This window comes from Macaca nemestrina, chromosome 4, assembly GCF_043159975.1.
Source record: "Macaca nemestrina isolate mMacNem1 chromosome 4, mMacNem.hap1, whole genome shotgun sequence".
Classification (NCBI taxonomy): Eukaryota; Metazoa; Chordata; class Mammalia; order Primates; family Cercopithecidae; genus Macaca; species Macaca nemestrina.
In genome coordinates this window covers 130,772,181-130,916,359 of record NC_092128.1, presented here as the reverse complement: position 1 = coordinate 130,916,359, position 144,179 = coordinate 130,772,181, and the positions used below count along the sequence as shown (strand labels likewise).

General features: G+C 42.5%; 5 pseudogenes; 2 read left to right on the top strand and 3 right to left on the bottom strand.

Annotated features, from left to right (window-relative positions):
• Nucleotides 1–3,521: 3,521 nt before the first annotated feature.
• Nucleotides 3,522–25,354, bottom strand: LOC139362495 (putative uncharacterized protein FLJ44672; annotated as a pseudogene).
• A 2,162-nt stretch (nt 25,355–27,516) lies between these two features.
• Nucleotides 27,517–27,616, bottom strand: LOC139363041 (U6 spliceosomal RNA; annotated as a pseudogene).
• A 21,022-nt stretch (nt 27,617–48,638) lies between these two features.
• On the top strand, nt 48,639–91,252 carry LOC139362919 (transmembrane protein 250-like; annotated as a pseudogene).
• A 1,887-nt stretch (nt 91,253–93,139) lies between these two features.
• Nucleotides 93,140–93,816, bottom strand: LOC139362642 (protein phosphatase 1 regulatory subunit 14B pseudogene; annotated as a pseudogene).
• A 29,912-nt stretch (nt 93,817–123,728) lies between these two features.
• On the top strand, nt 123,729–125,257 carry LOC139362572 (phosphorylase b kinase gamma catalytic chain, skeletal muscle/heart isoform-like; annotated as a pseudogene).
• Nucleotides 125,258–144,179: the final 18,922 nt, after the last annotated feature.

Sequence of the window (144,179 nt, the reverse complement as noted above, 5' to 3'; positions counted from 1 at the left end):
CGGGAGCTGGGCCGGAGCCGAGTCCAAAGAGGTTGTCGTGAGGCCGGGGCTGGGCTCGCGGTCGCAGCCGAGAGCAGGAGAACCTGGGCCTGGACGGGAGGCCGGGAGGCCGCAACTGGGCCTGGAGAGGGCGGCCTCAGGAAGGTCGGGGCCTGGGGAGGCCGCCAAAAGGCAAAGGCTGGGCCGGGAAAGGCCGTTCCCCGTGACGAATGAGCCGGGCCTTAGGAGGCCACTGGGAGGCAGGAGTGGGGCCCGGCGGAGCTGCCGAAAGGCAGGAGGAGCTCTGGCCTGGGGAGGCCGCAGTCAGGCGAGAGCTGCGCGTGGAGAGTCCGCTGGGACGCAGAGGCTGGGCCCGTGCAGGCCTTCGGGAGGCAGGAGGCTGGGCCTGGCGAGGCCGAGTGTAGGTCAAGTCCTGGGCCTGAGGAGGCCGCTCAGAGGCGTGAGTGGGGCTGGGCCTGAAGAGGCCAGTGGCAGGCAGGACGAGCTGGGCCTGGAGAGGCTGACTGGAGGAAGTCTGGCCGCTGGAGAGGCCACGGAGGGGCAGGAGCTGGGCCGGCGGAGGCCGACTGGGCGACGAGTTGGTCCCACAGGGGCCGCCGGGAGCAGGAGCGAGCCCTGGTGAGGCCGACTCGAGGCCAGCGTGGGCCTGCAGAGGCCGCCGGGAGGAGGAGCTGGGCCTGGAGAGGCTGGCTGGAGGAAGTCTGGGGCGTGGAGACGCCGTCGGAGGGCAGGAGCCGGGCCCGGAGAGGCCACCGTGTCGCCCGGCTTCAGGACGTTTGGGGCCTACAAAGGCCGCGGAGCGGGAGCTGGGCCGGAGCCGAGTCCAAAGAGGTTGTCGTGAGGCCGGGACTGGGCCGGCGGCCGCAGCCGGGAGCAGGAGGAGCTGGGCCTGGACGGGAGGCCTGGAGGCCGCAACTGGGCCTGGAGAGGCCAGCCTGAGGAAGGTCCGGGCCCGGGGGGGCCGCCAAAAGGCAAAGGCTGGGCCTGGAAAGGCCGTTCCCCGTGACGATTGAACCGGGCCTAAGGAGGCCACTGGGAGGCAGGAGCGGGGCCCGGCGGAGCTGCCGAAAGGCAGGAGGAGCTCTGGCCTGGGGAGGCCGCAGTCAGGCGAGAGCTGGGCGTGGAGAGTCCGCTGGGAGGCAGAGGCTGGGCCCGTGCAGGCCTTCGGGAGGCAGGAGGCTGGGCCTGGCGAGGCCGACTGGAGGTCAAGTCCTGGGCCTGAGGAGGCCGCCAGATGTAAGTAGCGCGGCCTGGGAAGGCTGCCAAAAGGCCTGAGCGGGGCTGGTCCTGAAAAGCCCAGTGGGAAGCAGGAGGAGCTAGGCCTCTAGAGGCTGGCCTGAGGAAATTCTGGGGCTGGAGAGGCCGCCAAAAGGCAAAGACTTGGCCTGGAAAGGCCATTCCCCGTGTCGAATGGGCTGGGCCTAAAGATTCCACTGGGAGGTAGAAGCGGGGACTGTCGAAGCTACGAAAAGGCCGGAGGAGCTGTGGACTGGGGAGGCCGAAACACCTTCACTGGAGATAGTTTCTGTCCTACAGATGCTGGACGAGGTGTGCAGGAGCTTAGCCAAAAGAAGTCGTTTTTTGTGAGCCAGAAGTTGGGTGTGTATATGCAGCCAGGAGGGAGACCTTGGTCTGAGGAGGCTGCCATGAGGCACAGACTGGGTCTGCAGAGGCCCTCAGGAGTCAGTAGCTAGACCTGGACTGGCCGACTTTAGGATGGTTTGGGCCTGCAGAGATTCCCATGTGGCCTGAAGAGCTTGGGTTGAGGAATTTTTCGGCATATACAGGCCATCAGGAAATGGGCAGGAGCTACGTCCACAGAGGTTGTTGTCTGGCTGAAGTTGGGTCTATAAACACAGTCGCAAGGAAGGCCCGGGCCAGTGGAGAACATCACGAGGCAGCAAATGGGTCTGGTGAGTCCGACATGAGGACGTTCTGGGCCTTGGGAAGCACAGGGCAAAACTGGGCCTGGAAAATCCGTTATGTAGAATCAGTTCGTCCTAAAGAGGCCACTGGGAGGCAGGAGTTGGGCCTGGAGAGGCTGACTTGAGGCAGTTGTGCACCTGGAGAGTCTACTTAGAGGCAAGAGCCAGGCCTAAAGAGGCTGACGTGAGGTCGATTTTAGCCTGCAGAAGCCTCCAGAAGGCAGGAGTTGGTCCTGGAGAGGCCGAATTGAGGACAATTTGGCTGCTGGGAGGAAGAGCTGGGCCTAGACAGACCGACTGGAGTAATTTGAGGGCATGGAGAGGATACAGAAAAGCAAACGCTCCACCTGGAAAGCCTGCTGTGAGGCATTAGCTTGACCTACACAGCACTGGGAGGCAGGACCTGGGCCCGCAGAGGCTGACTTCAGGATGATTTGGGCCTGCAGAGGCCTTTGGGAGGCAGATCTTGGCCTGGACAGGCTGAATGGAGGAAGTTTTGGGCCTGGAGTATGTGTCAAAAAGCATGTTAAACTAGGAAAGGCCAACAAGACACATGAGCTTGGCCTACAGAGGCCATTGTGAGGCAGGAGCTTCACTTGAGGAGGCCATGATCAGGTGGGCCTGGAAGGGCCACTGTGTGGTAGAGTTTGGGCCTGTGTATGCTCACATGAGGTAGGAGCTGGGTTGGGAGAGGGCAACTTTTGGAGAATTGGGGCCTGCAGAGGCTGCCAGGAGGCAATAGCTATGCCTGGAGAGTCCATCTTTTGGCATGAGCTGGGCCTAAAGGGGCCATTGTGAGGCAGCAGCTGGACTTGTCAAGACTGCTGGGAGACAGGCAGATTTGTGGCCTGGGGAGGCTGCTGTGAGGCAAATGCTCAGTTTTCGGAGGATGTCGTGAGGCAGGGAGAAACTTGGCTTTTTGTAGCTGCCATGAGGGAATAGTTTGATTGCTGAGGCTGCCGGGAGGCCGAAGGTGGGCCTGGAAAGCTTTACTTTAAGAATTCTCTGGCCTACAGAGGCTGCCAGCAACTCGGCAGGAGTTGGGCCAAAGGAAGTTGTTTTGAGGCAGGAAATGGGCCTGTAGATGCAGCCGGGAGAATGAATTCGTCCCAGAGATGCCGAGTTGAGGACATTCCGGGCCTGGACAGGCTGCAAAAGGCAAAATCTGTGCCTGGAAAAGTCGCCATGGGGCATGAGCTTGGCCTAAAGAGGCCATTGGAAGGCAGGAGATGGCCCTGTAGAAGCTGCCGAAAGGCGGGATCTTCACCTGAGGATGCCACATAAGACATGATCTGGGTCTGGAGAGTCCACTGTGAGGCAGAGGCTGGCCTATAGAGTCCGACAGTAGACAGAAGGTGGGCCTAAAAAGGCTGATTTGAGGACGTTTATGGGCTTCAAGAGTCAGTCAGAAGGCAGGCACTGGGCCTGGATAGGGCCTGACAGTCATGAGTTGGGCCTAAACAGGCCAGTGTGAGGGAGGAGCTGTGCCTGTTGAGGCTGCTGGCAGGCAGTCAGAGACTTGGCCTGGGGCAGCTGCCACGAGGCAAGAGCTGGGCCTGGATAGGCTGCCAAGATGCAGGAGCTGGGCCTGGAGAGGCCAATGTGAGGCAAGAGACCAGCCTGTAGAGGCCGACCTGAGGAAGATTTTGGCCTGGAAAGACTGTCGGGGGCAGGAGCTGGGCCTTTTGAGCCTGCTGGGAGGCAGGCAGGAACTTGGCCAAGGATGAACTCCGTTAGGCAAGAGCTGAGCCTGGAGAGGCCATGGTCACGCAGGAGCTGGACCTATTTAAGCTGCTGGGAGGCAGGTTGTGCTGGACAACGAAAGCTTTGGGCCTATAAAGGCTGCCAGGAGCTGGGCAAGAGCTGAGCTGAAAGAGGTTGTTGTAAGGTAGGAGGTGGGCCTGGAGATGCAGCCGGGAGGAAGAGCTGAGCCTGGAGAGGCCCACTTGAGGTAGCCCTGGAGAGGCCCACTTGAGGATGTTCTGGGCCTGGAGATGCTGCCAAAAGGCAAAAGCTGAGCCAGAATGGCCACTGTGAGGCATGAGCTTGCTCTAGAGAGGTCATTGAGAGGCAGGAGCTGGGCCTGCAGAGGCTGCTGAAAGGCAGCAGCTTGGCCTAGGTGACCAGGAAAGTCTCCTGTGAGGCAGAGGTTGAGCCTAGAGAGGCTGACAGGAGGCAGGAGTTGGGCCTGGGATGGCGGACCTGAGAAAGGTCTTGGTCTACAGAAGCTGCCAGGATGCAGGAGCTGGGCCTCGAGAGGCCACCAAGGCATGAGCTGTGCCTAAAGAGGCCAATGCTGGGCAGGAGCTGTGACCCGAGAGGCTGACTTGAGGAAGTTTCAGACACAGACAGCCTGTCGGGGGGCAGGACCTGGGCCTGGACAGGCCACAGTGAGGCATGAGCTGGGCGTAATGAGGTTAGTATGAGGCAGGATCTGGGCCCATCAAAGTGGCCGGGTGGCAGGTAGGAGCTTGTTTGGGGAAGATGTCCGTGAGGCAAAAGCTGGGCCTGGAGAGGCCATTGTCATGTAGGAGCTGGGCCTGTCTAGGCCACTGGGAGGCAGAGGGTGGACCTGGAAAGTTTGACTTGAGGCACTTTTGGGTCTTCAAAGGCCACTAGGAGCTGGGCAGGAGCTGAGTCAAAAGAGGTTGTTCTGAGGCAGGAGTTGGCCTCCAGGCACAGCCAGAAGTAAAAGCGCAGCCTGTAGAGGCCATCTGGGGGCAGCAGCTGGGCCTGGAGAGCCCAACGAAAGGCAGGAGCGGGGCCTTGAGAGGCCGACTTGTGGATATTTTGGGCCTGGATTTTGTGGCCTAGACTTGAGGACATTTGGGCCTCCTGCAAAGAGGCAGGAGCTGGGACTAAAGAGGCCACTGTAAGGCAGGAGCTGGGCCTGTACAGGCTGCCGGGAGTCAGAAGATGGGCCTCAAGAGGCCACTGTAAAACAGGAGCTGGGTCTTGGAAGGTGGCCCTGAGGCAAAAGCTGGCCCTTGAGAGGGCAATGAGAGGCAGGAGCTGGGTCTGGTGAGGTTGACTTGAGAAAGTTCTGGGCCTGGAGAGAAGACTGGGAGGCTGGAGCTGGGCCTAAAGAGGCTGTCGTAACGATGGAGCTGGGCCTGTCGATGCTGTTGTGAGGCAGTAGCCTCATCCGCGGAGACTGCCGTAAGGTAGGGTATGGGCCTAAATAGACCATTGTGAGTCATGAGCTTGGTCTGTAAAGGCCAACTGGAGAAAGTTCTGGGCCTGGAGAGGCTGCCAGGAGGCAAGACCTGGGCCAAAAGATTCAAGCATATTACATTTACATTTATTAGGTACTTTATTTCCATTATTAAATTGTGATATACAGTAAAGTAATTATAGAACTCACCATAATGTAGAATCAGTGGGCATGTTAAGCTTGTTTTCCTGCAACTAGATGGTCCCATCTGAGCGTGACGGGAGAAAGTGACAGATCATTAGGCATTAGATTCTCATAGGGACAGCACAACCTAGATCCCTCGCATGCACGGTTCACAACAGGGTGAGTGCTCCTATGAGAATCTAATGCTGCTGCTGACCTGAGAGAAGGTGGAGCTCAGGCGGGAATGTGAGCAAAGGGGAGTGGCTGTAAATACAGATGAAGCTTCCCTCACTCGACACCACTCACCTCCTGTTGTGTGGCTCCTTACAGCTCCATGGCTCAGGGGTTGGGGACCCCCGCTCAAGTGCATCCAAAGGGACCCTTCCCACACCAGTCTTCATAGCAGTCAAGTGCAGCAACCACTGAGCTCTCAAGGCATGTGCCTCAGTTGGCATTTCATCACAATCAATAGTAAGTGGTAGCTTGAGTCACTGTGAGGTCACTTACCAGAAATCACCAGCATCCCATTTCCCATTGGCAAGGAGCTCAGCACTGTCCCTTGGAAAACCAAACCTATGCCCAAATCCCATTTGTATGGGTTTATCTCCTGGGACCCTTCTGAGCATATTACTCAGAATCCAATCAGGAGACATAAACCACTCAAAACTTTAAAGTGGTAAAATTTAATCCAGAGAATTATTCACTGTAACAGGGGAATAGCATAATGAGAGAACGGCTAGCACCAAGTGAAGAGAACTCTAGAGAAAACAGGACTAGCCCAGGCCAGGCATGGTGGCTCATACCTGAAATTCCAGCAATTTGAGAAGCTAATGCAGGAGGATTGCTTAAGGCCAGGAGCTAGAGACCGGTCTGGACAACACAGTGAGATCCTGTCTCTTTCCAGAAAAAGAAGAAACTTAGCTGGGAGTGGTGGTGCACACTTGTAGTCCCAGCTACTCAGGAAGCTGAAGTTTGAGCCTGGGAGATCAAGGCTGCAGTGAGTCATGATTATGCCACTACAGTCAAGCCTGGATGACAGAGCAAGACCCTGTCTCAAAGAACAAAACAACAACAACAACCATTTACAGACAGAAAAGAAATAGAGTTAATAAGCTAAGGAAAGATGTCAAAATGTAACAAGTAAAGTAATATGAGGTGTTTTACCTATTTAAAATAATCAAACAAAAAATGACTTATTAAATTATAATACCCTGTGCTGGCAAAGGTGCAGTGAAATGGGCACTTTCTTATACTATGAGGGGTATTTAAATTGTATATAAGCCTTCCAGGGTAAAGGTTGACAATTTTTTAAAATAATAGAGACAGGGTCTCACCATACTGCCAAACTGCCTCCTCCAATTCTTGGCATCAAGCAATCCTCCTGTCTTAGCCTCCCAAAGTGCTGAGATTATAGCTGGGAGGCACCCAAAACCTTGTCAATTTACATCAAGGGTAATGAGAATGTCCATTCACCATGACTCACAGTAATCTTATTTCTGGAAATAACTTGGGGTGACAATTCAATCTAAACAAAAGGTCATCTGTACAAACACAGTGAAAATTTGGGAGTACCTGAAGACAGAGTGGTTAACTGAAATAAACAATTATAAGAAATTAAACCATGGTATTAATAGGCATCTGGTAAAAGGTCAGTTGATGTTAGCTGCTACTTTTTTTGTTGTTTTGAGACAGGGTCTCACTCTGTCACCCAGGCTGGAGTGCAGATGCCTGATCATGACTCACTGTAGTCTCAGCCTCCCTGGGCTCAAGCGATCCTCCCACCTCAGCCTCCCAAGTAGCTGGGGCTACAGGAACATGCTTGTAATTCACGTATTTTTCTGTAGGGATGGTGACTCCCTTTGTTTCCGAGGCCTATCTCAAACTCTTAGCCTCAAGCCATCCTCCTGCCTCAGCCTCCCAAAGTGTTGTGATGACCGGTGTAAGCCACCACACCTGGCCAGCTGCTACTTTTATCAGTATTATTATTATTCCACTCAGTTAAAAATTATTTTCAAGGCTATGCAACAGTATGTGTCCTACAGCACAATTGTAAAAACATATACAGTCATTTCTCAGTATACAGACAGAATTAGTTCCAGCCCCCCAATCTCTGCATATACCAAAATCCATGCTTACTCACATTTCGCCGTCACCCCTCTGGAACCCACGTATAGGAAAATTCCAAATATTAGTTGGGCATAGTGGCAAGCACCTATAGTCTCAGCCACATGGGAGGCCGAGATGGGAGGATCGCTTGAGCCTGGGAGGTTGAGGCTGCAGTCAACTGTGATAGCACTACCACACTCCAGCCTGGACAACAGAGCAAGACACTGTCTCAGAAACAAAACAAAACAAACAGGTTAGAAATTGTAACGAGGTCTGTTGGGCAAAATTCCATATAAGCAAAGTATAAATTAATGAAGCAAATGGTGATAAATTAGTACGACTGACTTTCTGGAGTTTGACAATAAAGGTAAGAAATATGCAAAACAGACAGAGGGTAAAAAAAGAAATTAGGAAAGCATTCTACATGTTTAATAGGAAGACACTGGTCATGTTCATGCAGCAGCAGTACGTCACGATATGACATACCTTGAAGAGAAGTTAACAGATGAGGAAGTTGATAAAAGTGATCACAGAAGCAAAATACTGATAGTGATAGTCAAGTAAACCACAAACAATTTCCATAATTGATGTCAGCAAAGTGGGAATATTGTACAGTGTGTGTTGAAGTTCCCATACAACATTGTTTATTTACCTTTTGTTTGTTTGTAAGGAACATATATACTAAAAGTTCTTTTTGTTGTCAAAAGAATATGTGTGAATAAGCCACTTGAACTTATTCTTCTGTTTGTCTACTTTTATCTTCCTGCCATCATCCCACAGCCTTACTTTAGAAATTTTTTATTTTTTTAGAAAATTGAACAAGTGCTCGTTGTGGTGGCTCATACCTCTAGGATGGGTGGCAGGGGTAGAAGGGTCACTTGAAGTCAGGAGTTTGACAGCAGCCAGGCCAACAAAGTGAGGCTCCACATCTACAAAACAATTTAAAAATTAGCCAAGTGTCGTCATGTATACCTACAGTCCCAGCTACTCAGGAGGCTGAAGCAGGAGGATCCTTAGCCCAGGAGTTCAAGGCTGCAGTGAACTGTGGTAGCACCACTATACTCCACCCTGGGTGACAGGGTGAGACCTCATCTCCTAAAACAAAAAAAGAAAGAAAAAAAATAGTTCAAGTAGCAAGTTGTATGTGACTTACTCTGAATATTTCTAAACTAGAAGTTCTCAGTCTTTTGGGGCCTAGCATCCCTTTACATTTTTTAACTTTATTGAAGATATCTAAAACTATTTCTTTATATAAATAGTTACATTAAAACTAGACAATAAAATTTTTAAAATATCATTCATCTCGTATTAATAAAGCCATTACATGTTGATATAATACAAGACAAAATTTAAAAAATATTTTTAATTACATATTAATAATAAAATCATTACATGTTGATATAATACTTTTTATTTTTTTTTGAGACAAAGTCTCTCTCTTTTGCCCAGGCTAGAGTGAAGTGGTGTGATTTCAGCTCACTGAAGCCTCCACCTCCTGGGCTCAAGCCATCTTCCTGCCTCAGCTCCCCAGCAGGTGGTACCATGCCTGGCTATTTTTAAAATTTTTTTTGTAGAGTGAGAGGTCTTGCTATGTTGCCCAAGCTGGCCTCAAACTCCTGACCTCAAGTGATTTGCCCATCTCAGCCTCTGGAGTAGCTGAAACTACAAGTGCACATTACCATGCCCAGCTACATTTATTTTATTAAATTTTGAAAAATATTTTTTGTAAAGAGTAGGTCTTGCTATGTTGCCCAGGCTGGTCTTGAACTCCTGCCCTTAAAAGATACTCCCATCTCTGCTTCCCAAACAGCTGGGACTACAGGCATGAGCCACTGCAATGAGCCTGAAGAGACTTCTTTAATCTAGCATCCCACACTTGGCAGGACTGGGAAAGGCAGTAGTGTTTTTTTAAATTTCTTAATAGTTCAGTAAGAATCAAACTCAACCTTGACCCATGCCTTCTGTCACACCCCACATCCAGTCTGTCAGGAAATCCTGTTGACTATCTTCAGCATGTACTGAAGATCCCCACCCAGCAACTCCCAGGCCACCTCCCCTACTTCTCTCCTCTGACCATCTCTCACCACTACCATGACCCTGGTCAGGACCAAAATCATCTCCCACCTGGACGTTGCCACAGTTTGGCCCCCATGCTTCTACCCAAATCTTCCCACAGTCTTTCTCAACTCAGCAGCCAGAGAATGCTTTTAAACCGGGAGACAGATCATGTCGCCTCTCTGCTTAGAACCCTCCTGCAGTTCCCATCTGAGTCAGAGTCAAAGCCAAAGCCCTAGCAATAACCTCCTGGGGCTTACGTGATCTGTACTGATCCCCACCCAGCAAATCCCTGGCCCCCTCCCCTAATTCTCTCCCTTGCTCCTTCTGCTCCACTGGCCTCCTTCTAGAGCCTCAGACACACCTCGGACACTTTGTTCTGTTGTTTCTGCCTACAATCCTCTTCCCTCAGCACCTTGGCCAGCTCCTTCCCCTCCTTCAACTCTTTGCTCACTTTTCACTTAGGAGGCCACCCCTGACCACTCTATTTAACATTGCCATCTGTCCCCATGCTCACCATGCTCATTTCTTCTTTCTTTTCTGTCTCCTTTGTTTCCTTCTTTTTTTCAAGATCTCACTCTGTCACCAAGGCTGGAGTGCAGTGGCGCAGTCACAGCTCACTGCAACCTGAAATTTCCAGGCTCAAATTTCCAGGCTCAAGCAATCCTCCCACCTCAGCCTCCCGAGTAGCTGGGACTACAGGTACATGCCATCATGGCTGGTTAATTTTTTCAGTATTTTATTTTATTTTGAGACAGAATTTCAGTCTTCTTGCCCAGGCTAGAGTGTAATGGAGTAATCCTGGCTCACTGTAACCTCCACCTCCCAAATTCAAGTGATTCTCCTACCTCAGCCTCCCAAGTAGCTGGGATTACAGGAACATGCCACCATGCCCAACTAATTTTTGTATTTTTAGTAGAGACGGGGTTTCGCAATGTTGGCCAGGCTTGTCTTGAACTCCTGACCTCAGGTGATCTGCCTGCCTTGACCTCCCAAAGTGCTGGAATTACAGGCGTGAGCCACCATACCTGGCCAATTTTTCTCATTTTTTGTAGAGACAAGGTCTTACTATGTTGCCTAGGCTGGTCTTGAACTCCTGGCCTCAAGTGATCCTCCTGCCTAAATTCCTAAAGTGCTGGGATTACTGGTATTAGCCATCATGCCTGGATTCATGTTCATTTCTTCTTGCTGCTGCAACATAGTTTGCAGTTTCCTACATTTAGTGGCTTAAAACACCACAAATCTACCATCTTATAGTTCTCGGGGCCAGAAGGCCAAACTAGGTCTATTAAGGCTAAAGTCAAGGTGTCAGCAGGGCTGCATTCCTTCTGGAGACTAGAAAGTGCTCCCTTGGCTTTTCCAGCTTCTAGAAGCCACCCTCATTCCTTAGATCATGGCCCCTGACTCCCATCTTCAAAGCCAGAAGTGAAGCATCTTCAAATCTCCCTCTCTTACCTCTGCTTCCATCACCACATCTCCTGCTCCACTTCTGAATCTCCTACTCTCTTTCTTTCATAAAGACCCTGTGATTGCTGGGCATGGTGGCTCCCACCCACAATCCCAACACTTTGGGAGGTCAAGGCAGGAGGAACACTTGAGGCCTGAAGTTTGAAACTAGCCTGAACAACATAGTGAGACCCCACCTCTAGAAAAAAAAATATTAGCCACACATGGTGGTGTGCGCCTGTAGTCCCAGCTACTCGAGAGGCTGAGGTGAGACAATCGATTTCACCCAGCAGTTTGAGATCAGCCTGGGTGACACAACTAAATCTCATCTCTACAAGGATGAGGTGGGAGGATCACTTGAGCCCAGGAATTTGTGGCCAGCCTGGGCAATACAACAAGACCCCATCTGGCCAACACGGCCAAACTGGCCAACATGGTGAAACTCCGACTCTACAAAAATGAGCTGGGCATAGGTGACATGCAAGTGTAATCCCAGCTACTTGGGAGGCTGAGGAGGGAGGATCGCTTGATCACAGGAGATCAAAGCTATAATGAGCTATGATTATGATCACATCACTGCACTCCAGCCTGGATGACACAGGGAGATTCTGTCTCAAAAAAAAGAAAAGAAATATATATTTAATCTCTGTCCCTGGTTTCTGGCACACAGCTTCTAAAGCTCTTACAAACACCTCAGTGATAGATGTGATAGGAGTATCTTTTGTTTTAATATTTGGTCTTGGTCCCAGGTTTCTAACACAAGAGCATCTAAGAACTTTGGGATCTCCAGCATGGTAAGAATGCATTTGGGGATATTGTTGAGATGACTGGGTGACTGCAAGCTCCTAGATTTCTTCAGGAGGAGGGCTGATTGCCAGAGGAAGCAACCACATGATTAGAGGCTTGGAACTTTCAGCCTCATGCACTGAACTCCAGGAGGAAGAGGGGCTGGAGACTGACTTAATCACCAACAGCCAAAGATTTTGTCAATCATGCTTGCACAATAAAGCCTACATAAACACCCTGAGCAGGGTTTAAAGAGCTTCCAGGGTTGCTGAACACAGATGCTGGGAGGGTGGCCTGCTCAACAGAGGGCATGGGAGCGCTGTGCCCCTCCTAACTTACCTTGCCCTGGGCATCTTCCTTTTTTTTTGAGACAGGGTCTGGCTCTTTTGTCCAAGCTAGAGTGCAGTGGCACAATCTCAGTTCACTGTAATCTAAGCCTCCCCAGTCCCCAGCTCAAGGCGTCCTCTCATCTCAGCTTCCCTAGTAGTTGGAACTCTAGGGGCACAACACAACATCCGGTTATTGTTATTATTTTTTATTTTTTGTAGAGACCGTTTTCACCATGTTGCCCAGGCTGGTCTGAAACTCCTGAGTTTAAGCAATCCTCCCACCTCGGCCTCCCAAAGTGGTGAGATAACAGGCGTGAGCCACCGCATCCAGCATGTTCATCTCTTTCATTGGTTGTTTCTGAGATGTATCCTTTACAATGAACCAGTAATAGGAAATGAACTGGCCAGGTGCGGTGGCTCACATCTGTAATCCCAGCACTTCAAGAGGCTGAGGTGGGAGGATCACTTGAGACTAGGAATTTATGGCCAGCCTGGGCAACACAACAAGACCCCATCTATGCAAAAAAATAAAAGAAATTAGCCAGATGTGGTGGTACAGGCATGTCTCAGCTACTAGGGAGGCTGAGGTAGGAGAACCACTGGAGCCCAGGCAGTCAAGGCTACAGTAAGCTATGACTGCACCACTGCACACCAGCCTGGGCAACAAAATAAGAGCCTCTCTCTTGGAAAAAGAAAAAAAGAAAATAAACTTTTTCTGAGTTCTGTAAACTATTCTAGCAAATTATTAAACCCAAGAAGAGAGTTATGGGAACCCCTGATTTGTAACAGGTTGGTCAAAAGTACAGGTGACAACCTAGGACTTGCCACTGGCATCTGAAGTGAGGATGGTCTCGTGGGACTGAGCCCCTAACTTGTGGGGTCTGTGCTAACACCAGGTAGTGTCAGAATAAAATCGTGGGATACCCAGTTAATATCCAGAGCATTGGTGAATTTGGTGTAGAAACTCTATACATACATTCAGTTGGAAGTGTGTGAGTAGAGACAAATACGGGCTTTTCTTTCACCTGTCTACCTGCTTAACTGCATAGAAGAGGCAATACGTGGTGCTCAAGCAAGCATTAAAGTCAGACCAGACCCAACATTTGACTCAGTCTTAACATCCAGGTGAGCTTAGGCAAATCACTCATTATTTCTAACTCTTCATCACTTCATTCATAAAATGGGGATAACTGTGGCACCTACCTGTGATTCTGTGAGAATTAATGAAATATTATGCTTGGTGTTATTGTGATCATTATACTATCCAAACTATCTGACAAGGACTGTGATGGATGATAACATCAAAACATTAGAAACTGTAGTCAGGTCTCCCAGGCAAAATTCCATCCAAGCAAATTACTGTCTCTACAAAGCATTCCTGCTACACTTAATTCACCATTCCCTGAACAAAATGTGCCATCTTCATTGTCCAGGTCTGTACAGTGCTGGTTTCCCTGCCTGAGCAGCTCACTCCATCCTATTCCAGCCCATTCTTCATCCCTCCACCTCCCCCTTCCCTCCCCACTCTCATATAACTCTTCCTCATCTTTCAGGACTTGGCTTCAAGGGTCACCTTAACTGGAAGCTTCTCTCACTGTCCAAAAGAGCCTCCCACTGCACTTGATGCATGCACTATCATTTGATCATTTTTGAGTTATAGTCCAAGTCTTTTTGTACCTGAATAACATGTTGCCCAGTCAGTCTCTCTTCCTGGATTCAGAAGTCTTTCATGGTAGATCCAGCTGGAAGTGACAAAAAGACATTCTTTTGAAATAAAGGGATGACACAGACAGACGTAAGTTCTTAAACGTCTTAAATGGTATGTGAAAATTAAACAAAATTCAAAGACTTGTGGGGAACACTTAGGAGGGAAAGTTACTGGGAATGTCATAAAGGGTTAATTTGTATTTTATTTTATTTTTTGAGACATTATTTTTATTTTATTTTTTATTTTCTGTCACCTAGGCTGGAGAGCAGTGGTGTAACCAGGGCTCACTGCAGCCTCGACCACCTGGGCTCAAGTAATCTCACTTAATTTTTATTTGGTTTAAGAAACAGTCTTGGTTGAGGGTGGTGGCTTATGCCTGTAATCTCAGCACTTTGGGAGGCTGAGAGGTATATTACTTGAGACCAGGACTTTGAGATCAGCCTGGGCAATATATTAAGACCCTGTCTCTACCAAAAACACAGAGTAAATGTGTGGAAGACAATTTTTCCACAGACTGGGAGTGGAGGGAATAATTTCAGGATGATTGAAGCGCATTACATATATTGTGCACTTTATATCTGTTATTACTACATTGTAATATATAATGAAATAATTCTACAACTCACTATAATGTAGACTCAGTGGGATCTCTGAGCTTGTTTTCCTGCAACGACACTGTCCATCTAGGGTGATGGGAGACAGTGATAGAACATCAGGCATTAGATTCTCATAAGGAGTGCACAACCTAGATCCCTCACATGCACACTTCACAACAGGGTTTGTGCTTCTATGAGAATCGAATGCTGCTGCTCATCTGACAGGACATGGAGCTCAGGTGGTCATACAAGCGATAGGAGGGGCTAGAAATACAGATGAAGTTTCCCCTCACTCGCCTGCTGCTCACCTCTGGTTCTATGGCCCTGTGGTTGGAGACCGCTGCTCAAGTGCATTCGAAAGGATCCATCCCATGCCATTCTTCAGAGTCATCTTTACTGCGGCAGTGGTCAACTGTAGCACCCCTAAGCTCGCAGGGCATATGCTTCACCGGGCATTTCACCACAATCAACAGTAAGTGGTAGCTTGAGTTATTGTGAGGTCACTTCCTGGAAATCACCAGCATCCTATATCCCATTAGGAAGGAGTTCAGCACTGTTCCATGGATAACCAAACCTATTCCCAAATCCTATCTGTGTGGGTCTATCTCCTGGTACCCTTCCTAGCATCAATTCTGTATTTGTAGGAGTCTAATCAGGAGACACGATCAACTCAAAAGTTTAAACTAGAATGAGCAAGGTGGATCACACCTGTAATCTCAGCACTTTGGGAGGCCAAGGTGGGTGGATTGTTTGAGCTCAGGAGTTTGAGAACAGTCTGGGAAACATGGCAAAACCCCATCTCTACAAAAAACACAAAAATTAGCTCAGTGTGGTGGCACTTACCTGTAATCCCAGCTACATGGGAGGCTGAGGCAGAATTGCTTGAGCTTGGCAGGTGGAGGCTGCAGTGAGCAGAGGTTGTGCCACTGCACTCCAGCCTGGGTGACAGCGTGAGACCCAGCATCAAAAAGAAAAAAATACATATATGTCAATTTAATATAAAAAGTATTAATTTTGGCGAGGCGCAATGGCTCATGCCTGTAATCCCAGCCCTTTGGGAGGCCAAGACAGGCAGATCACCTGAGGTCAGGAGTTCGAGACCAGCCTGACCAACACGGAGAAACCCTGTCTCTACTAAAAATACAAAATTAGCTGGGCATGGTGGCACATGCCTATAATCCCAGCTACTCAGGAGGCTGAGGCAGGAGAATCGCTTGAACCTGGCAGGCAGAGGTTGCGGTGAGCTGAGACAGTGCCATTGCACTCCAGCATGGGCAACAGAGTGAAACTCCATCTCAAAAAAAAAAAAGTATTAACTTCCACAGAGGACCAGCATAATGAGGGACACACTAGCATAAAATAAAGACAACTTTAGAGAATACAGAACTAGTAGAGGTTGGGCATTGTGGATCATGCCTTTAATCCCAGCAATTTGGGAAGCCTAGGCAGGAGGATCGCTGGAGGCCAGGAGTTGGAGACCAGTCAGTGCAACATAATGAGACACTGTGTCTACTGAAAAAAGAAAAATATTAGCCAGGTGTGGTGGTGGTGCATACCTGTAGTTCCAGCTACTTGGGAGTCTGGGGTGGGAGGATCCCTTGAGCCTGGGAAGTCTACACTACAGTGAGCCAAGATCATGCCACTGCACTCCAGCCTGGGTGAACAGAGTGAGACCCTGTCTCAGAAAAAGAAAAGAAAGTGTTAATTCCCCTGTGGGAATCTCCTCTTCTCCTGCCCTCTCAAGAACCTCACTTGTCAGTTCTTCCTCCCACTTTCCTGTATCTTTAACCTATCCCCCCATCATTTAAATTTCTCAAACTTCTTCTATTTTAAAAACCTCTCATTTAAATTTAAATTTAAATTTAAATTTCTCAAACTTCTTTTATCATTTAAATTTCTCAAACTTCTTCTATTTTAAAAACCTCTCCCTAAACTCAGTGAGAGGTCTCCTGCACACCCACTGAGCCATCTGTTCCCCCTGGTGCCTTCTCTACAGCAGCCTGAGCCATGTCTCTAATCCATGAATCTCATCACGTTACTCCCCCATTTACATCACTTGTCCTTGTCTTGGAGATTCCTCTTAGAAACCTGAAATATTGGTGTTATTCTCCTACTCACAACCATAGCAACAGCCTTCATAGGCTACGTGCTACCATGAGGCCAAATATCATTCTGAAGTGCCACAGTAATCAAAAACCTACCATCCGCAATCCTGTACATTGGAACCGACCTTGTCCAATGGGTCTGAGGCAGCTACTCAGTTGATAAACCTACCCTAAGTCCAAACTCCTTAACAGCCTCTGCTCTGCCCTGCCTTGCAAGGCAGCCTTACTCCATTTCACCTGCTATGGAGTCCAATTGAGCCTCATCTGTCCCCTGAATGCACTCTTTCTCCTCTGGGAGTCTCTGAAGTGGGTGATACCCTCTGCTTATAATACGCTTCCCCTTAAACCTCTACTCTCTTCCTGGCTAGCTTCGGCTCCTCTGTCACTTGTCCGCTTTGGCATCACCTCCTCACAGAAGACTTCCTTGACTCCCAAGATTCTCAGGAGCATGGCAGGTGAGGTGCTCCTCCCATGAATGGATGGAGATTAGGTTGAGTGTGTTATTCATGCTTAATTCACCAGTGCTTAGCTCAGTACCTGGCACAAAACAGTTACCGTGGTGGCCAAAGTAATAACCCCCACCCCCACCAATTGTTCATGTCCTATGTTACACAGCACAATTACATAGGAAGGGGGAATTAAGAGTGCAGATAAAATTAATGTTGCTAATCAGCTGACCTTAAAACAAGATTATCCTGGAGTATCTAGGAGAGCCCATGTAATTACAAGCATTCTTTAAAAGTGGAAGAGGGAGACAGAAGGTAAAGAACCAGAGACAGTGGGCACAATGGCTCATGCCTGTAATACCAATACTTTGGGAGGCCAAGGCAGGAAAATCCCTTGAGTGCAGGAGTTCAAGGTCAGCTCTGGCAACATAGTGAGGCCCCATCTCTACAAAAAAATCACAACAAGATTCACAGAGTGTCATGGTGCTCACCTGTGGTCCCAGCTACTGGGAAGGCTGATGTGGCAGGATTGCTTGAGTTTGAGGCTACAGTGAGCCGTGATTGGACCACTGAACTCCATCCTGAGTGACAGGGCGAGGTCCTGTTTCTAAAGAAAAAAATGACATTGGGATCAGGGTCCCCTCCATCCTAAGGTGCCTACAAGGCATCTCTCTCTGCAAATGAGTCAACATCATCCTCCAACTCCTCACAGAGTGGAGCAGCAGGAAAACTCCCTCACCTCATTTCTGTGTCACTTGGGAGGTCTGGACAGCCCAATAACCAGCTCCTTGCTGATGAAGCAATCAGGAAATGGCTAGAGTTGAGCTAGGGAGAATTTGGATCCTTCTTTTGGTTCTCAATAGGCAGGGTAGGGGCCTAATTTTTAAATATTCTGTGGAGATGAGGTCTCGCTAGGTTGCCCAGGCTGGTCTAAAACTCCTGGCATCAGGCTGGGCATGATGGCTCATGCTTGTAATTCCAGCACTTTAGGAAGCTAAGGCAGGCAAATCACCTAAAGTCAGGAGTTCGAGACCAGCCTGGCCAATATGGTGAAACTCTGACTCTACTAAAAATATAAAAATTAGCCGGGCAGCAGTGGCGTGTACCTGTAGCCTCAGCTACTTGGGAGAGTGAGGCAGGAGAATCACTTGAACCTGGGAGGCAGAGGTCGCAGTGGGCTGCACCACTGCACTCCACCCTGGGTGACAGAGCAAGCTCTGTCTAAAAAGAAAAAACAAACAAAATCCTGGCATCAACACGTCTTCCTGTCTTAGCCTCCCAATGCCCTGGGATTATACTGTTTCCTATAATTGAAGACACTTGTTCTTATATTGCTTTAAGGTATAAAAAAAAAAAAAAAACATAATGACAAATGTTGGTGAAGGCCAGGCATGGTGGCTCAGCCTGTAATTCTTTTTAAGAATTTTGGGAGGCTGAGGTGGGCAGCTCACTTGAGGCCAGGAGTATGAGACCAGCCTAAGCAACATGGTAAAATCCCATCACTACAAAAAAAATATAAAAATTAGCCCGGCATGGTGGCGTACACCTGTAATTTTCAGCTACTCAGGAGCCTGAGATGAGAGAATCACTTGTGCCTGGGAGGTCAAGGCTGCAGTGAACTGTGATGGCATCATTGCATTGTAGCCTGAGAGACAGAGCAAGCCCCTATCTAGAAAAAAAAAATAATGTCAGTGAAGATGCGGAGGAATTGGAACCCACATACATTACTGGTGGGAACATAAAATCGTGTAATCACTTTGGGTATTTCTTTTCTTGTCATTTTAATTGGATTTTTTTTTTTTAATGAAGACAGGGTTTCACTAACTTGCCCAGGCTGGTCTTGAATTCATGGGCTCAAGCCATCCTCCCAACTGAGCCTCCTGAGTAGCTGGGATTACAACAGGTGTGAGCCATCGCACCCAACTGGTGTAGCCACTTTAGAAAACAGTCTGGCAGTTTCTCAAAAGGCTAAACGTATAGTTATCATATAATGCAACAATTTCACTCCTAGGCATATATCCCAGAAAAATAAAAATATATGTCCACACAAAAACTTGTACAACAATCTTCGTAGCAGCATTATTCACAGTGGCCAAAATATGGAAACAACCCAAATATCCACCAACTGATGAACAGATAAACAAAATGCAGTGTGTCTCTACCATGGAATATTACTCAGCCACAGAAGGAATGAAACATTGATATACACTATGACATAAAGAAACTTTGAAAACATTGTGCTAAGAGGGAAAAAAAAAGCCACAAAAGATCACATATTGTACAATTCCATTTGACCAGATTAGGCAAATCCATAGTGACAAAAAATGAATCAAAGGTTGCCTAAGGCTGGAGGCCAAGGCAGGTGGGGGGAGTAGAAGGTAGTTGCTGAGGGGTATGGATTTCTCTATAGGGTAATAAAAGGTTCTAAAAGTCACTGTGGTGATCGATGCGCAGCTCTCTGAATATTCTAAAACCTACTGAATTGCAGATTTCAATAAATAAAGTGAATGGCATGTGAATAATATTTTAATAAAGCTATTATTTAAAATAATAATAATAGGGGGCTGGGCACAGGTGGTCATGCCTGCCTGTAATCCCAGCACTTTGGGAGGCTGAGGCAGGAGGATCACTTGAGGTCAGGAGTTTTGAGCCCAGTCTGAGCAACCTGGCAAGATCCCATCTCTACGATCAAAAATGAAAAAATTAGCTGGGCATGGTGGCACATGTCTGTAGTCCCAGCTACTTGGGAGACTGAAGTGGGAAAACTGTTTGAGCCCAGGAGTTTGAGGCTACAGTGAACCATGACCATGTCATTGTACTGCAGCCTAACAGAGCAAGACCCTGTCTCTAAAAAGGAAAGAAAACAAATGCAAGTTTGTATCACTTTGTGAGTGTAGCCAAGTTGGAGAAGAAATAGGCAAGAACAAAACAGCACTGAATAAGGAAGGTGAGTGGCTGGTTAGGCTCAGTTGCTAGCTAAGTGGCTTCTAAAAACTTCATTAGTAAAGTTACAGCTCTGGGGACAGTCATGTAGTCAAACAATGAATGCTAAATTCATTACAAATACCCATGGTCTTTCTTCACATGCATTCTAGTGAAAAACTCCTAAGTGCCTAAATAGCAAGTCTGCAAAGATAGCAGCTGTTTATTAAAGACTACGAAAAATAAATGGAGGCCGGGCATGGTGACTCACGTCTGTAATCCCTGCACTTTGGGAGGCTGAGGCAGGCAGATCACCTGAGGTCAGGAGCTTGAGACAAGCCTGGCCAACATGGTGAAACCCTGTCTCCACTAAAAATACAAAAATTAGCAGGGTGTGGTGGCAGGCGCCTGCAATCTCAGCTACTTGGGAGGCTGAAGCAGGAGAATTGCCTGAACCCAGAAGGCAAAGGTTGCAGCCAGCCAAAATCGCACCATTGCACTCCAGCCTAGGTGACAACAGCAAGACTCTATCTTAAAAAAAAAAGAAAAGAAATGGCATCTTCTTCAAGAATGACATAGTATTTCATGATAAAGCTCTAATTTTGCATTTGTTCAAGTATTGATTAGATTTACCCAACATGACACCAATCTTGGATAAAGTGCAAACAACACAATTTCATTTTCTCAATAATCAAAACTGACTAGGTAGTCTAATATCAATTCCGATCTTATTCAAAACTGATCAGATTTAAAAATTACGGAATGATGGAGCAAATAAGATGTTACAACCTGTTCCAAGGGGAATTCCAAAATCCACACATATCTGAGACCATGATGAAATATATTTAATTACTATATTGAAAAATAAACTGATTACATAGCCAACGACAATCAGGCAGGGGTCTCCTCATCCACAGCCACACAAACCCGATCATGCCACTATGTGGTTACAAGGCCTACATAGCCTAGAAGGGACTGGTCTGACTTGAGATTTCATTTGCATTTTGAGACAGCGTCCCCCTGTGTCACCCAGGATGGAGTGCAGTGGTATAATCATAGCTCACTGTAGTCTTGATCAACTGGGCTCAAGAGATGTTCCTGCCTCAGCCGCCCCAATACCTGGGAATACAGGCAAGTACCACCATGTCAGGCTTTTGAAAAAAGATTTTTGCAGAGAGAGAAGTCTTGCTATGTTGCCCAAGCTGGCCTCAAACTCCTAGCCTCAAGAGATCTGCCCACCTCAGCCTCCTGAGTAACTGGGGCCATGGGTACACATCACCATGCCTGGCTATATTTATTTTATTTTATTAAATTTCTTTTATTTTTGTAGAGAGGAGGTCTTGCTATGTTGCCCAGGCTGCTCTCAAACTCATGGCCTTAAAACATACTCCCATCTCTGTCTCTCAAACTGTTGGAACTATAGGTGTGAGCCACTGACCCTGACCTGACTTGGGATTTTTTTTATCCAGCATCCTTTACTTGGTAGGATTGGGAAAGGCAGTAGGGTTTTTAAAAATTAATAATTCAATTAGAATCAAACTCAACCTTGACCCCTGCCTTCCCTCACAGCTCACATCCAGTCTGTCAGGAAATCCTATTGACTGACTTCAACATGTATCCAGGCTCTGACCATCTCTCACCACCACCGTGCACTCGGTCAGGACAACTATCATCTCCCATCAGGATGTTGCCACAGCTTGGCCCCCATGATTCTACCCAAATCTTCCCAGAGTCTTCCTCAACTTGGCAGCCAGGGCGTGCTTTTAAATCAGGAGACAGATCATGTCGCCTCTCTGTTCAGAACCCCTCGGTGGTTGCATTTTAGTCAAAGGCCAAAGCCCCAGCAATAGCATCCCAGGGCTTACGTGATCTGTACTGATTCCAGCCCAGCAACTCCCTGGTCTACTCGCTGACTTCGCTTCCTCTATCTCTTTGCTCCGCTGGCCTCCTTCCAGGGCCTCAGACACACCAGGGAGTTTCCTCCTAATGCCTTTATCCTGTTGACTCAGCCTACAATGCTCTTCCTTCAGCACCTTGGCCAGCTCCATCATCTGCTTCAAACTTTTGCTCAATATTCACTTATGAGGCCAACCCTGATCACTCTACTTAACATTGCCATTTGTCCCCATTCCCACCATGCTCATTTCTTTCTTTCTTTTTGAAACAAGGTCTTGCTTTATTGCTCAGGCTGAAGTACAGTGGTGCAATCACAGCTTACAGCAACCTCAATCTCCCAGGTTTAAACAATCCTCCCGCCTCAGCCTCCCTAGGAACTGAGACCACAGCTGCATGCCACAACACCTGGCTTTTTTTTTTTTTTTTTTTTTTTTTTTGAGACACAGTCTTGGTCGCCCAGGCTGAAGTGCAATGGCGCGATCTCGGCTCACTGCAATATCTGCCTTTTGGGTTCAAGTGATTCTCTGACTCAGCTTCCCGAGTAGCTGGGATTACAGGTACCCATCACCACACCTGGCTGATTTTTGTATTTTTAGTAGAGATGGGGTTTCACCATCTTGGCCAGGTTGGTCTTGAACTTCTGACCTTGTGATTCACCCTCCTCAGCCTCCCAAACTGCAGGGATTACAAATGAGAGCCACCACGCCTAGCCTTTAAAAAAATTTTTTTTAAGACATGAGGTCTCATTATGTTGCCCAGGCTAGTCTTAAGCTCCTGGGCTCAAGTGATCCTCCCAACTCAGCCTCCTAACATCCTGGGATTATAGGTGTGAGCAACTGTAACATGAAGCCCTGGCTTCATGTTCATTTTTTCTTGCTGCTACAACAAAATACCCTACATTTAGTGCCTTCAAACACCATAAATCTACCATCTTACCGTTCTAGGGGCCAGAAGCCCAACTAGGTCTATTAAGGCTAAAGTCAGGTGTCAGAGGGGCTGCATTCCTTCTGGAGGCTCTAGAGAGAATGTGCTCCCTTGCCTTTTCCAGCTTCTAGAAGCCACCCCCAATCTTTGACTCACATTGAAGATGGCCCCTGATGCCATATTCAAGGCCAGAAGTGCAGCATCTTCAAATCTCCCTCTCTGACCTCTTCTTCCATCACCACATCTCCTTCTCTAATTCTGACTCTCTTATCTCCTTCTTTCTCTTATAAAGATCCTTGTGATTGGTGGGCATGGGGGCTCCCATCTGTAATCCCAACACTTTGGGAGGCCAAAGAGGAAGGAATGTTTGAGGTCAAGAGTTTGAGATCAGCCTAGGGAACATAGGAAGACCCTGCCTTTACAAAATTAAAATTAAAATCAGCTGGACATGGTGATGCACGCCTGTAGTTCCAGCTATTGGACAGGCTAAGGTGGAGGATCGCGTTAGCCTAGGAAGTCAAGGCTGCAGTGAGCTATGATCACATCACTGCACTCCAGCCTCAGTGGCAGAGTGAGACTCTGTCTCAAATATAAGAAAAGAAATATATATTTAGAAGCTCTATGCCCCTGGTTCCTGGCATAGAGCTTCTAAAGCTCTTATAAAGCCCTTAGTGACAAAGGTAATAGGAGCATTTTCTCTTTTGATATTTAGTCTTAGTCCCAGGTTCCTGACACAAGAGCCTCTAAGGGCTTTCAGATCTGCAGCATGGTAAGAATGCATGTGGGATGCTGTTGAACTGACAGAGTGGCTGCAAGCTCCTAGACTGCTTCAGAAGGAGGGCTGGCTGCCAGAGGAACCAACCGCATTTTTTTTTTTTTTTTTTTTTTTTTGAGACGGAGTCTCGCTCTGTCGCCCAGGCTGGAGTGCAATGGCACAATCTCAGCTCACTGCAACCTCCGCCTCCTGGGTTCAAGCAATTCTCCTGCCTCAGTCTCCTGAGTAGCTGGAATTATAGGGATGTGCCATAACGCCCAGCTAATTTTTGTTATTTTTAGTAGAGACGGGGTTTCACCATGTTGGTCAGGCTGGTCTCAAACTCCTGACCTCAAGTGAATCACATGCCTTGGCCTCCCAAACTGCTAGAATTATAGGCGTGAATTGCCGCGCCCGGCCCCAACCACATTTTTTGAGGCTTGGAACTTTCAGCCTCACCTGCTGAACTCCAGGAGGCAAAAGGAACTGGAGATTGACTTAACTACCAATGGCCAATGATTTTATCAATCATGCCTCCATAAAAGCCCAAACAGCAGGGTTTGGAGAGCTTCCACATTGCTGAACACAAGGAGGTCCTGGGAGGGTGGCATGCCCAACAGAGGGCATGGAAGCTCTGTGCCCCTCCCCACTTACCTTGTCCTGTGCATCTCTTTCATTGGCTGTTCCTGAGATAGAGCCTTTACATTAAGCCAGTAATAGAAAATAAGCTGGCACATGCGGTGGTTCATGCTTGTAATCCCAGGACTCTGGAAGGCAGAGGTGGGCGGAATCACTTGAGCTTAGGAAGAGCTTGGGAAACATAAGAAGACCCCATCTATACAAAAAATAAATTAGCCAGATGTGGTGGTGGGAACTCTGTAATTCCAGCTCCTTGAGAGGCTGAAGCAGGAGAATCACTTCAGCCCTGGAGGTTGAGGCTTCAATGAGCTATGACTGCACCATTGCACACCAGCCTGGACAACAGAGTGAGGCCCTGTCTCTTAAAAAAAAAAAGAAAAGAAAAGAAAAGAAAAAAAATCCTGCTTTTCTAAGTTCTGTGTCATGGGAAACCCTGATTTCTAACTGGTTGGTCGAAATACAGGTGACAACCTAGGACTTGCAATTGGCATCTGAAGTGAGGGTGGTCTCGTGGGACTGAGCCCCTAACCTGTGAGGTCTGCATTAACCCGAGGTAGTATCGGAATGGAATTGTGGAATACGCAGTTGGTATCCAGAGAGTTGGAGAATTGGTGTAGAAACTCCACACACACATTTGGTCAGAAGCATGTGAGTAGAGAGAAACATGAGTTCTTCTCTTACCTGTCTACCTACTTAACTGCATAGGAGAGACAATGCACGGTGCTCATGAACAAGGCAAGCATTAAAGTCAGACCAGACCTAACATATGACTCATTCTTAATAACCAGGTGAGCTTGGGCAAATCGCTCATTAACCCCAAGTCTTCATCATTTTGTGCATATAATGGGGATAACTGTGGCACCTACCTGTTTTTGTGAGAATTAATGAAATATTATGCTTGATGTTATTGTGATCATCATACTGTTTGACAAGGACAGTGATGCATGATAACATCAAAAACTTAGAAACTGTAATGAGGTCTCAGGCAAAATTCCAGACAAGCAAATGACCATTTCTCCAAAGCATTCCTGCCACACTTAATTCACCATTCTCTGAACAAAATGTGCCATCTTCATTGTTCAGGTCTGTACAGTGCTGGTTTCCCTGCCTGGGCTGCTCACTCCATCCCATCCCAGCCCATTCCCCATCCTTTCACCTCCCCCTTCCCTCCCCACTCTCATACAACTCTCTTTCATCTTTCAGGACCTGGCTTCAATGTCACCTTAACTGGAAGCTTCTCTCACCCTCCAGAAGAGCTTCTCACTGCACTTGATGCATGCACTATCATTTGATCATTTTTGAGTTACAGTGCAAGTCTTTTTGTATCTGAATAACATGTTGCCCAGTCAGTCTCTCTTCCTGGACTCTGAAGTCTTTCATGGTAGATCCAGCTGGAAGTGACAAAAAGACATTCTTTAAAAAAAAAAAAAAAAGAGGGATGACACAGACAGACATCAGTACTTAAAAAGTTTTAAATGGTATGTGAAAAGCAAACAAAATTCAAGGGCTTCTAGGAGAAACGTAAGAGGGAACGTCTTACTGGGAAATATGATAGAAGGTTAAATTTAATTTAATTTAATTTTATTTTATTTTATTTTATTTTTATATTTTATTTTATTTTTAGGGAAAGGATCTTGCTCTATTGCCTAGGCTGGACTGCAGTGGTGCAATCACAGTTAACTGCAGCCTCAACCTCCATGGTTCGAGCAATATTCCCATCTAATTTTTATTTTGTTTAAGAAATGCAGTCTTGCTCTTACCAAAGCTAAAGTGTAGTGGTGTGATCATAGCTTACTGCAGCCTCAACCTTCTAGGCTCAAGTGATCCTCCAGTCTTAGCCTCCCCAGTAGCTGGGACTACAGGTGTACAGTGCAATGTGTAGCTCATTTTTTTTTTTTAAATTTTTAGTAGAGACAAAGTGTCGCTATGTGGACCAGGCTGGTGGTGATCTCCCACACTCAGGCAGTTCTCCCATCTCAACCTTCCAAAGTGCTGGGATTACAGGTGTGAGCTGCCACACCTGGCTGAGGGGTTTAATTTTTAATTATATAAAGAGCTCAAAGCAAATATTAGAAGGAGCCTAAATGCCTACAGCAGTTGACTAGTACATTGTGATACATCCATGTAATAAAATATCATGCAACCATGAAAAGGATTAAGATAGATCAACAGGTATTGGCACAAATGTCCACGAAATATGAAAATGTGAAGTGATGTTCAATCACCATGTATGTATCTTGAAGGATATGGCCCATTTTCTCAACAGCAATTATTTCCTGAGATAAGATTATGGGTCTAAAGAGTAAAGGAAAATTTTCACTTCTTTATTTAAAAATATTTACTATTTTTATAATTTAAGATTAAACAGATCATCAAATTAGTAAAAGACAAATTAACTCTATAAATAAACGGAAAAGAATGGACACCCCAGACATGGTGGCTCATGCTTATAATACCAGTACTTTGGGAGGGGATGGTGGGGGGGATCGCTTGAGGGCAGGAGTTCCAGACCAGTCTAAGAAACAAAGTAAGACCTCGTCTGTACTAAAAACAATAAAACAAAAATTGGCCAGGCATAGTGGCATGTGCCTACAGTCCCAACTACTGAGGTGGAAGCTATCACCTAAGCCTAGGAGGTCAAGGCTGCAGTGATTTGAGACTGTGCCACTACACTCAAGCCTGGGAGACAGAGCAAGACTTCATCTCAAAAAAAAAAAAAAAATTAAAAATTAAAAAATAAAAAAGGACAACAAAGAAATAAAGCTAATAAGCTAACATAAGAAAAGATTAAAAAAATGTGACAAATAGGCTGGGCGAGTGGCTCACACCTGTAATCCAGCACTTTGGGAGGCTGAGGCGGGTAGATCACAAGGTCAGGAGTTCGAGACCGGCCTGATCAACATGGTGAAACCCCGTTTCTACTAACAATACAAAAATTAGCCAGGCGTGGTGGCGTGTGCCTATAATCCCAGCTACTCAGGAGGCTGAGGCAGGAGAATCACTTGAACCTGGGAGGCAGAGAGGTTGCAGTGTAGTGAGCCAACATCATGCCACTGCACTCCAGCCTGGGCGACAGAGCGAGACTGTGTCTCAAAAAAAAAAAAGGTGACATAGTAATATGAGATCTTTTATTTATCATACAGAAAATAACTTGTTAAATACATGTGCCCGTGAAGGTGCACTGAAATAGCCATTTTCTTGTAGTATTAATGGTGTTTAAACTATATATAAGCCTTCCAGGATAAGGCTTGGAAATTTTTTTTAAATACACACAGTGATTCATTATACTGCCTCCTCCAACTCCTGGCCTCAAGCAATCCTGCCACCTCAGCCTCCCAAAGTGCTAGAATTATATAAGCTGACAGCCACCATGCCTGAAAGCTCGGCAATTTATATCAAGGGTAATAAGAACACTCATATCCTGTGATTCACAGTAATCTCACTTCTGGAAATATCATCTTTGGATATAATTCAACCTAAACAAAAGGTCATATGCACAAACACAATGAAAATCTGGGAATAATTTTTTTCTCTCTTTTTTTAAAAATATGGAATGCTTCACAAATTTGCACGTCATTCTTTCACAGAGGCCATGCCAATCTCTCTATTGTTCCAACTTAAGTACGTGTGCTACTGAAGCAAGCATGAGTAATTTAAGATAGAGTGATTAAGTGAAATAAGGAAGAGTTATGGGGAATTTAAAAATCGATGGTATTTATAGGTACCTAGTAATAGCTCAGTAAATATTAGCTGCTACTATTATTATTTTTATGGTAATTTCACTCAATTAAAAATTGTCATTAAAAATTACCATTGTCATGGAACATAATGTATCCTACAGTATAATTGCAAAAACAGATACAATTTGTCCCTTGGTATGTGGGGGGATTAGTTCCAGCTCCCCCATATGTTCTGTGTATACCAAAATCCAAGCATACTCAAGTTTTCAAAGTGAGTCCTGTGGAATCCCACACAAAACAAATGGGAAAATGAGTGAGGGGTGGTGACAAGTACCTGGAGTCCCAGCTACTTGTGAGGCTTGAGCCCAGGAGGTTGAGGCTGCAGTGAGCCATAATTGCACCACTGCACTCCAGTCTGGGCAACAGAGTGAGACAGAAGGTTGACTTATTAATAGAATTTTTCTGTTCATTTGAAGATATGGTCAGGATTGTGGCATAGGAAAATTCTTCATAAAATAACTATCTAGTCCAATTAATGCTGGAATTGGGAACAGCAGAAGTGTCATCTCAGAGCTACTCACAATGAAAGGTGATGTCTGGGGCTCAGGTGTGTTGAGGTCCCCATGCCTGGGCTATGGCTGCTGAGTGGGACTTACTTGTCCATCCATTTTCTATATTCCAGCACTGGGAAACTTGGGTTTATCCATCTTGATAAGCTGTCATTGAAATTTCACTTGGCAAGAACCACAAATGGAAGAAAGGCCATGAAAAAACAGGACGGTACCTGTTCTCAAGGGAATCTTTAGCTTAGGCGGCTCTGTAAAAGAGAAAGTACATTGTTGAAAAATCATTGCAGGTCAGGTGAGGTGGCTCATACCGATAATCCCAGCCACTGGGAGACAAAGGCAGGAGGACCCCGTGAGGCCAGGAGTTCAAGACCAGCCTGGGCAACACAGTGAAACCTCATCTCCACAAAAAATTAGAAAATGAACTGGGTGTGGTAACACATTCCTATAGTCCCAGCTACTCTGGAGGCTGAAATAGGAGGATCGCTTGAGCCCAAGAAGTGGAAGCTTCAGTGAGCTCTGATCTCACCACAGAACTCCAGCCTGGGTGACAGAGTGAGACCCTGTCTCAACACACACACACACAAACACACACACACACACCCTCATCTCAGTCTGCCCAGCCTTGACTAATCAAAAGGATCTTCTGGTTACAGAAGAGGTATACTCTTTTGTAGGACAGGGAGAGACTAGCAAACTTGTTTACAACTTTTTCCTCATCCTCTGCTTAGTTTTCCAAGAACTCTCACAGTGGAAATGGAGTCCCTGAGAAAATGACCTAAATCTTTAGGTTACCAGGGGAGAAATATGCCTCCTTTGTTAATTAATAAATGGAATGCCTGCCTTAAAATCCAGGGAGTTCTGCTAGAATGAATCTCTACCTAAGACCCTGACCTATGCAGGGAACATGAAAAACGAGTTTAACCGGGTGCAGTGGCTCACGCCTGTAATCCCAGCACTTTGGGAGGCCAAGGTGGGCGGATTACTTGAAGTCAAAAGTTCTAGATCAGCCTGGCCAACATGGTGAAACCCCATCTCTACCAGAAATACAAAACTTAGCTGGGCGTGGTGGTGGATGCCTGTAATCCCAGCTACTCAGGAGGCTGAGGCAGGAAAATCGCTTGAACCTGGAAGGCGGAGGTTGCAGTTACTTCTAGAAGAATTTCCATTAGCCCTTTGAAATTCTTTAACATTCATTAAGGCCAAAGAGTTTTCACCTAATTTAATCTGACGGGTATGTGACCAGAGTCTTTCTAGGGAATAGAGACTCCCAAACTGTTCAGCTGGGAAGTGAAGAGATAATTTATTACTCAAAATCAAAGGGAAATGAAAAGAGGCCAAGCTAGAATGTCATTATTCTTTCTTGGCAGGGAATGGATTCCAGAGTCATTCTGTGACCTTTACATGACCTCCTTATTAGCATCTAAAAGTTTCCAGTGTAGGATGCAGCCAGTAGGTTCTCTTCTAATGTAATAAAATCTGCTTCAGCAAAGCTTATGCAGAGCCATCTCCAGACTCCAGAAATCACAGGCTATAAATTACTGGATCTCCCATTTGATATAATGAAGTATAAGCATGGTCCTGAATGACTCCTCTACATACTACTCCGGGTGGCTTGCAGTGAATTTGATACAAGAACTGGAGAAAATGCAAAGCAGAGCTAGATCTAGGATTAATGTGCTTGGGCCCAGCTCCTCACTACTCACCTATGAGTACAGTTCCAGAACCCAAGTAGAGGGTGGGGAAACAAGGCTCCTGGCTTTTTTCCCTAATGTCTCCATCTCTTTCACATTTCTTATCTCCTTGCAAAGAAACTAAACAGGCTCGACTAAAATAATTAAATGATTAAACCCTATACAGAGAATCTCCAAAGATTCACAAAATATCATTCAAGACTGTCACACAGACAGTCTTGTCACCTTGAGGATGACTTGATGTACCAGTGATCTAATATCATTCCAAATTCCCATCAAGGATCTGCCTATATCAACATAGGAGCCAAAGATCAACCATTCAAATGGGCCCTGCTGCCAAGTCTTTTTTATTTACAAAGCCATCTCTTCATATTGTTCCGTTTAATAAAAATGCAGCCTGTCATCTACCCTTAAGTCCGTTGGCCAATGGCACAGAGCCAGAGTATACTATTCCCTAGCAGGAAATCAACAGGATGACCTACTAAACACCATTCAGAAGATGTTAAGACCCATGAATTGCAGCAGGAAAGAAAAGACAGATAACTAGTCAGCCAGGTACATGCTGTGCCAAAAATGCACTACAGCCCCCACCCAATTCTGCCTAACCCTAGAGCTGGGCTGACACCAACCTGATGAGACAGGCTTATAAGATCTCAAACTAAAACAGAAACTCCTGAACTGGGTTCTGTCGAACCCAGGAAGCAGCAGTAAACCATTAAAGAACAGATAAGTTCTTGAGGTGAGGGAGAGTTTCAGAAAAAATGGAATGCTGGTAGAGCACAGGGCCCAAAGGAGCAAAAGTTAACCTAAGCCCAGGTAGAAACTTGTTTACTAGAGTATTAGGCATGGGTCGTGGCAACTATTCTAACCAGAGAAATTGGCTCCAGTGAGGGCGGGTTAGCAATCCAAAGTACGGCATGCATAAGGCTGGTGAAATTCAGGGTGATTGAAACAAAAGCTTCAGAACCAGAAAGACCACATCTGGGGACACAGCACAAAACTCTCAAGAGATGAATCTTTGTAAGAGTGAGGCAGAACTACATAGGAGTTTTAGGAGATCTGTTAGTGCTCAGCAAGAGCTCCAAACGGGCTATATGCAAAGATGCAGGCTATAGTCTCAGGAGAGGAGGTTCACAAGTCATTCAGTCCAAGACCCCAAACTGTGTTCTCTACTAAAAGGAATCAAGTCCCCCTAGAGAAATGGCTGACTCCATGTACAGTACAGTATATTGATCCAAACATCTTTTTTGCCAGAAAGCAAGGAAGCCATCAAAGTCTAACAGGATCATGTCAAAAAGACAGGAGAGTCAACTTGAAGAGATAATTATTAACCTAGAAGAGACAATGTAAGCATCCAAAACAATAAAGACTGCAATGGCCTGAAATACATCAAATGCAAACAATAATGAGTTCACAATGGTATTCAGAAAAAAACTATTGGTCACTAGAGGGAAGGTTATTAGGTTACTAACTTACTACTCTGAAAAGTGACTTAAAATGAGAGGTAGGGTGGAGAATTAGCTATTTATTCAGTTTTCCCCTTACAAACATACATTTTTAGGGGGACTGAAGAAGATGAAACAAATCTAAAAAAAAATGGAGGTAACTGCTTAATCTGTGGGTTGGGTACATGGAGGTTCATCATATTTCTTTTGTGTATATTTAAACCCCCTCCAAAAAAAGCACCAGACAGAATGTGAGCCAAGCAGCTTAGGGTTTAGGCAAGGCTTCTGCCTACAAGAGACACTAGGATATGAGGGGTAGTTTTAGCCCTGATGGGCTGAGCCAACTGGAGGTACATAGCGGGTACTAAATTGCAGAGGTATTATGTTGCCCAGCACTTGATCGAATCCTAGATGCTAGGACTGTTTGGCAGCATGCTTCCTAGGTGGTGGATCTGAGGCTACCTATAGAACTTCCTTTGCAGTCATAATTCGCTCAGAAACTACAAAAGGGCTTGCTCTTGAAAATGAAGTCTGTCTTTGTCTATTTCATGCTGCTATAAAAGAATGCCACAGACTGCATAATTTATACAAAGAAAAAAAGGAATGAAGGAAAAAAAAGGAAGGAAGGAGGGAAGGAGAGAAAAAGGGAAGGAGGGAAGGAAAGGAAGGAATGGAAGGAAGGGAAGAAAGGAAGGGAAGGAAGGGAAAGAGGGAAGGAGGAAGGGAGAGAAGGAGGCAGGGAGAGAGAGAGAGTAGGAGAGGAAGGGAAGAGAAGGGAGGAGAAAGGAAGAGAGGAAGAAAAGGGAGGAGAAGGGAAAGAAGGAAGGAAAGGAAAGGAAAGGAAAGGAAAGGAAAGGAAAGGAAAGGAAAGGAAAGGAAAGGAAAGGAAAGGAAAGGAAAGGAATTTTATTTCTTACAGTTCTGGATGCTAGAAATTCCAAGGTTGAGGGACCTGCATCTGGTAAGGGTCTTCTTGCTGCATCATCCCACGACAAAAGGCAGAAGGAAAAGAGACTGCAAGAAAGCAAGACGGCAAAAGGGGCTAAACTCTCTTTTATAATAACCCCACTCTGTGATTACTTATCTATTACCACAATAACAACATTAACTCATTCATGAGGGCTCTCTTATTAGGCCCCACATCCAAACTGTTGCATTGAGGACTGAGTTTCCAGCACATAAACTTTGGAGAACGTATTTAAACCACAGCAGAACACTTACGTAAATTCAACCAAGTGGAGCTGGGAAAATCAAAGGCATGAGAAAGATAGCAAAGGCTAGCAGAGAAATATGCGCAGGTAAGTAAAAAAGTCACAATGAATCCTGTAGTGCAGGCTGCTTTAGCAAAAGCACCTAAAAAAGATCTCATTAACTGCCCCAACTCACTTCCACCCACATCTAAAGGGCCACACACAGCACCACCAAAGGCAGCACAATGAGAACAGCATTCTCCTCAACAGAGGAGCTGTGAGTATCCATACACCCGACTCAACAGCTCCAGAACAGCCCTAAAACAGCTCCTCCCCAACCACCACTCAAGTCACCAGCTGGGAAAGTATTCAGAAAACCCAAATCCTGACACACCACTACCAAACAACTTAAACAGCAAAGAACAACCCATTTAAACAGCAATGCCAGCTGCCAGGAAAAAAAGGAACAATGAGTAGAGGAAAAGCAGACCTCTTGGGGTCTACCAAGATCCAGTCTCTCAGCTTCAGCACTTTCAAGTGCAGAATTCATACACCTCTGGGGCCTGTGGAGCTCCACAAGGCATGTTGTCCTCAAAGATAAACAAGCAGGCAAGCTGGCTAGAAAACCGCTAAGGGTATTATTCTTTAAAGAACCTTTATAGGGTCAAAGAGGAATGGGTCTTACAAGCTATGTGTATTCCCCACAGATTCTGAGGATGATGTCAGTATCCCTTTCCAGATGTGTTTAACACTTTGCGGTCACTTGTATTCCTGCCACTGAGTGCCAGTGCTTTGCTAATTTGCATTGATGCTAGCTCACGCTGACCCTGGCTCCCTGGATCTGGTTACCATTAGCCAAGACTGTCATCCATACTGTACCCCTTCAAAGAGTCCTAAAAACAGCTCTTCACCTACTCTTCCAAGACAAGTAAAAATGTCTGCCAAAGAAATGAGGAAAAAAGATTCAGAGAGAGAAAACAATTAACATACTAACAAGAGAGCAAAAAGCGAAGGGGGAGGAGAAACTAGGAAAATCATATATGGGCTCACACCTATTTCCAAAGCGGGCTAATATTCTTTTGCTTGTGTCTGAATAAGGCACCAATTTTAAGCTGCTAATGTAAAAAAAGAAAAAGAGAAGCAGGCCCAGGCCAGGCACGGTGGCTCATCTCTGTAATCCCAGCACTTTGGGAGGCCAAGGCAGGTGGATCACCCAAGGTCAAGAGTTTGAGACCATCCTGGTCAACCTGGTGAAACACCATCTCTACTAAAAATACAAAAAATTAGCCAGGCATGGTGGCACATGCCTGTAAACCCAGCTACTCAGGAGGCTGAGGCAGGAGAATTGCTTGAACCTGGAAGGCAGAGAATGTGGTGACCTGAGGTCATACCATCACCCTTAAGCCAGGGCAATGAGAGCAAAATTCAGTCTTAAAAACAAAACAAAACAAAACAAAACCCAAAAAAACATAAAATAACTCAGACTTAATTAAATATAACCCTAGTGGTATGACTATTGGTCAACAATAAAAAAGATGGATTACTCAGAACAGAGATAAGAGTCCTGTAAGAATCCAAGAATCTTACCTTCTATTAACAAAAGAAATCCTTTCCTTCAAAAGTAATATCCTCTCAAGGCCAGGAATTCCATTAGTAGACAGCCTTCTTAAAAAACAAAATTCCTGGCTGGGCATGGGTTCACGCCTGTAATCCCAGCACTTTGGGAGGCTGAGGCGGGAAGATCACCTGAGGTCAGGAGTTCAAGACCGGCCTGGCCAACATGGTGAAACCCCATCTCCACTAAAAACACAAAAAGTAGCCTGGCATGGTGGTGGGCACCTGTAATCCCAGCAACTTGGGAGGCTAAGGCAGGAGAATCGCTTGAACCCAGGAGGCAGAGGTTGCAGTGAGCCAAGGTTGCACCATTGAACTCCAGCCTGGGCGACAAGAGTGAAAACTCCATCTCAAAAAAAAAAAAAAAAAAAAATTTCCTTTGGGAAGGCCTTCTACATAAAAATCTTCAACATGAGACTGGAAAAAAGGGTATGGGATCATCACTGGACCTTTGGCTTTTACAGCTCGAGCTATAAGGGCAAAAAGAAAAAGGGATAGCATTTAAACACAATATATAGAAAAGAATAATTACTAGGCCGGGCGCGGTGGCTCAAGCCTGTAATCCCAGCACTTTGGGAGGCCGAGGCGGGCGGATCACAAGGTCAGGAGATCGAGACCACAGTGAAACCCCGTCTCTACTAAAAATACAAAAAATTAGCCGGGCGCGGTGGCGGGCGCCTGTAGTCCCAGCTACTCAGGAGGCTGAGGCAGGAGAATGGCGGGAACCCGGGAGGCGGAGCTTGCAGTGAGCCGAGATCGCGCCACTGCACTCCAGCCTGGGCAACAGCGTGAGACTCCATCTCAAAAAAAAAAAAAAAAAAAAAAAAAAAAAAAGAATAATTACTGAATCCGTATTGGTCTTTAACTTTTACACTTTGATCTTTAATTCTGTTATTGTAATTGAGTCCAAAGAAAAATAGTATGAGTAAAACAAAAAGAACACCAAAAATGCTAATATTCTGTTTATCAAAGTCTGTAGTGAAATATCGCATTAAATCCAAGTGCAGTGACTCACACCCATAATCCCAGCACTTTGGGAGGCTGAGGCGGGTGAATCTCCTGAGGTCAGGAGTTCGAGGCCAGTCTGGCCAAAATGGTGAAACGCCAACTCTACAACAAATACAAAAATGAGGCAGCCGTGGTGGCAGGGGCCTGTAATCCCAGCTACTTAGGAGGCTGAGGCAGGGAGAATTGCTTGATCCCAGGAGGTAAGCTTGCCATGAGCTGAGATCGTACCACTGCACTCCAGCATGGGTGACAGAACAAAACTCCATCTTAAAAAACAAAAAACAAAAAAACAAAACAAAAAAAAACAGCTAGCAGATGATATAGGTGACATTTGCTATGGGGAGACTAGGGATATGATCTTGCTGCAATCTTTCCATTTTATTAAATCTAAACAGTGTGATTCCATTCTGTTTTATCCCCACTCCACTCCAGAGCCAAAACAAGAAAATCAATTATTTCTATTTCTTTAAAAACATATCTAACTAAGTCATCTAATTAAAAGATAATATGCACGGCTCCATACTCTAAAAGAAAACTTGTTATATCCTGCATATCATGGACATTTGATGAATGCTTGTTCAGTTGACTGGTGTAGACTTCAATAATAACCTGTTCAATGCATTATGCCAGATAAATCTGGCATGTCAAAAGTAGGACAAATATTGTTCTTTCAGTTTTGTCTACCAATAAGTGCAATATTTACATGTATTTATAACGGGTTAATAAAAAGAAAATGAGTTTCTCATTCTAAAGAGTATGAGAATTTTGACAACATGAATTCTCCTGTCCGAGGACATAATTAATACTCAGAGGCATATTACTTCATGTGGAAGCCACCATTAAAAGAAATCAATGTTACGCGTTAATTACTTCACATAATCTTCTAATCTGACTTAAGACTGAAAACGTACCTCACGAAGCTGATTTATCAAGTTGTAAATCTTCACCTGTTGAATTCATAAGTTCATGTCTGAAAGGTGACAATAAATACTTAATATTCACTAGTCAATATTCAGTAAAGTAATATCCACCAGTACATATTTAACATTTCATCACCAAGGGTGGGTGTGAAAAGAAAAGACAGGTTGGGCACAGCGGCTCATCACGCCTGTAATCCCAGTAGTTTGGGAGGCTGAGGCAGGCAGATCATGAGGTCAGGAGATCGAGACCAGCCTGGCCAACACGGTGAAAACCCATCTGTACTAAAAATACAATAATTAGCTGGGCGTGGTGGCAGGCACCTGTAATCCTAGCTACTCGGGAGGCTGAGGCAGGAGAATTGCCTGAACCCAGGAGGCGGATGTTGCAGAAACCATGATCACATCACTGCATTCCAGCCTGGGCGAAAGAGCAAGATTCTGTCTCAATCAATAAAAATATAAGGAGGAAACATTTACTGTGTATTTATATGCCCGGTATTATGTGAAGCACTTTACTGTCTTATCAGATCTTTGAGATAGATCTTCAGTTCTCATGACCACAAAAGAGGACACTAAAGCTCAGACAGGAGAACAGACATGGCCAGCCTGTGTCCCCAGTGCCTATGGTCTTACCACTAGGTTACAGTGTTTTCCAGGTATCACATATTGTGAGATTTTTGCTTTAAAATGAACCAAAAAAAAAAAAAACAAAAAAACCAAAGGCAAAAAAGCCATAGCTATTAAAAAGTGGGAGAAATACTAAGAGAACCTTAAGCACATAACTGAAAATATTATGGAAATGTTACTGAATTCATTAGCAAATTTAATTCTAGATTTTCATTGAGGAGTAGGTTATATTACCCATGATGAAGAAAAAATGTTCATTTTAAGTATATTAACATAAATATCATCAATATAGTTTATCATGTTTAAATGTTCACTTAAAGTAATTCAGTTAAAATTCTGCATCTCATACAATTTTACAGTTTGCTAGCAGGTTACACGTAAATAGTCATCCAAATAAAAACAGTAAAACACACGATGTTTTCCACTGGTTGTTGCTCTTTTTAGGTGAGCATTTGATATATACCAACAGACAGAGGATAATAACAAATTGCTAACTTCTTTCATCATTATATAAAGGTGGCTTCAGATTAGAATCATATAAGGGCAATGATGAGTTTGAAATCTAACGTCAATTCAGTGATGCATCAAGACAAAAAGTAGAGACAACAGAGGCACCTTGGTGAGTACTGAACTTTTTATTTATTTATTTATTTATTTTGAGAGGGAGTTTTGCTCTTTTTGCCCAGGCTAGAGTGCAATGGTGCAATCTCAGCTCACTACAACCTCTGCCTCCCGGGTTCAAGTGATTCTCCTGCCTCAGCCTCCTGAATAGCTGGGATTACAGACATGTGCCACCATGCCTGTCTAATTTTGTATTTTTAGTAGAGGCAGGGTTTCTCCATGTTGGTCAGGCTGGTCTCGAACTCGTGACCTCAGGTATCTGCCTATCTCGACTTCCCAAAGCGCTGAGATTATCGGCATGAGCTACCGCGCCCAGATGAATTCCAAATTTAACAAAGCAGACTAAGAGAAATAATTCGTTTTAAAAAACAATATTTGGCCAGGCATGGTGGCTCACACCTGTAATCTCAGCACTTTGGGAGGCTGAGATGAGTAGATCAGGAGGTCAGGAGTTCAAGACCAGCCTAGCCAAGATCGTGAAACCCCGTCTCTACTAAAAATACAAAAATCAGCCAGGCATAGTGGCTGACACCTGTAATCCCAGCTGCTTGGGAGGCTGAGGCAGAGAACTGCTTCAACCCGGGAGGCGGAGGTTGTGGTGAGCCGAGATCACGCCACTGCACTCCAGCCTGGGCGACACAGCGAGGCTCCGTCTCAAAAAAAAAAAAAAAAATTCAATGAAATCCCTAAGATCCAGGGCTTTGCAATAAATATGTAAATAAATTCCCAATCTCCATGTTGAGAGTTTAAAAGAAATGCTAACTGATAATTAAAGAGATACTACTTTTCCTTAGCATTGCAGCAATCTAGAAACAAAGAATGTTTCCAATATTTAGACACTACAAAGCACCTGACAAGGAGAAACGTGTAAGGAGGCATGACTCACCAGCAGCCCTGGGCCTGTCCACGATACCCCCATGATGAAGAGTAACTCCACTGTGTAAATGCTCATGAACACAGGATTACAGGACTTTTCCAGTTTAGACATACCATATTTTCTTTCAGACAATTCTTCAATTTGTTTACGTAGATCAGCGATACTTTCAGGATACTTTCAGAATAATTTCAGAGAAATTATTCCATTTCTCTGAAAATCGAGCAAAAGTTGATTCTCAATAATACGTCCCTATGTCAGAGCAGCACTAACATATAATGACTTATCTCATATATTTTATATTCTAACAATCCACATCATTTTACTGCTTTCAAAAAAAAAAACTTCCCTTTTTTGGTGGTTTAGAATTGGTTTAATGGGAGATTATTAGAGAAGCTGAAAAGCAGGAGGGCAGAAAAGTTCAATCAAATTAAACATGGTAACAGGAAGGCCACAATGAGGAGGTCTCCAGGGCTCTTTTAGCAAACTTCCTGAAACATGTCTCAGCTGTGTGAAATAAGACCGTACAGCAGCCGGGTGTGGTGGTGTAAGCCTGTGATCCTAACACTTTGGCAGCAGAGACAGGCGGATCGCTTTGAGCCCAGGGCAACACAACCAAAACCCCACTCCCCACCCGCACCCGTCTCCACCAAAAATACAAAACAGCCGGGCACGGTGGTGGGCGCCTGTAGTCTCAGCTACTCAGGAGGCTGAGACAGGAGAATCGCTTGAACCCAGGAGGCAGACGTTGCAGTGAGCCGAGACCACGCCACTGCCAGCCTGGATGGCAGAGCAAGACTCCATCTCAAAAAAAAAAAAAAAAAAAAAAACACACAAGGTTAAGGGTGGACCCCAGACCTTACAGATACAAGTTTAAGAGGGATCCCTAAGCAAAAAATGTAAACCCTTTTTTCCCCAATCATTGAAACACCAGGAGAGTGTAATAGTTTTGCAGCTTAGCTGTAGCAGGCTGATGCCCCCAAGATGCCCATATCCTAATCCCAGGAACTGGTGAACATAACCTTATATGGCAAAAGGGGCTTTGCAGATATAATGAAGTTAAGGGTCTTTGGCTGGCTTGTACCGGCAGGGTTGATGTACTCACCCGGATCCTTATAAGAGCAGAGCAGGTGATGGAGAGCGGAGGGAGGTAGAGTGGGAAACTCCAGTCATTTGAGACAGGAAGCACAAGCTGAGGAGTGCATGCTAGCTCCAGGGCCAGGAAATGGATTCTCCTGCAGAGCCTCAGAAGGCACCGACCCTGCTCCGAGCCACCTTGACTCAGTGGGACTTACTGTAGAATTCTGGCCTTCAGAACTGTAAGGGAATATATTTGGGTTGTTTTAAGTAATTTGTTGCAGCAGCTACAGGAAACTAGTATTGTAGTGAAGCCTCAAAACCCACCTGAAGGGGCTGGGCTCGGTGGCTCATGCCTGTAATCCCAGCACTTTGGGAGGCTGAGGTGGGCGGATCACTTGAGGTCAGGAGTTCGAGACCAGCCTGGCCAACATGGCAAAATGCCATCTATACAACAGACACAAAATTTAGCCAGGCATGGTGGGACATGCCTATAATCTCAGCTACTCAGGAGGCTGAGACATGAGAATTGTTTGAACCTGGGGGGACAGAGGTTGCAGTGAGCTGAGATTGCGCCACTGTACTCCAGCCTGGGTGACACAGCGACGCTCCATCTCGAAAACAAAACAAAAAAAACCCTCCTGAAGAAGGTTTCCAGTTCTGCCAGCAGTCCCCCACCCAACCCCCAGAAGCAGACATTCTCTTGCTGTGGGCCATGAACAGGCAGAAGGAAGTGCCTCTTCACGGCACAGGCCTACCCAGGAGAAACCCAAGGGAAGGCACTGCCAGGCTGACCCCTCTGCTAAGGCCATATTCTTCTCTTTTTTTGCAGCCCAGTTTCACTCTGTCTCCCAGACTGGAGTGCAGTGGCACAATCTTGGCTCACTTCAACCTCTGCCTCCCCAGTTCAAGTGATTCTCCTGCCTCAGCCTCCTGAGTAGCTGGGATTACAGGAGCGTAGCTTGCCTAGCTAATTTTTCTATTTTTAGTAGAGATGGGGTTTTGCGATGTTGCCCAGGCTGGACTTGAACTCCTTGCCTCAAGTAGTCCACCTGTCTCAGCCTCCCAAACTGCTGGGATTACAGTAGTGAGCCACCGCACCCAGCACTCACCAATACCTTTGATGGCAGGCTTTTTCCAGGGGATCAGTCCTGGTCTGGTCTGGCTCTGTCCCACTCTCCCTCTCACCTAGTTGGAATCCCTAGCTACTTTTCAGTAGAGGACAGTATATACCCCTTGGTATATCCTTGGTATGGTTCAGATCTGCATTTAACTCATGGAACCTGGCTGTTCCCAAGGCCCTGAAGAAAAAAAGGGTCTCTCTGTGGGTATGATACAGGATGGGCCTGTCCCCAGGACCCCATGAGAGGGAAGTCCAATGTCCACCAGGTTGGCAGGGCTGGGGAAGGGAAAGTATTATGGTAGCCCCAAGAAGAAAAAGAGGCAGCAGAGGCAGCAGGACATCACTCCCATGGAACTCATGCCACTGCCTGAGTGAGTGGAGGGAGGAGTGCACCCAGTGACGTCAGGGGGCAGAGAGGCACGGTTCCAGGGTGACTTTCCCCCTCACTTCCTGCCATGTTACTCTGATCCCCACCAGGTGACCCTGCCCACTTTGTGCCCAGGGTTGCCGCTGGGGCCTGTAGCCAAACACAGCTCCCGATGGTTATGGCCCCAAGAGTGGGGCAGAGCAGGGAGTAGTCCCAGACAGAGGAGACGCAGGGGCAGGAGGGAGTGGGACTCAAACTGCAGGAGGGGGTCCTTCTCATGGGTCCTGCTTTTGGGCTTCTCCTTCTTTACCCCTGGGTTGATCACTCGGGGAAGAAATGAGATAAGGTTTCTCACCCTCAGGCCCAAGGGTTTTAATTATGGGGCCCTTAGGGAGGTGTGAGCCCCCTGAAAGGATGCAAGGTTTTGTTTTGTTTTGTTTTTTGAGACGGAGTTACGCTCCTATCACCCAGGCTGGAGTACAGTGGCGCAATCTTACCACACTGCAACCTCCAACTCCCGGGTTCAAGTGATTCTCCTGCCTCAGCCTCCAGAGTAGCTGGGATTACAGGTGGCTGCCACAATGCCTGGCTAATTTTTTGTAGTTTTAGTAGAGACAGGGTTTCACCATGCTGGGCAGGCTGGTCTCGAACTCCTGACCTCAGGTGATCCAACTGGCTTGGCCTCCCAAAGTTCTGGGACCATAGGCGTGAGTCACTGCGCTTGACCACAATGCAAGGTTTTGTGTGGACAGCGTGTACATGCCTTTCTGGGAAAACAGTCCACAGCTCCTATTCTCAGCAGGCTCCAGTCAAAAAAGGTTAGAACTCTTGCTACAGAGCTGTGAGAGCAGCTAGGTGAGGGGCCTGGCAAGGGCACTCTGGGGACGACCTGGGTACTCCTGAGCCCACTGTCCCCTAGGCAGGCTGCGCTGCTTGGTATTTGCAGAGCTGGGGGGTGGGGCACGTGGGGACTGTGAAATTGCCCTGAGATGACCCACAGTCCTCAGCTGGGAAGGGAGGTGTGCGTCTTCTGCAGCGTCCTCCATCCCTAGAGCCATGGGGCCAGGAGAACTGGTCCTTGCAGCAAGTCAAAAGTCTATTATTGACTCCCTCCCTGGCCATGTAGACAGTGAACCAGGGCACTCATATCAAGTAAATGCCTTGGTCTCTGTCACCGAGGTGACCAGTAGGCATTCCCAGGTGCAGTGAAGGTCCTCACACCAAGATATGCACCTGGCCACCTGAGGAAAGAGAAAGGACTATCCGAGGGGATGGGGCATGGCTGGGTGTGGAGTGGACTTTGTGGGTCTTGGTGAGTGGGAGGGGGAGCAGCATGAGCCAGGCCTTGAGGCAGAAGGACAACCAGGAGACAGCCTGGAAAAAGTGCTGGACCCACAAGGGCTCAAGGCTGGCCAGAGGGGGAGGTGGGATAGGCTGTAAAGTCTTGAGGTCTTAAGATTGGCCCTGGCAGGAAGAAACCAGGTAAGGTGGGGTGTTACCTCTACCCTGTACCCTGGGGGCCAGGTGCAGGCCAGAGCAGGCCAATTACCAGGCCCTTAGGGAGGTGTGAGCCCCCTGAAATGACGCAAGGTGTTTTTTTTTGTTTTGTTTTGTTTTGTTTTGAAGCAGAGTTTTGCTCTTGTCATACAGGTTGGCACCTTTGCCCAGAGCAGGTACCATGATTTCTGGCTCTGGGTGTGACCTCAGTCTGGGGAAAAGCCCCAATCCTCACCAGGACCATCTGCCACCTAGACTACTTCAGATGCTGAGCCCAAGCCAGGGGCAGGAAGCTGGCCTGATGCTTGGGGTATCCCGACAAAGTCCCTGGTTCCCCCCAGCTATGGGGCTGAAGGGGAATTATAGCCCAAATCCCAGATGCTGGTTCTCAAACTAACACTGAGCCCTCCCACAGGGAGATAGAATCAGCACACTTTCCAGATGGGGAAATGGGCTCAGAGAAGTGCAAGAGCCTTGCCCAATGCCCCAGACCAGGGCTCCAGGCCCAGAGTGTTCTTTTGTCACTGTGTCCAGAGGGCAGCAGCTGCTCTGATGTACCCACCTGAGCCTGACAGCTTTCTCCAACTTCGGAAGCCCAGGAGCATGGCCCAGGTCCACAGATGCACCTGGCATGAGGTGCGCCCAGAGGGACAGAGGCAGATGAGTTTCGTCTCCTCCACTGGAATGTGAGGGCCTAGAAGGAGACAAGGGTCTGCTTGAGAAGGCACTGAATAGTGAGCAACTTGGGGCGGTTTCCCTCTGGATGGATCTGCAGTGCCTGGATGGAACCTGGCTCAGACAGAGCTCAGTTCTGCAGGTCCCTGAGGCATGGAGAGTTCACAGCTACCAAGTGTATGAGTCTGGATTCAAAGCCAACAGCGTGACTCCAAAGTCCCTGCCCTAGCCCCTGGACCACTCACTTCTTGGGAGTCACCCTTGCAGGCTCATCAGATGCCCAGGCCAGCAGCACAGCTGACCAGGACCAGGGAAACTTGGGGAGCCTCAGAGAACCCCCAGGTATTCCAATCTAATCCTGGCACCCCTGCCCCTCACTACCCTTCTTCCTGCTTTAACCTCAACCCCTACACAGAGCCCAGGCCACTTAACACGACATCAAACAGATGCCTCAATAAATCAGAGTCTAATCTTCTTGAGAAAAAAAAAAATACTTCACATATATATAATTGCAAGTTAGAATGCTAAAGAACATAAACATATAACAACTTAAAGTACACATAAATTCAACATATATTCAATCATTTTGACTATGACACAGTAGAATATTAAAATACTATTTTCAAAATGTATACAAGCTTAATGTTCTATTTATTCAAATTGCTTACTCAAAATACAAATCATCAACATAATTTGCCACTAACATTCAGTCCCTTCACAGGACACATGATCCACTGGGAGTTAATAAATTAGCAGCTGGCAGGCAGTGACACACAGCAAAAATGAAAACCAAGAGGTGAAATAGTTCTGAAATAAAAGTTTTAAAGCTAAGAGAAATCACTGAATTACTAAGTCATTAGCACTAATTTTGAGCCAACTAACTAATTAATATGAGATGATATAATGTCCTATGCTTTGGTAAATACAAACTATGTTTAAACAATGTCTGTAATGTGACTTTCAAAATGCTCGTGGCTTTACAAAGATGTGATTAAAATGTAGTAATACATGCTAAAACATTTCCCCCTGCAGAGAATGTTGTAACTTTCATCAGTCACATTGACAGTCCAGAAGATGAAGGAAAAGGTTGTGGATTTCGCTGAGAACTTACCAGAGTTGAACCCCCTCACTTTCTGTTGCCCAGCATTGGCAGGTTACGGGACTGGTGGCTGTGGTGTCTCATTGGTCTTTGGTCTCTTAGAAGGTGGGGAATAATCATCATCTTGAAAAAGAACAAATGCTCATTACTGAAGGAACCATCTTAGGTTACAGCCACCTCTGGGTCAATTCCCAACATTCAAATGCTGAGCAGGGCTTTAAAGCTACTTTGAGTATTAATAATCATTTCTGTATTGTGAACTTCAGCATACTTTTTTCTAGTTACATTTGAAATGTTATTCTTTTGGGATGTGCGCAAGTGAATACTGCTTTTTCCTCTGTCTTGCTTCACTACTTTTTAGTTTGCTTCATTTGAATCATCATTATAAGTCTCCCCTTCTCCTCAAATAGCTTTCAAATTGCTGCCAAGAACAATAATCTATTTTAAGGCTTTTGAAAAAACTTTCAATGAAGACAGCCACCTAGTTATACAAATACAGAAGAAACAGGATAAAATAAAGCTTAGATTGGAAAAAATATTTAAGATTATACAAAATTCAAGCATCAACAAGGGAAGCTGGGTAATTGTATGTTCAAATACTTTTAACAAGTGCAAAATGTGTAGCCTTAAAGATATAGGGCTGGCCAGGCATGGTGGTTCATGCCTGTAATTCCAACACTTTGGGAGGCCGAGGTAGGCTGATCACTTGAGGTCCGGAATTGGAGACCAGCCTTGCCAACATGGTGAAACCCCATCTCTACTAAAAACACAAAAATTAGGGCAGGAGCGGTGGCTCATGCCTGTGATCCTGGGACTTTGAGAGGCCGATGTGGGTAGATCACCTCAGGTTGGGAGTTTGAGACCAGCCTAACCAACATAGAGAAACCCCATCTCTACCAAAAACACGTTAGCCGGGCGTGGTGGCACATGCCTGTAATCACAACTACTCGGGAGGCTGAGGCAGGATAATTGCTTGAACCCGAAAGGCAAAGATTGTGGTGAACTGAGATTGTGCCACTACACTCCAGCCTAGGCAACAAAAGCGAAACTCCGTCTCAAACAAAAACAAAAACAAAAACAAAAACAAAACAAATATTAGCCGGGTGTGGTGGCACATGCCTGTAATCCCAGCTACTTGGGAGGCTGAGGCAGGAGAATCGCTTGAACCCAGGAGGCTGAAGTTGTGGTGAGCTGAGATCACACCATTGCACTCCAGCCTGGGTAACAGAGCAAGGCCCTGTAAAAAAAGAAAAATGAAAAGAAAAGAAGGAAGAAAGATGGTTACATTATTTATGAAACACACACTATTAACTCAGTCACCAGAAAGCCTGTGTATAAATGAGCAGTGAGATATTCAAGCACAGCACACACACACTTCTCAAGACAGCTGTCGTGAGAGTTCCATGCTCATTTCCTTCTGGATACATCAGCAACTCATTCTGCTATGATCCTGCAGTACATCTCATGTTAGAATTAGAGACATCTGGGCTGGGCACAGTGGCTCACGCCTGTAATCCTAACACTTTGGGAAGCTGAGGCAGGCAGATCACCTAAGGTCAGGAGTTCAAGACCAGCCTAGCCAATATGGTGAAACGCGTGTCTACCAAAAATACAAAAAATTAGCCAGGCATGGTAGCGCGTGCCTGTAATCTCAGCTACTTGGGAGCCTGAGGCAGGAGAATTGCTTGAACCTGGGAGGTGGAGGTTGCAGCGAGCTGAGATCATGCCATTGTACTCCAGTGTGGGTGACAGAGCATGCCTCTGTCTTAAAATTAAAAAAAAAAAAGAAAAAAGAAAAAAAAAGAATTAGAGACATTTGGATCAAATCAGCTGCCACTGTCATTTTCTAGCCCTGAAAAGTGTCAGGTAACATCCTATTAAGATTGCTGCATACACATCATCTATAAAACACTGAAAATATCATTTTAAGAAATCTTTTTTTTATTTTGAGACTGAGTTTTGCTCTTGTTGGCCACGCTGGAGTGCAACAGTGCGATCTCAGCTCACCACAACCTCTGCCTCCTGGGTTCACAAATTCTCCTGCCTCAGCCTCCCAAGTAGCTGGGATTACAGGCATGCACTACCACGCCCAGCTAATTTTGTATTTTCAGTAGAGACAGGGTTTCTCCATGTTGGACAGGCTAGTCTTGAACTCCCAACCTCAGGTGATCCACCGACCTTGGCCTCCCAAAGTGCTGGGATTACAGGCGTGAGCCACTGCGCCTGGCTAAGAAATCCTTATTTTAAAACAGGCCAGGCACAGTGGCTCATGCCTATAATCCCAGCACTTTGAGAAGCAAAGGCGGGTGTATCACTTGACGTCAGTAGTTTGAGACCAGCCTGGGTAACATGATGTAACCCCATCTCTACTAAAAATATATTTAAAAAATTAACCGGGTGTGGTGGTGGGCACCTGTAATCCCAGCTTCTCAGTAGGCTGAGGCAGGAGAATCGCTTGAACCTGGGAGGCGGAGGTTGCAGTGAGCGGAGACCATGCCACTGCACTCCAGCCTGGGCGACAACAGCAAGACTCCATCTCAAAAACAAAAACAAAAACAAACAAACAAAACAGACTCCATTTCAAAAACAGAAAACAAAACACAAATGTGGTATGGGAATGAAAATAATTACTGTGTTAAACACAGTTTCGTTGAAAATAAAAGACCACTCAAATACAATAGGCTGTCTTTTTAGATGGGTATGTTATTCTTATTTTACCGCTAAAGAAACGGGCTTAGAGAATGTTACTTGATTGGACCGTGTTGCATCTCTGGACAGTGCAGCTGAGATCAGACTTCATGTGTAACTCCACTAGCTTGCCAGGGTGCCTCTCATAAAGGTAAGAAATGTAAATTTGGCCTAACATCCAAAGCTGCCAGGGCAGCACTGGGTCAATTCTACATAGATTACTTCTATGTTCGTCAAAGGAAACCTTAAGGGAAGGTAAAAATGCATCTAGAAGGTGACTGGACACGAGCACCTTTCCTTGTTGTCGCTGGGCTCTTCTTCTAAGGCCAACAGTGACCTGAAACTAATTTTCCAATCAAGTGGACAAAATGGTATGAAGGTCGCCAACAGTAGACAAATTCACTTAAGGACCTATCTATGTGCTTTGAAAGACAAAACTGCTTTTGTAAAGTATACTGTATTTCAGAAAAACATAATCATATGAACAACTAATAACACTGTAAAATGCTGATGTGTTGAATGCTATTTTACAAAAACATGGTTCAAACTAGGGAAAAAATTTGATAGCAAACTACGTATCAATTACCTAGCTAGCTAGCTAACTATCTAGAGGCATGCTTTCATTCTATTGCTCAGGATAGGGAGCAGTGTGATGATTGTAGCTCACTGCAGCCTTGAGCTCCTGGCCTCAAGTGATCCTCCTGCCTCAGCCTCCTAAGTAGCTAGGACACACAGTTATGCCTGGGTTTGTTTGTTTGTTTTGTAGAGACAGGGTTTCACTACATTACCCAGGCTGGTGTCAAACTTGGGAGTCTCACTGTGTTGCCCAAGCTGGGGTGCAGTGCTGTGATCTCGGCTGACTGCAACTTCTGCCTCCCAGGTTCAAGCGATTCTCCTGTATCAACCTCCCAAGTAGCTGGGACTTCAGGCATGTGCCACCACACCCGGCTAATTTTTGTAGAGACTGGGTTTCACCATGACCAGGCTGGTCTTGAACTGCTGACCTCAGGTGATCCACCCGCCTCTGCCTCCCAAAGAGTTGGGATTACAGGCGTCAGCCATGGAGCCTGGTCGAGCACTTTCTTACGTTATTAAATAGCCTAACCCAGGCGGGGCACGGTCCCTCACGCCTGTAATCCAGACAGCAACTCTCATGGCCAAGGTGAGAAGATCGCTTGAACCCAGGAGTTGGAAACCAGCCTGGGCAACATAGCGAGACCCCTATCTCTACAAAAAACACAAAAATTAGGCCAGGTGCGCACCGCACCCGATTAATTTTTGTATGTTTTGTAGATTCGGGGTTTCGTCATGTTGCCCAGGCTGGTCTAGAACTCCTGAGACCAAGCCATCCATCCTACCGCCTCAGCCTCCCAGGATGCTGGGATTACAGGGCCCAGCCAGCCTCCTGTTTTATTTAAGCAGTCCCTCCCTGTTGCACACTTGGATAGTTCATTTTTTTAGACAGGGTTTACCTCAGTCTCGCAGGCTGGAATGCTGTGGTGGGATCATAGCTCATTGGAGCCTTGAACCTTGGGGTTCAAGTAGCTGGGGGACTGAGGTAGGACTACAGAGATGGGGTCGCGCCACACTGCTAGGCTGCTCTTGGCCTGAAGAGATCCTCCCGCCTCAGCCGCGCCCGCACATAGTTTTCTATTTTTGACTGACATAAACACTGCTGGGTCTGAGTTTTTCAGCTACCCTTCTCCAGCCAGCAACACACAGGACCTGGCGGGGAGGTCGCTGTTACCAGGGTCCCCTCTAAGGAGATGACTGCCCAGCTCGAGGCACTGTACCGCCCCGGCGACGTTGCCGAACACCTGCGCCTGTGACGTCACCGAAGCCCCATCTCTATGGCTCAGGAGAAGGTGCGACCTTATGACGTCACGGAAGGCGCGCCCTTGCGACATCGCGGAAGGCGCGCCCGTAGGTGACGTCGCGGAAGACACGCGGAGCCAATCAGAACTTGCGGCGGGGCTGCTGGGTCCTCTAGGAGCGTCCATGAGCGCACGCTGGCTACAGGCTGCTAGGTGGGATGTAACCGGTCGCTGAGGTGGCCCCTCTGTGTCCGGAGGCTTCGGCCCGGCCGCTGCCACCCATAAGCTACGAGGGGGAGCTTTATGACTTCTCGGCCTGCGGGCCGGGCGCAGCAAGGGCCATACTCCGCGCGAGCAGGCGCTGCGCGCCAACTGCCCGGCGCCTGGCTGGCACGATCGCACGGTAGCGCAGAAGCTCCTCAATGGCCAGCGCCAGCTGGAGCCCCAGCCGCCCACTCGCCTCACCTGAGCCTGGGTACGTACGCCCCACAACACGTCCCCCAGGCAGGGCCCGGGGACCCCCGGAGCGTCCCCCGCTATCTGGCGCCGCTCATCCTGGGCAGGGTCGGCCCCCTTTGAGGCCGCCCCGCGTTAGGGAATGCACCCCGGAGCTTGACCTCTGACAACCCTTTGTAATAGCATTAAGTCTTTGAAACTTTGTAGCGGGGTAGAAGGGGCCAGGAAACGAAGAAAACATCTTTTTTAAAATATAAGCGATCGGCCGGGCGCGGTGGCCCACGCCTGTAATCCCAGCACTTTGAGAGGCGGAGGCGAGTGGATCACGAGGTCAGGAGTTCAAGACCAGCCTGGCCAGCGTGGTGAAACCCCGTCTCTACTAAAAATACAAAAATTAGCCGGGCGTGGCGGGCGCCGGTAATCCCAGCTACTAGAGAGGCTGAGGCAGAGAATTGTTTGAACCCGGGAGGCAGAGGTTGCCGTAAGCCGAGATCGCGCCACTGCACTCCAGCCTGGGCAACAGACGGAGACTCTGTATAAACAAACAAATATATATATATGTGTGTGTGTGTATATATATATGTGTGTGTGTGTGTGTGTATATATATATGCGATCGAGCCCGGGAGGTTGCGATTACACTGAGCCGAGATTATATAAGCGATCAAGCACGGGAGGTTGAGGTTACAGCGAACTGAGATTGCGCCATTGCACTCCAGCCTGTGTGACAGAGGGATACTGTCTCTAAAAAATTATATGCAAGTGAGAGCTTTTATTCCAGCGCTCATGCTCAGACTGAAGAAAGTAACTGGGCCAGGCCCGGTGGCAACGCCCGTGATCCCAGCAGTTTGGGAGGCCAAAGCAGGTGGATCGCTTGAGCTCAGGAGTTCCAGACTAGCTTGGGCAACATGGTGAAACTCTGTCCCTACAAAAATACAAAAAAATTAGCTGGGCATGGTGGCAAGCGCTTGTAGTCCCTGCTACTTGTGGGGCTGAGGCGGGAGGATCGCTCAGCTGCAGCCTCAACCTCCTGGGTTCAGGCAATCCTTTCAGCCTCCCAAAGTGCTGGGACTACAGGAATGAACCATCGTGCCTGGCCTTACACTATATTTTAATGCTGTTTTTGAAAATGAAAACTTTTACAGGCAATTCACTTCCTTCAAACTAATCAGAAGGAAATGATGCTATTCTGTTTTTTGTTTTCGTGTGTGTGTGTGTGTGTTTTTCTTTTTTGGGACGGAGTCTTGCTCTTGCCCAGGCAGGAGTGAGGTGGTGCAGTCATGGCTCACTGCAGCCTTGACCTCCGGACTCAAGGAATCCTTCCCCGTCAGCCTCCGCAGTAGCTAGGACTACAGGTGCATGCTACCACGCTTGGCTAGTTCTGTTTTTGAAATGGAGTCTCACTCTGTCTCCCAGGCTGGAGTGCAGTGGTGCAATCTCGGCCCACTGCAGGCTGGTCTCAACCTCTGACTTCAGATGGTCCACCCACCTCGGCATCCCAGAGTGCTAGGATTACAAGTGTGACCCACCGCGCCTGGCGATTTTGCTCATTTTAGATACTAGAACTTTAAGATTTTTTTTTCCTGAGATGGAGTGTTGCTTTGTCGCCAGGCTGGAGTGCAGTGGCGTGATCTCACCTCCGCCTTTTGGGTTCAAGCGATCTTCTGCCTCAGCCTGCCAGAGTAGCTGAGACTACAGGTGCGCACCACTGCACCCAGGAGTTAAAGACTGCAGTGAGCCATGATCGTGCCACTGCACTCCAGCCTGGGCAACACAGTGAGACCCTGACTCCACAAGTAAATAAATCAATATCATATAATATGTACCAGGGTACAGGCAGGTGCTGTTATCCCCACTTTTCATCCTTAACTCTGAGTTGAGTCATACATCAACCTCTAGTAAAAAGTGGCATGCTCTCAGTCAAAAGGGTAAGCCCAAACCACTGGAAAGGATCTCAGTTTTGAGATCTTTTGAGAGCTAATATAAAAAGAATTCCTCCTAGGCATAAAAGTATTGTGATATAGTTACTTAGGCTAAACATGCCTATTGTGCTAAGTGAATTATTAACAATAAATACTTTAACTCTGTGCCATGTTAATTATCATAATATGATTTATAATTTGTTTTAACCTTAGGTTATATATACCTTGAAACCATTTATATTTTGGTATACTTGTAATAGTTACTATACACTGGAGTATATATATTGGACTAGCCATGGAGAGTCAAAAAAGAGGAGTATGTGGTCAGAGTAGAAATCATGCCCTAGCTTCCTTCCTGTCTACCTCCTACCTTGAGTAGAAGCATTGGAAAAAGTAATTACCTAAGATTGTTTGGATTCTGGTTTGTGGAGAAGCACCCTTATATTTAGGCTGATGGGTGGCTAAATTAGAAAGTATTTTTTGTGGTTTAGAATTTTATATGGAGATTTTCATTGTGATTAATTATTCTTTGTATTAGCAGATTTTTGCTTTTTATAGCTGCATGATTTCTTGTTTATTCATTCATTATTGTTTATTAATAAAGAAAAACTTTATTTCACTGAAGCAGCGATATATAATCCAACTTGGATTTTTTAATAATGACTGACTTTTTTTCTTTGGGAATACATTACTGTTAAAAATGTAGATTATTAGATACATTACTTTTAATGTAGATACATTACTTTTAATGAATATAAGTGGTATAATTAGAAGGCTGATAAGAATCCTTAGAAACATGAGTTTAATTTGATAGCTAAGAAACTGAGGACAAGACACTTATTCTTTGTAGCATATTTTCTAATGTCATTTCATTGTCCCACCAAGAAGTACTTGCATAAAGCAAGTTCGATTATAGCATCTGTTGAATATTTAAGGTTGGGTAAAGTGGGTGAGTTTAAGGTATTTTCCCTTATTTCTTTTAGGCGAATCTGGATTGGGAAAGTTGACATTAATCAACTCATTATTCCTCACAGATTTGTATTCTCCAGAGTATCCAGGTCCTTCTCATAGAATTAAAAAGATGGTACAGGTATGGATATTGGTATTGTTAATTGATGATAAGCTGGAATAATATTAATACACACAAAGCACGTGTTATAACTTTTATTATGCTTCCTTAGACGTAAGATGCAAATTTGCCCTTAGCCTGTGTGAGATGGTAAATATGACTTCATAAAATTAAAAAAAACAGAAGAAGTACAGTTAATCAGAAGAATTATCTTGACTAGAACTTTCCAAATTTGTCCTAAGGCTTCTCCTAGAGATGACACTGTAACATAGTAACCAATTCCCTTGGAGCTGTGCTATCTAGTATGATAGTCATTTGCCACATGTTTAAATCAATTAAAATTAATTAAATTAAAAATGCAGTTTCTCATTTGCTCCAGATACATTTCAAGTGCTCAACAGCCACATGTGGCAAGTGGCTGCCATTTTGTGAAGCCCATATGTGAAGATTTTCATCATTGCAGAAAATTGCACAGGACAGTGTAGAGAAAACATGATTCATTCATAGAAAAGCTATTGTTATTTAAATACAGTGTTCTATATTAGTCAGTGGGATAATACCATATAATTGTTGAATGGCAATAGCGATTCTGTAAGACTCCCAAGGTATATGTGATCTAATTTACTGCTTCTCAGTCTTTGCTATGCATTCCAATCCTGGGTATCCTGTCAAATTTAGTTCTTCTAGTAGTTCTGAGATAGGCTGCATTTCTATATTTCTGACAAGATCCCAGGTGATACTGATGCTGCTGGATGGTAGATCACACTTTATAGAGCAAGGGACTAGACTCCAGATATGCTCTTTTTATTAAATAGTACAGCAGCCTGTAGCCACATGTGGCTATTAATCTTTGAAATGTTGGTAGTCTGAATTGTGATGTTCTGCAAATATAAAATATACCACAGATTTCTAAGACTGAGCATGGAAAAAAATCTCCATAATTTTTTATATTGATTGTATACTGCAGTGATAATATTTTGGATGTATCGGGTTAAATAAAATTGATTAATTTCACCTTTTCCTATCTTAAAAGTGGCTACTAAGAAAATTTTAAATTACTTATATGATTGACATGGTATTTTTGTTTGGCAGCACTGCTTTAAACAGTTGATTAAAAATATTGTTGGTGAGCTCTGCTTGGGTAATATATAGGACACGGGCAGAGAGGAGGCAAGTGAACAGTTCTGACTGGAGTAGGCTTCATTGAGGCACTGATGCTTTTAGCTGGATTTGAAGAAGTGGTAGTGATCGTCCCAGTGCCCAGGATGGAAGGACAGCCTATATGTTCTGGGCAGTAACTCATATATATCAGACCGCAAGATGCAGTTTAGTAACTAGACCCCAAAGGAGTAATTTTGTGAAGTGAATATCTTATTTCTCCTTTTTAATGTTTCTCTCTATTTTAGGATTTTTTTTATTTTGGTAACCTTCATAGGGCTTGAGATTTAAAATTACCTGCAAAATTATGCTCTAAAAACTTGATCCTTCATGCTTATTTATTTTGTGATAAATATTGGAAATTTTAAACCTAAGCAAGAAAATGAACTTTGAACTTTCTTAATTTGAATATCTGTTATGAATACCTTAAGTATTTATGAATTTAGATATGCAAGATAAAACTAACCACTACCTAAATTAATATACAGTTCATTTCCAGAACCCTAGTTTCTTCCATGTGCTCACTCTCATTCAGTATTACAACCCCCAAACATAAACACCTTACTGACTGCTTTCTCCATAATATTTGCCTGTTCTTGAATGTTATATACATATACTTTTTCGTATCTGTTTTCTTTCAGTGAAGATTACATCTGTATTTATTCATGTTGGGTGTAGTTGTTCTTTTTCATCGTCATATAATACTCTATTGGGTGAATGTATCAGTATATCCTTTATTAATTATTGTAGACAAGGCTTTGGGTTTTCAGTTTTTTCTAGTAGGAACATTCTTGTGCATGTCTTGGTAGACTTAGGCACTCATTGCTGTTGTGTGTGCATAAAGATATAAAAGTATTTGAGTTTATTTTATTTGATTTCTAGTGAGGTTGAACATGTCTTTTGTACTCATTAACTGCTCAGATTTCATTTAAGTGTTTTGGTAATCTTAATTTTTCTGTCATTTTTTTGCTGATTTATAGAAGTTTGAAAAATCTAATAATCCCCTACATTTTAGATATTGCAGATATTTTCTCCCCAGGTGAGCATCTGTTAAAGATGTGACATGCCCTCAATTTATTAGAATTCTTACATTGGCTTAGCTTCACAATAAATTGTCTAAACCCACTGTACCTTCCTTTAAAGTAACACTTCAAAAATATCCTCTTCTGTTGTGAATATCTTCCTGGAAACTCTCTTTATCTTGAAAACAAAGGGGTAATGGAGGTGAGAATATCCCTGGTAGGATTTTTAAGACAGAGGCCTGTGCACCACTGTTAAAATATCTTTTCTTTACCAAAAGGAAGACCTGTAACATTTGAGAACCAGATTGATCCTTACTAGAATCCTGTAGAAGTCCTCTTTCCTGACTGAACCATGGAAGTATATTCCTTTATATACTGAAAACTAGCTGAAGACCATCTAAACTCTTTTGCCTAGTTGCTCAGGAAAGAACATGCCATATTACGGACAGGGTCAGAGTCATTCAAGAAGCCTGAATATAGTTAGAAAATGAGAATGTAATCTTTTTAATAGTTGGCTGGCTCCTTACCAAGCCCAGTAGTCTAGCAGATGTTCTGCCCTTAGAAGCTCATAAATTCTCACAGTAGACGGGAGTGGTCACCAGTATTGTATCTCGGTCTAGACATATCAGACTGGCAAACATACAATCCTGAGTTTCAAAAGACAAACGTTTATAAAAATGGGGAATAAAACCCTCTCCTGTTATGTAACTGAATAAGGAGCAAGATTTTAATAAAGACTACAATCTCGTATTCTCATCCCTGGGCATTACCTATTTATAAGAGACTTGTAATCTTAAAGGAGATGCTCGTTCACATTTACAGTCTTGGAAGGAATGAGAAGCTATGTACACTGAACAGAGAGCTGATTTTTAGTCTCCTGTGTGTAAAATAGTGGTTCTGATTCAAGCGAATTTTTCAGTATTGATAGAAGCTCATTAAGATTAATTCTTAACCTCTTATCTTGGACCTCGGGACCCTGAGTTATATCTGTGCATTTCCAGATGTGAGCTGACACCAGTCCTGGAATTCTTTATACCGGTGCTTCTTAAACTTCAGCACGTATCACAGTCACCTGGAAGTCTTGTTAAAACACAGATTGCTGAGTCCCTTTCTTCATGGTTTGCTATATAGTAGGTTTGAGGCAGGGCCCAGAGAATTCGTATTTCTGTTTAGTTCTCAGAATGTATTACTGCCAGTCTGGGTACTACATTTTGAGAACCACTGCTCTGTAGTGTTCTTTGCCTGCTGCGAACTGATTTTATCCTGTGTCTGTCAGGGAGAAAGGAGGAGAGGGAAGTGTTTTGCCTTAGTTCTTTCAGAATGTTTCAAATGGAATGAAATGGTACCGTGTTACTTCCATTTTTTACTTATATTTTTTTCCCAAAAGATTGATTAAAATGAAGTGAAATAAAAAATTGAACATTTAAGCTCCACTTCATGTTTGAGTCTTCATGTTTAAGTGGTGATTTAAGTGGTAAATTTTTTGGAAAAATATTGCTTACAATGTTGTATGCATGCTACCAATTATTTTATTTATTTTATAATTTTGTTGCATTGAAAATTTTATATTTATTTATTTTTGATATGGAGTCCTGCTCTTTTGTCCAGGCTGGAGTGCAGTGGCATGATCACTACAACCTCCACTTCCGAGGTTCAAGTGATTCTCCTGCTTCAGTCTCCTGAGTACCTGGGATTACAGGCACGCACCACCACACCTGGCTAATTTTTGTGTTTTTAGTAGGGACGGGGTTTCACCATGTTGGCCAGGCTAGTCTCGAACTCCTGACCTCAAGTGATCCACCCACCTCGGCCTTCCAAAGTGCTGGGATTACAGGTGTGAGCCACCACACCTGGCGTGCATTTGAAAATTTTTGTATCATACTTTATGTCAGTGAAAGGGTGTCATCTGTCCTTTTTTGGGAAGAAACTATCCTTTTTTCTGACATTAAAGTCCATTTAAATTTTCTCTTAATGTATTCTATTAAGATAATTCTTTTGTACAATGATGCTGTTAGATTTTTTAAAGTTCTTAGTTGGAAACTTTATGCTGTTCCCCTTTGAAACTTTTTCTTGCTCCGTGAAGTTTTTTTTTTTTCTTCTTCTTCTTCTTTCCAAGATGAGACTCCATCTTGCTCTGTCGCCGAGGCTGGAGTGCAGTGGTGTGATCTCAGCTCACGGCAGCCTCTACCTCCTGGATTCAAGCAATTCTCCTGCCTTAGCCCCCCGAGTAGCTGGGATTACAGGTGTGTGCTACCACACCTGGCTAATTTTTGTATATTTGGTAGAGATGGAGTTTCACCACATTGACCAGGCTGGTCTCGAACTCCCGACCTCAACTGATCCTTCCACCTTGGCCTCCCAAAGTGTTGGGATTACAGGCGTGAGTCACTGCGCCCAGCTGGTCCCTGAAGTTTTATAAATCACTATTATAGATGAAGTGAGTGCAAAAGTTTTGAAAGTGAGAAAAGGTGAAAACAGTACATACATCTCTAGGATAATATACTTGATAGATTCCTTGAAAAATGTTCACGGAGCCCAATCAGGAAACTCTCCTGTTGACAATTGGTTCAGTTTTGATAGTTTTTGAGCCATTCACATAACATATTTGAATGCTTGTCTTATACTAAGTTTTGGGGCTACAATGATGATAGACACAAAGTTCTCAAAGATCCCACAATTGTGAGAAAAATATGGACAAACAGTTATGATTTAGTGAAAAAGATGCTTTTGTAAGGTGCTGTAGAGGTGACCTTGGCAAGGTAAATTTTAATGAAGTGGTAGCAAGATGGCAGTGGGTTGAGAAGTGAGTGGTAAGTGAGTCAGTGAAGGTGGGTGATGTCTATTAAGGAAGGGATGAGAAGGAATACCTTGGAGTGAGTATAAAGGACTCAGAGAGTGGTTTGATGATTTTGAAAAGAGATCTGAGAATGGTTATATCCTATGGCGAGTCATTCTCTAAGAAATGAGAGATTGAAGATAGAGGGGAAATAGTGCAAATGGTTGTCAAGATGAATCTAAAATGGAAATTAATCAGTTCCCTAGAATAGATTGAGAAATTAGCTTTAGGAAAAAGATATATTTCACACACACTGTACTATGGAAGGTACAGTGCTGATTCAGACAGACTGGGAATGGTCTCATTTTTAAGTGGTGATGTGAGGTACTTTACTGAGCATTGTGACAGGCACAGGCTTGGGAAGAGCCTACTGGGAAATGGGAGAGGCATGAGACTAGGGAGCACATAAGAGGAATATTAGAGAAATTCTTGTTGAGGTTGAAGGTCATGAATTTTATGGTATAGGAATAGAAAGATGGGTTAATCCAGAATGGGATTTAAGTTGAAAAGGGAAAGTTATAAAGGTTTTGGGAAGGAGGTTGCTAATGGAAAATGAGAGAGGCAAGGAATTTGAGGTTAAGTGTAAGGAGACAGGGATATGAGGGGTGGAGATGTTCAGAATAGAAGGCCAATTTAAGAGTTTTGGGATCACTTTCTTCTCAGTAACGTAGTTCTGGGTCTTGATGAGAAGGAGGTATTCTTTAGGCATAACTGTTCTGCTATTGGTCACTTCCTCTTTCATTTTTTTGTGGAACACGACAAAACATTTAAGATGATATTTGTCTTTTGAGCCAATAAATAAGGGAAATAGATAGTTTTTGTGTTTGAGCTAAGCGGAGTATCTCAGGCCATTCCAGTCTCTTCAGAGTGTCGGCTGTAATGCTACCTCTTGGGTAAGTGTAGGTAGAGGCAAGCTCTTGACAGAAAATGTTAACCCTCTCTTCAAAATGTTATGCTCTTAATTAAATAACTTTTTTATTTACCTCAATAAATGGCATGTAAACATTAAGTTAGAAAAGTTTAGTGTATATGAAGCTGTATAATCAACACTGTTTGACTTTTTTTCCTCAGACTGTAAAACTGAAAACTCAGTATACTAATACTCTTGTATGCTGTATACACTCAGTATTAGAAAATGAGTACCTTGGATTTCTGGAATCTCAGATGCCAAAAGAAGTCTCAGTAGATTAATTATACCTAGATGATACATAGACGATAGCTTTAGTTTTATTTATTTTTCAGGGAAAAACAGTTGAAAATGTTCTTGATTCATTCTTTTGGTATTAAATTATGAAACTAATCTTAGAGAACCCTGAGTGATGCCATAAAATGTGTTGATATGACCTGCTTACAGAAAATGCATGGGAAAGTGGCCATTTGGAATAGATTTGTTAAGAAAAGTTTGAAATTCTTGGACTTGAACTAATTTGTTTTCCATGGATCCCATGAGGATACTTGTAAAAGCCAATGATAGGATACAGTTGGATCCTGTGAATGGCGCTAGTTTACAGTTATGTTTTCTGGATCTCTTCCATGTGTCGCTGACTTCTTTGTATTTGACCATGTATGGATACACAGAATTTCTTAGGCCAGAGAAGAAAAGAAGCTTTATAAACATTCCTTAAAGTGTGTAAAATACAAATCTTCATTTGTCTTAGCAAGTCAATAAGTAATTAAGTTGTTGAACTGATTTTTTTTTTTTAAACAAGGAAATATCTTAAAATTTAAGCTGTTAGGTTAAAATGTGTAGTTGGTATACAGCATGTTACTGAAGGTAGAATGAGCTTCATTTGGTAATAAAGGAACCAGAAATAGTTTGAAGTAAAATTGGGAGATGATTCGTGTAGATTAACTATATTGTTGTATTACTTTCTAGTATATAGTACTATGTTATTTAAAAAAGTAACTAGGTAAAGGAGTGGTATAATTACTTTGGATATTTCTGCTTCAGCCACAGTTACCATGAATAAATGATCTGTCTTTATAAAGGAGATGGAGGTGAATTCAGGATATTGAGATGTGAGATTTGACTGGGTTGTCCTTTGACTAGAAGATGACCAGATAAAGAAAATGTAAACTTCCTAAACCAGATGAGATGATATCATTAAAAATGTTTTTTTGGCCCCGCACTTTGGGAGGCTGAAATGGAAAGATTGCTTGAACCCAGGAGTTTGAGGCTGCAGTAAGCTATGATCTACCATGCTCTCCAGCCTGGCAACAGAGTGAGACTAAAAAAAAAAAAAAAAAATTTTCCTTTAGTTCTCATGATTTCACACTGATGAATCTGATTGTTTTCTCTGAGTTATCTCTGAGTTATTTTGCCTTCCTCATGTTATTAGGGTAACCTGATAATAGACATGTTATCTGAGTTATGTGGTATGTAACAGTGATCTCCTAAATGATGTACATCCATCACTGATACTGAGGATGATCAGAAAATATTACAACTCTTATTTATTGACGTTTACTTTTAATCTACAGATAAATGATAATACATATTAATACTTAATATTCAGATTGCCAATATTATATAATTGGTGGGTAAATATCTTTTGGATCTGCAAAATTTTCACTGATAGTTTGTATCAGGATCAAAGCAGTTCGAAGAATATTAATCTAAAAGATAAGACTTTGGCATCTCATTTCTCTAAAAGATAAGTCATGCATGTCCACATCTCAGGCAATTTATTTCAGTTTTAATAAGTTTTATTCTTGATAATAAAATTCTTTTAACAGAAAGCTCTTGATTGCTATAGACCTCTGCTGTGTGTTCAGTGGTCACTAGCCACATGTGGCTATTTAAGTTAATCCAAATTAAATAAAATTAAATATCAGTTCCTTATTTGCACTAGTCAGATTTCAAGGAGTAAGTAGCCACATGGGCAAGTGGCTACCATATTGGACAGTGTGGATACACAACAATTCCATCATCTCAGAAAGTGTTATTGGGTAGTGTGGCTACAGACTTTTCTTGCTCAGCAATCTTAGTCTCCGCATGTTATCAGGTAGCATCTGTAAAACATCATGCATCAGGTAGATCTATAAAACATGCCAAAATGAAATAGGCTGTCTCTAAAAGTGTCCCAAACTTTTTGTCTTGTAAATTAGCTTATCAGCATACTTGGAGCCTCTAGCCTTAATAAGGACTTGATATAAATGTGTATCAGGAGAAAGCCTATCTTCTGGGGGAATTATTCCCTTTTTATTTGAATCGGTGTTTCCTTTATCTTGGGCTCCTGAAAACTGATACTTTGCATTTAACAGCAGCATATGCCCAGGATGAATGATAATACGTCTTCTGATACAGAGCTTGAGGTTATAGAATATCTTAAATTGTTCTAGGAACTGTTGTTACCACTTAAGTCCAATAATCAGTCAGTAAGATCTCACCCTACCAGAATACACTTTTTTTTTTTTTTAACTCTCTGGACTTTTGCTGATTACATTGTCCAGAATGTGGAGTATCACATTTGAGAAGAGGACTGGATTCTAGCCATAACATAAATGTAAGGGTAATTACATCCATGCTGAGAAAGATTTAGGAATGATAGTAAGTTCATTTGAGTGAGTGGTTTGGGCCAAACTTGATAGAGAATAGTCCAGGAAGACATTTACTATAAACAGTAGATTAAATGTTCTTGTCTGATTAATTACATTTGACCTCTGTGAATTACTGAATCACTCAAACTGCTTATTTGTATTATTAGATGCACATTAAATTATATAAGTATTACATGTCTTTAGTGGTGATCAGTATTTTATCAGTTCCTCTGTCTTTCTTTATACCAAGTATGAGTCATAAACCCTGTGATCAATTTGCCAAGAGATTGGCAAACTATTTGTATATACACTTTTCTTTCAAATAATCTGGATTCCCAATGCCCACAATCATTGATTCTAAAGAAAATGTGGGAGTAGGTAGATTTAATTTGCTAACAGTTTCCCAGTTGGTTTTGATAAACTTGAATGTCCCTACCATCACCCCTGGTAGGAAATCACTAGTGTAATATATGATATTGACATCTGTACCAATTACTCTTACAGGTGGAACAATCCAAAGTTTTAATCAAAGAAGGTGGTGTTCAATTGCTGCTCACAATAGTTGACACCCCTGGATTTGGAGATGCAGTGGATAATAGTAATTGGTAAGAAGGGTTTGTCCTCACAACTTTCCAGTACATTTGGGGTACTGGGGTGGTTAAACTTTCTCTTCTTAACATTTTAAAACTTCTCATCTTGGCAAAGGTCACCAGACTTAAAAGTAACATGACTTGGGTTTGTATACCAATTTTGCCACTTATTTGACGAAGTTTAACTTCAAGTTCGAAGTTAAACAAAGAAGTTTAACTTCTTTGAACCCAGTTACTTTGCTGTAAAATGGAGATAATACCTATCATAAAATTGTTTTTCAGACATATTCTAAAATAACGTAGCTAGATAGAATTCTCATTATAGTAAGAAATTTAAAACTGTTTGCTTTAATTTTATCCATTTGTATAAATTCTATCTCAATCCTCATTTAAACCTGATATTTAGACCTTCAGTTTTTCCATAAGTCCTAAGTGAAGAAAGCATCTACGAAATTTTAGTCTGAAGTAATTATCTTAGTATTTTATAAATAATACTTTTGTTTTTGTTTGAATTCACATTGTTTTTGAGGTATTTTTCTGTCAACTCTTAAAACTCCTAAGTTCATCATGAAGTTTTTATATCATTTAAAGTGATCTCTCATTTGAAATTTAAAACTGAATATAATTGTTTTCATATTATGAAGTGCATTATTAATACACTTATTAGTGTAAATAATATGCTAATAATTTAGCTGTTTTGACAATAAATATTTTCTTTCATTTGGAAAGTTTTGAAATAAAGAATAAAGGTTTATTCAACATAATTTATATTTTTGAATCTTTATATAGAATAACTTGACATATCTTCCACTGGTAAATTCATTTTGTGTATTTGAAAATATTGATTATTATTCTTTAACAGTCATCAGTTAATTCATGTGTAGAATTGCAACTTAATTGTTTTGTTTATTTGCATTCTGTAGCTGGCAGCCTGTTATTGATTACATTGATAGTAAATTTGAGGACTACCTAAATGCGGGATCGCTAGTGAACAGAGGTCAGATGCCTGATAACAGAGTGCAGTGTTGTTCATACTTCATTGCTCCTTCAGGACATGAGGCAGTACCCTGATACTTCTGGTTCCTTTTTTGTTGTTGTTGCTTACTGTTACTTTTATGTGCATATTTTAGTAATCTTTAAATTTGTGAAGTACATATAACTATACCCATTATTAAGTACCAAATTTCATGTAGACATGTCTTAGTTGAAAAGCCTTTTTAAGTCCTGTGTAAGCTAACAGTGATTTTACTCCTTAGTTCTTCATTCATAAGGATTTTCCCTGCTTCATGGAAGTAAACAGTGCTGCCACCATGGTTTGAGGTCTCAGTGTGGCAAATTTAGCCTTCATGTTGACCACTCTGCTACTAATTGAACTACCAAATAAAGAGAAGCAGCCATACCAGTTAGATATATTCAAAATAAATCCAAAGATGCTATTTATTATAAGTCTCATAAGAGATGGTTATGAAAAGCACTTGCGTGCCAATGTTTTCTTGTGCCGTTTCTTTCTACAAGAAATCTGTTTGACTTCTGTTTCATCATAGCTGTCATAGACATGTCATTTAGGTATCATATTGTTAGTACTAACCTTTTGTTTGTTAGAACATAAGACGTGAGTATCTAGACATTAATCTGATCTGATTGTTCTGTTTGTTATAGTTAGCCTGTACTCCCATTTTTTTGTTCTTTGTACTTCCCCTTTCATTTTGAGTATATATATGTGTCATTGACAACTGCAGATTTTTCCAATTATTCTTCCTCAATATTTTCCTTTGGGTAAGTAACTCAGCATATACAATTCAGCTACCTGATGATTGTAACTCCACCATCTCTCCACCAAAAGAACTGTAGTAGCATCAGGCTAAATAAATAGCATTAAGTTCTCTAACACATTACAGTAGAGTAAACCAATTCCTTCAGGTATACCTTTCTCTTCTGTTTTTGGCTTCTCACTCTCTCTTTTTTTTTTAAATAGATGGGTCAGTGCCCATTATCACTGTAGATGGAGAAGGGAGCTTTAATTATATACTTATATTTTTGCACTGTCAGATTGGAGTGGGGTAAAATGTTTCTTCTTTTAAGTCTAATACTCTTTTTTTTCACGTGCCCTAGGCCATTACATAACTGAAGACTCCCACCTTCAGGCAGGATTGGGTAGTACATGTTTGTAACTACTTCTGTTGAGGTAATTTCAGTTATTATTATTATTATACTTTAAGTTCTAGGGTACATGTTCACAATGTGCAGTTTATTACATATGTATACATGTGCCATGTTTGTTTGCTGCACCCATTAACTGGTCATTTACATTAGGTATTTCTCCTAATGCTATCCCTCCCCTATCCCCCCACCCCACAACAGACCCCGATGTGTGATGTTCCCCGCCCTGTGTCCAAGTGTTCTCATTGTTCAGTTCCCACCTATGAGTGAGAACATGCAGTGTCTGGTTTTCTGTCCTTGCGATAGTTTGCTCAGAATGATGGTTTCCAGCTTTATCCATTTCCCTACAAAGGACATGAGCTCATCCTTTTTTATGGCTGCGTAGTATTTCATGGTGTATATGTACCACATTTTCTTAATCCAGTCTATCATTTTACAGTGTTCTCAGTTTACCTATTTAAATCAGTAAACTGACTCTTTGACTTAAAAGGCTCAGAAAAAGTAATCTCAAAAATACAACACACTGTATAACCTTTTATGAGTATTTGTGTAGCTTCTTGAATTTATATTTTTAAATCATTCTTGTTTAACTTGTCAGGGCCTTTTCCTGAAAGCCAGCTGAGTGAAATCTTAACCTGCAGTTAAGTCAGTAAAATTTGTCAGCTTATAACCGATTTTATTTTTTTAGATCTTCTGGACTCTCTCCAAGTTTAGTAATTCTCATGAAATCACATTCCTCCCATCCCCTTGGGTAAATTTTATTTCTTAAAATTGCATGGGAAATGAGAGCTTTTTCAAAAGAAAAAAATTTTTATATTCAAATGACATGTAATGGCTCTGTGCCATTTCTTGTCACAAGGGGTAAGATGTTTAAAATTGCTATATCTTATATATAAAAATGTACCTTTGAATAATTTCTCAGTTTAACTATTTTTAGAAATGGAGTAAAGTTTTGCCCATTGGTACACGATATTGTGGATTAAGTGAAACAACATGAGGCCTGGCGCGGTGGCTCACGCCTGTAATCCCAGCACTTTGAGAGACTGAGGTGGACGGATCACCTGAGGTGGAGAGTTCAAGACCAGCCAGACCAACATGGAGTGACCCCATGTCTACTAAAAATACAAAATTAGCTGGTCGTGGTGGTGCATGCCTATAATCCCAGCTACTAGGGAGACTGACTCAGGACAATCCCTTGAACCCGGGAGGCAGAGGTTGCAGTGAGCCGAAATCACACCATTGCACTCCAGCCTGGGCAACAAGAGTGAAACTCCATCTCAAAAAAAAAAAAAAAAAAGACACAGAATTTTATGTATGGAGTTCTAGATACCCTGCTCACTACAGACTGAAATTCCATGCAGTCTAATAAATGAATCAGAGCCTTTCCATCTTGTCTGGGCAGTCCCTAGGTTCCCTTTTTAGAGGGCTTTGTTTTTAGAGTAATTAGAAATTGGGCCAACAGTGTACTTTCAGTGCCTCCTACCTCCTTCTATCAAGTATGAACTGCATGCATGGCTAATTTATGATTTCAGCTATTATCACTTCATATGCGTTGTTCACTATTTTGTAACTGTTATTAAAGTAAAAAACTGACTTGGAACATGAATTTTAAAATGGTGTTTTATCCTTCTAGTATTGATTCCCACTTTTAGAAAAATTGGTGTCATCCAGTGAGTTTTATACAGAAGGATTTTTTCCCTTAGAAATACATACATACATAAAAAAAAATTGTCATTTTTCCCTGCAGTTGTTTATTATGCTGTAGACTTTGAGGTTAAATAGTCTTTTCTCTCTACTGTGGGTTTATCTTCTAGAAATGATAAAGGATTTTCTGTTGCTTAAAAACAAGATTTAAAAACTAAATTTGTTGATGAAAAGACCAGCCAATATAAATCTAAATGGACAGAGGAAAAGAATTCAATCAGAATGCAATATACATGTGAACTAAATATTTTCTGTTGCTGACGTTTTGTAGGCTTCTGAAATTTAATGAGATGTCTACAAGGTTTACCTTTTTTCCTAAAGTTTAATTTTTAAACTGACTTAAATATTTTTTTGACCCTTTGGTTATATTTAAGAAGTTGACTTCTCTAATTTCCTTGTCATGTTTATTTTTAAATATCTTTCTCTTTAAAAGTTGGGATATTATAATAAATATTCAGCAAGTATTGTTTTGCGTTTAAATATAAAATCTTGTTATTTGGATTTTAATACAAATGCCTTTAAGATTTTTTAAAATTTTAGGTTAACTGAACTCTGCTTTTTTGTCTCTGGATTAATAAGCAGGCTTGTATCTGACATAATAGCTTCATAAAGCAGTGACAATTTAAATTTGTTATGAGTATAAATTGAAAAATCTTAACAATTTAGAAATCTGAGATTGAATATTTCATGGCATTTATATTTTGTGTTTTATATAATGTTTAATGAAAAGAAGCAAAACTTAAATTTTTTTTCAAAGATGGATAGGTTCAGGCCAGATGCAGCAGCTTACTCCTGTAATCCCAGCACTTTGGGGATCAAGGCAGGAGGATTGCTTGAGGCCACAGACTAGGCAACATAGTGAGATCCTGTCTCTACAAAAAATAAAAAAATTAGTTGGGGCTGGGTGCAGTGGCTCACGCCTGTAATCCTAGCACTTTGGGAGGCTGAGGCAGGTGGATCACCTGAGGTCAGGAGTTCAAGACCAGCCTGGCCAACATGCTGAAACCTCGTCTCTACTAAAAATACAAAAATTAGCCGGGTGTGGTAGTGGATGCCTGTAAGCCCAGCTGCTTGGGAGGCTGAGGCAGGGGAATCTCTTGAACTCAGGAGGTGGAGGTTGCAGTGAGCCAAGATTGCACCACTCTACTAGACTGGGCAATAAGAGTGAAACTCAAAAAAAAAAAAAAATTAGTTGGGCACAAGGGTGCACTCCTCTAGTCCTAGCTATTCAGGAGTCAAAGTGGAAGAATTGGAGGCTATGGTGAGCTATGACTAAACCACTACGCTCCAGCCTGGGTGACAGAGCAAGACCCTGTCAAAAAAATAAATAAATAGAAATGGATAGATTCTTTTAGTTAACACCAGTGAGGCAAGAACACAGTTTACAGATAATATAAACAGTGTTATTCCGTCCACACACACTTTTTCATTGTGCTCTGAATGCCAGTGTCAAATTGCAAGGGATTTCAGATAAGGAGAATTAGAATAGGAGGCAACTAACTTAATTCTCCATGTTTGCTTTCTCCCCCTCACTGTCGCTGTCTTTCTGCCTGTCAGCCTTACCACCATAGTGAAGTATATATAGTAATCTTTGTTAGTAAAAAGGACTGGACTATCTTTTTAGTCTTAGGGCTCTAATCCCTCCAATGTTAACATACATGGTTCTCTTTCTTCGTTTTAAAATGTCAGTCAATTCAATTATCATTATTAGCCAATAAAATCAATAACAGAATGAGACCTTTATTTCATTTTTCTCATGTTTTTATAAAAGTTAAGGAATACCACTTTGGAATGGTAGTCCTTTGCAAAACATTTCTAGTATCTTCATTTATTCTTGTGAACATTAAATTTTAGTCCATAGTATATTCTAGATTTGAGGACTTTGGTTCTCATTTAGAATTACTAAAGGACATGAGGAAAATCACAGCAGCTTACTTTTTTTGTCAACAAATATTTGGGCACCTTCTTAAGTGTTAGGTACCATGCTAGGTGCTGAGGATACAGATGAATGAGATAAGGCCCTCACTGTAAAGGGTATTTCAGTGAGAAGATGGGAGAAACAAATAGAGATGCTCCTCAGCTTACCCATCGTAAGTTGAAGATATGTTCGGTACACCCTGCCTACTAAACATTATAGCTTAGCCTACAGTTGGGCAAAATCATCTAACATAAAGCCTATTTTGTAATAATGTTTTGAATATCTCAAGTAATTTATTGAATACTATACTGAAAGTAAAACACAGAATGGTTGTATTGTTTCTATTCAATGCATATTGCTTGCACACTATGAAAAATTTGAAAAATTGTTAAGTGGAACCATAGATAGTGAGGAACCATCTGCATGCAGGCAGGCAGTTACTGTACAACACATTAAGTATGTGACCATATAAAAATATGCCTAGTCTGGCCAGGCACGGTGGCTCAAGCCTGTAATGCCAGCACTTTGGGAGGCCGAGATGGGCGGATCACGAGGTCAGGAGATCGAGACCATCCTGGCTAACACGTTGAAACCCCGTCTCTACTAAAAAAAAATACAAAAAACTAGCCAGGCGACATGGCGGGCACCTGTAGTCCCAGCTACTCGGGAAGCTGAGGCAGGAGAATGGCGTAAACCCGGAAGGCAGAGCTTGCAGTGAGCTGAGATCCGGCCACTGCACTCCAGCCTGGGTGACAGAGCCAGACTCCGTCTCAAAAAAAAAAAAAAAAAAAAAAAGAAATATGCCTAGTCTTAGGTTAGAGAAGGATTCCCAGTGGAAATTGGACCATAAGCCAGTGTCCTGAAGGATGAATAGGAATTAGCCAGGCCAAGGAGAAGGAGGATGATAATGGAGGATGTTCCAGCCAAGGTGGTAGCCTGTGGCCAGATGTCAAAGTACAGTGCTTTCAAGGAATTTTAAGAAGTTCCAAAAGCTGGCACATTGGAAGTAGGAGGCAAAGGAAAGGCCAGGAATGCTAAGAGACGAGGTCAGCTGGAGAATCTATGTCTTCACAAGCCTTATAGGCCATACTAGTTAAGGCATCTGGTCTTTAATAAGATTTTTGGTCAGGGCATAACTCAATAAGATTTGGATTTAGAAAGACCACTCTGACTTCAGTATGGATGGTTTGTATTATAGTTATTCATTCCAAAGGTCTTGGTGGCCTAAAGTAATGGAAATGGAGATATACATACATACATACATACATCTATACACATACTATATATATGGGAAGAGGATTAGAGGAGGGGAGGAATCCTAGGTTTCACACTTGCATAATTGGGTAGACTGTAGTGCCATTCACTGAGATAGAAAGCTTAGAAGAGGGAAAATGAGGTTCGTATGAGCTTTTGATTTTAAGGAGCCCATGGAACACCTGGGTAGCATATCCACTGGGTAAACACAAATCTGGAACTTAACAGTGAGATATGCGCTGTGTATGAAGATTTGAGAGTCAGTTGACTAACTGAAGATAATTGAAATCTAATTGGGGATGTGAAGAATCTTGTTCTCCCAAACTGATCAATTCAGTCATATCAAATATTGTGCTTTTCAGACTTAAACCATTGGATCTTGAGTTTATAAAGCATTTGCATGAAAAAGTGAGTATCATCCCACTTATTGCCAAAGCAGACACACACCAGAGGAATGCCACAGTTTGAAAAACAGGTGAGCAGGATGTGTTAACTCAGATTTCTTATACCATTCTCACAATTTGCAGTTTTTACTATTTTTAGTATAATGTGTTGCAATCCATTCCTCTTACGGCTTTACTGTGTTGTCATTTATACTGTATTAAAAATAACTCTTGAATCTTCTGCCCTAGTTTCCCCCTCAAAGCTCTTACCCACTATCATAGTATCCTCATCCTTTGTCAGTTTTTAAATATGGCTGTTTTAAGTGTTCTTTTTTTTTTTGAGACGGAATCTCACTCTGTTGCCCAGGTTGGAGTGCAGTGGCATGATCTCGGCTCACTGCAAGCTCTGCCTCCCGGGTTTACACCATTCTCCTGCCTCAGCCTGCTGAGTAGCTGGGGTTACAGGCGCCTGCCAGCACGCCTGGCTAATTTTTTGTATTTTTAGTAGAGACGGGGTTTCACCATGTTAGCCAGAATGGTTTCGATCTCCTGACCTTGTGAACCACCTGCCTGACCTGGTGTACCACCCGCCTCGGCTGGGATTACGAAGTGCTGGGATTACAGGCGTCAGCCACTGCACCCAGCCTTAAGTGTTCTTAACACCCCCACATAGACGATTTCTCTCCATACTCTTTAGAATTATTTTCTTAGAAGGAATTCCCAGGAAGAGAATTATTCTTTCAAAGGCTATGCTTGTTTTTATGGGTCTTTATCTTCCCCACTTCCCATTTTGTCATGGTGCTTTCCCAATAAAACAAATTCTTTTTATAAAGCGTACATCTGTTTCACTGTGGCTTTGCCAGCATTGTTTGTTATTTTTATTTTGAAAACTTTTTTGGAATGAAGTGGTACCTAATCATTTCTTTATCTTTTCCAGAAAGGCTGAACATTTTAAAAACAAAGTTTTTGTCCCCCCTTTTTGTAAACACCTGTTCAAATCCTGTGTCTTTTTGACCAGTAGTACTTGGTATTGCCCGTATTTATTGATATGGGTTCTTTTTATTCTAGGTATTTAGTTCTTTCTCATTTTCACAATATTTTTTCTATTTTCTCTTTTGCTGCTTATATGCTCATTTTGTTTTCAGTGTACTTTATGGGATATTTATAGTTTAAGTTATTGTTCAAACCCATGACCCTAAGATTAAGAGTCTCATGCTGTGTGTCTGAGCTAGCTAGAAGACCACTGAACTGTTTTTCTAGACTCGTGTCTAGTTGTCTGAATAATACTGAGTTACACAGTCACACATATTTCTAATGTAATTGTGTTTGGTTTATTATATATTACATTTTATGAAATGTAGGGTCAATTCTGGAACCTTTCTCTATTCCAGTAGTCTTTATTTTTGGCCAGTAGTATATTGTTTAAACCACAGCACTTTGTATAATATTTAATAATAGATGGTAATTATGTCTATTATCCATATAGTCCTGTTGTAACAAAATATTTTGTTTTTCACCTTTTTCAATATGAATTTTAGAATTCATTCATGAAACCCGTTATAAAAAGCCTGTTAAAATTTGCTTTGAAGTTATGCTAAATTCATACAAATTTTCAGAATGTTTTAGTACATTGTTTTTACTGTATCTAGTATTTTTCTGTTTTACATTGACCCATTCCCATTTTTATTTTGTAATGTGCTATTTCTAAGTTTCAAATACTATCATATAATACATTTCTCTTCTTTTATTATGTATTTCGATTTGGATTTTTACTGATAACTTAAAGGTAAAAAAGATGAATATGAAGTGACCTCTTTTAAATTGGTCACATTCTGGTGGTTATACTCAAGTCATTTTAATATACAACCTCTGACTAAAACCACTGCTTTTAGAGCTAGCTACCATTATTCATTTTTCTCTTCATCATGTATTTGTTGCCTCGTTTATTCTTTTTTTAAAAATATATATATGTAGGTACATACCCTAATTGTAGAAGATTTGTGGTCCTATTTTTTTTCAGTGAGAATTTTACTTCTGTTTACTTCTATCTCATATAGTAACTATGTAACACAATTTGTTCAGGGTCCTTTTATAGCTGCTGGGAAGCTTTGCCATGAAAATGGCACCAAAATATAAGTATAGGCAGGGAAGCTAGTTTTAGGTATATTAGCCATTGGTTGGTTATGGCCTCAAAGAAGGATAGGTAGTTGAAAATTATTTGGATGTCTATATTCTGTTTAGAATTTGGAGTAATTTTGGACAGGATAAATTAATTTGAACTAGGTCATTCCTGATGTTATTAATAAGTTGTCTTCTTTAGTTTTCTGCATTCTCCTTATTAATTCTTGATTTCTAGGGTGTGTTTTCTCCCTGTGTCCTTCCCTAATCTTATGCCTGTTGCTCCTCAGTTTGTGTGTATGCACATGTACATGCAAGGATTTTTCTGGTGAATGTGCAGGGAGCAGTGCTGTACTTAGTTTTACTTTACTTTTGCCAGATTCTACTAAAAATTTTAGGTGAGTTTAGCGCTATTTATCCAACTAAGTAAGATACTTGGGGATTTATATATAAGGAAGAATCTCAGTCATTGTAAAGAAATGACCTAAAGTCATAATTGTGGAAATCAGAGAAATCCCTTTCTGGAGTTTTACATCTTTTTTGGAACTCTTTTGGTATGATAACTAACCAATGATAGTACTTTGATTTTGGATTACAACTTTGCATCATTAAAAAACAGTAAAGGATCTGGAAACAAGGAGCCATATAAGAATCTAAGAAGCATGTAATAAACATAAGATGAATGTACTAATTATCTACGGTGCTCTTTTGCTGACTACTTCTTCAATTTTAGATAATGAAAGAAATCCAAGAACATAAAATTAAAATATATGAATTTTCAGAAACAGATGATGAAGAAGAAAATAAACTTGTTAAAAAGATAAAGGTAGGTTCATCCCTGTACATACACTAAAGTAATCCGAGGCCTTAGAAACATACTGCAATGTCCACAGGAAAGATAAAAATTATCAGTGTTTTAAATAGTTGGCTTACAAAATGCCTAGGGATATTTAATGTTGAATCCAATTTTATAGTTAACTTTGAAGATTGGCTAGTATATATAATAAGGAATTGTATAAACTACTGAGGTGAATAACACAATCCTTATTTCTAATTGTTTTTAATTAACTGGCTTTCATATTATGTAATTTTTTTCCCTCTTAAAAAACAAGTGATGAGAAAGGAGAGAATTCTTTCTGTTATGTTTTAACTGCCAGACAAAAATGTATTTCTTTTGTCTTTTTAAAAGCCAACCAAAATTACAGCTAGATAGGAGGAATAAGCTCTACCGTTCTGTAGCACTGTAGGTTGGCTGTAGTTAGCAGTAATTTAGTCTTATTTTCAGATAGCTAGAAGAGAGGATTATGAATGTTCCCAATACAGAAAAGTAAGTGTGAGTTGATAAATGTACTAATTACCCTATTTTGATCATTACATATTTGTATACAGGTATCAGAATACCATACTGTACCCCACAAATATGTACAATTATGTTTCAATTAAAAATAATAAAAACCAACCAAAAATTCACATCAACATAATTTTCTGTATTTTAATTTATCATGGTTTTCTAAGTACTTTGGCCCTAAAAATGGTATACTGAATAATGGCCTTATGTAGGCAAATACCTTGGAATAATGAAATGCTTATACCTCACCAGTGAAGAATTTCTGCAGTTGTATAAAATGGCCAAAGTTAGAGCTTAGCAAATATACTATTCCCTGCTTTAGGTACTGTTAAAGTTGGTTTATGATCAAGTAGGCAGGCTAGTCATTAGCCTCCCTTTTTTTCCCCAAATGCCAATATATTTTTTACCTTTTTTCCCCTAAGTATGGGACAACTTTCTGTAGTGATTTTTGGAAATAATTTGACCAGTATATGCTTGAATATTCTTAACTTTAAAGAGAAAATTTAATTTTATTTATTGTTTACCTTGGTGGTAATACCATGTGATGTCAATTTACTAAATATTTGTTAAATGGCCTATAAAAACTAATGTAGAAACTATCAAAAGTAATTTTTGGGGGGGCAATCTGTTGAGTAATGTAACTTTTTTTATTCTTGAATTTGTGAGGACTACAGAGATGTATTTGAATAAGAATACTTTGTTTTATAGGACCTCTTGCTGTGGTGGGTAGTAATACTATCATTGAAGTTAATGGCAAAAGGGTCAGAGGAAGGCAGTATCCTTGGAGTGTTGCTGAAGGTAAGGTTTTCTTCAGTGAATGACTTTCTATAAGATCTCAAGACAGTAATTAAAAATTTGTATTTATAGTAAGTAGTATAATATGCATACGGTATTGATATAGTCTAGATTTCAAGGATAATACTGATTTCAGGTTCTTGTAGTCTCATTTTCCTCTTAAGTACATTCATATTTTTCAAACCTGTATCCTACTAAGTCAGGCAAGTATGTGTTAAGTCCTAAAGTTATAGTATAGGTTGAACATTCTTTTTTTTTTTTTTTTAAGATGGAGTCTTGCTCTGTTGCCCAGGCTAGAGTGCAGTGGCACGATCTCGGTTCACTGCAACCTCCGCCTCCCGAGTTCAAGCAATTCTGCCTCAGCCTCCCGAGTAGCTGGGACTACAGGTGCACACCACCATGCCTGGCTAATTTTTGTATTTTTAGTAGAGACAGGCTTTCACCATATTGGCCAGGCTGGTCTCGAACCCTCTGACCTTGTGATCTGCCTGCCTCAGCCTCCCAAAGTGCTGGGATTACAGGCGTGAGCCACTTCGCCCGGCCTAGGTTGAACGTTCTTAAAGAGAAAATTCAAAATGTGAATTGCTGCAAAATCTAAAACGTTTTGAGCACTGACATGCCACTCAAAGGAAATGCTCACTGGAGCATTTTGAATTTTGGATTTTTGGATTAAGGATGCTCAACCAGTAAGTATAACACAGATATTCCAGAATTCCAAAAACATTCAAAACACTTCTTGTCCCAAGCATTTCAAATAAGAGATACTCAACTTGCCCCACCCTGGCTGGCATCCCTGCCTCATCATTACGTCTATTTGTTTTCGTATTTGAAAACATACCTAAAATTCAGGGGTTCTTTACCTGGGGCCCCAGGTAAAGTTTGCTCCCAGGGAATCTAGTGAACCTCCTGGAATCAGACATTTTGTAGAGAAGGCTAGTCACTTTTATCAGAATGTCAGATGGGTCATGGACCCTCAAGAATTATTTTAGAAATGTATAAGCCAAGTTAAAACATTTACAGTCTCCTTTCCTCAGTGCAAAAGTTGCCCTTTTTGACATCACATATTTAGAGTAAAAAAATTTCATTAGTAAGAGATCCTCTTTACTAGTTTTGTAAGGAGTTTTTTTGTTTTTTAACCTGCTCTCTTAAATTATTAAGGGTTAAGTAAGGAGTTTTAAATACCAATAAAATCTTAGTTATAACACCAAACCTCAGAAGTCCTTCCTCTTGGCAATAGGTTTATTGTATTGGTTTAATCTGATATTTAATCTTCTGTATTATAGTAAGCTGAAACCAAAATGTAGACATGATTGTTTTATGTTTGTTGCTATTATTTTTGAGCTTTGTTGTTTTTTTCTAAGAGACAAAGTCTTGCTATGTTGCCCAACTGGCCTTAAACTCCTGAGCTCAAAGTGATCCTCTCACGTCATGCTCCTCCCATATCATGTCACTATAGGCACACACCACTACCCCTGGTTTATTTTGAACAGTTCTTTAATTTTTAGGGTACTGTTTCAAGTTACTGTCCTTATTGGCAATTTTCCCAACAATGACCCCTGTACCTTGTTCCCAGCTCTCTCTGTCATGCCCAGGCAACTTTCAGTTGCTGAGCTGAGGCTTTAGAACTTATATACCCCTTAAAAATAGGCACCGGAGAAATTGATTTGCATCTCTCTTTTGTAGTTTACCCCTCTATTCCCAAGTAATACTCCTATTTGTGATAGATTCTTTAAAAATAAAAGTAAAGAACCTTAAAGTTCTTGGCTCTGTTTTTCATTTTGGTTACCTTAAGATTTTTTCTAAAGTGATTCTCCCTTCACTTACACCACTGACTTTTTAAAATGTATTATAGAATAAATATATTTTTTACCAATAATGAGAAAATACACGATTTCCCTTTTCAAAATTTCAAAGTTGTTTCCAGAGAGCTCATTTATTAGGTTTACATATCTTTTTCTGAGGATTAAACTACAATAAGGCAATAATACAGTACACTTCTCTGTCATGCCCTTACATTGAGTACTGTTAGTGTTAAATCTTGAAAAAACTCATCTAAGCTGTTTTGCATTTCCCCTCCTTGTTTTTACCTCCCAAGTTTCTGTGAAATATTTTTTGAAAAGACTAGGCATAGTGGAAATACAATATTTGCGGTCTGTTTTTTTCTTACAGTTGAAAATGGTGAACATTGTGGTTTTACAATTCTAAGAAATATGTTGATAAGGTAAATGCAAGCAATGATGGAAATAGCATAAGATTTTCTTTCACTAAATAAGAGTTGGACAGATTTACTTTTATGCCTTCTGTAAATGTAGCTAATTTAAGTTTATATCTTCAGTCTAGCAATGAAGTAAGCACTACCTGTAGATGATCCTTTCTCCAAGGTTTTGAAGTCATGAGCAAAAGTTACAAAATAATTTGTGTGTCTAGGGATACATAGGAAAATTAGTCTCTTTATTTTATCATTATACTTTGTGTTGAGGTTTAATACTGAAATAACTATGGAAAGTTAAATAGAAGAGGCTCTTCTTTCTTAATGTGAAAAACTTGTGAAAACTATGTAAGGGAAGGCTAGTTTTTGAGTCAAAAGCTAGAATTTGAATGTTAAAAGGTACACAGCCTGGTAGCTGGTGAGTAGGGCACATTTTATGTACTAGAACATAGCAAACATAGCAAAACCAGTCTTCCTACGAGGTGAGGAAAAAAATCCCTAAATTGTGTCTTGCACACTTGCTGAAAAAAGAAAAGGAGAGCCTATGGGAGCAGGACATTGAGGCCATCCTAATTAGAGGACCAGGGCTGGTAAAGAGGATCTCTTACTAATGAATTAGAAAAGCAGCAGCAGAGAGGAAGTCATGAAGAAAAAGTGTAATGGGACTAGAGATGTTAGTAGGTAAGGAACAGAAAGGGCATCAAAATGATCCTCAGTGTTTTCATGTTGAGATACATTTCTTCCTTTCCCTACCTCACTCCCCATTTCCCACTTACCTCTCTTGCTTCTCTATGCCTTTACCACATACTCTCTTTAACATCCAGTTATAGATGTCTGTCTTAAGTTGATACCTATTCATTTTCATACCTCTACCCACTTTCCCAAAACATAAGAATTTCTTTAGCTGTGTAAAGAAAGATACTAACATAAATATGGATAATAATTGGAAATCATGGAATAACAAGAAGGTCATTCTCCCAAGTAAGAAGTGAGGGGGAAAATTTAAGAGAGTCAAACTGCTATCTCAAGAAATACAATAGAGATGAGAGTGAATTTTGAAATCAAAGAAATTGGCATGTAATTCATCTTTATTTTCAAAGGAGCAGGTGTTTTTGGTAGGCACTACATGATAGGGTTGATTGAACAGTTGGGGTTGCCAGGCCTCACTTAGTGGGGGAGAGCAAATGCACGAGAAGGTCATCCTCTGGGTTTTGAGAATACAACACTTCAGGCTCTATTATGAACTATTTCCTTCCTCTTCCATTCTTAAGGTGTGACTTCAAAAGAATACCTATTAATAATATAATCGGCTTTGACAGTATATAAGTAGAGAATGTTTAATAAATACTAATTACCATTGCATTCCTATTGTTTTTAAATATTCTATGGTACTTGCCCAGTGCTTGACACAGTGGTATTCTATAACTTTTTCTTGTGTATTTTAAAAGTATGCAATCAAAAATTGCCTACATACCTAAAAGATCATAGAGGGGAAAGCTAGTTACTGAGCCAGAGGCTGCTTTGTTGAGATGGATTCTTGTTGTGTTGCCCAAGCTGGAGTACAGTGGTGTGATCTTGGCTAACTGCAACCTCCACCTCCTGGGTTCAATTAATTCTCATGCCTCAGCCTCCTGAGTAGCTGGGATTACAGGCATGCACCACCACACCTGGCTAATTTTTGTATTTTTAGTAGAGACAGGGTTCCACCATGTTGGCCAGGCTGGTCTCAAACTTGTGACCTCAAGTGAGCTGCCTGCCTTGGCCTCCCACAGTGCTGGGATTACAGGTGTGAGCCACCACACCGACCCAGGCCAGAGGCTAAATATTCGAAGGTTCACAGCCTGGCAGCTAGTGAGGGGCCTCCCTAGTATAAGCATTACAGAGCAAACTGACCATGCCTGCAAGAAGATTTAATACAGCAGAGCAGGAAGACTTTTATGCCTGAAAACTCTAAAGTTACATATTATTAAAAAGATGTATATTTAATTTAGCTCATGTCTTTATGACAAAGGCATCTAGTGAATATTTAATAAATATTTGAAGGAAGGAAATACCATACCAGTATTGCAGATGTCTGTAAATCCCAAGTAGTTGAAATTTTGCAGGTCAAAGGAACAGTGATTGCTTCTAAGAAAGAGGCAAGTTCAAAGAAGTGTTTGCTAATTAAGAGAACTGACTTACTCCAGGCAAACCAAGGAAGACAATGGAAAGGAGGAAAACTATACAGATATTTTTAGGGTGTGGAGATGAGTGTTTCAGAAATCAAATAGGGAAAGAAAACAAAAGGAGAACAGAAAGAGTTATGGTATCAGCAATGGGAAATGGAAGAGACAAATTCCTGAAACTGGGAAAACTGTATTGCTAATTACTAAATTATTTTGAGAATGGAGGAGTGGGTTTAATAATAAAAGGATAAAGCATATTTAATTAAATGGAAATAAAGACTTTTATAACCTGAAAAAATCAGAGTCATATAGAAGTGAAAGTGATTTTAGTGAAAGGGAAAATCATTCGTTAGCTAAAATGTTAGATGACACTAACAAAAATAGTTTAACAATTAGTAAATTCACCTTTTATTTTATACATTCATGCAAACATTTCATGTATTCTTCTTAGAACCTTTAATGATTTTTCAGTGATGCAGTGATGATATGTAATATATAATAATTAAAATTAGGCCGGGCGCAGTGGCTCACACCTGTAATCCCAGCACTTTGGGAGTCCAAGGTGGGAGAATTGCTTGAGCTCAGGAGTTCAAGACTGGCCTGAGCAACATGGCGAAACTGCATCTCTACTAAAAATACAAAAAATAGGCCGGGCGTGGTGGCTCACGCCTGTAATCCTAGCACTTTGGGAGGCCGAGGCAGGCGGATCACGAGGTCAGGAGATTGAAACCATCCTGGCTAACACGGTGAAAGCCCGTCTCTACTAAAAATACAAAAAAATTAGCTGAGCGTGGTGATGGGCGCCTGTAATCCCAGCCACTCGGGAGGCTGAGGCAGGACAATGGCGTGAACCCAGGAGGCGGAGCTTGCAGGGAGCCGAGATCAGGCCACTGCACTCCAGCCTGGGTGACAGAGCAAGACTCCGTCTCAAAAAAAAAAAAAAAAAAAATACAAAAAATAGTCGGACATAGTGGTGGATGCCTGTAGTCCCAGCTACTCAGGAGGCTGAGGTGGGAGGATGGTTTGAGCCTGAGAGGCCGAGGTTATAGTGAGCTGAGATCATACCACTGCACTCCATCCAGCCTGGGTGACAGCAAGACCCTGTATCCAAAAAAAAAAAAAAAAAAAAAAAACATAAACATTTTTTTGTATTGGTATTAGTGTTTGTTCTTAATTACTTTCCACTTAGAGAAACTGGTAACAATAATTTATTTCAAAAAGTGTTTATCATATCTGAGCTTCAATCTTGAGTTACCAATTTTGTTAAAATTCCTATTATCTCTATCTGCATTGGGACACAAAAGGTAATGGCATGTTCCTTGTAAAGGGGAGCTTATAGTTGAAGAGGTATAATGTCACCTGTGACATATACTTGTGCCAAAAATGAATGACAACCAAGGAGAAAATAGTCATGGTTAGAATGCTTTTCATGTCAAGGCCCAGAAAAAGGTTTCTAAAGCAGTTGAACTCTTGGACGAGAGATTGACAAATTAGCGTGAACTGTTCAGTGTCAATCACCAGATATGCCAGGAGTAGGAAGCTGCCCGACTTGCCTGAAGTGGTGTGGTAGAGCTTTAGAAGTAACAGTTATGGCTATAAGAGAACATGAATTTATCGAGGGACAGAGTCTGGGATATGAGATTTTTTATGAGATTAACCCAGACTTAGGACTAAGGGGAGTGAACTATCAGACAATTGCATGGAAATGTCAGTATGATATGAATCAGAGTAATTGAATATCACATTTTATTCACAAAGGGGGAGATTCAAGAAACTGGATTGTGAAGTAACAGTAAAGGTTTTCTGGATGTAAGGAATGATAAAAACGGTACAACAATACACTTTTTTTTTTTAGATGAAATCTCACTCGTACCCAGAATGGAGTGCAATGCGCAATCTTGGCTCATTGCAACCTCCACCTCCTGGGTTCAAGCGACTCTCCTGCCTCAGCTTCCCAAATAGCTGGGATTACAGGTACCGACGACCACACCCAGGTGATTTTTGTATTGTTAGTAGAGATGAGGTTCCACCATGTTGCCCAGGCTGGTCTTGAACTCCTGAGCTCAGGCAATTGGCCCGCCTTGGCTTCCCAAATTGCTTGGATTACAGGCGGCATGAGCCATCATGCCCAGTCAACAATACACCCTTATGTTTGTCTCCCAGAAGGGAGTTTTAGTAAAGTGGTGAAGATTAGTGATGGCAGATATAGGAAGTTTGAGATAGAATAGATGATGACAAGAGGGAGGACTGACAATATAGAGTATTGCCACACCGTGTGTATCCAAGAACACTACATTGGTAAAGGACATCCATAGAACAGCTAAGGACATCCATAGACACATCCATTGTCATTAATGATGAACTTTTTAACTCATTAAAAGAAACACATATGCAAAGCTACTGATAATTTTGTATGTTAAAACGTTAAAAGAATCAGTGTCTTGGATTATTAAATAATGATGGCATCCCATAAGTATTGTAGATTTATCTCATGTGTATTGATTTTATATATGATAGAAATGCTGTAAGCAAAAATTTGTTTAACCAAAATAGCACATTCACCTAGACAGTTTGAAGAAACAGAAATTTACTCTAAAATTCCTTAGTATGAAAACAGCTTGATATGTGATCTGAAATGTATTATTATGTATTAACAAAAACTCATATATTACCTTAGTAATATTGCTAAAAGGCAGTTTCTTTTAGATTTTAAGAGCTTCAGTGGTAGCTAATCTACAGTCTCTTGTCTAGTATATAAATAGATAATATAAAGATGAATACTCTTTCATAAAAGGTCATCGTTCAGTAACTGCTTTGGGGGATTTATGGGTCTGCAAATCTCTATGGAATCTAAATTAGCTTATTTTTTTATTGGTCTACTTTGACTGTAAATGAAAACAGATGAATGCCACCACCTTCCTTAACAATAGTCTTTTGTTCATTTTAAATCTGAAATTTTTGTTTCGGTAAAATTTTGAATTTATATTAAAGCTTGTTTAGCTTTTTTCCCCCTAGCTATTAATAGAAGCAAACTCTTGCTGTTTATTTATGACGGAACACATCTAGGACTTGAAAGATGTTACTAATAATGTCCACTATGAGAACTACAGAAGCAGAGAACTGGCAGCTGTGACTTACCATGGTGTTGATAACAACAAGAATAAAGGGCAGCTGACTAAGTAAGTATATACTTTTTTCTCCAAAAAAGGTATTACTTTTGTAGTCAATCATCATATTGTTTCATTTTCATTAAATTTCTCCTGGCTACTCAGTAGAAAATTTGGATAATGTTCTCTATGAACAACAGCATAAATTTATATTGTGTTAGGCTTTGTTAATAGTAGAAGCTTTTTTGAATGATCCATTTTGGTAGAGTTTTCACTTACAGATCATGTGGAAACAAAGGACAGACCTTAACAAAAGGAATATTTAGATGAATTTATTCTTGGTTACCTTCTCTATTGCTATTCCAGGGAGTAAATTAGCTGGAGTTTCGGTTTATTCTTTTGGTTGTTAGAGTGGTGTAAGTGACTACGAAGTGTGTAGCTTTGTCCTGTTGAGCTTATATCTCAAGCTGTGGTGGTTTCATGTTGGGGTCAAAAAAAGAGATGTGTGAAGAAGCTGATAACCATGTCTGTGCCCTACTTTTAAAAACGTTGTCATTATTGAAGATCATAATTATATGTCACTTAACAATGGGGATACATTCTGAGAAATGTGTCTTTGAGCTATTTTGTCATTCTGCAGACATCATAGAGTGTACCTACACAAACCTAGATGGTAGAGCCTTCTACACACCTAGGTTATGTGGTCTAGCTATTGCTTGTAGGCTGTAAACCTATATAGCATGTCACTGTACTGAATGTTATAGACAGTTGTAACATAATATTAAGAATCTGTGTATCTAAACATAGAAGAGGTGCAGTAAAAAGCAGTGTAAAAGATTAAAAATGGTATATCCGTATAGGGCACTTGGTGTGAATGGAGCTTGCGGGACTGGAGGTTGCTCTGGGTGAGTCAGGGAGTGAGCGGTGAGTGGATGTGAAGGCCTCGGACAGTACTGCACACCACTGTGGCCTTTATGAACACTGTACACTTAGGCTACACTCAATTTATTTTTTAAATTTGTCTTTAACAATCGTATTTTGCCGTACCTTTTATAATAACTTAAACTTTAAGAAACTTTTTGATTCTTTTTTAGTAACACTTAGCTTAAAACACAAACACATTGAACAGATGTACAAAAATAAAGCTTTATAAGCTTTTTTCTGTTTTAAAAGTTCTTTCTTTTTTCACTTAAAACTTTTTTTGTTGTTGTAAAAACAAAAACATAAACTTACACATTAGCCGAGGCCTACTCAGGGTCAAGATAATCAAGATGCTGCTGGGCAGGAGGAATTTTTCAGTTCCTATGGGCCACCATCATATATGCAGTCCGTTGTTGACTGAAATGTCATTCTGCAGTGCATAGCTGTATTACAAAACCATTTTAAATGTGCCTATGTAGCTAGGTGTTATCTACCATCAGACAATAATCCTAAAGGATCAACTATATAAGTACGAAAGACAAGTTCTCAAAGTAGCCGTAGTGTTTTCCATAGTGATTAACATGCCTTATAATGGAATAGAAAAATATCCCTTCTCAAATATTTAAAGTACAAGATTCTGTTTGAGGAAGCCTCAATACATGAACAAAAGGAAGCCTTTTTATCTCTTTTTAGCAAAATGTTTATTGAGCAACTTTGGCACAAAAATGTAAGGATCCATCATAGTGAATATTCATAAAATCCTAATTCACTTTAAACTCATTGTCATTAACGACAAACTTTTTTAACTCATTAAAAGAAACACATACACAAAGCTACTGATAATTTTGTATGTTAAAAGAAAATACTACCAGTACGTATTTTTTGTTAAATATATGTACTTAACAATATATTTTTTAAACATTTGTTACGTTGTAGACACAAGGAATTGTTTATTTGTTCCCATGTCTCAAATATAAGGCTTTTTAAAGTAGTGCTGTTGGATGCAGGTAAGATAATTCAGGAAAAATAGTAAACTTTACAGTATCATTACGTTTTTTTCTGCATATACAAAATTCTACTGTGTGGCTACGTGAGGTAAACTATATCCCAGGTGAAAACATAAATAGTTGAATTCTACTGGAAATATATCTCTTAAAAAGAGGAATCATGACCATACTTTGCCTATGCAAATAAAAAAAGAAATGTTTGCATTACTAAAAAGCAAATTGCCCCAGGAGCTAGCATATTTTATTTTATGTTAATAAGTAGGAAAATAAACATTTTAGAAGATCAAGCCAACTGGGGAATGGCTGTAATTGGAATAGATATCTGATATGATTTGATAAATTAGATTATTACTACTTCATTGAATAACACATACTGAATCTGAAAGAAATCACTTAGAAGTTTTATCTGTTGGTTGTATCTTACATTGTCTTGAAAATGTTAGCAATTTCAAAAAATATTTTTGTTAATTTTTTCTTTAAAAATCATTTACAACTTATGGTGCTTTAGCTGATGTAAGGTCCTTTTCCTCATAGCTCAATACATATCCATGAATAACTGAAAAGAAAGACTAATGTTTAGGTGAAGTAAACAGGTGTGAGTTTAGGCTTCTTTTAATGTTCTTTTGTATTGCTTTCATGCGACTGACTCTCCATAGCAATGTATTCTTTGACAGTGGTAGTGGGGAGGGGTTGAGAGTTGTAATAACTTTGGAATGGAAGGTGAACCTATTGAAAATTTATAGTTAAATTGATCTTTGGCGATGTATGCTTCACAAAATGCTAATCACACTTTAGTTTTAGAATATAAGCTAAACTCTTTAAAGATGTTAGACAGTGAATAGTAAAATACATTCACGTGCCACATAACAATGTTTCGGTCAATGACTGACTGCATATATGACAAGATCCCATAATATTATAATGTCTATACCATAGAGCCTAAGTGTGTAGTAGGTTATACTATCTAGGGTTGTGTAAATACACTCTGTGTTGTTCACGCAATGACAAATTAATTTCTCAGAATGTATCCCCATTGTTAAGCAATGCATGACTATAGATCAATTTATCTTATATTTAAATTTTCTGAGGTAGTTTTGGGCAAACTATAGAGTCTATTGAAACATGAGATAAAAATTAAAAACATATGTGTAGATGTCTGAAAATGTGCCTTTCTGTTATGTCAATAGCCCTAGAAAAATTCTATTTTAGAGGGACTTAAAACAAGAATTAGATTGTGTGGCTTAAATCTGAAGAATAGCTGAACTTGTCCAGTCAGCTATAATTTGTCTCAAGGGTAGATTTGGAGAAGTGGATGCTGTTCTTAGCAGCTATCCAGTAATTACCTGTTTCTGACAAAGAAAGTATGGAGCCATCTAAGTACTTTTTACATTCTTAGAGAATGTATCTTGCATCCCTGTATGGAGGGTAGTGGGTGGTTGAAAGCCACAGGAAGGGTAACGTCTCAAATCAAAGAAAATTCAGCAAAGGTTTGTAAAGGAAAGGGAGAAGAGTTGATCATATCCAGATTGCTGATCTCTTAAAGGAAGTGATCCCCAATAAGAGGAGGGTCATCTTGTTTTTTTGTTGTTGTTTTTGTTTTGTTTTTGCTAAACTTCCTTGAAGTTTTATCTGCCTTCTTTTTCCTTGATCTTCCTTGTACCCTTTACTTTTAAATCATATTTGATTGGTGACTCTTTTTCAGACTGAGGTTTATCATTGGTACCAATTGTGACAACAGATATCTTGCTCCAAGTTGGGGCACACCCTAGTCTCTTTTTCCCTTATGTTAATTTATTTTTCTGTTCTCTATAACCTTCTCCATCAGTCATCTTGGGAAAACTTTATAAGTAAATGACTAAAAATACAGGTTTCAAAGGCAGATCCTCAGAATTCTTGATACATGCCAAGAGTTTTCATTGATCTAAATAGAAATGAAGACAATTTTCTGAAAATTTCAAGTTGTTTCAAAAAAAATGAACTTATTCAGTTATATCTTTTACTCTTTATTCAAGTATCCTTTCATAAAATTATAATGATATGTTTGGTTTTAATACTTGTACTTGGCCAAACAAGATGTTGGCAACAATTATTACTCAAAATTTTTATTGATCTTTGAAATTATTTAAGTGAAATTCCTTTGGAAAATTTTGCACATAGTGACCTACTAATCACTGGAGCAAAAGTATGTAAATCTATTAGCTTCATGTGGTTTTTAGGAAAGACCACCACACATAATCTAAATGAAACATGATTGTCTTTTATTACATTCCAAATGTGGGTCATGTGTAGTGCAGCAAAGTAGAACTTGACTAGGTCATCCTTATGTGGTGGCTGTAATTCTCATATTGGTCACATGAAGGGGTGTGCTTACAGGAATTTTAACCTTATGAAGACAACCCTAGAAGGAGCTAAATCTTTGGGGATTCAGTTTCATATTCGGGTTATGTTGTAACTATTTTTTTTTTTGCTTGTTTTGCTAGGCTTTTTTCATTTCTTTGTCTGGATTTTTAATTTCGCTGATAGATTTATAAGCTTTACTACTATATGTGTGTGGGTAAAAGTTTCCTATTAAAAAGCAGGCAGGCAATGATATAACTTAAATGGTTTTTCCAGCCATTTAATAAAAGTTTTTACTTGGAAAAAAACAGTAAATGTGAAGACAAAAAGTGATCTCCCTACATTTTCTATATTGTAAGCACAATTTTTTGTTTCAATTTTCTGAAAATTAATAAAGATGACTAGAAGTGAGGGGTTAATTTAAAAATTAAAAATCTGAAAGATTTTTACTGGTGAGAGACTTGAAAAAATTCATTTTAATTATGCATGAACATTTTTTCACAGTATTTGAGTATATTTGGTGGGATTATTTTTACAAGCCTAAAAAACTTACAGTATCTTAACTGTTAAATATTGCAGATTTCTTTTAGAAAGTACACACATTTAGCAGGTTTAGCACTTTGAACAGACTTTCAGAAGATAATTGCACAGCATATTTATTTTCATAGTTATTTAGTGTAATGATTACGAACATAATTTGGGAAATAAATTAGCTTTAGTGAATTTTACTGTAAATTTTTTAATTAGAGCACGTACCTTAATAATTTAATTGTGAAAGCTTTTAGCATGCTTCACTTTAAATGTGCTAAATCGCTAATTTTTGTTCCTTTAGATTTGATACAGTTGAAGGCATGTAAGGCAGGGGATTGTTTTTGCAAAGACATAGCAGTTTTACTATACAGGGATTTTTAATACTTAAATTTTGAATTTAAAAGTTTTTATTTTTTATTTTTTTCCCTTCCAGGTAGAGCCCTGCTCTGTCACCCAGGCTGCAGTGCAGTGGCATGATCTTGGCTCACTGCAATCTTTGCCTCCTGGGTTCAAGCAATTCTCCTGCCTCAGCCTCCCAAGTAGCTGGGATTACAGGTGTGCGCCACCACCTCTGGCTAATTTTTGTACTTTTAGTAGAGATGGGACTTCACCATGTTGTCCAGGCTGGTTTTGAACTCCTGACTCACAAGTCTGCCTGCCTTGGCCTCCCAAAGTGCTGAGATTACAGGCATTGAGCCACTGTGCCTGGCCTAAAAGAAGATTTTGAAACATCATTGCATGTTTTCTCTGCAGTCTCTTGTTTTCCCCCTGGAGTTATTTAAATAATAATTTAGGTGCCAAAATACCTGCTCCGTCCCAAGGATAAAGTAAAATAAACATTTTATAGATAAGTTATATAAGTAGGAATAGATACTTAATTATCTCAGATTTCTAATTTAATGTATTTACAATCAATTATATTGTTAAATAATATCAAGTTGCTTAAATATACATATTCAGTTCTTAAGGTTAGCAATTAAAAATTGTTTTTAGATTATTTCTTTTCTAGAGCCTAAAAAAGATTTTTGGGGTGTTACGGGACAGTGGTAATTATAGATTCTTTGAAAATGTAACAGATTTCACTGGAAGAATGCTGGCAAACACAAACACACATTTGGTATGCTGTTTGAGGGCAGTCACTGACAGTGTGTGTGCTCCAGAGATCAGAGGCAACTGTATTAAAAACACCTGCCATTAATGTGCGACATATATTAAGGATCTCATCAACTTTTAACAAAACAAAAAATGATATTTACACTTAAAAATGTATTTCAGCTGACTCTACTTGTTTTTATTATTTATTTATTTGAGACAGATTCTCGCTGTGTCGCCCAGGCTGGTGTGCAGTGGTGCGATCTCCACTCACTGCAAGCTCCACCTCCCAGGTTCAGGCCATTCTCCTGCCCCAGCCCCCGGAGTACAGCTGGGACTACAGGCGTCCGCCACCGTGCCCAGCTAATTTTTTGTATTTTTAGTAGAGACAGGGTTTCACCGTGTTGGCCAGGATGATCTCGATCTCCTGACCTCATGATCCACCGCGTCGGCCTCTCAAAGTGCTGGGATTACAGGCGTGAGCCACGTAGCCCGGTCTCAGCTGACTCTACTTTTAAAATGCAGGTTCTTGTTTTAATATGCCTGGTTAGTTTCATTTTCAGAACTTTTGATTCATTGCTTAATTGAAAAAATATATGGCAGGTTTGCATGTAGAAGTAAGTTTTCTTTCAGTGAAGAAATACCCTTGAGTTAAACAACATTTTATTCTAATTTACACAATTGCAAAAACAGATCATCTTCATTAAGAAAAACTAGTAGCCAATATTCCGTCTTTTTTGTTTTGTTTTTAACATTTTCTATCTACCTCTCTTGCCTGTTTCATTGATAGAAAAGAAGATTGCTATGATGGTCAGAAATATTTAGCCAAATAAAGAGAAAAGACACCATAATAAGAGTATGTCAAATCAGGGTTGAAATGACCAGCCTTAAAGTTATGGGTGAAATCCAAGGTCTGGTTTTTGTTTTTAAGCCATGAGTTAATTCTTTTCTTAAAATTAGTGTATTACAATAAAATTTACCCATTTAAAATATAAACCTCAATGGTCAAAGCCTGTTTTTATGGAGACAAAACAAGTGTGCTTTATTAACAAATTCAAAGAAGGATCTACCGCATTTAATTTGTCCCAGGGTATTGAATAATTTTCCGAGATTCTCAAAGCAAAGAGCCCACTTCTCTTTCTGCTCCTGGGATGAAAGCACTAGGTACTTTGGCATTCTCTTGTGTCTCTGTAAGTATTCAGCCTTAACATAAATCCCACCTGTAAATATATCTCAGTGTGAAAAGGTTTGAACACAATTGTCCAAAGAGATTTGAGTCCATGGACTTTAATGTCAACAGAGAGAACTTTTTTTTAATTTAACTATGCTTATGTCTATATTTTGGCATTTAAAAAATAATTATTAACAAAATATTTGCTCCTGATTATCTCTAAAGTATGTGTGTGTGTTTTAAATCATTGAACATCTTTAAAACTTAAGACAGTGAAATATTTAAGTGGAATGAATTATTATTATTATTATTTTTGAAACGGAGTCTCTCTCCGTCGCCCAGGCTGGAGGGCAGTGGCGCTATCTCAGCTCACTGCAAGCTCCGCCTTCTAGGTTCATGCCATTCTCCTGCCACAGCCTCACGAGTAGATGGGACTACAGGCGCCCGTCACCACGGCAGGCTAATTTTTTGTATTTTTTTATTTATTTTTTTTTTTAGTTGAGACAGTGTTTCACCATCTTAGCCAGGATGGTCTTGATCTCCTGACCTTGTGATCCAACCGCCTCCGCCTCCCAAAGTGCTGGGATTACAGGTGTGAGCCACCTCACCTGGCCAAGTTGAATGAATTTTCAAGAGCATTGAAGTTATCATAAGAGGCCTAGAAATATTCTGTATACCTAAATAGCGTTCTAGGTATTGACTAGTAGTTGTTTCCAGCGTATCAGTTCAGTTACCAAAATTAATACTAATATTGCTCGTTTTTGTGGTGTTAGTAGCTTAGAAGAGATTGTAACACTTGACATTTTGGTAAAACTAAAAGTATTCTACATATGTTAACTTCATTACTCATTTTCTGTTTTTCATGTTAAAATGTTTAAAGAACAAAATCAAATGATTTTCTTCTGATATTTTGTTCTGTGAATGTATTTTGGGAATTTTTTTCCCCATTTTCCTTCTACAGTTTATTTGGTATGTCATCATCCTTAGATTTGATATGCAGTAAGTTTAGAGAACATCTTTGTTTTTTACATTTTTTTGGTAAGTTTTATACGTGAAATATCATGGAAAGAAGTTCTAGGTTATAAATATATTAACAATGGCATACATACATATATAGCATCTCATTTGTTTTCATTAGCTCTTTCATAGTATTCACAGACATTTAATGATTACCCTTAATATTCATGACAGGAACCCTCTGGCACAGATGGAAGAAGAAAGAAGGGAGCATGTCGCTAAAATGAAGAAGATGGAGATGGAGCAGGAGTTTGAGATGAAGGTCAAAGAAAAAGTTCAAAAACTGAAGCATTCTGAAGCTGAGGTAATCAGTACAATATTCCATCTCTTAGCAGACATTGTATTCCTTTTTAAATAGTATCTTCGGTAAAATTTATCAATAACTTTCTTATACATATTTTTTTAAAAATTAATACCCTAGTGTAACAAAATGGAGAAATTTCTAGAAGCACTGTGTTTATAATAAAATAATACAGACTTCAATACATAAGTGCTTGGACACTAGTGTATTAGGTAGGACAGCATAATAGAATACTTATAATGAATTATTAAAGTTATAATGAACAAGTGTGAATTGTGAAAAATAAAATTATAAGCCATTCTATACCGGTGGCATAAGAACACTAAAGATGAGAGTTTGGGGTGAATGTATGCACAAAAACTAGTGTTAGGATAATAGCAATTGACCAGACTTGTGTATGAATGAAAAAGAGGGAAATAACCTTTTTTGAACTAAAGACATGCCTCGATAAATTACACACAGTAAAAGGACAGAAAATTAGGGAATGTGATATTTTTGCTAACAGGGTTGGGCCTTATTTATAATGCAGTATCAGGGTAACTCCTAGTGTTGCGACATTGGGCAGGGCAATGACAAAATATCCCAGCAGACATATCTGCTATATTGAAACCCTTCTAGATGTCGAGTTATACATTTAGTTTCTATTAATCAAAAAGACCTTGGAGACATTTCCTTCGGTAGGTGGCAAGAAAGAAAAGATGGAGAAAAGGATAAACTTAACATAAGAATCCATAGAACAGTAGTCTGATAGATAGTCTGAGAATAGTAGGAAAAAACTATGGGTAATCCCAAAATAAATCAGTGATTTCAGTATGAAGTTTTCTCAACATAAATTTGTTATAATTAAAAATTATAGGCCCTCGAGAAGCGTCGAGTCCGGGACTCCCAGCGCAGGCCCGGAGCAGGGGGAAGGGAAGCGCGGATTGGTAGGTGTGGGTGGAGGGGGCGTGAGGCCACCCTATAGTGGCCGTTGAGTGAGGGCGCTATGGCTCCCACGCTGGGCTAAACGCCTCCAGCCCCTGCGCCAGGGCGCCCCTTACCCCGCGGGGCCACCCTAGCCGGGGCCACGTGAACCACCGCCGCAGCTGCCCCGCCAGCACCCCCAGCGGCGCACCCCGACAGCATGCGGCTGCCCTGCGCACGGAGCCGCGAGGGACAGGGGCGCCCGCAGGCCTGGCCCCCATCATCGCCGGCCGGCCCGGAGGTTCAGGACATTGGCGCCTCCGCGACACTTACCACCCGAGGCTCAGCTGCGGGCTCCGAGGGCTAGGCACCCATGACCCCTACGCTGAGACCGTCGCCTGGATGCCTCTGGGACCCAGTGCCGGTCATGCCCATCCCGCGGCGGGTACGCTCCTTCCGCGGCCCGCACACCCCCTGCCTGCATGCGGTCTGCGTGCCGCTGCGCGTTTCCCACCTGGCCCGCGTCAAGTACAACTTCCACGTGTGCATCAAGACGCGCTGGCTGTATGGCTTCATCCACTTCCTGCTCTACTTCAGCTGCAGCCTGTTCACCATGGCGCTCTGGGGCCCGCTGGCCGACCTCTTCTGCCTGCAGTGCCTGGGCCTTTGCGTCCTGCTGCGCTTCCAGCGCAAGCTGTGGGTGCTGCTGCTGCTGCTGCTGCTGCTGCTGGGCCGCTGGCGTGTGGACTTCCTCCTGGTGAACGAGCTGCTTATCTACAGTATCCATGTCACCATGCCGCTGGTCGGGCTGGTGCTTCATGGTCTTCGTGGACATATGAGGGCCGTGGGCGCGAGCTTGATGTATCGTCCCGGCCTGTGCCTGTGTTCTTTCCATGAGTGGGGTCGGCCACGGCCTTCCCTTCCGCCCATCTCGCAGGCAGTCGCTGCTGCCGGGCGCCCACTGAGAGAAAAGAAAGGGCTGAGACTTCCGTGTTGGGGGTGCAGACGCCATCCCTAGGCTGGCTTCCCGCGCCCACACTCCCCTGTGCACTCTCAGGGTTGGCGCCCACCTACTGGTGGCTCCTGCTCACGTGTCTTCAGGTCGTACTGTGGGGTGGGCCTCTCTTCAGGACCACAGCTGCCAGGGACTTTAGACATCACCCTGGGAGGCCCCTAGACACAGGGCTGTGTGCCCAGGAGCAAATCCGGAAGGAGGCCCTCCTGGCTGCACAGCCTTTTACTGCGTGCCCTGGTCCCAGCCCCAGCCAACGGGACACGGAACGCTCTCCTCGCTGACACACCACACTGCCACAAAGCTGCTTACTCTGCCCTGGGCCGCCTGAGGCCTGGCACTGCCCGTGGACCATCCTCTGTGGCTCACCTGAGGGGCTGTTTGGGTCCTGAGCCCCCAGCCAGCCTTCACGCTCACCTTGGATTGTGTAGATGCAGTCTAGCGGGGGACCGGAGTGGGGCTCAGGTGATAGGGGCCTCAGCAGTCTCCCAGCTCAGGGGCTGGCCTGGGGGAACCCCGGGAGCCAGGGGCTGACTCCAGCAACACTGGCCTGTCTGCCTGTTCCTGGAGGGCTGTGAGGATGTCCTGCAGATGCTGTGGATTTCTGGGGAGCCTCCTCCATTCCTTTCTGGCTTTTTTTTTTTTTTTTTTTTTTTTTGCAGGGGAGAGCTTTGGGCCTCTTTCTTTGAGGGAACACCCTCAAAGAAAGCCTGGGAGATTGAAGCTGCAGTGAGCGGGGATGGGGACTTGCGTGTCCCAAGTGTCCGGAACAGGCGGCAGAGGCCTTAGTGTGGCAACCGCAGCCCCGGAGCCTGTGTAGCACCAGCAGCGTCTTAGAGCCCCGGGCATATGGTGAGAACTACTCTTTGAAGGATGGAATGTTAACATTTTAAAGAACCCGTGAAGAACTCTGGGCCAAGTTCCCACTAATGCTCTAAGCCATTAGAGAATTAGGCATGCCCATTCTAGATGCTTTGTCTTTTATGAAACCACATCTAGAGTGTGTTTACCAACATCCCTGTGGTAATGAGTTTGCAAATCATGTATATGATCATGATATATATTATGTAAATATGATACATGTAAATACATAAATAGGTAAAGAAACCCTTTTAGCCTTAATACAGTTTCTTCTTAAATTCATTATGCTGGAAATATTTGTTTGGGGCACAGCCAGCAGCACAGTACATCAGCCACAGCACCAAGCATCTTTCATTTATTGTGTCATCTAGTGCACACCACAGCCCTACAAGAATTTTATTGCCCATCTCCCCTTTATAGGTGAGAAGAAGGATAAATTAACTGAGTATGCCAGCATTTAAACCCAGTTAATTTTTAAGTTTGCTGCTAATTGCTAGATAGGTCTACAGTCCTGTTTTTCACAGTTTCAGAATGGAAAAAGCTCTGAAAACTGCAAACCCTAACATGAACTAAGTTTTAATCCTACATATTGTGAATATTTATATATTTTACTGAAAAAAAAAGTAATGTGTTTGATTATACTTGTTGCCCCAGATAGCCCAGGAGGTGTTTTATAAACATAGTATATGCTCCTTTCTAAGCAGTGTTGTCATTTTAATAACTGAAAAATGTTGAACTTTGAAAGGCATCTGACCCCATGGGTTTCTTAAGAGAGAGATTGTGACCTGTACCTTTATCTACATGCAGTTAACACAAAAGGTAATTACATGTGACATATTGGGGTTCCCTTGCATTAAAAAAATAATAACTAGAGACATTTTCTTATGTTCCTAATTTCTGACATTTTCTTAGTAACTTGTTTGCTGTCATCAGGAAGATTTCACCAGATTTGACTCATGTTTGCTTAAATGTGTCTTAGGTGATTTTGTTTTGTAGGAATTGCATGAAATAATTGAAATAGGAATAAATCTGAAGTCACTTCGGGCTTGCAAAAAAGAAAACAAATTGTATGCAAAATTATATTATAATCCAAATTCAAGATGTTAACTCACCAGTGTAGTAAAATCTGTAACAGAACATAATTCCTGGATAACTGAAGGTTTTGAATAGCCCTTGGGTATTTGGCATAGTAGGATTTAATCTGATTTTTAAAATTTGGTGACTGTTTTTTCAGAAATGGATTGACTTGCGCCTAAATGAAATTATTTAATAATCTCTTGGACGTAAAGCTCTTTGTTTCTTCAGTTGCTTTGCATGACTGTTTTCCCACCTCTCAGTCAGCATTCTGTACAGCATTAATACACAGCGGAAGAAGGACCACTTGCATTACAATCACTGTAACTTGTTGAAAATCCGCATTTCCAGACTTAACACCCAGATATTCTTTTTTTTTAGTTGCGCCAAAGGCAGATCCTAGCTAAAAAGGGCCCACGCTGCAGAGTCAATATAAAAACACAAAAAGTCCCACCAGTTTAATAACAATAAAAAACCTCAAAAGTGGAAAACTGAGGGGGCAGGGGAAGAGACCCTTGGGCCAGGGGCACGAAGAGCCCTGCTTATGGCACCAGGCCTGGCTGCAGGGTTCCCCAGTATTGCTGTTGCTACGAGGTTGGGAGGCAGCGATTGTCCTGTGGGAGCCACCGTTCGCCTGGGTCGGGGACCCTCATTTCTTCTGGGGTGTGCTCAGCTTCTGCATGCCTCGGATCTTGTCCCGCAGGCCAGAGATGAAGACCTCTGTGGGTTTGTAACAGTCAACCAGCAGCTCCTTAACCCTGGCAGCCCGGGCATCGTCACTCTCCATGTCCAAGAGCTCATCCATGTCCATCTCCAGTTCTGGGATCTCCTCTTCCTGGCAGTCGTAGAGGCGCGTGAGCTGCTCCAGGATCCACTCCTCTAGGTTGAGGCGCTTCTGTTGCTCCGTGCCATCATACTTGACAGTGACCTTCCCATGGCGCCTCACTGGGCCGTCTCCGTGGCCCCAGTGGGGCTCTGAAAGTAGACATGTGGTCCTGGGCCGCCGCAGTCCGGCCCGGGGGCCAGGGCTACCAAGGCAGCGCCCCCAGCGGTGCCTTGGCGGCCGCAGGGGCCACATACACACGTTGGGCCCCTCCCTGCGCCGCCACCTCCTGGAGGCCCACCGGCTGGCTCAGATTAGGTCCCCCGCTCAGCTCCCCACTGCTCGGCAGCGAAGGCAGCGGCTGGGGCGCCCCGGGATAGCTGCAGCATGCGGAGCCCCCGGACCTGGCCTGGCTGTGCCCCGCCCCCTCCCCGCTGATCCTCTAGCCCTTTGTCCCCCATAGCCGCTGCCCATGAACACCCAGATATTCTAATTCAGTACATCTGAGTAAGGTCCAGGAGTCTATATATTTTTTTTTCTTTCTTTCTTTTTTTTTTTTATTATTATTATACTTTTAAGTTCTAGGGTACATGTGCATAACGTGCAGCTTTGTTACATATGTATACTTGTGCCATATTGGCGTGCTGCACCCATCAACTCGTCATTTACATCAGGTATAACTCCCAATGCAATGCCTCCCCCCTCTCCCCTCCCCATGATAGGCCCCGGTGTGTGATGTTCCCCTTCCCGAGTCCAAGTGATCTCATTGTTCAGTTCCCACCTATGAGTGAGAACATGCGGTGGTTGGTTTTCTGTTCTTGTGATAGTTTGCTGAGAATGATAGTTTCCAGCTGCATCCATGTCCCTACAAAGGACACAAACTCATCCTTTCTTATGAATGCATAGTATTCCATGGTGTAGATGTGCCACATTTTCTTAATCCAGTCTGTCACTGATGGACATTTGGGTTGATTCCAAGTCTTTGCTATTGTGAATAGTGCTGCAATAAACATACATGTGCATGTGTCTTTATAGCAGCGTGATTTATAATCCTTTGGGTATATACCCAGTAATGGGATGGCTGGGTCATATGGTACTTCTAGTTCTAGATCCTTGAGGAATTGCCATACTGTTTTCCATAATGGTTGAACTAGTTTACAATCCCACCAACAGTGTAAAAGTATTCCTATTTCTCCACATCCTCTCCAGCACCTGTTGTTTCCTGACTTTTTAATGATTGCCATTCTAACTGGTGTGAGATGGTATCTCATTGTGGTTTTGATTTGCATTTCTCTGATGGCCAGTGATGATGAGCATTTTTTCATGTGTCTGTTGGCTGTATGCATGTCTTCTTTTGAGAAGTGTCCGTTCATATCCTTTGCCCACTTTTTGAGGGGGTTGTTTGTTTTTTTCTTGTAAATTTGAGTTCTTTGTAGGTTCTGGATATTAGCCCTTTGTCAGATGAGTAGATTGCAAAAATTTTCTCCCATTTTGTAGGTTGCCTGTTCACTCTGATGGTAGTTTCTTTTGCTGTGCAGAAGCTCTTTAGTTTAATGAGATCCCATTTGTCAATTTTGGCTTTTGTTGCCGTTGCTTTTGGTGTTTTAGACATGAAGTCCTTGCCCATGCCTATGTCCTGAATGGTATTACCTAGGTTTTCTTCTAGGGTTTTTATGGTATTAGGTCTAACATTTAAGTCTCTAATCCACCACTGCTCAGTGAAATAAAAGAGGACACAAACAAATGGAAGAACATACCATGCTCATGGATAGGAAGAATCAATATCGTGAAAATGGCCATACTGCCCAAGGTAATTTATAGATTCAATGCCATCCCCATCAAGCTACCAATGAATTTCTTCACAGAATTGGAAAAAACTACTTTAAAGTTCATATGGAATCAAAAAAGAGCCTACATTGCCAAGACAATCCTAAGTCAAAAGAACAAAGCTGGAGGCATCACGCTACCTGACTTCAAACTATACTACCAAGGCTACAGTAACCAAAACAGCATGGTACTGGTACCAAAACAGAGATATAGACCAATGGAACAGAACAGAGTCCTCAGAAATAATACCACACATCTACAGCCATCTGATCTTTGACAAACCTGAGAAAAACAAGAAATGGGGAAAGGATTCCCTATTTAATAAATGGTGCTGGGAAAGTTGGCTAGCCATAAGTAGAAAGCTGAAACTGGATCCTTTCCTTACTCCTTACAGGAGTCTATATTTTTAACAAACATCCCAGGTGACTTGAATGAAGACCAGTGTCTGAGAACCACTGCTTACAGGAATCAGAGTACTTCACTGCTGTCTTTGAGCTCTTAGAGTCCTAAACTACCTGCTTTCTTTTCACTTGTCTTAGCTTTCTACACTTGGAGGCTTATTCAAGTCCTGGTTCTTCCACTTTCTGGCTAGCAGTCTTGGGCAAGTCACTTAAATTCTGCAACTATTTCCTCATCTGTACAATGAGAACAGTGAGGTCTTCACTGCCCAGCCTCCAACATATTTGTGATTAAAGAAAAATGAGATAAGATAGTAATTTTCCATTATAAAGTACTACATACTGTTAAGTTTGTTGCTTCACCCCCCGCCCTGCCCCCCGTTTCCCGAGATTATTGTCTTGGGTCACTGGCGTTTTGGGTGGCAGGTCCTAAAATAGGAGGAGTCCTTGACAGTGCTTTCTAGGTAATACTCCGAATTTACAACAGGACTATTCAGTGCCTATTCTTATCATTAGGATGTCTGGATGAAGCATACTTCTGCTTCTGATTTCTTAAATAGTTTTGTTTTATATATTGTGCTGTGATTTAGCTCCAGTGGCACCATGAGCAAATGAAAAAGAATTTGGGAGCACAGCACAAAGAATTAGAGGAAAAATGTCCTCAGTTTGAGGATGAGAAATCAAACTGGGAAGCTCAATGTGTTTCAGAACAACAGAATCTTCGAGGTAACTAATAGCAGATTACTAAGAAATGTGTGTATTAATGTTTTAAAGAATTGTTTTCCTAATTATTTAAAAAACATTAGAATAACACTTAAAAAGTCATCACCCATTATCATGCATTCCAAACAATGGTTTTCATGGATAAATATTTGTATATGGATGAATACAGCCTGTGTCCATTAGCAGTATTTTTTCAGTACATTTTCTATGACTTAATCCTCATAATTATGATTTAGCAACTTCATAACATTCTCCCCAGTTAACTCACCATAATTGGATTTCTTACCTCCTCCTCCCAATTGTTGGACATAAGGGTTGTTTTCAATTTTTGGCATACAAAGGGAACATTGCTTCAAAATCTATTACATATTTAGGGGTACATTTTAATTGTGTTGAATTATGTTTATATGACAAAATTCTTAAGACAAAATGTTAGATATTTACTTTCCAATACAGCTAATCAGTTATTTTCTCTTAATTTATACACAATTAAAAAATATTTGTACCTTGGTTTTCTTTTCCTTCATAGTTTCATTTAAAACTGAAAAGTGGCATTCCTATAAGGATTCTATAATTTATCCTCACTACTAAACATTTTTGGATTTGACATTTGCTCTACTACACTAGCCTACTGTTAACATTTTCCCCAAATAATAGGAAAATAGATTTGTAAAAGCAGTCACACTTCAGAATGCAGATGACAGTGGGGGAGAAGAACACCCTGTTTGATGCCAGTTGATATTTTTCAGTTTGTGCTGTTTTATTTGGGAAGAATTGTTCTTGTATATTAAAATGGGGTTTGCCATATTTTTTCCTGCTTATCCTGGAATTTTGTCAAATATTTGATTGTCCAAGAAAATACTATTATAGATTAACATTGTCTTAGTTGTTTACTTCTAAATCTTGTAATTTTTTTAAATGAAAAAGTAGTAATCTGAAAATCCCAACATTGTTGTAATTGGGTTAGCTATTGTTATCATGTTGTCTATCATGTTTATAAAATGGTCATTCATCTTGATTATTTTCCTTTCATTATTTAGAACCTTGGAAAAGAACAAGAAGAAAGGGAAGATCCTTTAAACTCTCTATTGACCGCCAGTTACGTATTAGTTACCAATATGCCAGCTTGGACATCATTGTTGGATCCGTTTGACCAGTTTGCACCAGTTTTATCCGTATGATGGATTTAACAGCATGACAAAAATTATTTTTTTTTGTTCTTCTTGATAGAGATTAAGATGCCTTGAATTGTCTAGGGTGTTGTGTACTTAGAAAGTAAGAGTTCTAAGTAGCTTTCCTACATTTTCTTTTTTTATTAAACAGATATATTCAGTTTAATGCAAGAGAACATTTTACTGTTGTACAGTCATGTTCTGGTGGTTTGATCGTTTACAGGATTTTCCAAAATAAAAAGACTCTGGAAGGTTTTCATTGAGGATAAATTGCTATAATATGATGCAAACTGTGCTTCTCTATGATAATTATAATACAAAGGTTCCATTCAATGCAGCATATACAATAATATAATTTAGTCTAACACAGTTGACCCTATTTTTTGACACTTCCATTGTTTAAAAATACACATGGGGGAAAAAAAGCCTATTTGCTTACAGTGCACCTAGAGCTTTTTTATAACAACCTCTTTTTGTTTGTTTTAGATTCTTTAAATATATATTATTCTCATTTAGTGCCCTCTTTAGCCAGAATCTCATTACTGCTTAATTTTTGTAATAACATTTGATTTAGATATTTTCCATATGTTTGCCCTGCTAAAATAGAATATAGCATCTTTCCTATGGTAGGAACCAACAAGGAAACTTTGCTTTAACTCCCTTTTTACACTTTATGGTAAGTAGCAAGGAGAAAAATGCATTTATATATCATTTCTAGGCAAAATTGTGAAGCTAATGACCAACCCGTTTCTATCTATATGCAGTCTCTTTATTTTACTAGAAATGGGAATCACAGCCTCTTGAAGAGAAACAAAGTCACCATTCTGCTTTTAGCTGTATTCATATATTGCATTTCTGTAATTTTTGTTTGTATTGTAAAAAATTCACATAATAAACCATGTTGTGATGTAATAGAGTGTGGGGTCTTAAATATTCTACAGTCAATGTACAAGAGTAGAGTATGTTTGGGAAGAAATTTTTCAACTTGAGTTTGTCTCTTCTATGATGACATCTCTTATATGCTTGTCTCATTTAGAATGCATATGTGCTGATTTTCTAATTTAAGAGATACCATATATCTCTATTCATTTCTATCTCTCATTTGTATGCTTATTTTTCTGAGAACAATTTTTTTTTTCCAGACAGGGTCTTGCTTCATTGCCCAGGCTGGAGTGCAGTGGCACAAACATGACTCACTGCAGCCTCAACCCTCTGGGCTCAAGCAGTCCTTCTGCCTCAGCCTCCTGAGTAGCTGGGACTGCAGGTGTGCACCACCATGCCTGGCTGGTTTTTGTATTTTTTGTAGAGATGGTGTTTCATTATGTGGCCCAGGCTGATCTCGAACTCCTAAGCTCAAGTGATCTACCCACCTGAGCCTCCCAAAGTTCTGGGATTACAGGCATGAGCCATCATGCTTAGCCTCTGAGAACAGTTTCTAACTCATTCAGATTAGGTATACTCTCAAGTCCCTGGAAACTGAATTTTTTGTAACTGGAGAGAGGGTGGTGTCATTTCTCAAGGTCAAATGGTGTTGATTTTAGCATAATGCATAATTTAATTGTAATTAATGTAGCCCAGTTTATTATCTTGAAATGTTTTACCCTATTTACTTTTTAAAATTAATGACCTAAGCAGAGGGCATAATTATAAGTCAATAGAGATTGTTGTTTGGGTGTTTTTAATTTATTTTTTTCAGTTTTTGTGTTGAGAGATTGGGTTAACACCTCTAGCCAAAAATGTTTGGTTTTAGGGAGGCTAAGAACAACCTACTGAATTTGGAGAATGCAAAGGTAAAAAATTAATACAGACTGCCTGCCTAACTGGTTAAGTACTACTGCTTCTGGAAAATATTATTTCAAAATTCTATGTATTATAATAACAAATTTGTAAGACACATTCATTATTCTACCATCCTAATGAAAACTTTCAGAAGTCTTTATCCATGGCCTACCCGGGGTTTCACCTGCATCTGATGTAGGATCTATGTAACTTTACTAGGTCTTTTGATTGTTGACTCCAGGCTTAAGTATATTAGAAGGCTCTTTTGCTATTTGGCCTGTGGATTTCTGAAAGGATCATTCACAATACATGTAAAATTCAGGTAGGCCTAAGGAAAGGCCAGCCTGTAGAAAGCAACACGGCAGTGTCTGTTCTCCACTGTCAGAGGCATTATGTCATTGAAGTATCCTGTTAGCCACTGTCTTTCTGCTAATTAAGTGGGGCCAAACAAGTAAGCACTGCTAATACCAGTGAACCACCTGGGCACCTTGTGGGTAGAGTTTTGCTGCCACCTAGTGGAATGGGATATCATTGCCTCCTTATCAGGTTCAGAAGCAAGTTGTGAAGTTGCTAATAAAGCGGACACAGCTTATTTCTGTGTAGCTCAGGCTGTAATCTTGAAAGCTGAGGAGATACAGACCCATGCCTCTCGGATTCGTTAGCTGGTGTCACATTACCACCTGCACATTCTGACCCACCGCATCTTAATATGTTTTATCCTCTTGGAGAAACTAATCTCGGAGTAGAAGTCAGAATATGGTAGCTGAGGGGGAAAAAAGGAAAGATGGCTTGATAGCCACAAATGCGTCAGGAGCAAAATGTTGACTCAGAAAGTTATCTAGATCATGGTCTCCAAACCTGATGCTGTTTCCTTACGAGAATATTTTTGAGCATGTGTCCATAACTATATGTATTAGTCAATGAAAATATGTGTCAACAAATATACTGCTACAGTAATGTGAACATTATGAAAGAAAATTTGAAAGAGTAAAACAAAAAGGTCAGCACTCTTTTCCTAAGCCCCAATGAATTGTTACTCTACACCTTGGAGGCCATTGATCTAAGTAGTATGTGAATAGTGAATAGTTACTGTTGAATCACCAAGGAAGGTCCTTGTGAAGACTGCTGTGGTGTCCTATTTGATTTGAAAGAAAAATTTGCCACCTCAGTAAGTTGAGGTCCTTTCTAATAAAAACCTTCCAAATGTAAGTCCTTATACTTCATTAAGAATTTTACTTGCCCCTTTTATAATAACAATTTCCCATAACTGTCCTGTTCCAGACGGTAACCTAAGTAGTTACATGTGTTATCATCATTTAATCCTTAATAGATAACAATTGGGTAAGTTATCTATTAAGATAACTTAATATGTTATCTAATAATTGAACAAGTTACAAAGCATTGTAAACCCTCAGCTTCCTCATCTGCAAAAGGATGAGGAAACCGAGGGTTTAAAATATTTCGTAGTTTATTCAATAGGTGGTAACTGGCAGAACCAGAGTTTGAACTGGTCTTGGTGACACCAGGGCCTGTGTGTAAATCTTATGCCTTACTAGCACCTGGTCTGCTACACTGCCACATTTCTGAAGCATGATCTTCTACGGAGTTGTTAGCACAGAGCAGATGCTCCCTAATTAAGAGGGGCAGCTGGCCACCAGGCAGCCTGGAGAAGCAGAAAGCACCGGACACACTAATTGTCTCAGTTTATACCCCAACTCTGTGAATTGGGTATGTAACTTTTCTGGATGTTTCCTCAGCTATAAAATGGGCCCCATGCCTTTGCTGTTTGGAGTATTACATTGTGACTGCACACATTAAGGTGTCCGGACCTTGAGAATGTGATAATCTGCTGGGGTCATGACAGACCAAAAAGTATTATTTCTTCTCAGTTTTAGTGACAGTTTATTTTTAGGAAAGTGCATAGTGCCATGATAAGTCTCTGGATCTGCTTCTTTGTGCACAGAGATAGTCTTTTGGAGTTAATTCCATGAAAATACGGTAACTTTGGTCAAAAGAGGAAAGGTGTTAGTAATTGGAGTTATAAAATAGGTCATTCTTTGTAAGTAATGCCGAGATGGTTTGTCATCTTTAAAGTGTCTCATCTTTAACGAAAACTTTTGCTGTTTTTCAAGCAAACTTGGTTCCTGTAATTTGGGATTAATCCATAGAATGTTCAAAGTTTAGTGTCAGCCATTTTCAGCAGAAAATAGTCAGGGGCTGACAATTTCCTGTGTTCTTTAGAAGAAGCTTCTTTGGAAGCTTCATGGGAAGAATGAAGACTATTCTTGGCCTGAACATTTGCCCCATGGGGTGCTGGACCCAGCCAAGCAGCCTTGTATTAGCAAAGGAGGGCCAAGTGAAAGGAGACCTTGTTCTGTGCCAGGCTCCCAAAGGGTAGCCTGAAGCCTTGTTGGCCTCACAGAACCTCTGTTTTAGATGCTGTTTGTGGACCTGCCGAAATCGAATGCCCCTCAGGCTTTCTGAAACCCTTTTGGGATGGGAAGAGGCAGTAGCTGACACCTCTGAGAGCGGAGGTTTGTGAAGATGTGGCATAGATGAGGAGGCTAGCAGAGCGGGGATGGCCAGACACTACCAAGAAACTTCCTTTTTGTTCTCTTTGTTTTCTCTTCGAGGGGCCATCCACTTAGCTCCAAGTGTGTTTCAAGGGAGCAGCATTTCACCGGGAGATTTGCAAGTAAGTACAGCACAGATTCCCCTGGTTGAGGGGCTGGCTCTCACCCAAGTATGGGGATACCAAACTAACTTGTTCTGGCAAAGGCATACAACTTTTTTACCCCTCATTTAATTCTGTTGTCTTTGAATTTTGAATGATCTCTTTCATATTTAAATATATGCTCTACTCTAATGTAGCACAGAAAAGTTCCCTGTGTCTTGGATAAGCCAGTAGTTTTAGGTAACTTGGCAAATGGTGGGTGAAGCAATGAGCACCCTGGCATGGCACCTGGTGTTAATGTGAGCTTCTTTCCCTGCATTTCAGAAGTCGGGGAATATATCAGTGGCGCGTAGTGGGAGCTGTAGAATTTTTTTTCCATAGGGATAAATCACAATGTGATTATACAAATCTCTGGCTTAGCCTGATAAAGTTAAAAAACAAAACTAAATATTTCAGGAACACAGTTCTCTCACCCAGACACAAATGAAATCTTCCTTAGACCTCTGTATTGCTGGGCAGAAGTGCCATGAAATCAAATTGGCATTTTTCTCTCTCAAATCTCCATCTCATTAATGCCTAATTAGACCCCATCCCTAAGAGTCAGGTGCCTGGAAGATGAACTGGAGACCCCTGATACAAATTCACCTTCTGTAGTCTCCATTCAGGTATGATTGGCCTGATTATAGCTCATGTCCTGAAAAGGAGATAGGAGTCTTTTTTCTCCAACTCGTAAGAACTGATGAACTCATCACACCAAATGCAAATGTTTTAGATAGTATCCAAACTGGGGAAAATACCTGCGTATCAAGGGAGCAAGAACTTACTTGGAAGTCTAAGGGAAGGAAACAAAATTGGAAAAGCACAGCAACAAGTGTTTGTGGAGTACTTGCTGTGTGCAAATACAGAGCATTCACATAGATTCTGAACTAGAGCTCATGAGAATGCTATGACATGGCCATTTTTACCTCTTCATAGAAACAAGCAAGCTAAAATTTCACTGGGTGATTCCCTAACATTTATATGTGTTATCCGTTGTTCCACAATAAATGCCCCTCAATCCTATCAACGAAATTTAAACCACAATAATTTGCAATAGTAACATTCGTTAACTTAGTTTCTGCAGGTTAGGAAGTAAGCAGTTTAGCTGGGTGGTCTGGCAGGGTGCGTTGCAGTAAAGATGTTGGCTGAGGCTGCAGTCAGTCAACTGTGGGCTTCAATGGGCCTGGGGATCTGCTTCCACAATGGCTCACTGACATCACTGGCAAGTTGAGGTTTACTTCCCCCCCCCCCCCCCACCCCTCCCCGAGACAGAGTCTGGCTCTGTCGCCCAGGCTGGAGCGCAGTGGCTGGATCTCGGCTCACTGCAAGCTCCGCCTCCCGGGTTTGCCGCCATTCTCCTGCTTCAGCCTCCGGAGTAGCTGGGACTACAGGCGCCCGACACTGCGCCCGGCTAATTTTTTAATATTTTTATAGAGACGGGGTTTCACCGTGTTAACCAGGATGCTCTCGATTTCCTGAACTCGTGATCCGCCCACCTCAGCCTCCTGAAGTGCTGGGATTACAGGCCTGAGCCACCGCGCCCAGCCTGGCAAGTTGATGTTAAGAGTCCTCAGCTCCTTGCTACATGGATCTCTCCACAGGGCTGCTTGAGTGGCCTTGTGACACGGTGGCTGGCTTTCTCCCAGAGCAAGTAATCCAAGACAGAGCAAGGCATAAGCCACATGGCTTTTATGACCCGGCTCTGACAGTCACACACATAATTTCCCAATATGCTATAGCTAATGCAGCTTAGTCCTGTTCAGTGCGTGAAGAGGCTGTACGCGGGATTACTAAAAGGTGGCTGCCACAGTATTTTATCCATTTTCTGGGTAATAGACATCTGTTCATTTTTACAAATAATGCTGCAGTGAATATTTCTATATACATATTGCTTAAATATTCAAGTGTTTCTATAGGCTTCGGTACCAACATGAACAAAGTCAGCAAATGTATCATTTTTAGGCCTCTGTATAGGTTTCCTGGATGCATCATGCAGAATGTTTTATTCCCCTGCCTCTTCCCCACTCAGACCAGATCTCTGTAAAGGTCACCTTACGTCCCTTATAGTCTCTTGACCAGAGAAGGGAATGGGATCTCTCTCTCTCTGCCTTAGAGTTTGGAAAGTCTCAGGGAAGAACTTTGACAGCTGCAGTAAGGAGGGTGGTACAGATGTGGTCACTGAGAACCACTGTGAGTCATACAGCACCTATGATAGCCTGCAAATCCGCCTTCCCGCAGGGACTGGATAAATGAGGTGCCGGTTCTCCAGCCGACCTGGCCCTTTAAATCAGACTCACCCATACCTCATGCACCAGCTCCAGGCATAGCAGGTGGGCTGTCCTGGGGCTTTGTCTATGTTGCTGTCGTCCTATACTCCTTTTCCCCACACGCAGGAAGGCCATCATGAGACTCCACGTCTTTCCACCCCTCCTTGCTGCCCCACCTGGATGTAGGTTTACACTGGCCCCTACTCCATGGCCATGTATACAAACCCTACATCGCAGCAGGTGCTTCCCCTCATCCTAGTACTGGCCTCCTGCTGGTACCCCCAACAGATTGCCAAATGCCCCTTCCCCATTTACGGACTGTTAAATGGACTTTTGACTTCATATTTTGGCATAATTTCAGACAATTTACAAAAAGGTTGCTGAAAACACATTTTGGTATGAACTATTTTTGAGTCATTTGCAGCCTTGATGCCCCTTATACTAAATATTTGTGTGTATTTCCTAGAAACTCTCGTGTAATAACAGTACAACGACCAAAATGTGATGAAATTTAGTGAGCTTTTAAGAAGACTTAAAAACATGTATAGAGCTCTTAGATAATTCAATATGTATACATATTTATATACTTTGCATTTTGTATTAAGTTCAAAGCCCCCAATTCAGGCTGTTGTGCTTGCATTTTCCTTCAAATGAATTCAAAGGGGAGTCACCTCAGTGTCCCTGGGCCTGGCCCCCTTTGGTACCAATAGACCCTGTGGGTTGATTGGATGGAATCAGCAGCAGGATTGACACCTGTCTAGGGTTCAGGCTCCCAGTTCACTTCTCCCTCCATTCTGTGGGGCAGCCTTATTCTTTTCCATCCCTCCCTCCTCTGAGCTCCAGGTCATTGGGGGCATGAGTGCAGGTGCCCAGTCTGCATCAGACACATGGTGCAGGATGCTCCTGCCCTCCAGGACCACGTGGCCTCAGAGAAACAGGCAGGAAGCGTCCTGAGAGGAACGCTTTTTAGCACAGGGTCACAATCTGCAGAAAATCAGGTGTGGTCAAAATCAGTGTTCCCTTCTGAGGGCCCAGTAAAGACCCAAACCCTCAGGCTTCCATCCCCAGGTCCTAAGTGGCACTGGACCCCAGCCTGGGCTCTAGGACCCCGCCTGCGCTGGCCACCTCCAGGTGGACCCTAGGATTCCGTAGCCACCCCCTAGCCCCGCGCCTGTGGGTCCCTTCTCCATGGGGCCTCTGGTCTCTTAGGGTTGCCGGGGGCTGGAACCCACGGGGCCATGCTGCAAGGGTCAGCAGTGGCCGAGGCCATTGCCACAGAAGGTGGCAGCACCTCCTCGCGGGTCGCAGGGAGTGGGCTCCCCCAGGGGCTTCTGGAGCGCAACCCATGCCATTCAGCAGTTGGATTTTATTTTGTTTCAGAAATACTCCAGGGCCGTCTAGTCTTTTTCTCTATTTAGGGAAGAGGTTTAAGAATGTTACAAAAGCAACAGACGCATGAAACAGAACATTACACCCCAGCATGAAGAAAGCGTCCACAGAGTATGCTTCCCCCAGGGGTTAAACATAGAATCTTCCTGTGTCCCCGAAGAGTAAGGCAAGGACCCAGCGGGTGGTGGTGGGGGGAAGTACTGTACTGTTCCCCGGGGCCCGCAAGCAAATGCCCGTTAACAGGCTAAAACTGTAAGCCAACGTGGTATTCCATGCCATGGAATGCTCTTTAGCCTTAAAAAAAAGCGAGAGTCTGATGCGTGCTGCTAGGTAGGTGAACCGGGAAAAGATTATGCTAAAAGTGAAAGAAGCCAGACACAAAAGGACAAATACTGCATGAGTTCGCAAGGAAATATCTAGAATAGGCACTCCACAGGGACAGAAAGTAGGTTGCAGCTTACCCAGGGCTGGAGGGAGAGAAAAATAAAGTTATTGCTTAATAGGTACAGAGTTTCTGTTTGGGGAGAAGTCATGCACGCTGCTGAATTATAAGTTAAACATTGGTTACATAGCAAATTTTATATGATATATACTTTCCCATAATTTAAAAAATAGTGAAAAACCATGATGTTTACTCCTCTGCCTCCCATTCACCTCTCTTAGGCCAGGGGCAGTTGAATGACTTTAACTGGAGTCGTGCAAATGGAAGGCACAGGATTTGAGCCCACTGCAAACACAACAGTGCCAGTGCGGGACAGTGTCCCTCTGAGCAGCTGGCAGGCACCTGGCCTGGAGGGGCTGCACCCTCACACCCCCTCACATCCCTGGGAACAACGCAGGTTACTCATCAACTTCCTCATTCTTCTCCCTGTGCTTTCTTCAGCCTGGGCCTGGTCTGGGCCTTAGGATGCTGGTCTCAAGCTTCCCCAAGCCAGGGAGTGACAGGGACTGTTCTAGAATCCCATCCTGCCTGTTCCCCGCCCAGGTCAACACAACAAGAGGGAGACTCTAGTGGCTTCCCAGAGACCCCTCTCTCCTCCTTAGCAGGTGGGGGGGCGGGGGTCAGGCCAACACTGTCCCCTCATTTCCAGGGACTTCCCCTGCTTCACAGCAGTCCCCTCCCTGTGTCCTCTCTGAAAGCACTAGCTCACTCTCCTCTCCCACCACTGGTCCTCACCCACTCCTGTCCTCACCTCAGAGGCACCAGGCCCCAGGTCCAGATGCTCAGCCTCCCCTCCCCCTCCCCAGCTGTGTGCATTGCCCAACAGGCACATCAAATGCTGCTTAGGTTGCCAAAGCTTTGGGAGGCAAAAAGCTTGAAGTTGGATACTGTTTTAGAAAAAGACATCAAGTCACTTATGGGACACCAGGGTTTGTTGACCTTCACTGCACCTGTGTAGAGTTTAAGCTTGTTTTTCTTTTGAATTGGATGGGTGGGTGGTGGTGGCACTCATCTTGCAGGGCTGACAGCCCCTGTGCATGTTGTTCTGGCTCTGGCCAGCCTGCACGGGAGTCAGTCCCTTCTCCAGCTTCTCACTTACTCTCGCCGGGGCCTGAACATCACAAGGAGGCCAGGGCCTGAGAAAAGCCAGAGAGAGGAGGAGGTGGGAGAGCCCTTCAGTCTGGAGTCTGCTGACTGTGGGATAGCGTGCAGGGCAGAGTGCAGGGCATGGATGGGAATGCCGGGGAGGGGTGGGCCTGGGCCAGGGAGAAGCTAGGGCTGGCATCAGCACAGGGGATGACAGATCACCCTAGGGATTCCCATTTTGGATAGTGGTCAAGGACAACAGACAGCATCAACTCCCTGGTGGCTGCAGAGGGGGAAGATACAGGCCTGTCCTCAGAGCATCAGCCTGGCCATTGGAACTGGAGCACTGGGTTAAGAGTCCCCACGACCTCATCATGTCCTTGGTGGATGTGGGACCTCTCTGGAGAAAGGCAGTGTCAGCTTGGGTTTGACAGACACTCATGGAAGGACCTCTGGGGGTTGTGACTGCACACACTGGGCTCATCATGCTTATTTTGGCAACATGGAGAGCCTGTTGTTCCCAGCTACTCAGAAGGCTGGGACAGGTGGATGGCGTGAGCCCAGGAGTTCAGTCTAGCCTGGGCAAGACTCTATCTCTCCAAAATTATGAATAAATTAATAAAAGTATGTCAACACTGTCTGATAGATGGTCTGGTTATGGGAAAGGGGGTGTGAGTGGAGGCTTGTGAGACCCCTCCCTGTGCCCTGTCCCCTTCTTTCCATTTAGAGGAGTGTGTATGTGAGGAAGATGAGCAGAAGCAAGTATGGGCCCTGACTTCCCTCCAGTGGGAGAGCTGGGGACATAACTCCCAGTGGACACCAGGGAGCAGTGCAGCCCCGGCATCAAGCCTTTCCCACAGGGGAACCCTGGCTTCAGCCACTGCAGAGGCAGTAAGCTCCTGGGGCTGGATCAACATTTTTGGATTTTAAGAAGTAAAAGACATTTTGAGGGTCATGAACCTGGTGCAGGTCCTTGTAGTACCAGGTGGAAAAACCTCATCGGGGGGAAAAAATCATGAGACCATGTTCTGCTCTCCAGGTCTGATGACAAGCAAGTTCTCCCTCCTCTCTTTGCCACAGTTTCTCTACTTGTCAGACTGAAACGGTGTCTTCCCCATCTACTGCCCAAAGATCTCTCATGCCATTGATGTGAAACACTTTCCCTGTGTTCAAGGTGGCTGGCCTAGTCATTGGCATCCCTGTGGCAAAGAAATGTACTGATGTTATTACGCCTTTACTAATGGATTCATAAAGAGTCTGGTTTTGTTTGTTTGTTTGTTTTTTCAGGCCAGGCAAGGTGGCTCATGCTTGTAATCCCAGCACTTTGGGAGGCCAAGGTGGGTCAGGAGTTCACGACCAGTCTTGCCAACATGGTGAAACCCCATCTCTACTAAAAATACAAAAATTAGCCGGGTGTGGTGGCAGGCACCTGTAATCCCAGCTACTCAGGAGGCTGAGGCAGGAGAATCGCTTGAACCCAGGAGGTGGGGTTCAATGCAGGATTGCACCACTGCATTCCAGCCTGGGAGACAGAGTGAGACTCAGTTAAAAAAAAGTCTGTTTTTTGGAATGAATTTTCCATTGATGGAAACATGCAGCAGATGCGTGATGTTCTGGCTTCCATGGCCACAGATGGCCCGGAACAGCCACTAGCTAGTTTGGCCTCAAAAGAGGTGAGACCCCCAGAGAGTCAAAGGCATCAAACCTGGCCTGCAGGGGGCCTCAGCAGTGCCTGGGAGCCTCTCAGCTGCCGGGGTGGAGGGCAGTCTGTGGCTATCCATTACTGGATGTCCACCGCTAGGGCCTTCCCTTTACTAGAAGTTTCTATGGCTAAAGAGCAACAATGCCCTCAAAGTGAGAGGAGGGAGAAGAAGGAGATGAATTTCTGTGTGGCCAACCTGACAACGAAAATGTTGAAAGAGCTTGGGTCTGCCCAGTCCGAGGAACGCAGTGAGGCCAGCACAGGACAAGACAACCACAGGGTAAATTCCCAGAGCCAGGTTTTGAGCACATCTCCTGGGAGGGGCAGGCAGCGCATACTGGAATAATCCAGCAAGGCCACACTCGCTTACTGAAAGGAAGACTTTGCAGGTGGCACAGGACTTTCCAATAGGCATCAGGTTCTAAAAGTCTATTCCTCCTGGATAATTTATATGAATCTCAACCATGTGCATCAGGTAGGTGCCAGTTCTGACTCTACTGCTCGATCTGGAGAAAGTTTCCTAACTTGTTTTTTAAGAGTCAAGTTTCTACTTGGAGAATGCAGACGATTGTCTCTACCTCATGGCATTGTGGTGAAGATAAAATGAGATTAATCTACCAAGCGCCTAGCAGGGCATGTAGGATGCAGTATAAGCTCAATAAATGTCAGTGTGGCAACTTGCTGGGCGAGCGAGTGTGAAATTCTGGTTGTTTAGTTCAGGGGTTTTTGTTTAAGTGCTTCTGGTCATCCTTGTTGGGTGGAGGCAGAAGAGTGGGTTTGTGGTTTTTTACGGAAAAATGAAAGGTATTTTCCTTCTTCCAGAAAAAGAGCCAGACTTTCCTGTTCAAGATCTTGACCCCTGTTCCAGCCCCACTTATAGCCAGAAGTAGGAATGAAGATGGCTTTGTGGTTTTAAGGCTGATGCCGTCATGGCAAAAAGAGGCAGAATAGACGAGTTGTGTTGTGGAGACTTGAAAAGGGGTGATGGCCTGAGCCTGTCATCTGTCTCCTGAGGACTGGAGGGAACCAGCCTTCTCCTCGGCATGGCCTCTGAGGAGAGGACGGCTGTGCACACTGTGAGGCCTGCGTGAGGGCCTGGGCAGGCCCAGTGGGGAGGGCAGGGGTGGCCTGGAGCCATCCTCCTTGGCACTACCCTGCCAGATGCAGAGGGGAGGCCCAGGAGTGCGTGCTGTGGGTGAGGCTGCAGCGCTGCCCAAGTGCAGTACAACTTTCCCGCCAGATGTGGGGAGCTGCCCTGACTTGGGACCCAGATCTGGACCCCTGGAGGACCTTTTCAGGGCCATGTAACCCCAGCCCCCACCCAAGCTTCTTGTGGAATCCATAGGAGGAGTCCTCACATGCCTGATTTTAAATACGTGTCAGTTTTAGTGGGTAGGAGAAGGAACCAGTTCAAAAGAAACCAAAGGACAACACATTTGACATGACTAGCCCCTTGGGGAGAACATTGATAACACTGGCCTAGATCTTGGGATGTCAGCAAGTCAGCACCAGACAAAACTGCTCAAGTGAGTTTTATATTGTGCTTTTGATGTTCTTGACATCAAACGGGCAGAGGTCTGAGGAGTGACAAACTACACACACCAGCAGCAGCAGCAGCAGCAGCAACAAGCAAGAAGTAAAACGATCCAGGGCTAAAGCCAAGTAAAATGCAAATAAACACAGAGTGACACCAGGCAGCCATGAGGATGCGCACATCCAGGGATAAATCTCAAACATACTGGTGAGGAGATAGGTATGGGAGCAAAAGGGAATCCATAAGCAAAAAAAAAAAAAAAGCCCGAAGAGGGGCCACATGCCCTGTCAGTGACGATGGTGTCCCGAGGCTGGGAGGATGACAAGCACAGTTCTCTGCAGAGGTGGCCCACAGAGGTGAGAGCCAGATAAAAATGGTGGGCAGAAGCCCCAGAGGGTCTGTCCATATGCCACGATACCAACAAGCAATGCCATGAGGCTGCGGGGAACTCGTTAGGCACACGGAGGGATTTCCAGGCCTGTGTCTGCCCTTCTGTCCATGTTGAGTTACCAGTGTTGACACCCTGGCACCTGGAGGGATTTGTGTGGGTCGCCTGGCAATCACGCAGGTTCCTGTAAATACAAGCAGCCTAGGTCTGACAGGAATTTCCTTACTGCTTTCCTTCAGAATTGATATTAGAAGTAAATTGTTCTCTTTGAAGTGTTCAACCCTAACATGTCCCACTGGGAAAACTCTCTTTTTCTGTGGCCAAACAGTATCAGGCTTTGTGGATTTTACAGAAGAACCAGAATCGAGGGCCAGACCTCACCCTGGGCAGCCCTGCCATGTCTTTAAGTGATGGGGCTTGTCTGTGAACTGTCCTTGTTGGAAAGATGGGGGATAACTTTAGTGCTGGCCACCATTGCTGGTGACACACAGCCTTATTTAAGAAAGTACATTAAAAACTCAGTGCTTGCGGCCCTCAAAAAGATTCCAGTCTCTTTTTGGAGGAACTGGTTAAACCTATTATGATCTAATCAGACAATGTAATATTTTGCCCTTATGAAAAATCCTGCTTTTGAAACCTTCTTACTGACATTGGAAAATGCAAATGTTACATCCACTGAAATAATATTTAGGGAGTGCCTTTGCCCAGAACATGAACTGAAGAGGGCCAAGCAGAAGCACAAACAAGTCACATAAGAACCTGCTGGGAAGAACTCTGGTGGTAAAAACTGTTTTCCATACCATAGTTGACTGGTTTGCTTTTCAGACCTTGTGAGCCAGAGATGTTCCCAGAATCACGCAGTGCGGGAGCCTTGGTCCTGCAAAACTGGCAGGTGATCAGCAGTGAGTGATCACCGATGTGATCACAGAGGTGTTTCCCAGCCAGGCCTCATGCAGGGGCCACGCCTTCCCACCTCCTCACACACCCTGGTCCCAAAGTCATCTTGGGAGCACAGTCTCTGAACCCTTATCTAAGGATTAAAGAATAGCAGAAAAACCAGACATTTAGGGGTATTTGGATATTTAAAAGAGCCCAAGAAAGCCAGGCGACTTGTGTGACCTTCATTTTTACCCCATAGGAGAGATGCAGGGACTTGGGTGCTGTGCTGTCCTGGAGGCTATGGGACAACCCCCCACCCCACAGAAGTAGGGGTGCACTGTGTGCAGTTGCACTCGGCCCCTCCACCGCCTCCTGTGCCAGGACACCTTCATTCAGTAGGGCTAAGATTTTTTTTTTAATGTTCACAAAGCCTCTTAATCCTGAGAACAGCTTGACTGTGCACTGAGTTCCAGAGAACAGGACTAAAATGTCTATACAATATGAGTCCAATTACATTTACGGCTAAGCATCCAAATATACCTAGAAAAAAAAAACTTAGAAGGAAATGGGCCAACATATTAACAGCTTCCCTCCCACATTCCCACATACACAAATGTGATGGTTTTAAGGAAAATTAAAACATTTCCTTAAAAACAACTTTATTGAGATATAATTGATACTGAACTTTGCTTTAAGCAAACAAAAAATGAACATTAAGGCTGGGTGAGGTGGCTCACACCTGTAATCCCAGCACTTTGGGAGGCCGAGGTGGACGGATCATGAAGTCAGGAGATCGAGACCATCCTGGCTAATACGATGAAATGCCTTCTCTACTAAAAATACAAAAAATTAGCCAGGTGTGGTGGTGGGCGCCTGTAGTGTCAGCTACTCGGGAGGCTGGGCAGGAGAATGGCGTGCACCTGGGAGGCAGAGCTTGCAGTGAGCCGAGACTGTGCCACTGCACTCCAGCCTGGGGGACAGAGCGAGATTCCATCTCCAAAAAAAAAAAGAACATTAAGATTTATTTTTTAAGATTTAGGGTATAAGAAAATGAAATAAATGCATCCAGATTGTAAAGGATGAAGAAAAACTACATTTGCAGATGATATGATCTAATATATAGAAAATCCTAAGGAATCCATGAAAATAAACTATTAGAACTTATAACCAAGTTCAGCAAAATTACAGGATACAATAACAATTTATATACAAATCAATTGTATTTCTTTTTCTTTTCGAGATGGAGTCTCACTCTATTGCCCAGGCTGGAGTGCAGTGGCATGAGCTCAGCTCACTGCGACCTCTGCCTCCCAGGTTCAAGTGATTCACCTGTCTCAGCCTCCCGAGTAGCTGGGACTACAGGCACCCACCACCACACCCAGCTAATTTTTGTATTTTTTAGTAGAGACAGGGTTTCACCATATTGGTCAGGCTGGTCTTGAACTCCTGACCTCAGGTGATCCACCCACCTCGGCCTCCCAAAGTGTTGGGATTACAGGCATGAGCCACCGCGCCCAGACAAATCAATTGTATTTCTATACACTGGCAATGAACTATCCAAAAATGAAATTAAGAAAACAATTCCATGTATTAATAAAAAAGAATAAAATAGGAATTTAATAAGAAGTACAAAAATTATACTCTATAAACTACGAAACACTGTTGAAAAATGTTAGACGGTGTAAAAAACTGGACGTTCATCTCATGTTCATGGATCAGAAGACTAAATATTGTTAAGATAGCAATATTCCCCAAACTGATCTACAGATTGAGCAGAATCCCTGTCAGCACGCACCACCACCCCCTGCCCTCCAGCTGGCTTCTTTGCAAAAATGGGCAAATTAGTTCCAATATTCACATAGAAACTCAAAAGACCTAGAATAGCCAAAATGATACAGTAATAAAGACAGTGTGGTACTGGCATTAAGATAGACATATAGAACAGTAGAATAGAACCAAGCATCCAGAAATCCTTACATTTACAGTCAACTGATGTTCAACAAAAGTGCCAAAATAATTCAGTCAGAGAAAAGAATAGACTTTTCAACAAATGGTGCTGGGACTAGATATCCACATGCAAAAGAATGAACTTGGACTACTAATTTACTAAAAATAGATCAAAGACCTAAATTTAAGAGATTAAAAACTCTTAGAAGAAAACACAAGAGTGAATCTTCATTACCTCAAATTTGGCAATGGTTTGTGAGATGAGACACCAAAACCATGAATAACAAAAGAAAAAAATAAATAGAAATTCATCAAAATTAAAAATTCTGTGCTACAGAGGACATTATCCAGAAAGTGAAAGACAATACACACAATAGAAAAGAATATTTGCAAATCATATATTTATTAATGGAATTGTATTCTAGAATATACAGAACTCTTACAACTCAACAATAAGACAAATAACCCAATTAAAAAGTGGGCCAAAAATCTCGATAGACATTTGTCCAAATATACAACCACATGAAAAGATGTTCAACACAACCATCAAAGAAATGCAAATCAAAACCAAAATGAGATACTATTTTACATCCACTGTATTAGTCAATTTTAATGCTGGTGATAAAGACATATCCAAGACTGGACAATTCACAAAAGAAAGAGGTTTAATGACTTATAGTTCCACATGGCTGGGAAGGCCTCACAATCATGGCAGAAGGCAAAGAGAAGCAATCCACATCTTAGGGGGATGGCGGCAGACAGAGAGATTGGGCAGGGAAACTCCCCCTTATAATACCACCAGATCTCGTGAGACTTATTCGCTATCATGAGAACAGCACGGGAAAGACCTGCCCCGGTGATTCAATTACCTCCCGCCAAGTCCCTCCCACAACACCTGGGAATTCAAGATGAGATGTAGGTGGGGTCACAACCAAACCTTATCATCCACTATGATGGCTTTCATCAAAAAAGCAGGTAAGTGTTAGTGAGAATGTGGAGGAAGCAAAAGTTCCACACGCTGCTGATGGGAATGTAGAATGGTGGATCTACTTTGGGAAACAGCCTGGCAGTTACTTCAAAAGGTAAACACAGTGTTATCATTTGACCTAGCAATTCCACTTGTTAAAAATAAACAGAGGGCCGGGGCGCAGTGGCTCGTGACTGTAATCCCAAAACTTTGGGAGGCTGAGGCAGGAGGTTTACCTGAGCGCAGGAGTTCGAGAGCAGTCTGGATGACATGGCGAAATCCTGTGTCTACAAAAATACTAAAAGTAACCAGGCATGGTGGCATGCAGCTGTGGTCCCAGGTACTCAGGAGGCTGAGGTGGGAGGATTGCTTGAGCCTGCAAGGTAGAGGCTGCAGTGAGCTAAGATCGTGCCACTGCACTGCATCTTAGGTGACTGAGTGAAACCCTGTCTAAATAAATAAATAAATAAAAATAAACTGAGGCACATCAAAATTTTCATGAGTTTATTTAGCATTCAGTGATTCATGAATTCAGCAGTACCAGACCACAAGCAGTTCCGTGAAGGTGTGCAAGAGGAAACTTTTATAAGGTGTTTGTGGAAGCAAGACAAAGAAAATATTTGATTGGTTATGGTGGAAAGTCCTTAGTTAGAGGTTAGTTGGTGGCTTCTGATTGGTTAAGCTTTAGTTTCATTTACTGTTTACACTGAATTGGGTTTTGGTTTCTTACATAGGAACCCAATGTGCCGGAGCTGTCTCAGCCTAATAACCTCCCAATTAACTATTTTAACACATTCCTAGGTGTATACCCAAGAGAACTGAAAGCATGTGTTTACACATAAACTTGCACGTGAATGTTTACATCTGCATTATTCATAATAGCCTAAAGGTGGAAAGAACCTAGTGTGCATCAACTGATGGCTAAACAAAATGTAATATGTCAATACAATGGCATCTTGTTTGTCATAAAAAGGAATGAAGCACTAATACATGCCACAACATGGATGAAACTTAAAAACATTATGCTAAGTGAAAGAAGCCAGTCACAAAAGACCACATATTCTATAATTCCATTTATAGGAAATGTCCAGAATAGACAAATCTATGAAGATGGAAAGAAGATTAGTGGTTGCCTAGGACTGGTAGGTGGGCTGAGGAGATTGAGGGGTGATAGCTAAAGAATGTATACACAGTTGCTTTGGGGGATTATAAAAATGCACTACATTGATAGTGATGATGGTCACACAATTCTGTAGGTATACTAAAAACCATTGAATTGCACACTTAAGATTGATGAATTGTAAAGTATGTGATATCTCAATAAAACTATTATAAAAAAATTTAGGTGCTAATTACTTTGGAAAAGAGTCCTTATTTAAAATAATTCACAGCACTATTTCCTTAACTATCAAACTTAAAAATTGCATTTAAAACTATGGTTCAATTCCAAGGAGGTGTAAGATCTTTACGAGGGGAACTAAAAAATACTGCTGAAAGAAATCATAGATGACACAAACAAAGGGAAACACATTCCATGCTCATGATGGGAAGAATCAACATTGTGAAAATGACCATACTGCCCAAAGCAATCTACAGATTCAATGCAATTACATCAAAATACCATCATCATTCTTTATAGAACTACAAAAGTCCTAAAAGGCATATGGAACCAAAAAAAAAGCCCACATAGCCAAAGCAATACTAAGTAGAAGAACAAATCTGGAGGCATCACACTACCCGACTTCAAATTGTACTACAAGGCTATAGTTACCAAAACAGCATGGTATTGATATAAAAATAGGCACATAGACCAATGAAACAGAATAGAGAACCCAGAAATAAAGCCAAATACTTAACAGCCAACCGATCTTCAACAAGCCACACAAAACATAAATTGGGGAAAGGATACCCTACTAAATAAATGGTGCTGAGAAAACTGGCTAGCTAAGCATGAAACTGGATCCTTGTCTCTTACCTTGTACAAAAGTCAACTCAAGATGGATCAAAGACTTAACTCCAAGACCTGAAACCATAAAAACTCTAGAAGATAACATAGGGAAAACTCCTCCGGACATTGGTTTAGGCAAAAGATTCATGGCTAAGACCCCAAAGCAAATGGAACAAAAATAAATAAATGGGACCTAATTAAACTAAAAAGCTTCTGCACAGCAAAAGAAATAATCAGCAGAATAAACAGAGAACCCAGTGGGAGAAAATATTTGCCAACTATGCATCTGACAAAGGACTAGTATCAAGAATCTACAAGGAACTCAAACAAATCAGTAGAAAAAAAAAATCCCATCAAACAGTGAGCAAAGAACATGAATAGACAATTCTCAAAAGAAGATATACAAACATATGAAAAAATGCTCAACATCACTAATCACCAGGGAAATTCAAATTAAAACCACAATGAAATACCACCATACTCCTCCATAATTTAAAAGTCAAAAAACAGTAGATATTGACATTCTAATGGTGAAAAGAGAACACTTTTTTTTTTTTGGAGACACAGTCTGGCCCTCTCCCCCAGGTTGGAGTGCAGTGGTGCGATCTTGGCTCACTGCAACCTCTGCCTCCTGGGTTCAAGCAATTCTCCTGCCTCAGACTCCTGAATAGCTGGGATTATAGGTGTGTGCCATCACGCCTGGCTAATTTTTTATATTTTTAGTAGAGATGAGGTTTCACCATGTTGGCAAGGCTGGTCTGGAACACCTGACCTCAAGTGATCCTCTGGCCTTGGCCTTCCAAAGTCCTGGGATTACAGGCATGAGCCACCGCACCAGGCCAAAAAGGGAACACTTTTACACTGCTGGTGGGAATGTAAACTAGTACAACCACTATGGAAAACAGTATGGAGATTCCTTAAAGAACTAAAAGTGGAAAGCCATTTGATCCAGCAATTCCTACTACTGGGTACTGACCCAAAGGAAAATAAGTCATTTATGAAAAAGACACACGCAAATGCCTGTTTATAGCAACATAATTCACAATTACAGAAGCTATGGAACCAACCTAAGTGCCCATCGACCAATGAGTAGATGAAGAAAATGTGGAATATATATACCGTGGAATAAAACTTGGCCGTAAAAAGGAACAAAACAATGTCTTTTGCAGCAACTTGGATGGAGCTGGAGGCCATCATTCTAAGTGAAGTAATTCAGGAATGGAAAACCAAATATTATATGTTTTCACCCATAACTGGGAGCTAAGCTATGAGGATGTAAAGGCATAAGAATGATATAATGGCTGCATAAATGTCTTCTTTTGAGAAGTGTCTGTTCATATCCTTTGCCCACTTTTTGATGGGATTGTTTGTTTTTCTCTTGTAAATTTGTTTGAGTTCTTTGTAGGTTCTGGATATTAACCCTTTGTCAGATGAGTAGATTGTAAACATTTTTTCCCATTCTGTAGGTTGCCTGTTCACTCTGATGGCAGTTTCTTTTGCTGTGCAGAAGCTCTTCAGTTTAATTAAATCCCATTTGTCAATTCTGGCTTTTGTTGCCATTGCTTTTGGTGTTTAGATATCTATGCAGCCAACAGACACATTAAAAATGCTTATCATCACTAGCCATGAGAGAAATGCAAATCAAAACCACGATGAGATACCATCTCACACCAGTTAGAATGGCGATCATTAAAAAGTCAGGAAACAACAGGTGCTGGAGAGGATGTGGAGAAATAGGAACACTTTTACACTGTTGGTGGGACTGTAAACTAGTTCAACCATTGTGGAAGACAGTGTGGCAATTCCTCAAGGATCTAGAACTAGAAATACCATTTGACCCAGCCATCCCATTACTGGGTATAAACCCAAAGAATTATAAATCATTCTGCTATAAAGACTCATGCACACATATGTTTATTGCGGCACTATTCACAACAGCAAAGACTTGGAACCAACCCAAATGTCCATCAGTGACAGACTGGATTAAGAAAATGTGGCACATATACACTGTGGAATACTATGCAGCCATAAAAAAAGGATGAGTTCGTGTCCTTTGTAGGGACATGGATGTAGCTGGAAACCATCATTCTCAGCAAACTATTGCAAGAACAGAAAACCAAACACCGCACGTTCTCACTCATAGGTGAGAATTGAACAATGAGAACACTTGGACACAGGAAGGGGAACATCACACACTGGGGCCTGTTGTGGGGTCGGGGGAGGGGGAGGGATAGCATTAGGAGATATGCCTAATGTAAATGATGAGTTAATGGGTGCAGCACACCAAAATGGCACATGTATACACATGTAACAAACCTGCACGTTGTGCACATGTACCCTAGAACATAAAATATAAAAAAAAGTGATATAATGAACTTTGAGGACTCAGGGGGAGGGTGAGAAGCGGGTGAGGGATAAAAGAGTACACTTTGGGTACAGTGTACACTGCTCAGGTGATGGGTGCACTCACCTGAAGAGAAAACAAAAGAAAAAGTATACTCATACCCTTTCATAAATGCCATCTCCTAAGAAGAATGCCATACCCTCTAGGAAAAGAATATCAGGTGTATGTGTGTAAAGAACATATTTTAGCAATTGTTTCAATGCAGCTCCTTGGGCTAGATCCACGCTCTTGGCAGTCTTCCTCTGTGTCAAGCCTTGAGCAGGACACAGGGGCCTGGCTGAGCTTGGGGCCACTGAGAGTGGGCTGAGACCTCAGTCCTGGTGACAAGTGAAACCAGACAGAGCCTGGCTTGAGGATTTCCTGAAAACTCATTCCAGGTGGGCATGGTGGCTCACGCCTGTAATCCTACCACTTTGGGAGGCCAAGGTGGGTGGATCACTTGAGGTCAGGAGTTCAAGACCAACCTGGCCAATATGAACCCCATCTCTACTAAAAATACAAAAATTTGTTGGGCATGGTGGCATGCTCCTGTAATCCTAGCTACTTGGGAGGCTGAGGCAGGAGAATCACTTGAACCCAGGAGGCAGAGGTTGCTCTAGCCTGGGCAACAGAGCGAGACTGTCTAAAAAAAACAACAAAAAAACCTAATTCCACTTCAGGTCTGCTTTATGCTTCTCCTGGGACGTTGACAGGAAGTTGCCAAGTCTAAGTAAACAATGAACCAAATATATTTGTATAGAAATGTAAGGAAGAGGTGAACCACAGGGCTGGGCCTGCCTTGGGAGTCCAACATAAGGAATTCATGGCTCATGAGTATATTGTAAGAAAGAAATAGATCAGCCACGGTCCAGAACTGCAGCATGGGAAAACAAGCCATTCAGACTTATGAATAATCACTCTTCACTGGCTTATCATCACATCCACTCTAGAACACGGGACTCCTCAGGGATGTAGTTTAAGTTCCCTACAATTGGGGTCAAAGGTCACACCTTGACAATGGGGAGACTTCTATTCCCCATTCATCGAACCTGAGTGGGTTTTACTTGTTTGTAGTTTTAGAAAAATAAGCAAAACTGTATATTCCTCCATAAATTTAATCTTAAATTTCTTTATGCCCAGCTTGTTGGCAGATGCTTTTTCATGAGACCGTTTTAGATATCTGCATATATCACACACATATATACACATATCTCACATTCCATTCACAGTGTGACGTTTTCCATCAGTACCTTTCCTGGGCACTGATGAATTCAGAATTGCACTTAAGAGAGTAGATAAAATTCTGAATCTCGGACTGGCCTGAATTCACATTAAGGCAGCCATGATAAGTCTGTGAGCTCAATGAATATCTTCTGCATTTTAGAATTCCAGAGACCTGGATTCTTATAATAGACTCCCTCCCAGACTACCATTTTCCAGCAACCGGACTCAAAGTCCTCAGCTAGAAAGAGGGCTGATCATACCTGCGCAGCCATCCTCACAGATCTGGGGAGGTCATGAATATGAAAGTGCTTTGTGAGCCGCACAGACAGACCTGGGTTTGAAGTTTGTATCCACTTTTGTTTTTTTTCTTTTGAGACGGAGTTTTCCTCTTGTCACCTAGGCTGGAGTGCAGTGGCACAATCTTGGCTCACTGCAACCTCCACCTCCTGGGTTCAAGCAACTCTCCTGCCTCAGCCTCCTGAGTAGCTGGGATTACAAGTGCCCGCCCCAACGCCCAGCTAATTTTTGTATTTTTAGTAGAGATGGGGTTTCGCCATGTTGGCCAGGCTGGTCTCGAACTCCTGACCTCAGGTGATCCACCTGCTTCGGCCTCCCAGAGTGCTGGGATTACAGGCATGAGCCACTGTGCCTGGCTATTTCCACCACTTATTGACGGGGGGACCTTGAAAAATTTACTTCACTTCTTTGATCCTTAGATCTTTTATCTGTAAAGATGGACACTAGTATCTGTCCACAGATGAGCTATACAGATTAAATGGGATCAATGTATTTAAACAGCATGAGGTAAGTGCTCAATAAATGGTAACTATTGTTATTGCGATTACACTGGCATTTACAGCAGTTCCATCAATACTCTCACCAGTTTTATCAGCCTCATCCATATGCTTGGAACAACAAAAAAGATATTTTTGGAGTAGAGGATGGGAAAGTTTGGAAAATGTGGAGAAGGATGCATCATGGGTACGGGGAAAGTTAGGAGGAAATGGCCTTTCTGAAGTGAAGGACTGTGGAGAGTAGGAAACTGGGGCCAGGAAGTCAGGAGGTGCCAGACAGCGAATGCTTCTGAAAGCTGGATTAAGACCTTTGATCTTAGTCCTGAAAGCATCAGCCTCTGTGACTGTTTTCAGTGCTGGCCAGAATGACTGGGGGTCTCTCTGGTTACCCAGACCCTGGCGCTAGGTCCTCACAGCAAGCAGCAGAGCTTCTGAGTAAACAGGGCAGTGGGTGGGGCCCACAGTTGAGAGGGGTCCCAATTGGGTCTCCTCACTTTGCCAAGAGCTCTCATGATCAGCCCCAGTGGTCACTGGCTCCCTGTGGCCATAGCACTAGCTGGACTCATTCAGGCATCAGGCCCTCAGGCATGGCCTAATACCCTGACTATGTTTTTATTTTTAAATCATTTTTTAAGTAATAAATGATTATTAGTGTAGAAAATCTGGAAAATTCTTCAAATGGCAAAGAAGAAAATAAAACCAGTAATTTTGTGTTTTAGTTCTAACTACTGCCTTTTTGGATCTACACAGTTTTAAAAAACAGTTTTGTAATCGACTTTTTTTATTATGATAGAGCATAAACATTTTCTCAAGCCTTAAATATTCCTATACAATCACACTATAATCGATCACATAGGCTAAATGAGTTAATGCATGTATAACTCTTCAATCAATGAATGGCACATGGTAAGCACTCAGTATGTCTTAGCAATTATTATACTAGGGATATGTATTTAAACCACATGTATAATTAAATCAGCCCTTTATCATTGGGCTTGAGGATGGTTTTCGCTTTTTCATTTATATAGTAATGCTCCAGTGTGCATCTTTGTGAACAAGCGTATACTCACATCTCTGATGACTTCCTCAGGATGTATTCCTAGTAGAGTGGCTGAGTCACAGGATATGCAATTTTTAAAATTATCAACACAGGTTGCTAAGTACCTTACCATTCATATGTGCTCTCGGATATTAAATGTTTTTTTTTTCCTCTCCTGATGAGTCTGGGTTTGGAATTGGTTTCCCTCCTGAGAGAGAGAAGTTCTGCAGCTGAAAAAAAACATGACTGCTCCATTTCATGACGGCAGCTGCAAGGTATGACCACAGAGGCTTAAAGAAAAGCTCAGAATAGCTCTGCTATGTAACCAGTTAGGAGGTTTTGGGTAAGGGAACTGACTTTTCTGCATCTCAATTTTTTGACCTTAGAATGGTTTTAACAACACCTGCATCCTTTAAAGTTCGTGAGAGGATTAAATGAGAATTCTAAATCTCTTCCAACACATACTAAGGGTTCCTGCATGACAATACTCATTAGTAGACACAGAAGCTGTACAATCATAGTACAGTAGCACAACAGCAATAACTGTACCAGCCAGAACTGAAAAGCCCAGCCACAACCCTTACCACTGCCTCCTCTAATGGCTTTAGCCAAATGGAGACAACATCGGGGTGCAGTGGGCTGGCCCTTTCCCCGTACCCCAGCAATCTGGACTGGAATACAAGTCTTTGTCTTTCCCCTACCTCTTCCGCTGGCCACAGTGGGAGACACCCAAACCCTCACAAGTTTACCCCTCCCCACTAGCCATGGAAGTGACAGAGACCTAAGCCTGGACAGCCTGAGGCCTACCTCACCCTTGGGAAGCAGGGAAGAGGTCCTGATCTGCCAGTAGTGGGCCTGATCTGCCAAAGGTGAGCCTAATCCATGAGAAGCCAGCATGATACTGTATTCCAGAAATGAGGTGATTCTCCAGAAACACGCCTGACCTAGTGGAAGTGGGCCTAACTCATGGGAAGTAAGCTTGATCCTGTCAGAAGCTGACTTGGCCAGCCAGAAGTGAGGATGAGGCTTAATTGGCAAGGTTGGGATGAGAGGGCCTAATACTTCTCAGGGGCCTCCTGCTTTCTGTCAGATGGAGTGCAGTTTCTTACCTTTTTTCTTTTTGTTTTTTGAAAATAGTATATATATATATATATTTTTCTGAGAAGGAGTCTCACTCTGTCTCCCAGGCTGGAGTGCAGTGGTGCAATCTTGGCTCACTGCAACCTCTGCCTCCCGGGTACAAGCAATTCTCCTGCCTCAGCCTCCTGAGTAGCTGGGATTACAGGCACGTGCCACCAGGTCTGGCTAATTTTTGTATTTTTAGTAGAGACGGAGGTTTCACCATGTTGGTCAGGCTGGTCTCAAACTCCTGACCTCGCGATCCACCTGCCTCAGCCTCTCAAAGTGCTGGGATTACAGGTGTGAGCCACCACACTTGGCAGGGCTAGGCATTTCTTCAGGTAAGTCCTCTCCCAGGTTCCCATTACCCTAGTTCCAGGCCAGGATGGCTAGAAGTGACCAGGGAAGCAATGGGCCATGAGCTGGTGGCCCTGTGGGCAGTACCCCGCCCTGCCCTGGGCCTTGAATTTGGATGTTGGGGGAGTCTCGCCCAAGTCCATTTCTGTTCCAACTCCATTGTCTCTTTGGACTTCCTTTTTCTTTTTTCTTTCTTTCTTTCTTTCTTTTTTTTTTTTTTGAGATAGTGCCTGGCTCTGTTGCCTTGGCTGGAATGCAGTGGGGCGATCTTGGCTCACTGCAACCTCCACCTCCCGGGTTCAAGCAATTCTCCTGCCTCAGACTCCTGTGTAGCTGGGACTACAGGCATGTGCCACCACATCCAACTATTTTTTGTAGTTTTAGTAGATATGGGGTTTCACTATGTTGGCCAGGCTGGTCTTGAACTCCTGGCTTCAGGTGATCTGCCTGCCTCCTCCTCCCAAAGTGCTGGCATTATAGACATGAGCCACTGCGCCTGGCCAGGACTTCCTCTTCTGAGTGCCCTGCTGACCTGTCCTGATGACCGTTCCTGCAGAGGTCTGCGGGACCCCCAGTTACCTGGCCCCTGAGATTATTCAGTGCTCCATGAATGAGGACCATCCGGGTCACGGGAAGGCGGTGGACATGTGAGTGTGCCGGGGATCACCCGCCTGGGCTGGGCGAGGGAGGGAGCAGGCAGGGCTAGGTCGGTGCCCCTGGCGCTGGGTAAGTGACCCTGGGCCCACGCACGTCCAGACAGAGCACTGACGTCATCATGCACACGCTGCTGGCCGGCTCCCCGCCCTTCTGGCACCGGAAGCAGATGCTGATGCGAGGATGATCATGAGCGGCAACTCCCAGTTTGGCTCGCCCGAGTGGGATGATTACTCGGACACCATGAAGGACCTGGTGATAAGCCAGGCCGACTGGCTCCTGAGTTCAGGGCCGCGATGCCAGGCTCCCCTGCCCGGGGAGGCCCCGCCTCTCCTGACATGCTGGAGGGGACCTACCTTGACGTTCTCGGTTTCCCTCTCCTCCCCTCCCAGGCCTCCCGATTCCTGGTGGTGCAACCCCAGAGCTGCTGCACAGCGGAAGAGGCCTTGGCACACCCCTTCTTCCAGCAGTACGTGGTGGAGGAAGTGCGGCACATCAGCCCCCGCGGGAAGTTCAAGGGACAAAGCGTCCCGACCCAGGCCCTGCGGCAGTTGCCTCCAGCTCCCCAAGTGCAAACCTCTGAGCCCTCTCCTCTCCCAGGGGTCCTTACAACCCGTGGGTTCCTAGAGCACCCACCCCTTCCCTCCCAGCAGCCCTGTGATGGCTTCAGAGATGGCAGGTGTCAGCCCACTGGCTCCTCCCTGCAGATGCTGGCCAAGTGGGAAGTGGAGGACACTAGGAGAGCCCCGCAGAAGGCACCCAAGGTTTCGTGGCAGATGAGCCCACAGCGTCCCTGTGCTGGAGGGGCAGGGCCTGGCAGGGGGTTGCTGTAGTCCAGCTTCTCCACCTGGCCCTGCAGGTGACCACTCTGACCGTGCTGGCTTCAGTGCGGATCTACTACCAGTACCGCCGGGTGAAGCCAGTGTCCCGGGAGATAGTCATCCGAGACCCCTAGGCCTTCCAGCCTCTGTGCCGGCTCATCAATGCCTATGCTTTCCGAATCTAAGGCCTATGCTTTCCGAATCTAAGGCCTATGCTTTCCGAATCTAAGGCCTACGCTTTCCGAATCTAAGACCACTAGGTGAAGAAGGGGCAGAAGCAGAACCGGGCTGCCCTTTTTGAGAACACACCCAAGGCCATGCTCCTCTCCCTGGTCGAGGAGGACTACTGAGAGGATGGCCAGTCAGGGAGGGCTAGGGGACAGGCGGGGAGGGGAAGCCACGCAAATACAAGTCAAAGATCTCCCCTGCAGACCTCTGCAGAAGGAGTGCTTGGCCCTGGCCAGGAACCCCTGGAGCTGAGGTCATGATCTCCTCTCAAAGGCTGTGCACAAGGGAAGCGGGTGTTCTCACCACACAGCAATACCTGCAGGCTGGGGCAGGCCCTGGGTGGGCAGAGATCACAGGTGGACTGAGAACCAGGAGCCGCCTGCTCCTCCACTTCCTGGATGAGCCACCATCTCCGTTTCTCTTTAGGGGAGGCCCAGAGTTACTGACACTTGGGCCCTCTTAGGGTCCCAAGGTGAGAATCAAAGACACAGAAATATCTGAGATACACAATCACAGATTTTATTGACCCCATGACATCAAGTGACAGTGTGGGAGCAGGCTACTCTCCAGGGACATAGTTTTGGAGGCATATGGAGAAGGGGGCCCAGATGAGGTGGCTCACACTTGTAATCCCAGCACTTTGGGAGGTCCACGTGGGAGGCCAGGGGTTCACTTGAGGCCAGGGGTTTGAGACCAGCCTGGGCAACACAGTGAGATCCTATCACTACAAAAATTCAAAAAATTAGCCAGGCATGGTGGTGCATACTTGTAGTCCCAGCTACAAGGCTGAGGTGGGAGAACTGCTTGAGCCCAGGAGCTCAAGGCTGCAGTGAGCTGTGATCACCATGGCACTCTAGCCTGGGCAACAGAGCAAAACCCTGTCTCTGAAAAACAAACAAACAAACAAAAAAACAACATAAAAAACAGAAGGGGAAGCTTCTGATATTTGTCTTTCTGGAGTACTGTTGGCTTTGTGATTCCCACAATGCACTGCTTCATCTAGTACATTTGGTTCTCCCAGACCTTTTTAGGACTGAACTGTGCTTTAAATAGTTACATGCCTGCCTGTTACACAGTGGAAACTAGTTTTCTTTCGAGGGACACAAAACGACAGATGAGGCCATGAAGAAAACATGCTCCTTCCACAGCAACTGGCTGGGAAAATAAACACACAAGTGATCCTCCTGCCTCAACCTCCCTACTAGCTGGGACTACAAGTGTGTGCTACCATGAAGGGCTAAGTTTTTTAAAGCAATTTTAGTAGAGATGCGGTCTATGTTGCCCAGGATGGTCTTGAACTCCTGGACTCAAGCAATCCTCCCACCTCAGCCTCCCAAGTTGTTGGGATTGCAGGCGTGAGCCACTGAGTCCAGCCCTTCATCACATATCTAAAAACAATCATTAGAGGTAGATGCAACAGGTGTTATTGTTATTAACTCCATTTAACAGAAGAGAAACACTGAAGCAAATAGAAGTGAAAAATTGGGCTTTTAAAATAGATTTTTGGCCAGGCATAGTGGCTCACACCTGTAATCCCAACACTTTGAGAGGCCGAGGCAGACAGATTACCTGAGGTCAGGAGTTCGAGACCAGCCTGGACAACATGGCAAAACCCCATCTCTACTAAAAATACCAAAAAATTTAGCAGGACATGGTGGCACGCACCTGTAATCCCAGCTACTTGGGAGGCTGAGGCAGGAAAATCACTTGAACCCAGGAGGCAGAGGCTGCAGTGAGCTGAGATCGCACCATTGCACTCCAGCCTGGGCAACAAGAGCGAAACTCCGTCTCAAAAAAAGAAAAAAAAGAACCCCATAAATATATACAACCCCCATAAATATATACACCTATTATGTATCCACAAAAATATAATATCTAAAAAAAAGTCAAACTGTATTCACTAATGCTGTGATTACATTTCTAATTTTATAAACATATATCCATATTTTCAGGGTTGCTATTGCTAATCATGGTAACAAATGAAGTATTAGTGGGTTTTGAGAGGTTGAAGGATCACTACACCTGACAATTCTCTATCACTTACCATGCATGTGATAAAATAGCTTTAGATTTTAAAAAATATTTATTTATCAAGAAACAGGGCCTTGCTCTGTCACCCAGGGTGGTGTACACTAGCACAGTTATGGCTCAAGGCAGACATACAGTGAATTCCTGGGCTCAAGTGATCCTTCCACCTCAGCCTCTAGTTTTTTTATGTTTTGTAGAGACAGGGTCCTGATATGTTGCCCAGGCTGGTCTCAAACTCCTGGCCTCAGGAGATATCCCACCTTGGCCTCTCAAAGTGCTGGGATTACAGCTGTGTACCACTGTGCCTGGCCTATATGTTTTGAAAATAAAATGTTATTTCCTCCTGGGCTGTCCAACTTGAAATATTATCCTATACAAGATGAGGATATCCTTGGGGAGGTCCAAATCCCAATGATGGGACCATAAGCAAGTTAACCTACAGTAGACTCAATGAGGGAAAATGCTGACATTAGAGTTATACGCAATATTGATATGAAAAGCATGTAGTAGCTGGGCATGGTGGCTCATGCCTACAATCCCAACACTTTGGGAAGCCAAGGGAAGAGGATTGCTTGAGCCCAGAAGTTTGAGACCAGCCTGGGTAACATAGTGAGACCATCTCTCTTAAAAAAAAAAAAAAAAAAAAAAAAAAAAAAAGCTGGGCATGGTGGTACATACCTCTGGTCCCAGCTACTCAGAAGGCTGAGAAGGGAGAATTACATAAGTCTGGGAGGTCGAGATAGCAGTGAGCCATGATCATACCACTGCACTCCAGACTGGGCAATAGAGCAGGACCCTGCCATGCCAAAAAAGAAAAGCTTATGTTATGGCACTTGACTCTCAGTCCATGCAACTGCAGCAAAGGAGAACCATGGCTGTCACCAAAGAAAATGGTGTACACATAAACTATGTAATGAGCAGTTAAAACTCATTTAATATAAAAATTGGAAGGCTGGGCATGGTGGCTCACACCTGTAATCTCAGCACTTTGGAAGGCCAATGCAGGCAGAAGGCTTGAGGCCAGGAGTCTGAGACCAGCCTGGCCAACACAGCGAAACCCCATTTCTACTAAAAATACAAATATTAGTGTGGCGGTGCATGCATGTAGTCCCACCTACTTGGGAGGTAGAGGCATGAGAATTGCTTGAACCCAGGAGGCAGAGGTTGTAGTGAGCCGAGATGTCACTACTGTACTCCAGCCTGGGTGACACAGTGAGACTCTGTCTCCAAAAAAAAAATTTGGAGATATTAACAGAACATAGTATTTTGGGGCACTGGAACCTCTCCCAGATAAACATAGTACTAAGGCTGGACTAGGTGGCTCACTCCTGTAAGCCCAGCACTTTGGGAGGCAGAGGCAGGTGGATCACTTGAAACCAGGAGTTCAAGACCAGCCTGGGCAACATGGCGAAACCCCATCTCTTTTTATAAATTTATTTTTAAAGTAGGTAGAGAGATAGATAGATAGATAGATAGATAGATAGATAGATAGATAGATAGATAGATAGATAGATAGATAGATCTAAGTATTAAACAAATTTGCTACTAGCGTCAGGATAGGCTAGCTCCATGGTAATTGCATCATAATATAACCTTACATTTATTAAGTTAAAGAGAATAAGAAACTTGCACTCCTAGTGATAATGAAATTGATAATTTGGGAGAAATCTCCTGCTGAAGACAATTAGAAAAGCTGGACAAAATACAAAGCCATCTGCTTGAAAGAATGGGAGAGTGAACCATTATCATGATAGTGAAGAATTACCAGACCATGATTCAGAGGGAAATAAGGTCCTGGGAGGCTAAAAACTTTTTTTTTTTTTTTTTTTTTTGGAGACAGGGTATTTTGCCCAGGATGGTGTGCAGTGGTGCAATCATAGCTCACTGCAGCCTCCATCTCCCCAGCTCAAGCAATCCTCTTGCCTCGGCGTCCCTAGTAGCTGGGACTACAGGCGCTCACCACCATGCCTGGCTAATTTTTGTATTTTTTGTGGAGATGCAGATCTCAGTTTGTTGCCTAGGCTTTTCTCAAACACCAGGGCTCAAGAGATCCTCCTGTCTCAACCTCCCAAAGTGCTGGGATTACAGGTGTGAGCCACCACACCCAACCAACATTTTTTTTTTTTTTTTTTGAGACAGGGTCTCACTAAAAATATTTTAAGTAAAAATTAAAAATGGAGACGAAGAGTTAAACACAGGCCAGGTACAGTGGCTTATGCCTGTAATCACAGCACTTTGGGAGGCTGAGGTGGGCGGATCACGAGGTCAGGAGATTGAGACCATCCTGGCTAACACGGTGAAACCCCGTCTCTACTAAAAATACAAAAATTAGGCGGGCATCGTGGCATGCGCCTGTATTCTCAACTACTTGGGAGACTAAGTCAGGAGAATCTCTTGAATCCAGGAGGTGAAGGCTGCAGTGAGCTGAGATCGCACCATTGCCTGGGCGACAGAGTGAGACTCCGTCTCAAAAAAAAAAAAAAAAAAAAAAATTAGCTGGGCGTGGTGGCAGGCGCCTGTAGTCCCAGCTACTTGGGAGGCTGAGGCAGGAGAGTGGTGTGAACCTGGCAGGTGGAACTTGCGTTGAGCTAAGATCACACCACCACACTCCAGCCTGGGCGACAGAGCAAGATTCTGTTTCAAAAAAAAAAAGTTAAGCATAGATAAAAGAACACCTTAATATTAAAATATAGCAGCAGTAGAATTGGCAAACTCAAAGAATTTAAGTATTTAAATCATGTTAACATTTTTGTATATTTTGTGAAATGAACCTAGAAGATGCTAACATCTCTCCGGATTTCCCAAGTCTAAAAGTTGACAGCAATACCCTCAGCATGACTTATTCCTCAAGCAGCCCACCTCTCAGTCTCACTCTTCTCCATCCTCTGGGCCCTTCACATTTTCCTCATTGCCTTAGCTCAGAGATATGGACCATTCGGTCCAGGGATTCGAATCCCAGATCAACTATGTTCTTGGCAAGTTACTTGGCCTCTCTAAGCCTCAGTATCTTACTTTATAAGTTAAGGCAGAATGTGTATTTCACAAGTTTGTTGTAAGAGTATACTGGACAATGAGCATGTGAGTTCTTAATACTATACTCTCACGTAATAAATACTGAATAAGGCTGGGCATGGTGATGCAGGCCTGTAATCCCTGCACTTTGAGAGTCTGAAGCGGGCTGATTGCTTGAGTCCAGGGTAACATAATGAAACCTCATCTCTATTTCTACATATAAAAAAGAAAGAAAAGCTGGGCACGGTGGCTGATGCCTGTAATCTCAGCACTTTGGGAGGCCCAGACAGGTGGATCACTTGAGGTCAGGAGTTCAAGACCAGCCTAACATGGTGAAACCCCATCCCTACTAAAAATACAAAAATTAGCCAGGTGTAATGGTGCACACCTGTAATCCCAGCTATTCAGAAAACTGAGGCACGAAAATCTCTTGTACCTGGGAGGCAGAGATTGCACTGAGCGGAGATTACGCCACTGCACTCCAGCCTGGGCAATAGAGTAAGACTGTCTCAAGAAACAAAACAAAACCCAATAAAATGTGTTTCTATTTCCCATTCTGCATAGCAAGAATCTGAATACTCACACCTCATGGGTTACTGTTAGCACTGAATACAGTAATGGAAAGTGTTTCATCACCACGTCTGGCCCTCAAAAAATGTTAGTTCCCTTCCACCTTCCTTTCCTTTGCCAGCTTCCTGTGTGTGTTTGAAGCAAAGAAGTTTAATTTTTTAAAAATTACATATAACTAATTAGTAATGAAGTAATAACCTACAGTTTCTGATTTGGGGAGAAGAAAATGGAACTGACTTTCCAAAAAATATCTGGACCATAAACTTCAGGTTCCCAAAAGTGGTAAAGATTGAGAAATAATTAAGCATTAACTAATCAATAAAATACTAAGTATTTTGTTTGTTAATACTTTCAACTTGATCCCAGTGCAAGAAAACAATCTGAAATGGGAACAAAGATTTACTTTTTTCTAAAACACAAGTTCACTACTATATAGAATTTTTTTTTTTTTTTTTTTTTTTTTTTTTTTGAGACGGAGTCTCACTTTGTCGCCTAGTGGAGTGCAGTGGCATGATCTTGGCTCATTGCAACCTCCTCCTCCTGGGTTCAAATGATTCTCGTGACTCAGCCTCCTGAGTAGCTGGGACTACAGGCACGCACCACCATGCCCAAGTAATTTTTTGTATTTTTCGTAGAGACAGGGTTTCACCATATTGGCCAGGATGGTCTCAATCTCTTGACCTTGTGATCAACCTCCCTGGGCCTCCCAAAGTGCTTGGATTACAGGTGTGAGTCACCACATCCGGCCAAGCATCTCACTTCTTCTTCTTTCTTCTTTCTTTTCTTCTTTTTCTTCTCCTTTTCCTTCTTCTTCTTATTTTGTATGTGTGTGTGTGTGTGATGGAGTCTCCTTCTTCTTTCCTCCTCCTCCTCCTCCTCTTCCTCCTCCTTCTTTTTCTCCTCCTCCTCTTCCCCTTCCTCCTCCTCTTCCCTCTTCCTCTTCTCCTTCTCCTTCTTCTTCTTCTTCTTCGTGTGTGTGTGTGTGTGTGTGTGTGTGTGTGATGGAGTCTCCCTCTGTTACACAGGCTAGAGTGCAGTGGCACAATCTTGGCTCACTGCAACCTCTTTCTCCTGGGTTCAAGCAATTCTCCTGCTTCAGCCTCCCAAGCTAGGACTACAGGCATGCGCCACCACGCCCAGCTAATTTTTGTAATTTTAGTAGAGACGGTGTTTCACTATGTTGGCCAGGATGTTGTCGATCTCTTGATCTCGTGATCCACCCGCCTTGGCCTCCCAAAGTGCTGGGATTACAGGCATGAGCTACTGCGCCCAGCCCCATAGCATCTCACTTCCAATCACTGCTCTTTCTGCAGGAGAACATCAGGGCCTTCTTTCAAAACAGTTACTTGGTATTAACGGTACATAATTAAATCAGTAAAAAGCAAAACTTCTCATTTGTTGCACTCATAGCAGACATGAAAAGCTGATGATAATTAGCCAGCACCTTCTGGATATGTCTTCAGCACTGAGTCTCATTGTCAAGGTAATGCCCTGAATTGTTTAGATTAGTCTGATTCATTTGCTAGTTGTGTCTTATTTTAGTATGATAATAATGCAAAAGAATGAGATGCTTTCTCCTATCCTTCCTGGCAACACTTGTGCCATTATCTGTCGTAGTCTCACAAAGGCTGGCTACTTGAAAAGGACTTCTGCAGGTTTGATGTAGTCAGTTCTTGAAATATCACTCTGAAATAAAAAAACCAAAAGGTTGACCAACACAAAAAGATCTGAAGTTAAGCTCTGTAGCAAAATAAACATGTACAATAATAGGGTGCTCAATATTACATTATAGTGTAACTTGAATTATGCTGACATCAGATGAAGATGTTGGCCAGTTTTACAAATTTTTCTTCCTAGAAAAGATAATACGTACAAAATGGCAGGGTAGCATTTGAACTATTGTGACAAGATTCCAGAAATTAACATCCATGGGTCAGAATCAGTCAACATGGTTTTATATTGACATACTTGGAGTCAATACACAAATATCTACTAAACGACAAAGGCTTTTTCTTTTTCCCCAAGTCCAATTCTGTGGTGCAGTGTGCTACTGAAGTCTCAGTAGTGATACAAAGAGATTCCTTAAAGGCATATTTAAGTACATATAATGTCTGCCCTCAATTGAAAGAGTTGGTAGCAAACATTTGTTCCATGTGCCATATGTAACATACGCCAAAATGAGATATGGCTGTTTGGAAACAGAAAAGCAATGGCCGAGAGGTTAGCCCCACCCCCACTACCACCAAAAGGGATAAAATAAAATGAGTGTATCAAGCAATTCTGAAATGACAGCCCTGGAACTAGGCTATTATCACATGGAAAGACACATAAAATAGTGGATAGTCAGTGGTTAAATTTGTATCATATTAACATTACTTACCGTTTTAGCTTCTGAGACACAGCCCATGTAGGTATTACAATTTTTTTCCAGTGGAATTTCATTAGTTGAGAGGCTAGTATGGTAATGAACATGGCATATTAGGCGACTTAACAGTGTCATCTAAGGCCGGGTGCGGTGACTCACACCTGTAATCCCAACACTTTGGGAGGCTGAGGCGGGCGGATCACCCGAGGTCAGGAGTTTGAGACCAGCCTGACCAACATGGAGAAACATCATCCCTACTAAAAACACAAAATGAGCTGGGCGTAGTGGCGCAGGCCTGTAATCTCAGCTACTCGGGAGGCTGAGGTAGGAGAATTGCTTGAACCCAGGAGGCAGAGGTTGCAGTGACCGAGATTGTACCATTGCACTCCAGCCTGGACAACGAGAGTGAAACTCCATCTCAAAAAAAAAAAAAAAAAGTGTCATCTAGTATGCTGCTATTTAAACTAACCAAGCACATAATAGCCCTTTAATATTTTAGGAAAAAAATGCATTAACCAGAGTAAATATGAGAGATTATTTCAGCTTGACTAGAAAAACTTGCAAACTAATTGTCCAGTCATTCAATGAAAGTTAATTAAATGCACGATACTATACCAAAATCACTTGGCTAGAGATATATAAAGACCCTATCTTCAGGAGGTGGATGTTGTAGTGAGCCAAGATTGTGCCACTGCACTCCAGTCTGGGTGACAGAGTGAGACTCTGTCTCTATCTCAGGTTTCTGTCTCTGACTCTAAGATTTCTATCCCTGCTATGCTGGCTGTAAGAACCTGGACATAGAGTCATCAATTTCTTTCCCCTCCCCTCCCCTCCCCTCCCCTCCCCTCCCCTCCCCTCCCTCCCCTCCCTCCCTCCCTCTCTCTCTCTTTCTTTCCTTTCTTCCTTTTATTTCTCTTTCTTTTTCTTTCTTTCTTCTCTTTCTCTCTCTCTCTCCCTCCCTCCCTCCCTTTCTTTCTCTTTCTCTTTCTTTCCTTTTTCTTTCTTTCCTTTCTTTTTCTTTCCTTTCTTTCTTTCTTTTATTTCTTCCTTTCTTCTCTTTTCTTCCTTTCTTCCTTTCCTTCCTTCCTTCTGGCTGTAAGAACCTGGACACAGAACCATCAGTTTCTTAGTTTCTTTGTTTCTTCTTTCTTCTCTTTCCTTCTTTCTTTTTTCTTTCTTTCTTTCCTTCTTTCTTTCTTTTTCTCTTTCTCTTTTCCTCCCTATCTCCCTCCCTCTTTCCTTTCCCTTTCTTTCTTTCTTTTTCTTTCTCTCTCTCTTTCTTTCTTTCTATGCAGATAATGGGTTTTACTCTGTTTATTTCAAAAGCTTCTTGTAACAATTCAATGAGATAATGAGCGTTAAATGTGCTTGGTAAATTGTGAAATGCTGTACAGATGTGAGGGTTCGATGTCGTGTCTGACTTTTGAGTTCTGCCTTTCAGAGTCTGCTAGATCAATTGAATTTGAGAACTCAATATTATTTTAGTTTGCTATAAATAAAGCCTAGGTGTGCATCTAAACTCTGCTGGCTAGTATTACATGTTAGATTTAAGAGCAGCCGAGGAAAAATGAGAGAGCAATTCATGACCTTTCCAGGTCAGATTCATAGATACCCACATGGAGTCTATTAATTGTATGGACATCTGTGAAAGGAATGAACTCACTAAAAGAAAAATTGATTCCCTCCACCTGGAGAAATAACTATAATATTTTAAACCATGCAAAGGACAGAATTTATATGTTTCCTGAAAAAACCTGGCACTATATATATTTTAAACACAACCAAAATCTGGCAAGAGGTTGTAGGAGAAACAATTTTACAATAAAAAAGTATTTTTTTGAAAAGAGGCTTTGTACTTCTAATGTTTTTTTGATTCTCAAACTGTCTGGGCTGAATAAGCAAGTGAAACCTGATATTTGATATTTGTAGCCAATTTTCTATTCAGTAATCTCACTCTATCCCCAACTGTTTTTCTTTTGCTAAGGAAATGAGATTTCCTGGTGCTTTACTTAAAGCTGAGTCTAACGGATATTCACAAAACCAGAAAAAAAATCAGTTAAATAATGATTTTTTTTTTTTCTGTGTCATGTCAATGAAGTAATTCAGTGACATCTAATTGAACATACATTTATTAAGTGACTATCCTGGGTAATGTGGCAGATGCTAGAAAAACAAACAGCTGAAGTTATGAATTTGTTCTTAAGAAAATAATAGTTTAGTAAGTAATTATAATTTAATGTTATCAGTGCAATAATAAAACCACCTACAGAGGTAAAAATAATCTAACAAAGAAAGAAATCGATTTTCTGGGTTAGATAAGAAAGAATCTCTGGAGGAATAAGTCTCAGGCCTATTTTATTTGTTTATTTTTTAAAATTTTTATATATTTAGGGGGTGCAAGTGCAGGTTTCTTCCATGCAAATATCATGTAGTGGTGAAGTCTGGTCTTTTAGTGTGCTCATTATCCAAATATTGAACATTGTACCCAGTAGGTAATTTTTTAACGCTCACCCTCCTCCCAGTCTCCCACTTCCTTTGTTCAGCTCTCATTTATAGGTGAGAATATGTTGTATTTGACTGTCCATTTCTGACTTATTTCAGTTCAGACATTGGCCCCCAATTTCCTCCATGTTGCTGCAAAAGACATTTCATTCTTTTTTATAGCTCAGTAGTATTCCATGGTAGATATATGCCACATTTTCTTTATCCGGTCCTTCCCTGATGGACACTTAGGTTGATTTCATATATTTTATGTCTTTTTAATGTTTCTAGTGAATTCATCTTTATTGTTCAATTTTTTTTTTCTTGAGACGTAGTTTCACTCTTGTCACCCAGGCTGGAGTGCAATTGGCGTGATCTCAGCTCACTGCAACCTCCATCTTCCTGGCTCAAACGATTCTCCCATCTCAGCCTCCTGAGTAGCTGGGATTACAGGCACCAGCCACCATGCCTGGCTAAGTTTTGTATTTTTAGTAGAGACGGGGTTTTGTCATGTTGACCAGACTGGTCTCGAACTGCTGAACTCAGGTGATCCGCCCACCTCAGCCTCCCAAAGTGCTGGGATTACAGGCATGAGCCACCACGCCTGGCCGATTTCGTATCTTTGCTATTTTGACTAGCACCATGATAAACATACAGGTGCAGGTCTTTTGATAGAGTGATTTCTTTCTCATATCTATTTTAAAGGATCCTACAGGCTATGACAGTTTTACAAAGTCAGGAAAGGTGGATATACAAGGCCAAAGGAATGGATTGTACAAAGACACCATAACATTGCCTGGAAAAATATGTTGAAGAGCTACAAGGTATTTGTATTGCTGGCAAAATTGCAAAGCAGAGAAGAGTGGTAGCTGAGACTAAAAAGGCAGTCAGGAGTTGGAGGCACTCCAACATTTTCCATTAGCATGGCATCCCTGTACCCTACTTAACTTGGACTTTATCCCACAGATCTGCAGCATCCAATATGGACCACCTTAGTCACATATGGTTATTTAAATTTAAATTAATTAAAAATTTTAAACATTCAATTTCTAATTCTAGCCAACCAGTCTTGACATCCTCAATAGCCACATGTGGCTTGTGGCTAACACACTGAGTAACTCCGATACAGAACATTCCCATCATCATTGTCTATTGGCAGCATTACCATGGATGTTTGGGAGTCTTAGAACTGGCATAAGTGGGAAAAGGCTACGTCACTATTCACACTTTAGAAAAATAACTTTGGCAGCAGGATAATTTGAGGAAAAATAAGAAAAGATAGCATGCAAAACTACACAAAATTTCACAAAACTACAAAAGCAGTGAGAATGGGATAGAAGAGGCAGATGTGAGAGAGGTAGAGGTGGAGGAAGCCAAGCTCTATCACTGTGTTAGCCAGTTAGTTGTATGACTAAGCTGATTGAGGGTGCCAATCCAGATGGTCATCGAATAAATAAATATGTATGTGTGTAAAGAAGGGTTTGGCTATTTTGTTTGTGTATGGGAAGTGGAGTAGGGAACTTCTGGATATAATGCGATGGCAAGGATTAACCAGTTTCTATGACTCCATGTAGACCATAAAGTTGGCAGCCTGAAATTTTCATTTTCACACAATATTTCTGACATTTCTGAAGCCACAGGCATATTCAGCTTCACATCAAAGTATTAAATCATCTGTATAAATCTTTGGGATGTAGAGAGGCAGGTTTAGAAAATGAAGTTCTCACAAAAATCTTACCAGGAGATACCGTTCAACTTTTCCAATCTTCTAATCTCTTAGTAATCTCTTTGCCCATGGTAATGACTGAGTCTGATGTCATCTGACTGTGTCTTCTGACTGAATAGATAAGCTAAAGCCCAATTGATGAATGGCCTATTTAGTCAAGGGTATATTTGAGGTTTCTGTCCATTGCATCATTTGCTCAAAAACGGAAGCCACATCATTTGGTTGTAAATTATAATCAGAAGAAGGAGGACATGGCTAAGAGCCAAATAACTTAAATTGGAGATGGGGGCATATTTTGCTCCCTGGAAAAATTGTAAAGTTGGGACATTATTTCTCCTAAGGAACTACTCTCTCTCATGTTTCCTCTTAGCATTTCTTTTCTCTTGACCATTTCTTCCCATATACCCATAATATAAATCTCCTAAATCTAATAATAATAATAATAATAGCTAGAATTGGTTAAGCATATATTATGTGCCAGCCCTGTGCTAAAGTCTTCTGAACACTATCTCCTCACATTACCCCAGTTATGAGTGGTTGAGTCAGGATTCAAACCGAGGTCTGGCTGATTCAAAAAATATGTTCATAAATGCTCTATGCTGTCTCTTCTCTGGAGAATGTTGTGAGTCTCACTGGCTCCTTTATCAAAGAAAGCTTGCAGAACCTGGCACTTAGGTGTCATTTCCAAAGTCAGAGGAATGGCTTTCTTCTTCTTCTCTTCCTCCTCCTTCTCTTCCTACTTTTTCTTCTTCTCCTCCTTCCATCCTCCTCCTCCCATCTTCCTTCTCCTTCTCCTCCTCACTCCTCTTCCTCTTTCTTCTCCTCCAATCTTCTTCCTCATCCTCCTTCCTTCTCCTCATCCTTCCTCTTCTCCTTCCTTCTTCTCCTTCTCCTCTTCTTCATCTTCTCTTCTTCTTTCTCTTCTCCTTGTCCTTCTCTTCTTTTTCCTTTTTCTTCTTCTTCTTTTTTTTTTTTTTTCCTGAGATGGAGTCTTGCTCTGTCACCCAGGCTGGAGTGCAGTGGTGTGATCTTGTCTCATTGCAACCTCTGCCACCCAGGTTCAAGCGATTCTCCTGCCTCAGTCTCCTGAGTAGCTGGGATTACAGGCACGTGCCACCACACCCGGTTAATTTTTGTATTTTTTTTTTTTTTTAGTAGAGACGGGGTTTCACCATGTTGGTCAGGCTGCTCTCGAACTCCTGACCTCGTGATCCACCCACTTCGGCCTCACAAAGTGCTGGGATTACAGTTGTGAGCCACCGTGTCCAGCCTCCTTTTTCTTCTTTTTCCTCCTCTTCTCTTTCTCCTCCTCCTCCTCCTTCTTCTTTCTTCTTCCTTATTTGTATCTCCTCCTCCTCTACTTCTTCTTCTCCTCCTTTGCCTGCTCCTTCTCTTCTTTTTTATTTATTTATTTATTTTTGATGAAGTCTTGCTCTGTTGCCAGGCTAGAGTGCAATAGCGCGATCTCGGCTCACTGCAACATCCGCCTCCTGGGTTCAATCAATTCTCCTGCCTTAGCGTCCCAAGTAGCTGGGACTACAGGCAGGCACCATCGCGCCTGGCTAATTTTTGTATTTTTAGTAGAGTCAAGGTTTCACCATGTTGGTCAGGCTGGTCTCGAACTCCTGACCTCATTATCCGCACGCCTTGGCCTCCCAAAGTGCTAGGATTACATACATGAGCCACCACGCCTGGCCTCTTTTCTTTTTCTTTTAGTGAGTCACACAAGAAAGGAACAGCAACAAGAACAAACAGCCTGCAGAGATGGAGGAAAGAGATGGCAATTTGGTTCCTGTGAACCCAAGAAAGATTTTTCCTTTTCTTCCTTCAGGATCAAATACATTCATGATGACAAGACCAACCTGGGAAAATGGTAAGGCATAAACTAAATGTGGATCTAGAATGAGGTTCGGTGTTTTGTCAGGAACATTTGGAGTCAGCAAGGAAGCCCGAATGCCAACAGGACCAGGTGAGGGAGATGCCACCACTCTCAATGACCGCAGTCCTCAGGAGGATCAAATGATCACTCAAGACGATTGTTCTAAGGGAGGAGAACTACCTTCCAGGGAGGGATTATAAATATCTACTAAAATACATGACAAACATGCAAAGTCACTAAATATTAACAATGTAACATGCTGTACCTTCCAAAGTAGCTAAGATGTTTGGGTGTTTTTTTTTTTCTTTTTTTTGAGAAAATATATGTTTGATAGGAATGTGCTGAAATGGGGAATCATGTACTTTGCTGATGGGTGAGGAAATATGAATAATCTGCTGAGAAAGCAATTTGGCAATGCTCATAAAATGTTCAATGTGATTTCCTTCCACCTTTAAATTCTACCTCAAGAAATAGATCCCTAGTCTGGCCAAGATAGTGAAATTCCGTCTCTACTAAAAACACAAAAATTACCCAGGCACGGTGGCAGATGCCTGTAATCCCAGCTACTCAGGAGGCTGAGGCAGGAGAATTGCTTGAACCGGGAGGGTGGAGGTTGCAGTGAGCTGAGATTGTGCCATCGCACTCCAGCCTGGGCAACAGAGTGAGACTTCGTCTCAAAAAATAAAAATAAATAAAAAATAAAAAATCGATCCTAAAGATATAATAGAAAGATCATTAGCCTTTGTAGTCAAACTTCTTAGATCTAAATACCATTTCCACCCTTGTTAAATGTGTGACTTCCAGCAATTTCCTCTCTGTGTCTCAGTTTTCTCACCTATAAAATGGGGAGGTGATAATACCTATCTCATGGAGGTAAAATGTATATATATAAATAATGTGCTTGGAACAGCGCCTAGAACATAGTGGGATTATCATTGTTATTAATATTAATATTAACATTGAGATTGATGGAGAATGATAGGAGTTTCAATCAAAGTTGGGTTACATATCAGCTGTGTGACATTTAACAAGCTATCAATCCTTGCTGAAATTCAATTTTTTATTTACAAAATGAGTATAATGTATATTTTGTGCTTCTTGAAAGATTAAGGATTATGTACAATACATACATATAAAATATACATAGTATACATATATGATTTAATATGCAATTGGGAATTTTCAAATATATAATTGGGCCTTACATATGACTTACTATATATAATAAAATATAATACAGAGATAATATAAGCCATATATAATATACATATATAGTGTCTCTATGTTTACCTATAAATTACATACATATTATAAACAAAATATACAACATATACATGCATAAGCAAAATACATACATTATAAATGGACATCACATAAGCTAAATTAACAACATCTGTTATTAAATTTAAAATCAGAAGAATTCATCATAAACCTGAAAAGCTCACACGGAGAGAACATTTGAGGGTCACTAGTCTGTTGTAACATCTCATTTGTGTTCTGTAGTGTTTTCCAATGAACAGATTTTTTTTTTTTTTTGAGATGGAGTCTCTGTCACCCAGGCTGGAGTGCAATGGTGTGATCTCGACTCACTGCAACCTCCACCTCCTGGGTTCAAGTGATTCTCCTGCCTCAGCCTCCCGAGTAGCTGGGATTACAGGTGTGTGCCACCATACCCGTCTACTCTTTGTATTTTTAGTAGAGATGGGGTTTCGCCATGTTGGCCAGGCTGATCTCAAACTCCTGACCTCAGGTGATCCCCCCACCTCATTAACATAATTTTGGGCTAGGAATGCTTACTTACGACTCTGTGAGAAAAACGAACCCTGTTCATTTCAATGTCATATTCCATAACCCCAAATGTCCAATATACAAATCACATGGACTTGTCACAAAATCACATTTTGGCCCTTTGAGGCAGCAAGAGTCAGCTTGGAGATTATTCCTTTTAAGTGTTACCTTATAATAAACAAATAGATAAAGAATCACTTCTCTAAGGATATTTTCAGGTTAAAGAAGACTATTTCAAAGGTAATTCAGGGTGTGTGTGTGTGTGTGTGTGTGTTGTGGAAAGTTTTCCTTTCCTTAAATTAATTACTTTATATATTATTATATATTTTTTAAAGATGGCGTCTCCCTCTCTTGCTCAGGCTGGAGTACAGTGGTACAATCATAGCTCACTGAAGCCTCGAACTCCTGGGCTCAAGCAATCCTCCCACCTCAGCCTCCCAAGTAGCAGGGACTACAGGCCTGCACCACTATACCTGGCTAATTTTTTTGTAGACATGGGGTCTCTCTATGTTGCCCAGGCTGGTCTTGAGCTACTGAACTTAAGGATCTTCCTGTCTCCACCTCCCAAAGTGCTGGGATGACAGGAGTGAGCCTTGAAAACTTTCCTTAATATCGTTTTCCTCCAGGTCGTATGGATCATGCTCTGTTTTTTCTCAGAGAACACAGATTCTTGGATCCTGATCTGATTTCTCATGGTGGATGCAGTTGCCTCGTAAGAAAACACCTGACAGAAGAGACAGAAGAAGTGTTTATAGCTGTCCCCAGGACAGCAGCTTAATTTCACCTTTTCAGGCAAACTGTCAGCAACTGTCCTAGTCAGTAGACTTGGTGCCCACCCCAGTCTCCTCTGACGCAAATGGTAATGAAACGTTGCTGTTGTTTATCTACATCAGGTCTCAGCACCCTGCATGTTCGGAGCTAAATCAATGACACAGATTAGATACAAATTGTCCCCTTGTATAAGAGCACTCTATGCTCAGATGAAAACTATTGATTTCCAATCTACTACCCAAAGGACTCTATCATCAGGCCACATTGGATACTTTGCTTCAGTTTTGACTTTTGGATTTGGGCCTGAGACTTCATCGTCAGGCCATAACACTCATTGTTGTTTAATTAGTATAGAAGAAAAACGAAAGAATTGCTGTAAATCAGGGCATTCCAGATTGTGATATTATCTTGACGCTGCTGTTCCTACCATGCTTCAGCTGTGATCAAGCACGCTGTCAGGACCTCAGCATCTGACTCTTCCTGGTAAATCAAGAACATCATTAACACTCAATTATGATTGCACTTCCAGTTTGGAAAAGCCACCTCTGCTCCTAGTGAGAATTAAGATTTTAACACACTTATCGCCGTTATTGATTTACATTGTAAAGATAGGGTGTAGTATATCTGTAAGATGTACCTTACCTGTCTCTACCTTCATAATTCCATTTCCTCCCCCTCCACAAATTATAGCGCATCATAGACAAAGGATGAATTTCCGAAATTGACAGTGAGCCTTTACAAATGATAAGCAGAAACGTCAGTACCCAAGCTCAGACTAGCCAGAGCAGAAATCCCGTCTATTTGGTTAGCCACTATCCTCCCCGTGCCCAGAAACCATGCTGGCGTATAACAGGTGCTCTAAAAAAAAAAAAATCTAAAAAATATTGTTTGGCCAAGCACGGTGGCTCATGCCTATGATCCTAGCACTTTAGGAGGCTGTGGTGAAAGGATTGTTTGAGCCCAGGAGTTCGAGCAGAGGTGGATCACTTGAAATCTGGAGTTCGAGACCAACCTGGACAATATGGTGAAACTGTGTCTCTACTAAAAATACAAAATTAGCTGGGTGTGATGGCGCATGCCTGTAATCCCAGCTACTCAGAGGCTGAGGCAGGAGAATCGCTTGAACCAGGGAGGCAGAGGTTGCAGTGAGCTGAGATTGTGCCATTGCACTCCAGCCTGGGCAACAGAGTGAGTCTTGGTTTCAAAAAATACATAAGTTTGGCCGGGCGCGGTGGCTCAAGCCTGTAATCCCAGCACTTTGGGAGGCCGAGGCGGGTGGATCACAAGGTCAGGAGATCGAGACTATCCTGGCTAACATGGTGAAACCCCGTCTCTACTAAAAATACAAAAAACTAGCCGGGCGTGGTGGCGGGCGCCTGTAGTCTCAGCTACTTGGGAGGCTGAGGCGGGAGAATGGCGTGAACCCGGGAGGCGGAGCTTGCAGTAAGCCGAGATCACGCCACTGCACTCCAGCCTGGGAGACACAGCGAGACTCCGTCTCAAAAAAAAAAAAAATACATAAGTTTAAGAAATGAATATTAAATTAAATTTTTAAAAATGGATAAAAAACATGAATAAGCCAATGAACATATAAGCATGCCTAATCTCACTAAGAAATAAATGTAAATTATAATGAAATAAATAAAATGCAACTTTTCAGCTTTTATACTGATGAAAATGGAAAATGGTTGGTAATATCCTGAACTGAGACCAGGTGAGATGGCTCATGCCTGCAATCCCAGTACTTTGGGGGGCCAAAGCAGGCTTGAGGCCAGGAGTTTGGGACCAGCCTGGGCAACATAGAGAGATACTTGTCTTTACAAAAAAAAATTTTTTTTAAATTAGCCAGGCATGGTAGTGCACACCTGTATCCCCAGCTACTCAGGAAGCTGAGGTGGGAGGATCACTTGAGCTCAGAAGCTAGAGGCTATAGTGAGCTATAATTGTGCTGCTGCACTCCAGCCTGGGTGACAGAGTAAGATCCCTAGTCTAAAACAGCAGGAACAACACAAAAACTTGGTGGAGTTGTGAATAAGACATGGTGAGGAATTTAAAGTAGTCAATTCTTAAAGGAAAGTCATGTGATATCTATTGAAATTTACAACATCCATATCCTGGACCCAGCAATTCCACTTTTCAGATTTCGGTCTGCAGGAAGATCATTCTCATGCAAAAATATGTGTGTAAGAACGCTCATTTTAGGAACATCTGTAATAGTGAAATATGGGAGAACATCCAAGTTAGTAAATATTTTAATAACTACAGACAATATTTGTTGAGCACTTACCTGGTGCTTGTTTCTTTAGTTCATATTTCACAGACAATAAACTCAGGAAATTGATTCTATTAATATCTTTCAGCCTCAGATAAAGACAGGTTCAAAGGCAGATGCTGAAATAGGAAAAGCTTCGGGCTTTTTTGGTT